Raw genomic sequence first — 140232 nt, 5'->3', positions numbered from 1 at the left:
CAGGCATTTGGAAATGGGTGCGGAGTCCCACGTTGCTCAGCCTCCCACATCCCTGAGCAGAGCAGCCCCAGTGGGGTCCAGGATGTGAGCCGAGGGCCAGCTGCAGAGAGACCCCCAAGGCTTCGGGGAGGAAGGAGGCACAGCCGCCCCCCAGGGAAGGCAGGGCTGGTCTTGAGGGTGCAGGGGGACGGAGCATGTGGCCAGGAGGGCGAGGTGAAGCAGGGAGGAGGGGCCAGCACAGACCTGCTGCCCAGGACACAGCGTGTGTGGGAAGATGCTGTATGGAGGTGTGAGCAGGGGAGGGAAGGTGGGTTGCAGAGCCGGGGGGGCAGGCGCCCCCTGGATGTGGAGGGGAGGAGACCACATGTGCCCCCTGCAGCGCTCAGTGGGCCACTGTGTCCTTAGCAGAGGTCGGGCTGACAGGGAGGGGAGGTGTGGCGGGTGTGGGGTTGGGTGGCTTTGGAGGTTGGGTCTGGTCCGTGAAACCTCTGAGCTCTGCCCTGGGGCGGGAGCTGTTGCTGTGTCCCTCAGAGCCAGAGCCTGGGCTGGAGAGTGCAGGAGGGGCCTCGCCGGTCCTTGTGGGTCTGAGTGAAGCCTGGTTGGACTTCTTATCCCTCCTCAGCTGGGCGGGGGCAGCTGCAAATGCAGGAGGAGCTCGGCTCAGGGTTGGACCTGGGAGGCCGCAGGTGTGGTGTGGCGGTCCCGGGGGCTCCTTAGTGTGGCCACTCACTGACAGGTTGAGAAAGTGACATCCACTCTCACGGCAAGGCCGAGGGCCGGTGGCCTCTGTTTCTCACTGGCCATGTGGTCTGCCCACTCTCCTACCTTTTTAGTGTAACTAATGCTTTTTCTTCTTTACTGCTGATGCATATCTACCAATGAGACAGCTGTTGACTTTCGGTAGATTTTAAGTATTTCATAAGTCAAACACTTAATAATGAAATCTGGGGAAAACAAATTATTATTTTTTAAAAGTAGTTGAGGATCATTGTAGAAATTTGGGAACTGTCTGAGCACAGAGAAGAAAGCACCACTCCTTAGTACTGTCCCTGGAGACTAAGTGCCCTTGGGTACTGCTGTGTTGAGCATCTCGAGGTCTTTTACCCAGTGGGGTGTGCTGTGTGTCTCCGTGTGTCTCTGTGTGTCTCTGTGTAGTGGGTAAAGAGCTGGGATCAGATTCTACACTTTTACCCAGTGGGGTGTGCTGTGTGTCTCCATGTGTCTCCGTGTGTCTCTGTGTAGTGGGTAAAGAGCTGGGATCAGATCCTACATTTGCATTTTAAAACGTTGTTTGAAAACACATAACAAATATCTTCTGTGTTTTTACATGATATTAAATGAATTCATACATTCTGATGTATGGAATTACAGTTATTTAGTTAGACAAACCTTTATTATTGGAGATTCAACTTCTTTCTGGTTTATTTTGCTGTTGAAAATAACATTGCCGTGAGCCACTTTGTCCATGATGGTGTGTGTTTCTGAACGTTTCTTCAGCGTGCTCTGGGTGTGGAATTGCTGAGTGGAGGTCATTGTATATAGGTCAAGCTGGGCTTTCTGCAGCCATGAGCACTTCAGAACTGCTTGGAGGCAGACTGCTCCAAGTTCAGAGGCAGCAAGTTTATTTTCTTTGGTTTTTGATCTGAGAATCTGCACTCATCATGGACTTTTGTATGCAGTAATGCCAGTGACTCCAGACCTTTAACCAAACTTGGGCTGAATCAGAGCGTTTGGGGTCCCAGCTGTGGTTGGCCAGCTCCTCAGGCTGCAGCAGGCGCAGCCTCATTCTCATGTGTCAAGTAGGAACAGATGGGCTCAGACCCTGGAGAGCAGCCCTTCCTGTGGACGCAGCAGCCCACGCTCAAGGACAAGTGAGAGCTCAGATGGACTTCCAAGCCACAGCGCATGTGTGGGTCGTGCATTGAGATCACCGGCCGCAGCCAGGCCTCCCCAGCCCGCCTCGCCTGTGGCCTGCGATTCCAGACCGCGGTTCTTTGCCTTTCCCGGCCCCACGGCCTGTGAGGGGTGCTCAGAGCTACTGGGCCAGCTTCCAGTCACTTCTTCCCTGGAGAGCACCATCAGTGGGCATCGCCTGAGCTTCTGTGGTACCGAGAGGGTCCACAGGCACAGTGGAGGGCAGGGCGCTTAGCTGAGCCCCTCCCTTGTGTCTGAGGACATCTCAAGTCCTAAAAGGAAAAGGAAGGTGGAGAGAGAAGGAAGAATGGCAGCCAGCGCAGCGGCCCCCACACGTGATCCCAGCAGCTCGGGGCGGGGGGGGGGGGGGGGGTGCGGCAGGAGGATCGCAGGTTCAAAGTCAACCTCAGCAACCTAGCAAGGCTGTAAGCAACCTAGCAAGACTGTGTCCCAAAACAAGAAGAAAATAAAAGGTCTAGCGATGTGGCTCAGTGGTTCAGCACCATTGTGTTCAGTCCTTGGTACCAAAAAGACAAAAGGAGAATGACAAAGAATGCGAAGAACGCCGTGGCCTGGGGCAGGGTGTGGGCTGCGGCTGCTGTGGCTGTGTCCTGGGGTGGCCAGCAGAGGGTGGTGAGAAAGCATTTGGGTGAGGTGTGCTAAGCAGCCTACCCCACAGCACACGTCTCTGAGGTACATAACCTCAGCATTGCATAACCTGTGGAGTGCTTTCCTATCCTGCAGCCTACCCACTTCTTCTGCCCTTGAAGACATGTTAGTGTCCCAGCTTCTCTACCCATAGGCTTCCCGCTCTCTTGCTCCCCCTACCCAGGGTTGGTGGAGCACATGGGACCCTCGCCAGTCTCCGTTGAAGGTCTGGCAGAGGCACTGGGCCCAGACGTCACCCTCACCATGAGTCAGCAGCTAGAGGGTCTGACCTCCACACCCTTCTGTCCAGTTGAAAGCCCTGTGTATGATGTGGTGTGACAGGAGCCCAGGCCAGAGGAGCCTGCGTCTCCCGACATGGCCAGGAAGATGGTGGCTGTGGGAATTTGGACAGCACAGGATACCTGTAGTTGGGTGGCCAGCAATGGTGTGGGTAGGAAGGAAGGATTTACGTCTGTGAGAGGAGGTCAGCATGGGCTAGAGCAGCACCCAAGATAGTGTCCTGCCAGAAAGGGCCGTCTGCCCATGCCCAGAGCTGCAGCAGTACGGTCACCCAGCAAGAGCCTGGTCTGTGGGACAGAGCATTCAGCTTGGTGGCCTCTCAGCGCTGTCTATGGGAGAAGGAGCCAGGGCTGGGCAGGGTTAGCAGCATGGAGGGACATACATGTCTGGTTTACAGAGAATGGTCCTGCTGTTGATTAGCGATTTCATATGCAATATTTGACTCACATTGGGAGTCTTGGCAAGATTATCTATAGGTGATCTTTGAAAAATCTATTATTATATATTTATGAACCACATTTATGAGGCAATTCTGTTCCATCCTGTAAGAAGAGTCATGATATTAAAAGTGCTCGCTATCTGGAGAAGGGGGTAGAGGAGGAAGCACTCCATATCTCTCGCCTCACCCAGATGAGGGACGTGCTGGAAGAATCTCTCTGCTTTAGCTGTTCCAAAACTCTGCATTCTGTGGAAGATTTGCAGCTTCAGAGGAGGTTTGATGATTCCCTGAAGTTACTCTAGGTCAGTTCAGCTCTTAGCACCTGCTGCACTGGCCTCTACCTAGCCCCTTGGAGTGGGTGTGTACAGATTCTGGGGCACTGGGCACATGGCTGGCAGGACCCAGGGTAGACAGGAAGGATCCTGACCTCCAAATATCTGTGCTAGTTACTGGTTGTTGCTATTGATCAGAGAGTGTGGACAAAGCGGGGTGGCCATAGTTGTCGTACTCACCCCCAACATCACACCCCAATTGTGGTAAGAGCTTCTGTCTTGCTGAAGGGACTTCCAGGGCACTTAAAGGCTAGAACATTCTCTGGACACTTCATTTTTCTCTGTTTCACCTTTTGGGGGCCAGGCACCTTTTGGGGTGCATTCAAAGGTCACTGAAAATATGAGGGATTTAGAAAGTGTCACACATGCTTAGGGAAGGTACAGGCTCAGAGTAGACTTGAGAAGACCCTAGGATTGCACATCAAGCAGATCCTTGGCACCAGGCCGGCCAATGACAATAAAAATAATCAAACAGAAACAGAAGGGAAAAAACCCACAGGGGGAAGGGAAGAATTATTTCCAGAGTTATCACAAAAAAACCTTCAAATGTCCAGTATCAAATAACAATGGTCACAAGACACACAAAGAAACAGGGAGGTAGGGCCCATTCAAAGGAAGAAAATAACCCTCAGAAAACTCCCTGATGGCAGTCCCACATGAAGACTTTAAAACACTACGTCATCAAGAAAATGACGTAGGAGTAAAATGGAAATATCAATAAAGAGATGGAAATCTGGAAGGAAACCAAAGAGAAATTCTGGAGTTGGAAATAAAAAAATTCACTAGAGGGAGTGAAAGGCGGATTTGAGCAGGTGGAAGAATCGGCCACCCTGATGATAGAACATGGAATTATCAAGTCAGAGTGACAGTAAAAGTTTTGGAGGAGTGGGAGTGGGGTCCAGGGGACCTGTGGGGCACTGTCAAGCACACAGCATGGGCATGTGGCCTCTCAGGAGAGGCACAGTGGACTGCAGGTGGGGGGCACCAAGACTCCGACCTGGCAGCCGAGGCTTGGAGGAAGGGCCAGGGGAGAAGAGCAGCAGGAGAGAAAGGGCTGGAGCAGTCCCCAGTGAGGGCATCAGAAGAGCTCTCTCGGGAGACCAGGAAGCAGTGGGCACGGACATTCAAAGGCTAAAAGGAAGAAGTAGCCACCAACCAGGACACCAGTGTCCAGAAAGTGGTTCTACGAAGGCTGAGGGAGCTGATCGTGGGCAGGCCTGCTGCAGGGAAGTCAGGGACACCAGCCAGGGCTTGGAGTGGCGTGGAGACACGCTTTCCCTGAGGCAGACACGGGACTCGGTCTGTAACTCCACTCTTTGTTCTCTACATGATTTAATAAAAAGATTGCAAGAGACAGCCATGAAGAATTCATTGGGCAGCTCAGATAAAAGAAATCAATTCCTACCATCACAAACCTTATCAAGACTAAATCATAGAGAAATAGAAATCAGTGTAGACTTAAAGCCAATAGAGATTGAGTCCATAATCAAAATCTCCCAACAAAGAAAACCCCTGACCTAGAGGCTCCACATGCGAACTCCACCAAACATATAAAAAGCTTACATAAATCCTTCTTAAACTTTTCCAAAAACTTTAAGAGGGAATATTTCCATTACCCTGATACCACAATTAGAGGACTGTACACCAATACTCTTTATAAACATTGATGCCAAAATTCTCAAGAAAATTCCAGAAAACAAAATTGAGTAGCATGTTAAAAGGATTATATGCCACGATCAAGTGAGATTTATCCCTGGAATGCAAGAATGGTTCGATGTGTGCAAATTCACCAGTGTGGCAAACCACGTCCACAGGAGGGACTGCAGAAACTATGCACCCATTGCAATGTATGCAGAACAAGCATTTGGCCAAATGTGGCACACTGAGAAGCGAGGGACAGGAGGAGACTGCCCTCAGGACCTTGTAGGACAGGCCACCTGTGAACACTCCCTGTAGACCCTTGTCCTCTGTGGTGAGACCCAGAGCTTTCCTCCACCATCAGAGCCAGGCAGGGAGACCTGATTCTGTGACTCCTGGTTGCCATAGTGCTGGAAGGTCCAGCCAGGACAATTAGGTGAGAAGAAGAAATAACATCCAAACTGGAAAGGAAGAGCCAAGATCACCTCAGTTGTCAGATGGCATGTTTTTATATATATAAAAAAAATCCCCCAAATTCCACAGAAGCTGTTAGAACTAATAAATTAACTCAGCAGAGTTGCAAGACGCATATTAAAAATTCAAAAATCAAGTTCATTTTTTTTTTTTTTTGGCTTAAGCAGTAGACATTTATTTTCTCAAGTTCTGGAAGCTACAAGTCCATGGAGAAAATGTGAACAAATTGAGTTTCTGGTGACTAGAGGAGATGGACTTCTGGATGTGTCTTCCCATGGCCTCTCCTGCACGCTCAGAGAGTGGGCAAGGTCTAAGGTTTCTTCCTCTTTCTAAAGGCACCACTTATTAGCAGATGGGGCCTCTCTCTCAGATTTCATTTAACCTTAATGACCTCCCTAAAGGCCTTATTGCCCATTTGGCTTCAACTTCGGACTCCGAAGGGAAGACAACAGTCAGTAACACGGAGTAAAGGAAACAGAGACAAAATGAACTGGGCTGGTGGGGCATGGTGGTGCTAATCCCAATGACTTAGGAGGCTGAGGCAGGAGAGTCTCTCTATTCAAAGCTGACCTCAGCAATTTAATGAGGCCCTAAGTAACTTAGCAAAACCCTGTCTCAAAATAAAGGGCTGAGGATGTGGTTCAGTAATTAAGCATCCTGGGTTCAATCCCTGGTGCAAAAAAAAAAAAAAGAACTGACTGGGAGACAGATGGTAATGACTTGGACTTGGGTGCACCTAGCGCCAGATTTGCCTCTTTATTACTTTGAGATTTGTTCATCTTAAATCAAAACCAATAATTTGATGAAAGTGAGCTTAAAAAAAATTCTCTATTTTGACTAAGCTACAAAATGAGATGGAAATAACTGCACAGAACTTGTCTGAGCACTAAGTTTATATTTAAAAAAGAAGAAGAAAGAAAGAAAAAAGGAAGATTTCAAGCTAGACGCCAACTTGGACAACTCAGCAAGACCCTGTCTCAAAACTTTTAGAAGGTCTGGGAGTGTAGCCTAATCCTAGTTCCTGGGGCCCTCCAGTGGTGTGGTGGGGGGGAGGATGCAAATTTTTCAAAAGGAAGTAGAACTGAGAGAGGCTTTAGAAAGCACTGCTCTCGGACACTTCCTTTGAGCTCGTGATGCAACCAGCACATCCCAGGACTTGCCTGTGTGAGCCGGTAAATGCCACCTTTAGATTGGGCACTGACTTTAAGACCTGAGGAAAGACTCAGACCTCTACCAAACCCGGACACTCAGAACGAGGCCCCGAGAAGCCACGCTGGAGTAGACACGCGCGTCCGCCTGCGCACAGCCCAGCGCCCTCCAGCACAGAAGGTGGGCGCAATACCGTTTGCACAGACGGACCCTTCCCGAAAAGATCCCTGGACACCAAAGGCACGCGGGAAAGACCTGACTCCCCTGTCACCGGGCTCGGTGCAGACGCAACCCACCGACCCCGCGGAGAGCCCCCCAGCACGGACCCCCAGGCAGGCGGACGTTCTCGGGGGAGGCCTCCCTCGGCCTCCTCAAGTTCATTTTTATATACAAACAGTGAACAACGTAAAAGGAAATTAGAAGAACAATTCCATTCAAAATATTATCAATAATAAGAATCAACAGCAGTAAACTCCAGGAAGGAGGTGAAAGATGTATAATGACCATGACCAAAAATGACCAAAACTCACCAGAAGAAGTTGAATAATGTGCTCATAAATGGAAACTCGTCCCATCCACATGGACTGGAAGAATTAGTGCTGTGCAGATGTCGGAGCTGCAGTCTCCAGAAATTCTAACCACTCTTTTTTTGCTCAAGTAGCAAAAGCCAATCCCAGAGTTCACCCAATCACAAGAGCCTGAGTAGATGAAGCAACTTGAAAGAGAAGAGTGAGCGGAGGGAATGGCACTTCCTGATTTCACGACTCTCCACCAAGCTGCAGCAGGCACACTGGGTCAGTGCTGCTGTGAAGACGGGCACAGCGACGGGGCCACAGCGTGGGGTCCCAGATAGAAAGCCTCAGCAGGCGGCCAGGTGGCTCTGACAGGTTCCGAACCCTCCACGAGGGAGAGGGCAGTGTTGCTGAGAACACTGGACCTGCACAGGCCGAAGGGAATGTGGCCTGACTCCACAACGCTGCCCGCAGTCGGCAGACCTGTGGGGACAGAGGGCAGATCAGTCACCTGGGCAGCTGTAAAACATCCCCTATCCAGGGTGGTACTCGTGTTCTGCAGCTGAGAGTAAACTACTCACCAGGGAGCTGTACCTTTCAAGTGGGTGAATGTATGGGGTGTGAATTGCATCTCAATAAAGCAGTCACTTTTGAAATTGCTGGTAGTTTGAATTAATAATAAATTTCCAAAATCTACTTTATAGGGCCCTATGGCTTTTCATCAGTCCACGTATGTTCTGTGTAACAGATTCATTTGATCAAGTATTATTGCAATTCAGAGCCCTGGACAGCACAGAGCAGTAGTGACAAGAGCGGGGGGGGGGGGGGGCTGCTCTTGGCTCTGCCTGGCTCCCCGCCCTCTCTCCTGCAGCCGTTGGCCTCTCCTTCCTGTGGGTACCGTCAGTCGAGGTCCCTGGTCCACGTAGTGCTTGGCAGATGGAGGAGGCTCATTTAATGTCAACCAGAAGCACACGAGGGACTCAGTACAGCGTCTTCCCTGAGGTCACCAGGAAGCCACCTAAGAGCACAGCAGAAGGCAAATGCGGGGGGCCTTGTTCTCTAAGCAGGCCTGTGTCCACCACTTTCCTCTGTTGAGCTTCGGTCAGCCTTGCTTCGTGGAAGCTTTGGGTCCAGCACTTACAAAAGACCCTCACGATTCCTTGTGCAATTGAGCAACAGAGGGGAAAATGAAAGACAAACTGGAAAGAACAAGCATGTCTCTTCCCCGTCTTCACACAGAGGCCTTCACAGGAAGGCTGATGGCTGGCTCCTGCAGAGGAGCTGTCCTTTGTCTCTGGACTCTGGAGCTGGCCCCAGGGCTCTCCACAGCCAGCGCGGGTTGCGAGCACTTCCAAACCCACCATGATTCACCAGCCGGGCCTTTCGGAGGCTGATCTGCGGAAACCTAGCTGCCTCCTGTTTAGTTTGCTCACATTCTATTGTGGTTCTACAGCGTTTGGCAAAGAAAATATTGCTAATTCCAACTCTCTGGGGTCGAAAGCCAAGCCTTGTAACTTTTCATTACAAGTGAAAGCCCAGCTGCGACCTCGGTCCCCACTGCCTTTTCCTGGAAGAGGAACTTCACAGGGCAGTAATCGTCCTGCATCGGGCGGGTCCCGTCCTGCCAGCAGCTCCCTAGAAGGGCATGTGCCACTGTCGCTGTGAGGCGTCTGGCCAGGGAACTGCGGGCACGCAGGAGCGCCTGGTGGTGGCTGTCCTCTGAGCTAAACCTTTACCAATGCCTGGTGGCTTGGCAGGGCTCAGCTGGGCAGGCTGGAAGGTGAGCTCCTCCCCACAAGGTCAGGCGCTCTGGACCCCTGAGCACCATGTGGGTCTCACCCTCCCTCTCCTGCAGGCACCTTGGGTCTGGACTTGTTTGTGGAGGGGGCTTTGGGGATGCAGTAGAGTAAGTCCAGGTAGGGAAACGTGACTTTGCTGTACCCTAACAGCTTTATGTCCCTGGGCCCTCAGACCCTTATTCTGCTTCATCTCAGTTACCCATGGATCAGTGGTGGTGGTTGTTTATTTTACTTTTCACTATACAGAGCTGAGGCCATTTTTCCTGATCCCACTCTTCCTACCTCATGGAGACTTCATGATATCCCTGAAATTTGAGTCCCACGCTCAGCCAGTCGCCTCTGAGTGGAATCACGGATGACATGAAGCTGGTGCTCTTGCTGGGTTCCAGCCCCAACAGTGCAAGCTGCTGTGGGTCTATAAGCTGGCTTCAGGCGGGTCTCCTCCTGCAGGGTGCTGGCAGGGCTACACTGACGTCCTGTCTCCTCCAGCTTCAGCTGCCTCTGGGCAGTCCTTGCCGGTTTTTGACTGTGGACATCTCTTCCAGGCTCCGTGTCTTTTGCTGTGTCCTCCTGCCATCTCTCTGTGCCTCTCTGCGTCTGTTTTCTTTTCTCATAGGACACCAGGTGCCTAGCTTTGCTTGGCTGCTAACAAGTTCCCTAGGGCAACTTGGAAGTAAGGTAGTCCTCCCTTTCAAAAGGGGTTGAGTCTGGGTTTGGAAACTTGGTGGATTCTTAGGAAGCCCTCGATGCAGGCACCCAGCTTCATCAGTAAGAAGTCTGCCTCGAGCCGGAGGAGAGGCTGCCTGTTAGGAGTGTTCCCTAAAACTCCTGTTACTGCAGGAATGTTCAGAGGTGAAGTGATTCCACTGTGAGAGCTGTGGCCTGATCAGTCCATCCTGTGTGAATGGACTTACTGGTGAAGCTGGAGAAGTGGGGTGCGGCTGGAGGAGGTGGTCACTGGGGGTGCCCACGAGGGTTCTATTTGTCTCTGATGAGCAGAGCTCTGTGCTCCCCACTGCCCTGAGCTGAGCAGCTTTCCTGTGCCACACCCATCCAGGGTGATATTCTGCCCACTCGGGCCCCGAGCAATGGAACCCACCAACCACAGATTGAACCTCTGAAACCACGACCCCAAAATAAACTCCCCCACGTAAGTCGGTCCTGGTCACAGCAACAGAAAGTTGACTGATACCAACATATGGGATCAGCCCTGCCAGGAGTGCTGAGTCTCAGGTCAGTAAGGCCAATGTGTGCTGTGGGCTTGTGGGGGCTCAGCCCAGGGAGCCTGGCATCCCTCGGATGTCCCCTCGTCGACAGCATTTACCAGGACCCCAGGCTTGCTGCAGCGAGCCCTGTGTTGTCTGGGCTGTATCTGGGATCTCAATTCCCCACCCGCTCTGCGGGGCTTCATCAGAGGACAGAGCCCTCTGCCTGGGTTCAGCAGGCTCCCCTGCCTCCTAGAGGGGGCAGTGCAGTGGACAGTGTCTTCCCTCTTCAAGGATGACCCTTGTGGACTCGGGGGAGCTCATCCCTGACAGCAAGGAGCATGCAGCTCTTCCTGTGTGTCTTGCGGTGGCCAGCCCAGTTCACTGCAATCCTTTCATCAGGCCTTCCCTGTCATCTGTCCAAGGAATGCAGAACTTTTGATCGAAGTTCAGGTGAAGCTGAATAAATTTGTAGTATGAAGAGGCAAAAACAGGCGGAACACAAAGCAACTTTAGTTTTGTTAAAATCACAAGTTAATTTGTGCCTGTCCAATAATGGTGGCAAAATAATGTGAAGATGTTCGCTTCCAGAGCATCTGACTCGAGGCACGACAACGAAGAGCAGGACTCGCCGCAGGCCTGATTCCTGGAAGGCAGCGTCTTGCTTGTTTTTTGAGTTTCATGATGACACCACCCCATGTGCTTTTTAAAAATGAATTTTGAGGGTCAATTCAGACCTCAGCCATCATGGGTGGCTTCCACCACAGTCTGCTGGAGCGTTGAGCACACACCTAAAGATGGCCATCGCTGCCACACCCTGTGTGTGCGGCACAGTTATGCCTGGGACACGCGATCCTTGCCTTCAGAGGTTCTGACCAGATTGGTTGTCGAAATAGCCCCTAATTTTCTTAAGGCTTGTAGAGGACAATCGTGACGTTGGGGTACTCCTGATGCGAGGTGCTCGTGTGCTGGCTGGTGTGGTACAGAACGTAAAACAGCTATTGATAACAGTGAGGTGGATCACTGAGATCCGAAAACTAAACTCACAAGAACGTGTATGGTGAAGCACTGTTTGCGTTCCTTAAAGAGCTTTAGCACTCTGCAGTGGACAGCAAGCCTGTGTCGATTTTCCACGGCTCAGAGGGACGCTGTTCTCAAGGTGCGCCCGGAGCATGGGTGTGAGGTGCCTCCTTCTCGGGTCAACAGTCTTCCTGGTAGAAAGGAAGTGAGATGGGAAAAGGTGTCCTGTGAACGGCAACGAGATACCTGATGGAGATTTAACCAAAACATGAACTTGGTTAGGAGAGCAGTACATGGGAGGTGGAGGAACGCCCTCAGCTTCTCAGACACAGATGCAGAAAAGCCATTGGGTTTATTTAACTGCGATTTTATTTTTTGTTTTCAAAGAAGCACTTTATTTTGGCTGTTATAAACTTCAAAATTAAATGGAAAGCTTGAGTACAGAGATGACAGACCCAGGGAGGGGGCTCTGCAGTTTGATGTTGCAAGTCTCCTCTGGAGTGATCCTGGATTTTGGAAACTAAGCTGACATGCCACTTGTTGTCTGGCTGGTTTTAAGGTTCACAAGCACATCTGGCGGGTGACCTCTGACACTGTGACAGAGAGACCCACCTGCACACAGATGGAGATTGGGATCAGTTTGGGTGGAGTTTTCATGGATTCTTTTCAAGTGCAAAACAAAGTCTTCTGGGGTATGACTAGTTTTCAACGTAGTTTTTAAGATTAAAAGTGATACATTTTCATAAGATCATCTACGATTCAGTTGATCATGTGTTCCAGTTTTTCAAGTTTATCTCTAGCTAATAAGCATCAATTTGCAATTAAGATGTTTGGGTTTTGTTCTTTGATCGGAGGGGAGATTCTAGCTTCGGCTCCGCCTGGGGAAGGAGACTGCGGGTAAAGCTCGGGCATCTCCTGGGAGCACCCCACTGCCAAGTGGGTACACCGTGCTGGCGCAGCCCTGCTCCCAGTGTGCGCTGCATGAGCCCATGGCTTCAAGGTCGCCGCCTCACACAGGCCGGCCCCAGCCTTGCTCTGCAGAGCGCCCTGGGCCCACGCGCCTGCCCAGCAAGGCTCTCACAGATCAGCTGTGGGACGCAGGGTCCTTATTATTCTTGTTTTCAGTATCAAAGTCATTTTAGTATAAAAACACAAGCCACAGAAATAAGCACTCTCAAAAACACTGGGTCTCAGAACATCCTAAGTTACCAAATGCCCTTGTTGACCATCTTAGGGTGACTGCACATTCTCCCTCAGCTCTTCTTTGATGAGCCTAATTTTTCTCGTGGGAGGGACGCTGTTGGTCAGCTCAGCCTCACTGGTCAGCCTCTGGAGAAGATGAATTTACTTAAACAGAAAAATGTGCCCCATCCCCATTTTTTTTAACTTGTGGATGGAAATCATAGGTCGCATTGGAAGGGGAATTTTCCCAGGGGAGCACACCATGGGTCCTGCCAATCAACATGGAGAAGCCAATTGTTTTTACAATGGGTGCCCCCCTGGCCACTTCCAGGAGCACGGCCACCTGGATACGCCCTCCAGAGTAGGCACAGGTGCCCGCATCCTTACCCTCCTGTGTGCCGGGCTCGCGCTGATCCAGGGGACTTGCACTTACCTGTGGGTTGGCTTCAATGACCCGAAGGAATAGCAGGAACAGCACACAGACCCCAAGGTGGCCCTCCCCAGGTCAGTGGCCCTGCACTTAGGATAGAAGGGCCAAATGCTCACAGCCTGCAGGTCAGTCTGACCATCTGCACCGAGCAAATCCCTTCTCAGTGTGTGGGAATCAGGGACCGTCCAGCGCCAGAAGTGGGATGGCAGAGCGAGACAGGAGGTGAGGTGACAGTGGCCTGTGGGAGAGATGACACTCTGAGAGACAGCACTAGTCTCATGGCACCAAATGGGTGCGTGGCCAGAGGCACATGTGTGTCCAGACCCGTCAGTGGGGATCCTGTTTCCCACCTTGAGCGAGGCACCATGTCTTGGCCTCAGTGCTGCCCTCTGAACAGTGGAAAGTCCCTGCTTTCCTGACCCTGCGGTCATCAGGGCGATGAGGTTTGGTGGGACACGTCTCTGGTGGGAGTCCCAGGACTGACCAACAGCGGCTCACGTCCAGTTGTCGGCAGCAGCTGTGCTCACCAGCCACCTCTCCCAGGGCAGCGACTTGGTCCCTCTTGGCTCAGATGTGTCACTTTACAGCGTGGCCCTGTGCAGGGTGCCGTGCGTCTCTGCACAGTGAGGAGAGCACTGTTGTGGGTGACGTGCAAACGTGAAGTGATGGTCTGCAGAGCCGGAGGACAGCGCTCTGTTGGGAAAGGAGGCTCAGGGTGAAAGGGCGAGCCCTGGAAAACGGAACCTGCGGTGAGCTTGGCTCTCAGCCGCCAGAGATTTGAACTGTGCCGATTGGACGGGTCAATGTCGAATGTCAGGCCTACTGAATCCTAGTGAGCGGAGTGAGCTTTGGACAGACAAATGGACAGCATGGACATAATTTTATTTTTTGGTAAAGTGTGTGAATCCTAGTTTTCCCCGTTAAATGGTGACTAAGAAAACCCATTCCGTCTGGTTGATTTCATCAGACCTGTCTAGATTTTGGCTGTCTTCATGGTGGTTGTGATTTAATTGGTTCTTGCCATTCAGTGTCTTTTGACGAGAATTTCCAGAAGCCGCCTGTCAAAACACAGTGTTAGACGCTGTGCAGTAGCGTTTTTATAAACTCTGCCTGCTCCACACTGTGAGTTCAGCAACTTTGAGATATCCTGAGCGTGGAGTCATCCCGAAGCCACTGGAGCTGCCCTAAATTGAAGCTTCTCTCCGTTTCCATTGCAAACCTCCTTGTTTTCCTGGTTTGACATTCTTCCAGGCATGTTGGGCTGAAGCTTGGCAGGTTTTCTGAATAGCTCTAGCAGATGTAGAGAAGGTCTTCCTCCTCAGAGTTCCAAGGGAACGCATCCTTCCAGGGGAGGCAAAGCAGCAGAGGAGAGCCAGGCGGTTTGGTAGGTGGGAGCAGGCCCCAGCACCAGCTGCTCACCAGCTGCAGGTCAGAAGGTGACTAGAACCAAGTCAGGCGTCCTCTCTACCCCCTCCCCTAAAGAGCGTTTTTCTGACTCCAACTGACACTTGCGAGGCTAAGAGGCCGTCAAGGTCCTCCTGGATACAGGAGCACCACTGAACGAGCTTCCTTTGTGTGTGCCCACGGTCTTTACAGATGCATGGGGATCCGTGCCTGGCATTTCCGAAGGTGATGTCTTTGACTTCCTCAGGATTAATGGATTTTTTGGGTCAGGGAAGCCCTAGGGCTTGGAACAGACGCAAATGGGGAAGCAGTTTTCCTTCTCTATGTGTTTTGAGACTTTTGTGGTTGTTTATAAAGAAACAATAAGCCCAGGCCCCAGCTCTGTGCAGCTGAAGGGGAAGGAAAGCGCTAGGAAGGCAGGTGCTGGTGCCCAGGAGTGGAGGGGAGGCTGGTTCAGCTGGAGTGCAGGTCACTCTGGACTTGGTACCATCTGCTAGCAAGCCTTGGGGACCCTTGGGGAGCTGCCCCCTGCTTTCACCCGCATCCTGCACACAGCATGCCTGCATGGCTTCTGTCTCATCACCTTCTTGGAGCAGTGGAGTGCCAGGCTCCTGTGCTGCCCTTCTGTGAGTCTCCAGGTGGGAGCTGAGCTCGGCAGACGGGGGCTGAGGCTGGGTGTCAGAAGCTGAGGAAGAGACTTCCTATCTCAGATGCCACGTGTCGCGGCTCCATGGGTCAAGGGTGAGACCTCCATGAACCTGCCTGCCCAGCCCTTCCTTGATGTCAGGTACCCCCGCCACCTGCAGGCTGTGGATTTGGACGTCTTGGGAAACCTGCCTTGGCGCCCGATACCACCTTCCCCTGACACTGGCTGGTTCCCACCAGGATCCTCCCAGAACACTGGGGCGCTGCTTCCTGGGCCGCTCCGTACACGGCTAACATTCAGCTTCTGTAAAGTGCATACAATAGACGTGGTGCTCCCAGAACCTAATGGAGAGCCAAGCACACATTCGCTCTATGGTGAGCCCTGGGACCAGCAGTGACCTGAGACACAATTGGTGAGATTACTGCTCCACGAAGGCCAGGCTGACTCCTAGGACAGTGTGACATCTCTGCTCCCTGCCCCACAGAGTGAGCCCGGGACAAGGCTCCACCTGCTGATGGTTTGCCCCTGGTCACTTCCCATCAGCCTCTCTGTGCTTAGCTCTGGGCTGAGCAGTTGCCCTGGGACAGACAGCAGCAGCTCGGGTGGAGCCACCCACCAGCCTTCTCTCTGACCGTCAACTTCTAGAGTGCCTTGGGAGTCCCCCAAACCCTCTCTGTTCCTTCCACAAAAATCTCCAGTTTCTCTTCTTCCTGTAATTAAAGCATTTCTCTTTCCTCTATAATTAAATCTATGAATTTCAAGATGCTTTTAACAATCATTCTTTTCTTGGCATTTGGATTTGTTTGGTCATCGAGCTTGGAGCTGAGCTTTCCTGGTGTCGTTCCAACTGTTCCTTTCTTTAGCATTTTATGGAAGAAACAGAAAGTAATTACTACTTGCTTCTTGTTTCTAGGAAGCCCTGCCTGAAGGAGCAGTCTTTGAGGACAGAAAGATCTGCGCTGTCCAGAGCGGCAGCCACTGCCCTAGGTGGCCACTGAGCACTCCGCAGTGGCCAGTGCCACCTGTGCTGGAATGTGAGGTCCAGTTTCATTTCAGTTCTTCTACATGTGAATGGCCCCGTGTGGCCAGTGCCACCTGTGCTGGAATGTGAGGTCCAGTTTCATTTCAGTTCTTCTACATGTGAATGGCCCCGTGTGGCCAGTGCCACCTGTGCTGGAATGTGCAGGTCCAGGGAATCTGTAGGTGTTGCGCAGATTTCCGCTGCAGACAGAGCCCGAGTGACCCTGGCCCTGGCATTCTGGGCAAGTGAACCAGGCGCTCTGCCCAGGGAGCGCCTGGGGGAGGGTGCAGGCCCCTGGAAGGTGTCGACTGAAGGGCTGCAGAAGCACCGCATGAGTGCCTTCAGGCTTCCAGCACTTTCCACCTATCTCTGAGATTGTGCCCGTTGTCTCGGTGTGGGTGATAGCACAGGGGAGTGGTGTGGCTGTGCGGGGTCTCGCTGCTCCATCTCCAGTGCTGGGAAGAGACTGCTCTTGGCAGCGAGCCATGCCCCGGCTATCTCACAGTGTAAACAGAGACGGTTCAGAAATTCCAAGAATCTCTTTCTGCCTGTGAACCAAGGTGAGAGCGAAAGGATGCACTGTCCACGTCTCTGCCTCCCATCCTGAGCAGCAGCCGGGCTCCTCCGGGAAGGAGAGGAAGCCCAGGAAGGCGGAGGGCTGTGCAGGCTCGGTGGGTCCCTGAGCCTGCTGCACTCATCTTGCCCAGGCTCCCTTTCCGAGTCAGTCCTGTGGGTCAGGCGGACGGCAGAAGGCCTGGAGCCAGCCCTGCCCCTCTGGAAGGGCCCAGCTGGAGTGCAGGGAGAGGCCCTAGTGGACAGCCCTTGTTGGGGTTCTAGGGGTCTTGCAGGCCAGCTGGGTGAGCTCTGGAGACATGCCTGCCAGGCTGTGCTGGCCCTGGGAGCTGCTCCAGCTTGCTAGACTGAACAGTGGTCCGCAGCCCCCAAGCCTTTTGTCCCCAAGGGACATCCAGTGAGCCTGCCCCAAGGCCTGTGAGCCAAGGATTTGGGCCTTTTGAGGGACCCAGACTTCTTCCGCAGATCCTCCTGCCTCGCTCCGTGGTGGTGGAGGGAGTCTCGTGGGACAAGAGGGGTCTTCCCACTGCCCTGTCTTTCTCCAGGGCCCCGCTGCCTGCCCCAGTCACAGGGTCTTCCCCCATGGTGGGGACGCAGAGAGCTGACCTGCCAGTGTCCTTGTCAGGATGACCTGTGTGAATGACACCAGAGACCCCTGGCTTTGGGACCTTCGGGCCCTTATCTCATGACCCTTCTTTAACAGCTGACGCTTAGTTACTTCCAGAAACTCCTGAGAGGGAGTCTCATTTGGATTTGTCTGATGGTCATTGATCCTGGAGTTGAGCTTTCCTGGAGTGGTTCCAACCTCCCCAGTGGGCCTCTCCATTCACAGCTGGATGGACCTACCTGGGAGGTGGTGGGAACTGCTGGAGGAAGTAGGGGATCGTGTCTCGTCCCTCCCCTTCCTGGCTCTCTCTCTGCCTGCTGCCATGCTGAGCAGCTTCCCTCTGACCGACCTTTCTGCCTTGGAAGTGGCTGACCATGGACAGAAACTATGAGCTGAAACAAATCTTCCCTTGTCTAAGTTCTTTTCCGCTAGTATTTGTCACAGCGTAAAAGGTTGATTGACACAGCAGGCCAGGGGGACACGGGAGCCATGCAGATGGAGGATGGGGGTGGTGGCGGTTGGAAGGGTTCGAGGATCTCCTGCATTCAGATGGACACACAGGGCTGGCTGTGCCTAGCCTTTGGGTAGAGACCAGAGACCCGGCCTTTTCAGGATGTGGTCATCCGCAGCTCTCTGAAGAGTGGAAAGGGGCCTTCACAGCTCCAAGCCTCCTCTCCGAGGGCAGCTTCTCTTCCTCTGTTGGAGTGGAAGGCATGGCGACCTTTCCGGGCTCTCTCAGCACGGTTTCCAGAGAGGACCCGTCCTTCCGTCTCTCCATTTCCATCCTGTGCCCACGGGCTCCCCGTTGGTGCCGTGTCTGCGAGGTTTGGCTGCGAGGCTGTCTGCGGAACCCTGCTCTGCAGGCTGCCCTGCCCCCTCCAACCTGTATTCTGTGTGATTTGCTCTACATGCTTTGGGATGAGCAGGAGCCCTAAGAAACTCAGCTGGGTTCCCTTTAAAGTCTCTTCATTAGGATCACATTTGATTTTAGGAACGTAAAGGCAACTTGGAAAATGCTGGCTGTCCATTTTGGGGGTTATGGTTTAGATGGGAGGTGTCCCCACAAGCTCATGTGAGAGACAGTGCGAGAAGATTCACAGGGAGGTGGCTGGGTTACGAGAGCCTTGACCCAGCCAGCGTGTTGATTCCCTGGTGGGCCCACGGAGCGGGGCCTGGAGGCAGGGGTGTGGTGGAGGAGGTGGGTCTCTGGGGTGTGCCTTTGGGGTTCATGTTCTCTCCTTGTGGAGCAGAGCTCTGTCTGCTTCCTGGTGCCATGTTCCCGGCTGCTTCCCTCCGCCACACTCCACCACCATGACGTTCTGCCTCATCTCAGGCCCCGAGGAATGGAGTCTGCCTTCTATGGACAGAGACCTCTGACACCCTGGGCCCCAGTAAGCTTTTCCTCCTTGAAATCGCTCTTTTCAGGTCTTTTGGTCACATCAGCAAAAGATAAATGAATAAAAAATCTGAATAGAACACTTAAGCTGTTCCAGAAAGTGTTGAGGTCTTTAGGGAACTTGTGACTGTCACGCTGTAAAAGAACAGAGCTGCTTCTTTAATAGAGCAGAAGGGGTCGTGGGCTGTGGGCCCTCCCTGGGATCTGTGTCCAGCAGCATCGCCCGGTCTTCCTCCCTGTTTTCTGAGCAGGTGGCCGAGTAAGACTCTTGTGGCCCTTTGAGTGACCTCTCTTTAAGGGGCCACCGAGGACCCCATGCATTCCTGTGGCCTTCTCCTGCATGTGGAGACTCCCCGGTTCCACCCTGGGTCTCTGAAGCGGGGGCTCTGGGGTGGAGACCAGATCCTGCTGCCCAGGACTGGTGCCCTAGTTCTCAGGACCTTGGACGCGCAGCGCAGATGTGGTCCTTAGGACGTGGAGCCCAGGCGCGTCCACTTGTTCCAGGGCTGATGCTTTTACTTGCAAGGTCCTCGTTTGCCTCTCCACCCTGGTCCTGGGTGGCACTGCGGCACCGTGCTTGGTGCCGGTCACTGCAGGTGGAGTTCCCCCGACCTTCTGTTCAGACCGGACATGCTGGGTGCCATGGGGTCAAGGTCAGGTTTCCCCAGACACTGCCCTGCGGAGGACCCCAGGTGTGTCTGACTTCCCTTCACAGGTGAACACAGGGCCCACCCACTGCCCTGTCATATCCTCCATGGGTGATGTTTGACCGGCCTTACGTGGAGTCCTCCCGCAGTCCTGTTGCAGCCCAGGCCACGTTCTCTGGCTCAGGAGCAGCACTGCCACAGCAGGCCAGGCCGTGGGTTGGACCCCTGGGGCCCCACTCACCAGCCAGGGAGCCACCAACCGTGAGTGGAGTGGGTTATGGCAGTACCTGGCGCAGAAGCTCTCAGGCTAGCGGAGATGAGGGTGTGTGCGAGCTCAGCATGAAGCCCGCACACCCAGCTGCAAGCAGGGAGCAGCCCCACCCTCCAGTCCTGAGAGAAAGCAGAAACAAGGGACAGGAAGTGGGGAGAAGAGCACGTCCTCCTTGCAGTGCTTCCTGCCTGGCACGTCAGGTGGAGCTCCCCTCGGGCACCCCGATGCCCTGTGTGCCTGCAGCTGGGCTCCCCAGCTCTCTCAGGCTCAGTTTCCAGTGAATACTCCTGTGTCAGTTTTGTCCAGCGCGTTCTCTGCCACCCGCTCATGATTCCGCGGTGACCTGACATATGACTATAATAGGCTCTTCAGGCCGCGACGTGGACTGAGCACTGACTGCAGGCCAGACGCTGGGACTCCCAGGCCACAGGAGGAGCAGACTCTGCCCTTGAAGAGTGCCCATTCCAAGGGGGCAAGCACAGATGGTGGAGTGTCCTGTGCATTCTCCCGCGTCTCCACCCTCGTGGTGTCACCACGGCGGGGCCCGAGGAAACGTGGAGGGTCAGCACCTCTCCGGCATTCTCCCTGGGCTCTGAGACAAGCAACGGATTCTTTTTGCAGTTGAACTTGTGATGACAGTTCCAAGGCCCAGAGAGCCCGTGGGGACACCTCGGGTGGTGCAGCCTTGCCTGCGAGAGGGACAGCCCTGCTCCGCTTCAGTACCGTGGAGGGGTCACCCGTCCACCCTCCTTCTGCACTCCGTAGGAATGTGACTGGAGGTTGAGGAAGGCAGGCTTTCTTCATGCCAAGGATGATCCTTGCATGAAGTCACCATGGTTCACACGGCTCTTATTAGGAAAAATTCAGAATAGCAAAGTTCCTACTGAGTCGCAAATTAACCTAGATCAGGAACCGCGAATACCCGACGGCCCCCTTGAACTGTCTCCAAGAAGAACTAGCAGGAAGCAAACGTGTGTGTGTTTTCATCCCTGAGCTGAACACTGATGTGGAGACAGAGACAGGGAAGGGAATAAGGGAGAGGAGATGTTTGGGGAAGGGAGGAGAAGGCCCTCGGGTGGAGTGGCCACACAGGGCCTGACTCTCACCAGGAGGACAGGCAGGCCGGCCGTGCCCAGCTGTGGTCAGGAATCTTCAGGTCTCCTCCTGGAACGGGAGGAGGAAGAAGAATCGGAATGAAGAGCAGGAGGGGCCAGGGTACCCACAGCCAGTATGTGTCCTGAAAGCCTGTAAAGCGTCCTGTGTCCCCCACAACAGACAGCAGCAGCAGCATGAGAAGAAAGGCAGAGAAGCCCGGCCTTCGTCTCCCCTCGGGTCTGTGTGCCCAGAGACCGGCTTCCTCTCCAGGTGGACATTCCCCTATGCTTGCCCCTGAGAGGGCTGCCCTCCAGCCCCCGCCTCATCCCGTCCACTGCCTGCAAGTGTCTGGACCTCTGTCCCGTGGCGGGGGTCACCTGCTCTGGCCGACCCCTGGTTTTCTTTCCAGGGCTCCTTGGGAGACCACCTCTTCCTCACCTTCTAGCTCCCTGCTCTCTACTTGGCTTTCTCCCTGGGGGTCCTCATGAACAGGAGGGCCACTTAGGGTCACGTGATGGGCCGGGAGTCCCTCTGAAGGTGCCGGGGCCCAGGCGAGGTGAGCGGGCCTCTGCCTGGAGGCTTCTGGCCCTCCGCGTGGTGTGCCCCAGGCCCCATTTCACCTCCATGGGGGTCTTTTCGGAAGAGGCATGGTTGTCACCACAACCCTATTACAGCTGCAGAGGCCAAGTCTCAGGGCCAGGCGAGCGTCCAGGGCCACTCCAGGTCAAGGCCCCCGTGAGCCCTGAGTGCCGGCAGCCGGCACTGTTCCTGGGCCCTTGGCTGGGTCCCCGTTTCCTCCGTCCTGTCGTGTTCAGCAGGGTGGTTCTTACCCAGAAGCTTGCTCTTGGCCTTTGAGTTCCTGCAGGTGCCCAGCACATGCAGGGAGGGTGGACGGGGCCTGACCACCTTGCTGGCGATGCCTGCTGCCTCCCTGCCCGCGAGGGTTGCACTGGGGTCCTCAGCCTGTGAGGACGACGCTCCCCGTGGGACGCCCTTCCCGTGGCTTCCCTCCCCGCCTGACTCCCCTGAAGATGAGACGGGTCGGGAGCCTGTGCCCCCGACTTTAGGGTGACACTGCTCCTGGTGAAAGAGTCAGGCCCTGTGTGGCCGCTCCACCCGAGGGCCAGGCACGTGACGGGGCAAATTCCCAGAAGCCCTTCTCACCTGTGTGCCACCCCCCTTCTCCCAGTGGCCCACTCCCAGTGTCAGGCCAGGGGCGGAGCCTCGGAGAAAGGGCAGGACTGCAAGTGCATGAGCTTCCCTGACTCAGGCCACTGCTTCAGGACAAGCCATCGGACTTGCTGAAGGTGCTGCGTCAGGAGTGGCCACCAGAGTCTGGTTTGTCCCAGTTCGCTAAGAATCATCTGTGTCAGTTAGCTCTCTGTTCCTGTGACAAAGTACCTGAGAAGAGCAACTTCAGACGAGGAAGGGCTCATTTTGGCCGAGTGTGTGAGAGGTTCCAGGCCACGGTTGCTTGGCCTGTCGCTCTGTGTGTAGGAGAAATGGTGTAGGTGGGTGGCAGAGGAGGCTGCTTACCCCACGGCAGCGGTAAACAGAGGAGGGAAAGGGCCAGGGCTCCAACATGGGCGTGCCCCCACTGACCACAGCGGCATAAGGTCCCATGGCCTCCAATAGCATCACCCTGGGGACTGAGCCCCTACCAAATGGCCTCTGGGTGATGCAGGGACCCAACCACAGCAGGACGAGAACACCGCCCTGGACAAAGGCCAGATTCTGCTGGTGGCTCGGGTTGGCATGACCCGGGTCTTGGAGTACGAGATTGTGCTGCTCAGGATGTTCACATGGAGGAAGGAGCCACTGCCCCGTCCCTCTTCCTGCTGCTGCTTTTCATTGGCCACCTGAGCTCCCCCCCCCACGGTGGCTCCAGCTCACGCACAGGTCTGTGGGCCGCTTGCCACCATGACCCTGGGTGAGGAAAGGGTCACTTCTTCCTGGTTTCTGTGTGTGGCTTTTCCCACGCTGGCCTCCACTGACCTGCCTCCCAAGCTCCTGTGCCTCCGGTCTTCTCTGGCTTCCTGAGATGTCTCTGAGGAAGCAGTATGTCCCCGCCAGTCCCTCGGCCAGCCTCCCAGGCCCGTGTGCTCCCCTCCTATGACACAGCAGTGCCTTGTGGCCCTGCTCTCTGCAGTCTGGCCTCGAGCTCAGCTGGACAGGGCCTTCGTCCTGGAGTCCAGTGATGGCCTCCAGCAGAGAGCCACCCGGGGTGACTGCACATAAGCTCGGTCCAAGTGGGTTTGGCTGTGAGCCAAGGGGATGGTGAGGCTCTGTTCTGGGCTGGGGGTGTGGGGGAGGCAGGCCTCTGGGGCACGGAAGCCAGGTGACTCGGACATGCACAGAGCGCAGTGAGTGGAGAACCTGGCGGCTCACGGGGCCGGTGCGGGCAGCCAGCTGTGTCCCCCGTGCCGCTTCAGCTGGGGGCTCTGGAGACCCTCTCACGAGTGTTGGAGGCCCCTGTGCTGCCTTTCACTGCAGGAGTTGGGAACCTTTCCTGAAACCCCAGGAGATCAGGCTTTAGGGTGGAGACGAGCTCTTCCGGGAAGGCTGGAGTCTGCTTCCCTCCTCTGGTCTGACCTGGCTGCCTTTCCTATTATTCACGCCCCCCAAGTGACCAGGTCTGGGCAGAGCCACCATGCTGTCCTAGAAGTCTGGCTCCTGGGAGTCGCCTCCTCCCCAGGGCAAGTGAGCGGCATGGGCTGTCTGTTCACGCCTGCTGTGGAGGAGCTGCCTGCTTTGAGAATCTCACAGACACAAACCCATCAGCTTTGCTCTGTGTTCCAGGGAACTGTCCCCATGTCTCCTGTAAGTTATCTCATGGCACGGTCCCCGAGCGGGCCTCTACTGCCCGCGGCAACAGGAAGTTCAACTGTGTTGCAATGTGGAGAGTGTTTTGACCCGTTTCTTAACGGGCTTGACTTTGTTATAGTCTTTGGTTTGGCTTACACCCAGGCATTGATTAAGAGAGACAAAGGCAGTGTCTTTGATCCCATATTTGACCCATGTTCTTCCAACGCACGGCTGCTGGCGTCCACAGAGGCGGCTGGGCTGGGCCTGTACCTTCCTCACACCTGCTGCCCTCACACCTGTGCAAACAGCTTGCTCTGGGAAAGCAAGAACCGGGAATTCCCTGGAATCCAGGTGGGCTTTCCAAAGTTAAAGTTGCTCCAGGCCCAATTGATTTCATTGTAAACCTGGCCAAGTGCTTTCCATCCTGAGTCACTTTGAAGACCCTCAATGAAGTTCTTTCAACAAACAGTGAATTCTATAGAAGGAGAATATTTTATTTTTTAGTTTTTGTAGTAGGTTCTGTTTATTAAAGAACACAATTTAGTTTTAGTAGTTTATTTTTTCATGCACCCTCTCCCTAGAATTCAATTGGTGTTAAGATGGGAAGGGAAATGCGCACACATAGTGTGTGTGACCCTTTTCTGTGAAAGGTCACTCCCACTGTTAGTTAGGCCCTGCCACAGCACCCAGCATTGTGCTCCAATTCCAAACGCTTGAATGCTAGACTTTTTCTTAAGACAAAAACAGAGGTGTTCTTTCTCCAAGGAGAGGATGGTAATTACAGTCTCACCTAAGTCCTCAGCATTTCCTCACTTAGTGTTTCAGGAAGTATGAATAGACCACCGCAGAAACCTGGAAATCAATGGGATTTGGGCAATTCCCTCTTCCATCTCAGGCAGGCGCTGTCTCCGGGTGGCTCTGCTCCCAGTCAGGGCACCTGGGCTGGGCTGCTGCTCTCCGGGACCCTCCCTGTTCCTGTTCTCTGGAGGTGTAGAGCAGTGCTACTCTGGGCAGGCAGGGCCTTGGGGACTGGTCTGCGGAGGAGCCCCCCTGCTGCTGGAGTGCCCACAGAGCCTCCTGCCCTGGGGTGAGCGTCCCAAGATGCAGTACCCTAGGCCATCGCCTCCGAGCACCTGCCGGTCACACTACCTGTCCCCAGGGAAGCCGTCCCGGCCAGAAGGCAGTGATCTGTCCCCTGGCTACCAGCTGCTTCTGGTTGGAATAGCGTGAGTCATTTTAGCAGATGGTGGTATCTCAGAAAAGTTAGCGCCTGATGCTTGAAGCTGGACTCTCTGGAAACTAGGTCTCCCCTGTGGAGGTGAAGGTCCAGCCTGGCCCAGTGTCTCCCCAGTTGCTGGTCCAAGCCTCTACCCCAAGCCCAGGAAATGGCCACTGAAGAGATGTCTCCCGAGCTCCATAAGGGGCATGCTTATGTGCCGTTAGCCACAACACATGTGCTGCCCTTCTCGCGTGCCATAGCTCCCCAGTGGGTATCTTGTTTGTCCGTGGCTCCGATTCCTGTGTTAGCATTTGGTAATCTCCCAGAGTGACCCTGGATGCTCAGCCTCTAGCAGGAGTCCCACTAGCTTTCCAAGGAGGGGAACTTCGTGAACTGGAGAATTTGCTTTTCCTCTTACTGACAGGGAGCAAGACCAAGGGACCCCGGTGTTTGCTAAATCCTGATTCTGTGTTCCTTTCAGTGTAGATGAGGAGTGTGCGTGGTCACTTTTACCAGAGCTCTCTGCCTCCACTGATAGGGCAGATGGAGCCAAAGTGCCAAAAACCCTGCTTGCACACATGATGCTCCGGAGGCCCACACACCACCTGGTCACCAGGTGACCACAGCTCTGTGCTCTATTCTGTCTTTGAACACTGCTTAAGGTTTTCCTTTGAGCATTGCTAACATTCCACAGGCCAGAGACGATACCTGGTGGCCGCTGATGTTGTGTGGTCCAGGCTCGGGACAGTTCCATTTGTCGTCTACGGACACCTACCGTGTGGTCCACGAGGCGTCTTTGCGTCTGTTATGTTGTCTGGCATGAAGTAGGACCAGATGGGTGGGAAGGTGAGGGTTGGGTAGGACGTCCAAGGAGAACAGGCAGAGGCCAGCAGGGGCTGCAGCCAAGTCTTCCCTGGGTCCCCCGAGGACCCGGGTGGGAGGCGGCCCCCTCGGTCCCCTTTCTCAGCGTGTTGCCCTTCATGCAGCAGGGGAGGGGAGAGCATGCGGGTCCCAAGTCATAGCCACAGAAACACCGGCTCCCTGAGGGGCACCAGGTCTCATCATCTCAGCGTTCCAAAGGGGAACACTCACGAATTCTGGGAATGCAGGTGAAGCTGTGCAGGCCAGTTGAAGGAGGAAGGATGACCTTCCAATTCCAAACAGTGCAGGTCCCCAACACATGGGACTTCCAGAAGAATGAGCAGTGCGGTGGGTTCTGAAGGAAGCTGAAAAGTGGGTGTGCCAGTCGGAAGAAAGCCCTGCTACTCAGACTAGAGCAAAACACGGGGAGTCCCCTTGCAAAGCCAAAGCAGGTGCACAGGCCGTTTTGGATCAGATGTCAACTGTGGGCTCAGGGAATTAGAGTAGGGCTGTTGAGACAGATGGTGGCTTCGACATTTAAAGAGGTTCCTGGGATATTTCTGTGGGTGGTGGTCACTGAGCGGTGGTACCCCTTGGCATTTCATTCCTTGACCTTCTGTGGCCCGAGGTGACCTTCTGTTTTCTGCTGCCTGACAGAGCAGAGCAGTTATATCTGCTTTTTTTTTCTCCCCAAAGTTTTTGAGAGTCGATCAAGATAAAGACAGAGACTGCAGCCTGGACTGTGCGGGCTCTGCTCAGAAACCCCTCTGTGCGTCGGATGGACGGACCTTCTTATCCCGCTGCGAGTTCCAGCGTGCCAAATGCAAAGACCCTCAGCTGGAAATTGCTTACCGGGGAAACTGCAAAGGTAAGCCCCTGATGGTCTGGGGAAACTGCAAAGGTAAGCCCCTGATGGTCCGCGTATAGGCCGTGGAGCTGTCTTTGGAACATGCGCCTGTGTTGCTCATTCTCACAGCTGCTAAAAGTTTATATTGAAAGACTAAAGAATTTTTTGTTTATAGTTTTTTTGAGCATGTGAAGGGTGAAGAGTGATTCTGTGAATTTCAAAGTAGAGTCATTTGAAAATCACTTAATGCTTTTCTTCTTAAAGTGTTCTGTGCTGTCATGAAACAAATCTATCCAAGTGTTTTATAGACTTCCCTGATGTCCTTCACCCAAGTTCATTGTTGGGTATTTCACTCTTCCTGGGTGCTCTCAGGTGGGTGCTCAATAGCACCTGTGTGGTTCCTCTCAGGTGTTAGTGCTGATTTTACTCCTGTGACATTCACTTTTCTTGACCTGGGACCTCATCTAGAGCTAACACCCCTGCCTAGAGCAGCACGTTGAAATGCTGCCCACGTTAATGAAGGGTTTGATGCAGGGAAAGATATTGGTGTTTCAAACACAAACAGAATCGCTGCACAAAGAGATCTGCCTCCTTTTTCTTTTTCTCTGGGAAACAAGACCACACAGGCTGGAGCAGCCTCTGGGTGGTGTTCGGGTCGCTTGGGGATTAGCCCCCGCAGTCCTCCTAGCTGAATAAAGCTCAGCCAGGGGCACCATGTTGGGCGTAGTTGACCAGGTTTGGAAAGCACCCGCTCCTCCTTTCATAAAGCAGCACACCAGGCCGATGGATCGGTGCTGCTGTTCCAGACTAAGGCAGAATGTTGCCACCTTCTTTATCCCTGAGAGCCCTCCCTATGGTCCAGACTCAGAGTAGTGGCTCCCAACAGAGGGTGGCCAGCAAGCCCTCTGGAGCCTGACCTCGGCACAGTGGCGACCTTCACTCTATGCGTTGGTGTGTCCTGTCTGCAGACACTCGATCTGGAGCCTGGACTTCCTCTTAGCATGTGCATGTGGCTCTGCCCATGACTGATGGTCACACATTATCAAGGACATTTTCTGTTGTCATGGTTTGTTCAAAGTTATTCTTTGGGACATGTGGCATTTAAAGGCTACAGAAAGGCTTGATCCATGTAGCTAGGCAGGTAGACCTTCCAGAAGAGTCCTGGGAAGGTCCTTCTACTCGTGAGGGTGTATGAGAGAATGATACTCCCGAGACCACAGTCCATGGTAGGTGCTTTTCCTGAAATGTTAGCAGACTCGTGTTTTGTCCTCTTGTGCTAAGAGAGCTGTGACAATCCAAGCAGAAGCCAATCTGAGGGTCCTATCACCAGGAGCAACAGGTGGGGCTGGGAGAGAAGGTGGAGCCAGGTTGTGGCAGACGTGGGTGGATGCAAATCCTGGCTGAGTACCCACACCGCCTTGCCCCTATGCACCTACACTACACCTTCAGCCAGGTGTTCCCAGGCTGCAGATGGACTAGTACCATCAAGGTCAGCCTGAGTGTGCTAAATCAGGATGTGCTTCTGAAGGGAAGAGACCAGCCACTTTCAAATGGGAACTGTAATCTGGATTCACTCATTAACCTCAATATGCTCTTGGGTTTGCAAAGAAAAAAACGTAAAAAAGAAAGAATTTTATTTATACTTTTAATCAGCATGCTGCAGGGGAAGGTAGGAGAGGCCCAGGACTGGCCATACCTGAGCACCTGGGGACTGGCCACACCTGAGCACCTGGGGACTGGCCACACCTGAGCACCTGGGGAGTGACCACACCTGAGCACCTAGGGACTGACCATACCTGAGCACCTTGGGACTGGCCATACCTGAGCACCTGGGGACTGGCCATTCCTGAGCACCTGGGGACTGACCACACCTGAGAACCTGGGGACTGACCACACCTGAGCACCTGAGGACTGACCACACCTGAGCACCTGGGGAGTGACCACACCTGAGCACCTGGGGAGTGACCACACCTGAGCACCTGGGGAGTGGCCACACCTGAGCACCTGGGGACTGGCCACACCTGAGCACCTGGGGACTGGCCACTCCTGAGCACCTGGGGACTGGCCATACCTGAGCACCTGGGGACTGGCCATACCTGAGCACCTGGGGACTGACCACACCTGAGCACCTGGGGACTGACCACACCTGAGCACCTGGGGACTGGCCACTCCTGAGCACCTGGGGACTGACCACACCTGAGCACCTGGGGACTGGTCACACCTGAGCACCTGGGGAGTGACCACACCTGAGCACCTGGGGACTGACCATACCTGAGCACCTGGGGACTGACCATACCTGAGTACCTGGGGACTGGCCATTCCTGAGCACCTGGGGACTGACCACACCTGAGCACCTGGGGACTGGCCATTCTGAGCACCTGGGGACTGGCCACACCTGAGCACCTGGGGACTGGTCACACCTGAGCACCTGGGGAGTGACCACACCTGAGCACCTGGGGCTGCTGGAGGTGGCCAGCCCCTCAGTCCATGGGAGGACTCCAGAGGTCAGTGTGCCCCAGGGAGCCAGGCACCAGAGTCCACACCTCTCTGAAGCAGGTGACTCTTGCTGAGAACCACCTCCTAGTCTGAGGTAGCTCTAAAGGGTTGGACAGAGCTGGGGGCTGAAGGCAGAGGTCGGCTGGCTTTGCAAACCACCTCTGTACAGAGAAACAGTTCCCGGGCAGGGCATGTTCTTCAGACTGCAGCCCAGATAGACAAAAGCTGCCCCCCGGAGAACGTGTTGAAGGGAAAGAACTATCATTTTTACTGTACAAAGCAAATACTGTTCTCAAATTAAAATTTTAGCAGGGAAAATAGTTTTAAAATGTTGAAATACAGTTAGGAAATACTTTCTTTAGAAAATATCTATAAAAATAAAGATGAACATAATACAAACTAAAGCATTGAAATCATTCTATCCAATTACATATGGCTATCTACAACAAAATAATTGGAAATTTGACTTTAGAAGTTGCAGTCCATGCTCTGACTTCCTTGGTGGTGGTGGGGGAAGTGGGTCATACCATATAAGATAAATGACTTTTGGCAAACGACAAGTCATTTTTTCTCCCTAAGCATCGATTCTGACCCACAGAAATGAGCAGAACATACTTATTAAGTGTCATTTACCTGAAGCTCCAGATTCCCTATCAGTATCCTGTCCTCGCGACATTTTTCTTGGTGGGCATTGAGATTTCAGCATTCTGTTTTCCATCTCTTTGGTGGCATCGCGGATGAAGAGCCACGCATGTGTCTCCTGCACACTGAGGAGGGTGCTCTGCGGGCAGCTCAGCTCTCTGGGTCTAACATCATGTTGTTGGCTCAACCTGGGCTCCTTCAGCAGGTTCTGAGAAGGCACTTGGTAGGAACAAACCCACCATCTCATCTTCTGCCTAAGGACCAGCCCCTGCAGAGACGCAGCGTCCCTCTCCAGCAGGAAACCCCAGGAGTCTTTTTCTCTCCCTCTGTTTGGCCTCTGTGGTCCCTGGGGAGAGGGCCCTCTAAGGATCAGACTTTTACGCAACATCTTAGGGGCTGGGAGCTAACAGGCCTCCTCCGAGTAGCTCACAGTGGTCTTCAGTGGTACTTTCTGTTGGGTCCCAGACGTTCACACCACCCAACCTGTCCCCAGACCGTCTCTGGAGGTGGGGTGCTGGGCCCAAGGTGGCAGGACACCATGCACGCCTCAGGGACAGGCACAGGGCCTGTGTGGGTGTACTGAGGGCTGCTTTGCTATTTAATGCCCAGTGGCACCTGTGTTTCTGGGGCTGTCAACAGTGGAACTCCAGAACCTTGACCCACCTGGCTTTCCACAGCTAATGGGTGCAGAAAAACTGCTTATTTCTCCATTGACAAAGAATGAGTCTGCCTGTTTATTTAGGAAGAGAATGTTCATTTAAGGAGTGTTTTTCAAACTGCAGGACACATGCCCACCAATAATGGGCTTCACTCCACCTTCTGCTTCTCCAACCACAGAACCCTTCCCTCTGAGAGATCTCACACCCTTACTAGGAGAACTGTGGTCCTGCATGATTGTCCTTGGGTTCAGTGCTCTCCCTCAGGAGCAATGTGGCCCTGGGAGTGGAAGTCAGCAGAGCGAGGTGCGTCCATCCCCTCGTGTTTGAGTCCTGAGTGTCCAACCTGTGATGAAGACTCAGGTGTGATTCTGTGCCCTGGCTGCCCTCCCTCCACCCTGTGCTGCACAAGGTGGCAATTTAAGGGTGCATGTGAAGACCAGAGACCGCCTTTAGAGACGCTCCTGGAAGCCGTGGCTCGTGAGAACGGGTGCTGAGGGCGTGGTGGGGCCTGGCCACCTGTCACAGGGGCTGGGTGTGTTCCCCTTTGCCACGTTCCTGGAAAGAACCCCGGGCAGACGTCCTGCTGAAGGGCTGTGGGGGCTGTCAGGGCAGCGGGTGCTGCCCGAGTCTGAGGGCCTCTGACAGAGGCCAGAACCTTCCTCAAGAGGAAGGGTGGACTCTAGCTCCCCAGGGCCTGGTTTCCTGGATGGTGCCTCTGGCCCTTGGTCTGCAATACCCTGAAGGGTGGAGTCACTCTTTCTGTTGGGGGATTTTCGATGTGGGTGTCCCTCGCAGCCTGGTGTTGGCTTCTGGCACCTGTCCCCGGCCTGCCTTCCTGAAGAGCTGCCTCTGTTGCCATTTTCATTCACTTCATGGAAGAAATTCAATGCTACAAACTTGTGACCCAAAATGGTGATGGAAATGGACAAGCAAATCAGAGGTACCCCGCAGCAGGCTCATCAGCAAAAGGGATGTGATGAGGACAGCGCCCAGGCGGCTGCAGATCCCCAGACCTGCTTCCTAGGGGCGGCAGCCTCCTGGCAGCCAGGCAGGACTTGCTCAAAGAGAGGGCCAGCTGCGCATCACATCCCGAATGACCGCCGGCTCCATGCTGGGGCTGCCCTGGACAGGGCTTGGTGTCAGGGGGGTCCCTGGCGGGGCCTCCGTCTCAGGGAGCAGGACCTTAGTATCGGGGGATTCCTTCCCACAGGCTGCTCTGCACTGCCCAGCCTTTCCCACATGCTCTTGGAGGCCAGCACTGATGGACCTGCACTGCCCGGCTGTGGGAGGGTGACCTGAGCCCTGGGTCTCGAGGCCAGGCAGGGTCTTGGCTCCATCCTCTCAGAGCTTAGACGCTGCACATTGTACAAGACCCAGTTGAGCCTCCCTCCCTGGAGGTGGAGCAGGGGGCAGCTTTCTGTGTCCCCCGGCCTCCCTTGAGGCAGTAGGAGTAGCTGCCCTGCCTTTGACGGAGCTACTGCTGGTGCCCCCAGAAAGCCCGAAGCTGCTGCTGATGTCGGTATTTTGAGGGCACTTTCACACTTTTGGTGGGTGACAGTTCTGCGGACTTGTCTCTTTCAGATGTCCTAGTTTGGAAGCAACAATTAAAATACTTGAGTCCCCATTTGTTGTGATGGGTTAGTGTTTTCTAACCAGCGACCTTGACTAGAGTTGCAGTGGGTTACAGGATGAATTTTTCTCACATTTTCATAGAAATTTATGGAACGTGTTTCTTCAGAACTCAGCAAACACATTAATATTTTTCTTTTGATCTGAGACCAGTGGAACTTTCTTCTTAATGAAATTTCTGGCATTGAATTAAAAAGGCAAAAAAGAAAAAAAAACAAAAAACAGGGTGGGGGGCGTGTGCCAGGAGGCCTCGGGACTGTTCTGAGATTTCTGGAAACTGCCTGGCAACAGATGCCCACAGAGTGGCTTCCTGGGGGCGTCCCAGGCGCGAGCTCAGGGAATGGGGCGTGAGGAGGGCCTCCAGGGCCTTCCTGCTGCTCACCACTGTCCTCGCTGCCGCCTCCCACCTCAGCCTGGGCCCCTGAGCACCCAGTGCCCGCAGCACTCCCAGGGTGTGCGGCACTGGTGCTGGGGGAGGCCGGGCACAGGCCCCTCCCCGTCGGGGAAGGAGTGGGCGTTGTCCAGTCACCCTTAAGATAAGGTTGTGAGCTCCTGCCTTTTGCCTGTGTGGATGCCAGAGTGACACCTGCGAGTCTGCACTGTCACGTGCTCATTGTCGTCACAGGGAGAGGTATCGATGGGCCCAGAGCCAGGCGGTCTTCCTCGAGGACCCAGCGTCAGGCCCACTGCACTGCCTCCCTGAGCCGGGCAGGGTGTGTGGGTCTGACCTGTCTCTGCCTCCGAAACCAGGAGCCAGATCCTGCAAATTCTCAGGATCCCTCCTGTCTGAAGACTCTGTTGTCCTGCAGGTGTCTCCACCAAGCCTCAAGCCAGAGATCAGAGGGACAGGTCAGGAGCTAAAGTAGGGCACGCTGTGTCACCAAGGGCACTGCAATGTCTCCTGAGGGCTGTGCGCCAGGCATGGCCCTAGAGCTGTCTCCAGAGAAACTGGCATGTGGTGTGTGCATGTGAGCAGCATTCATGTGAGTGTGCATGTGAGTGTGCGAGTGTGCCTGTGTGAGTGCTGGTGTGAATGAGTGTATGTAAGTGTGAGTGTATTCGAGTATGAGTGAATGTGTGTATGTGAGTGTGCACATGTGAATGTGAGTACGTGAATGCTGTGTGAATGAGTGTGAGTGTGCTTTGTGTGAGTGTGCATGTGTGTGTGTGCCTTTGTGTGAATGTGTGTCTATGTGTAAATGTGTGTGTGTACTGGTGTGAGTGTAACCCTATGTGTGAGTGTGAGCACGTGTGCACATGTACTGGTATGGCTGTGTCTGAGTGTGTATGTAAGTGTGAGAACAAAAGTGAGTGTGAGCTTGTTTGGGTGGCTGACATGTTGGGAGTGAGTGGGTGCGGTGTGTGGGTGTACAGGGGCCCTGGTGCCGGGAGAGTGGCTGGGAATCGTGCTGTGTAGCCCTGGGAGAGCAGCAGCAGGGCTCCTGCCTCGGGCGATGGTGGCAGGAAGCACAGGGTCCTTCCTCCGGGCCCTCCTCTGCTCTCTTCGGGGGCTGTGGCCTCAGGGCAGCACGACCTCTGCTCTTATGGCCAGTGGTGACAGCTGCTCTTCCCGTGGGCCTCCACACTTCCCGTGGGGCCTTGTGGCGCTCACACACTGACCTGTTCTAGGGTGTCGAGAGCGTTGTCATCCTCGTGAGGACACGTGGCAGCCACAGCTCCTTGCAGAAACAGCACCTGTCTGAAACCTCACGCATGGGGAAGCGGCTTGCCGTTGGCTCCAACTTTTCCTCTGCCGTCGGGCACCCCCAGTTAGGCTCTGGGGGGGTTGTTGTATTTTGTTCTGCCTCTGTGAATGTAAATGAGGATTGAGCCCCTGCCCCGGCTCTGGGGTCCCGTGTTCTTTGTGGTCACGGGGCTGTACAGGGGCTGGCCGCTGTTGGGAGACACTGCCTGGTGCACTTGCTGGCCCTGGCGGAGGCCCTGCCTGGCACCCTGCTGACTGCTCTCACAGTCTGGTCTTCAAGACCACACACAGGTACGACGCAACGACTCTGGAACTCGGCGTTTGCCTTCTCATGGTGCAGTGAAGAGAGGCCTCTGCTCCGAAGCGGTCCTGTCTGTGGCCACCACAGGGGAGTGCAGGGTGCATTACCAGCTGCCCTCGCTCGTTCCACCCATGTGCGTGCCAGCCCAGTCTGGGCCACGGAAAACAGGACTGTTCTTGACCCCAGGAGTCCCTGTGGCCACCCCCTAGCTGTGAGCACGCAGTGGTCTACCGTCAAGCTTGTCCATGCCCAGAGGAGCCTTGCTTCCCTGTCACGTGATGAACAACAAAACTTTCACCTGTTCACCGAAGGTTCTGCCTGCTCCGAGGCCAGGGGCACTGCCGTGGTGCTGCCCTGCATCTCAGAGGGCCAGGGGAGGAGAGGGAGGGAGACCCGGCCTGAGCCTGCGGCGGTGGCCAGGAGCCCGAGGCAGCTCCCAGGCCTGGGGCTGTCTCGAGGCCTGTCTAGCCTTGGCCAGCTTCCTTGGCCATCCTTGACTAATCCTTTTAATTGCTGCTCTCCAAAGTCCTTCTGCAGGGAACATTCGGCACAGCCATCTCTTCCGATTACTGCTTAATCTTGTTTTGAGTGATTTTAGCAAAGAAGGAAATTATTTGCTTCCTGCTTGAAAGAAAGCCATCATCAGAATGAGTACCACGAAGCACCACTCATTTCCCCCCAGTGGACGGCACGCTGTGCTTTCCACGGCCAATGTGCGCTCACTGGGAACTGTCCTGCCACCTCCTTGCCATTCACTCCCCTCTGCAACTGAGGGAAAAGCAGCCACCAGCAGAATCAACTGCTTGTAAAACCCATTGGTGTTAAAAAAAAGTCCACCAATAGGCTGCTACAATCCTGTCGGTGACGTCTGCTGAGCAGTGAGGGACTCTCGGCTTATGAAGTCCTAGCTGTTTCTGAAAATGGCAAAATGTTTCTAAAAACATGTGGCCAACTTTGAATCACAGAGTTTTTGTTTGGTCTACTTGAAGCAGAATGGACAGTGGCACCCGCGAGTCTGCTGCTAGGCATGCGCCCCAAGACTTGAAGGCAGGAATTAAATAAAGAGAAACGTGTCTGGATGTTCGTTGCAGCACCATCCACAGCAGCCAAACGGTGGACACACCTGTGTCCATAGACTGATGATCAACAAAGCATGGCATGTCCATGCAAGGAGATATTTCTGAGTTCTGAAAAGCAGTGAACATCTGGTCCCGATGTAGCGTGGACAAATGTTGAAAATGTTGTGATATGTGAAGGAACAGATGCAAAGTCCACATATTGTATGATCCAGAATTGAGTCCACAGAGAGAGTGTATTAGCTGCTCTGGGCTTGGGCAGGGCTGGAGGGACTGCCTCAGGTGCACACTTTACTTTCAGGGTGACACGGGTGTTCTGGTGCTAGGCAACATGCTTGCTGCAGTGATATTCTGTTTGCACTACACAGAGAATGTGCCAAGTGCCACCGACATGTACCCCTTAAATGGCCAAGGTGGCAAATTTATGTCACATGTAGTTAGTTGGACCATGAAAAAAATAATTTTGCATGTATTTTGAGGATTTAATAATCAAATAGTTAGAAATAGTGTCCAGAGTAAAATCTCAATAAGGCCACATAGGTATCTGCCTGACCTATAATTTAATCACAAGAAGTACAAAGAGTAAAAACCTAATGACATGAATGTACGGCCTGTGAGTGAGCACCAGGGGGATGTCCACCTTCAGTTCCACTCTCCGCAGAGTGACTGCAAAACTGGCAGCTTGGACAGGAGGGGTGGGGTGTGTCTTGGTATCTTTGGTTTGAGGAGTACAGGATGCACACAGCAGTTCCAAGTGACATTTAGGAGCAAGAGGGAGCCATGACTTTTCCATAGCTGGGCCCCTTGTGGTTGGGCATGTCTGTAGGCAGGTCTGCATGGCTGCTGCTCATGCTCACCAGGAGTGAGGACTGTGCCCGAGCAGACCTCCAGGATGAGGGTGGACTGACGGGTGGCCTGAGCGGCGTGGGGAGCTTGCTTTCCGACACTTCACAAGGTGACTGCAGACTTACTTGGAGGCACTATAACGCAGACCCTGTGATTTCATGCTGCTATTGTCACTGTCTGCGGTGACTGATGGTTCACAGTATTCTAGAGGCAATCTTAGAATTTAATATCTAATAATATCCAGGGCTACAGGTGTGAGAACTATCTAACCAGTGGCAAATATGAAAACTAGAGGCCTCAAGTTGTGCGGAAAAGTGACATTTTCTTGACGTACTCCAAGAGAGTTCAAATATTTGGAAATGGGCCCCCTGCTAGAGACCTGTGAGCCAGAGCCCAGGTTGCTTTTCCTCTTAGACAGCCACAGGCTCACTGAACAAGGAGGCAAGCCCAGCACTGCTGTGAGTTTTCCTCAGCCAACAGACTGCATTAGGACCTCGTGTTGCAGAGATGACCACCAGGTCAGAACGCAGGACAGATGGGAAGCAGAGGCCAGGTGGAGCGGAGGTCTTTGGACGGGCAGACTGTAGCTCTGGGTGCAGCCCCAGTGGTACAGAGAGCCCAAGATAAGAGATGCAGAGACCTGGTAGAACTCAGAGCTGCCATAGACCTGCAGGACCCCCACTGGTGTGCCGGTGGCACTGTGTCCTTGCCAGTGTCTATTCACCAGTGTCAAGGGGAGGGGCCTGTGAAGGTGGGGAGTGGAGACTGCATGAAAAGGCATTGTTCAGACACCTGGCTGCTTTTGTCTCAGCCCCAAACAGTTGCAAACAGGGGGAAGACATTCCTCCCAGGGCTGAACTCCAAAGGAGCTGTGTTCAGCTGTGGGCACAGGAAGCCAGGCGCGTGCTTGCTGTGGTAGTGGTCCTGGGTGTGGAGCCTGGTGCTGAACAGCATGCCGTTGTCCTCACAGTTTCCTGCCAGTTCCTTGGGCCCCCTCACCTCCCAGGGTGCGGAGAGGTCAGCGTGGCTGCTTGGAGGCCAGGCCTTCCATCTGCCTGCTGGCATCTAACTCCTCGCCAGGGTCGTGGTCCCTGGGATGGAACCATTCTGAGGGCAAGCTGTGGGGAGAAGTAGCTGGTCTGGAGTGTGTGCATCTTGCTGCTGACCTGCCCATCTTCACAGTCTCCGCAGTTCTCTACAGGGGAGTAGCACCTGCTGCTGCCCTGGGAGCCTGGAGGTTACCTGAGTCCCTCCTGTCCCTGGGGATTCCAGCCCCAGCAGCACCAGCAGCACCATGCCTTCCGCTGTCAAGTGCACTAGCACACTGCTGCGTTTGGGGCAGAGCCTGACCCTTTCCTGCTGGGTTTTTAGGATTCCTGTGTGAAGATGCAAGAGACAGAAACTTCCTGTGCACCTGGGACCCTGGGGACCTGGGAAGAATGGGCTGTGGCTCTTCTGCAAGGTGCTTTCAGCTTGGGCAGGCCCAGTACTCCACCTGCGTCAAAGTCCCTGTTCCCAGGAGGTGTTCAGCCTCCACTACTGCTCAAGGGCCCAGGTGGGTCTTCTTGGGCCTGAGGAGAACCTGACTGTGACTGGGGCCATCTTGCTGCCCACAGATGTGCTCAGGAAGCTGACTGAGCCTTAGTGTCCCTCTCATCCAGTGTGGAGAATGACCCTCTTCTCACTGCGTGGCCTTTGTCGGGCGGCAGGACTGTGAGGCGGGAGCATCCCTCTCACCGGGAAGCCCCTGCCAACCCCAGCTCCCTGCCGGTCTGCCTTCCTGCCGGTGCTAACCCTGTCTGTCCTTCCCTGCAGACGTCTCCAGGTGTGTGGCCGAAAGGAAGTACACCCAGGAGCAAGCCCGGAAGGAGTTCCAGCAGGTGTTCATCCCCGAGTGCAACGATGACGGCACCTACAGTCAGGTGACCACCCTGCTGGGGACGTGCCCCCCGGGCGGTGAGGGCGGAGGGCGCCAGGAGGGCGGGCAGCTGGCGCAGGAAGCTGCAGGGGTGCCCCGGGAGGCCTCCCAGTCGCACCGCGTAAGTTTCTCCCCAAGGAGCCCTGTGTGCGCAGAGGGGGGCTGAACATGTCTGCCCCATCGGGCAGTGTCCAGCTCTGCTGCCCACGTCCACCCGTCGTTGCCTGAGAACCTGGCGTGGGCAGAGCCTCGGGCCAGCCTCTTAGACCATGGGAACGGCCGGGTTGTTCCGGTTGGGTTTCAGGTGACAGGGCGCATGCGCGGGGAAGAGCAGGGAGCATGCGCAGCGCCAGAGCCAGGGAGCTCCAAGACAGCCCAGCTGGCGACCTGTGGCTAGAAGCTGACCAAGCCAGGATGACTTATGGTCATGTCCTTAGCCAAGGGACGGTTGAGAGGCTAGGTCACCTTCAGGTGACAGCGAGGGATCCCTGTGTCTCACACAGTCGTTTGACCACTGAGAGATGGGTATGGAGAGTGAGGGTGCTTCTGCTGGTCTGAGCAGGGCCTGGAGGCCAAGGAGGCTCCCTGGAGGAGCACCCTCCTGCAGCGCCCCACAGCCGACAGTCTCCCGACTGCCCAGGCCTCAGTTTCCCCATTGCAGGGTGAGGGTTGTGCTGCGTCTGGACAGTAAAGGGCAGTTAGGTCCTTCACAACAAAGGTGCCCAGCACCCTCGTCCCTCTAAGGTCTGCAAACCCTGCCGCCCACCAAGGAGTCACCTTAAGTGGCACTGGCTATCCCAGGCCTCTGAAGTGACTCCACAACGTGGAGCTGGCCTGAAGCTGCAAGCTCTGCTCCTGTGCCAAGGATTGCTCACCACCTGTCCTTTGTCTGCAGGTCCAGTGCCACAGCTACACGGGGTACTGTTGGTGCGTCACGCCCAATGGAAGGCCTATCAGCGGCACCGCTGTTGCCCACAAGACGCCCAGGTGCCCGGGTAGGTCTTATCCAACCTCCAGCTCTGTGGAAATCAGTTGCTTCTTCTCCTGGCTGTCTTCTTTACGCTTGCTCGTAATTCAAGAGGAAAGCCAGTTTGGTGGAACCCTGAGTGACAGTGAGAAGGGCTCAGGCTACTCGACAGCATGTTGGAGGGAAGAAAAGCGGAGGTGCTGTACACACACTCAGGGCGGAGGAGAGCGCTCCCAGGAAGGTCTCCCTGGCCTGAGCCATGGGAGGGACCGTGACTGGGAAATCTCAATAACCGGAGACTTTAGTCACCAGTGGAAATGACCCAGTGCTTACTTTGGCCAAGAAGGTGAAAACTTCTGGTCTTGTATACATAGATTTTCAGAGAGAAAGTGGCTCATTCTTCATCGGTGAATTTCCAGAGGGTTTATTTGTGTTATTTTATTACTCATAAAAGGGCTTGAAAGAAAATTGGCAGGATAATAATCTGTGAAATGCTTTCTTTTCCATTAATATTTTACCAAAAAGGTTATAAATGATTCAGATCATTTTTACTTGAAAATGGTCTATAGCCCAAGTTTGGTTAATTTGCTGGGGAAATCTATAAGTTTCCATGAAAAGAAATCTCATATCTAGCTTTCAAAATTCTTACATTCTACATATGAAAATAGGTAGAACTATCATCATATGATCAAATAAAGTATCAAACATTTCCCCCAATTTTTCATGTGAAACATTGAAACCGTTGCACTTAGAGTTCACTTTTAGACTTCTTTTCTAGTTAAGGACAGGCACTGTCTAGCTGGGAGTTCTGTTCATGCTCAGGGACTTAGGAAGAGTCCCAGCCCCCAGAGTGCAGGCTGGAGCTCACGGTGGCATGGCCTCATGGGAACGACGCAGCTGCATATCCAGTAGCGTGAACCTCAGGACCTCACGTGGCAGGTCTCTCGTGGCAGGTCCCATGTGACAGATCCTGTGTGGCTTGTGATGTGGAATTGAATCACGGGTATTTCCCAAAGCTGCTTTGTTACCAAAGGCCTCAAAAGAGCTGGACAAAGTTTGAGTGAGCTCACATTGATACCTAGTCGTCCTTTCATGGACTCCTGGAGGAAGCCAGGGGAGGAACAGAAGAGGCTGTGCTGGGGCAGCCTCTGTGAGCCTTTCCGGCTCCGCACCTCCCCCTGCGTCAGCTTTCTGGGTGGAGCCTTCCCTCCTGGAGGGGAAGCAGAGGAGTGTCTGTTGCTGGGGTGGCAGGGAGGTTGTCTGAAAAATCAAGTAGTGCATGGAAGAACTTTCCCAGAAAACCATGTGCAAAGTCGGCTGAACGGTGTACAATGTGCAGCACTGCCGTCCCACAGCCTGCTGGCTCTCATTTCCCAGCCAGCTGTCACTAGCACTCGGCTGCAGCAAGTTCTCCGTCTTTCACTGATCCCATTGATGTTTTGGTCTGAGAAGTGGATTGGGAAAGAGAGTGTTCTGTGCTTTTGCTCTAAAGGCCTGGTATTTTCTGTGTGGAAATGCTACCCGTAGGAAGCAAAGAAGGTAAAAGTGCGATCCACAGGGCACTCTCCTGGAACTCACGCTCCTGCAAGGCAGTCGCACCTTTTCAGGTGCCTGGTGTGGCTCTGTGGCTGCTGCCCCTGTGAGGTGGCCACCTCACTCCTGGTTGGGATGAGTAACCTGTTCCCCGACTCCAGAGAGCAGCGGAAAATCCCTCTGTCCCCCAAGAACTCCAGGCTTTCATTCTGCCAACTTGGTGGGAGGGCAGGAGCAGCACCAGCTCCTTTGGGAGCTTCACAGAGTTTGGGGGACTCTCCCCCTCTCTTTTATCAAAGATTTGAAGTCTTACTGCAGGGGACAGGGACAAAGCCTACCACAAAAGGACTTTTTCTCCAAGGGAGGATTCCTACAGCTAACCTATTTTCTACTATCGGGAAATCGCTTCAGGTTTTTGATCTCATCTCTGTTCTGTAACCCTGCAACCTGGCCAAGAGCTTATTCCTGGCCCGAGAACAAAGTGCTTTACAATATTAAAGCTGAATCGACATGCAGGAATTTTTAATATCACAGTATCCAAAGACTCTCCATATAGAGCTTCGTCTGGGTTATGTCTTTGAAGTGGTCTGCGGGCTCTCGTTATGGGAGAGGGATAGAACAGCATAGCTGGTGCCCACCATGGGTGCCACCCCACCCCGTTCTCTCACCAAGGGCCAGGCACAGGTGCTGGCTGGAGGTCTTGTCCAGCCTGCCACAGCTGCGTGGGATGTGAGTGGTCCCTTCTCACAGCTGAGGAAAGAAAGCCATTATTTGTCCCTAACAAGATTCATAACATCAAACTTTGTAACTTGGTTTGAGTATTGAAGCACTTGCCCTGCCCACTCCCCCGGGGCCGAGGAGGTCCGTGGTCTTACCCACTGCCCACCTCCCACCTCCGCTCAGGCAGAGCCTGATTGCTAGTCCCACCATGTCTGCTTTGGTGTGAGGGAGACCAAGCTGTTGATGACGGAGGATCTCGGCTTGGACTGAGTAATTTCAATACGTCGTTGAGGCTGACTCTGATCCCTACATTTCCCTACTTTGCCCAAGGTACTGGCCACTGTCAATGCACGGAAGGCCACGTCTGCAGCAGAGTTCCCAGTGATGGCTGAGCAGTCCTGTTAACGAGCAGCTGGTTGGGGTCCTGTTTCTCACGAATGTGTCTCTGGCACTAAGCGGAGGACCCCACCTAGCCAAGGACATTGAAGAAACATCCAGAACAATTAATCCACAAATGTTGAAGTCAGCAAGAAGCTGCAGTTGGTTTCTGACCTCTCTCAAGTATACCTTTATAAAAATTACTAAAATGGAAAATTGTAACTACTTTGATTAAAACCTTGCTTTTTAAAAAAATCATCTCCTCAGCCAGGCGCAGTGGCCACAGCTGTAATCCCAGAAGCTGAGAAGGCTGAGGCAGGAGGATTGAGGGGCCCTAAGCAACTTAGGAAGACCCTGTCTCAAAGTAAAAAATAAATGATAATATTAATAATAATTTTTAAAAGGACTGGGGAAGTGGTTCAGTGGCTAAGTACCCCTGGCTCAATCCCTGGTACCAAAACCATCAAACAACCAAACAAACAATGAAACAGAAAAACAAAACAAAATCATCCTTCAAAATGGCCTTTTCTCTAACACTTCTCTTCCTTAAAATGCTAGTTATTAAAATTTTAATATATATTAATAAAGAAAAGCACGAACAAATAACTCCAACAAGAAGTAGAAAATGCACTGAAAACTCAGCCCTTTGCAGCCTGTGCATCTGGATTTTGCCTGTGGTCTGCAGTCCCGTGAGGTGCTTCTGTAGCAAAGTGGCATCCCTCGCACTCCTCTCACGTGTTCTCAGAGGTCCCCCACGAGGTGGCTGTGATCGGGAGCAGCCACGGAGGGTCAGCCCACTCTGCAGTGGAAGTTGTGGGTGGTTTTGAAGGTCACTGTGGCCTTCTGGGAGAGAGGCTGGACACAGGACTGGCAGCCTACATGCACCTCCCAGCCCAGGAACAGAACCCCGTGTGGCCTGAAGGCCATCTCTTGGTGGCTGTGACTCCTCTGCATACCAGAAAATTGTAGCCCTTACCTATAAAGTGCCAAGGCATTGTGAATTTGTTAAATGAGGAAATAGCTGCTCACCTAAATTATTGATCACCATTTGGTGACCAAAAATAATTTCATTTTTTATTTTTCTCTTTTAGGTTCTGTAAATGAAAAGTTACCTCCACGGGAAGGCGCAGGAAAAACAGGTAACTATCTTAACATCAATTTTCATGATGATATTTCGTATCTAATCCAGTTGGTGCCTTGAAGTGACTTCTCAAGTTGAGACTTAAACATGTATTAGTAATGGTAATGGAGCTGAAATAGTGGTCAGTTCTTTATTTGTTCAACAGGCATGTGGTCAGTCTTGGGGTTGCAGTCACCCTGTGGCTATGGTGCACATCCCTGGCCAGCCCTGGGGTCCACCTCGGGGCTCCTGCCCTGACTGTATCAGAACTGCTGCACTGTGTCCCTGGGAGGACTCTAGGGAGGGGCCAGTTGAGGCTTGGGCTCCGGCTCCAGTCACTGTGGTCTCACCCCTCCTGCGCAGGGCCATTAAGCTCCTCCCTTAAGAACCACTCCTTGGCCAGGGTCAGCTTCCAGGGGCTGCAGGTGCCTCTGTGGCTACCAGGGTGGTGGTCCTTATCCCAGGCGCCCTTTCTGGTTCCATCTTCTCCAGGTTAAATGAAATCAGACTTTGGGGCAAAGAGCTTAGACTTTCTTTCCCTGATCTGGGATATCATGATGAACTGTAGCAAAGAAGAGTAACGTAAAGACAAACGGACCCTCTTTTATTCAACCCCATTCCTGAAACATACATTGAAACTCTGACAGGCTCCGTCCCTCCCTGGAGGAACATTTGTCAGGTGTTTGCTTTTGTAAGACAAAGGTGGCCACCTGGTCACCTCCAGCTGCCCAGAGACCACTGGATAGGGATGGGAGGGAGGTGGTTGTGTGGACACGGACACAGTCCCTGGGAGATGGAGCTCTCGGTGCAGGAAGAGCGCCCGTTCGTTTTCCAGCTGTCGCAGGGACAGGCAGAACGGGGTGCTGGCTTGACAGGTCTGCGAGGGGAAGAAGGGACAGGCGCTCTGAGCACTGGAGTGAGGGTCTGGATCTGCATCTGTGAGATATTGGTGGTAGTCAGACTGAAGGTCGGGGAAAGGAAGTGGCAATGTTCATGCTTCTAGAAGTCAATCAAAGGCTGAAGAGGGAGGAGCAGGAGAGGGAGGATCCAGCTCAAGGACGGCTCTCCTCCTGGTCGTTAGGGTTGTAGAAGCTCATGGAAGCTCATGTGGGGCCTTCCCGGGGAATTGGTGTGTGGGCACGAAGATGAACTGACGCCCCCAGCCAGCAGACAGGCCTTAACAGAAGGAGAACGGGGAACACAGCCACTGAGACCGTTGTCTCATGTCCTCGGGCTGCATTGGCCCCCCAGGGCTTGTGCTGACACAGAGCTGCTCAGGGCAGCACAGGACAGGCTGAGGGTGCCTGGGGTCCAGGGAGAGCACAGAGAAGGCTCTGCCCCCCGGCCACACCCCCACCCCTCACCTCCCTCGCCCTGGGTAGCCAGCAGCCTTTAGATGGCAGGGAGCCCATGAGTCTGGGGACAGCTGGAGGGCCCAGAGTGGCAACCTGCTGAGACCTCCGCATCTGACTGCCGTCCCCAACCCTGAAGACTGAGGATGGGCCTTTGCAGGGTTTTCCCCATGTGTACGTAGGACTTGGAGCAGGGGCCTTGGACCCGCTCTCACTTCAGCTTCTCGTCTGAGAACATGGCAAAACATTTAGTAGAAATGGGCCTGGCTCTGGCTACCATTGTTGTTCAGCTCAGACTTTGCTATCAAATGATGTCACGTTATTCTCATTATTTGGACCACAAACAAGAGAGCTCAATGTTAAAGATTTTTAAAAATTTCTTTTTGTCTTTCCTCCTAAAAACCTTATGCTAAGCTTCACTGCTATTCCTCAACAGGGAGGGTAGCAGATAGGCCCAGGGTCTGCTGTCATCTTGTGTTTTATCCTGAAATCACTACCTAGCAGGGGGCACAGGCAAGCCTGGTGGGGAAGGGGGAGTCCTGGGGGCCCAGGGCCTCCCCACTGCCCAGCGGGGCTGGTCCCAGAGCAGGATGAGTAGGAGCTCTGGAGCAGGCAGGCTGTGTCTGGGCTCTTACGCCTGCCCCTCCCCGGGAACTGGAGGACACCTCTCAGGTGTCTGAGTGAAAATGGTCCATTGAGTAGGTGCCCTCTGCACAGCGGGGGTGGCCACGCCCAGCCTGCTCCCTGTTCCTAGCCCTCACCCCACCCACCTCTCCTCCTGTGTGATGCTTCTGCATCTTTCTGCACAAGGGAGAGCTCAAGGTGCACAGAGGTGGCAGCCAGTGGTCCAGCCCACGCCTCCCTATCTGCTGCCTTTCCACACACCAAAGGGGGGTGCACCCAGTGCTGGTTTTAGCCACCCTCCCTGTCCCCCTGTCTCATCCTCCACTCCTGATGACCTGAGTTCACCACTCTGCTGATTTGAACCCTTTCCCATATCTAGCCTCCCCTGCTCCTGGTCTCACCCCTTCCCCAGCCATCCTGGGGCTGGGCATTGGCCCAATGGCTTAGGGCCACATCTAGCATCTCCTGCCTGGGACTTGGTTTTCAGCCTTGAGCTGAGTTTTGAAGCAGTGGCCCCTGCGGCTTCCATCAGAGTCTGGTCGGGGTTGGCGTGGGTGCAGTCCCTGCGTCCATTCAGGGTGGCTGTGGGGGTTGGTGGGGCTGCTTGCGAGTCCTGAGCTCTGTCCTGCATGCACACTTACTTAGCTTACTCTCATAATTGTAGTCTCCTTGCAAATCTTTTCCGTTCTGAATTCAGATGATGCCGCAGCTCCGGCGCTGGAGACACAGCCTCAAGGAGATGAGGAAGGTGAGCCTGGGAGATGATTTGGGTTTGTGGGGGGAGGCCAGAGAGCTGGGAGGCAGAGTCAGGTCGCCCTGTGAGGAATGCCACTCACAGAGGATTGGGATGAGCCAGGAACACGGTCTTCCAGCACAGGGGAGAGAGGAAGGGTGGCCACGGGGTGGGAGGGGCCAAAGGATACCCGTTGCACCTGAGTGGGATGAGGAGGTTAGCGATCTGATGTGTGGCGTGAGGGTCATCGTTGCTACTGTCCTGAGCATTTCCTAAGACAGTGAACTCAGGTACTTCTACCACACACAACTTAAGAGAGAAGAAGGGCATGTTAACCTGCTTGATTGCAAAACTCGTTTCAGTGTCCATCCTAAACAGAGATGCCCAAACAAGATATTTGGCCTGAACCTCTGTGAGGGCACCTGCTGTTTTCCTGGGGATTTTAATGTTGAATGGTACGTCACATAGCAGAACACTGAGATCTTCACTTTTTAATACAAATCTGTGAGTTGAGATCTTACAATTAAGAGAACATAAAGTGTATAATTCAAAAGTGTGCAATAACATATGCCATTTCTCTATTCATCTTTTCACATTTTTGTTATGATGAGGATAGATTTCCTCTCTTCACCTTTAATAAATTGTTTTGGACAGGTCAAATCCTCAGGTCAATTGGAATCAGTTGGGATCAGGGTTTAAATATAAATAAATACAAGTAAACCAGGGTTGGAATACAGTTGCACCTTGATTTGCAAATAAGCTGACACGCACATGGTGCTGAAGGCCACACCCTCTCTGCACCTGGGCACCCCATTCCAAACAGAAGAGCCAGCGGTGTCTGGTGGTGAGGGTGGAAGGATCTTTAGAATCCGCGTTCTCAGGGCAGAGCTGTGACCTTCACTATAAATATTCAAATGCATTTGTTTACACAGTCACACTGAAATGGTACATCCCTGAAATTTTTTTCACAAAAATTATATTTTGTGTTGAGTCTTTCAATTTAGGGAAAACCCGCGTGTTAGATGAACAACCATCGGTGCCACACAGTACATTTTCATATACTGCGTTGTTTTCTAATACCCAGTTCTCAGGAAACTGTCTGGATCTAAACTGTTTTTAATCATACTTTGGTTAAAGAAGAAATATGCTAAAATAACATTTGAATAGTAATCTTACCATTTCTTTTTGTTTTGTGCACATGATCACGTTAACAATTGCTTTAGGAAGGAGTGATGTGCACTTGTGTGTTACACCCACTTTGTTTGCTTTGCTACCTGCTGGAACCTCTGAGGAGCTTTGATGAGAATAATTCTCCTTTTACTTCACTAGATATTGCATCACGTTATCCCACCCTTTGGACCGAGCAAGTCAAAAGCCGACAGAACAAGACCAATAAAAACTCAGGTAAAGTGGGGCAACCATTGCAAATGCACATCTCGGCTGGGAGCTTCACCTGCGGGGGTGCCAGGCATTGTGTCCTGTAACTTGATCACAGAGTCCTAAGAGTGTCTCTTATGGCCGGGCCACCAGATGCATTTAAGATGTTGGTGTTTTCTTATTACACGTTCCAAATTCTTCAAAGGTTTATGTATGAAAATGGGAACGTTTGATGTAAAGACACCAATGACAGGGGCTTGACTGTTGGAATCAAGTGTTGGGCGACTCTAGACAAGCATTGGTTACGTCCTCCATGGTTGTGATTTTGGCTGGTTTCAGGAAACCTGCTTCTTCCTGTAGTTCCTGTTGACCTCTGGCTGGTGTCCACAGTTCATTTTGGAAGGGAGTGATCTTGGGGTTTCAAGGAGCTTGGTGCAGAGGAGACTGAGCTGGTGACAACTGAGATTTCTTGTGCTGCCTCCTGGGAAGGCTGCATGGTGACCACTGCGAGGTGGTCAGCGTGGTGGGTGCTGGTGTCTCTATGTCTCCGTCAACATGCATTTTTAATAACAACTTACTGGAAAGTCGGGCGGTTTACCAAGGTTCAGGGTCCTCAAGCAGCTGGACTCTGCTCTCACCCGTGCACTTGCCCAGCGGCACAGCCCCAGGTGGAATCAGGAGTGTCTGGCTGGTGTTGCCTGGGAGGACTGGGTGGCCGGGGCCTGGCACTTCCCTCCCACCTGGCGTCTGCCCAGGGCATTTCCCAGCCCACTGCGGCCCTCACCTGGCTCCGGCCAAGCCCTGTCCCTCACCTTCCTGGTGGGCTGAGAAAGGCAGGATCCAAAGGTTTCACCACCAGATACGTGGGTACAAATGCAGGAAATTAAAACGATTTATAAAGTGTTGATTGTTTCCTAAGGAATGATATTACACATAAATTCTCCCTGTTGTGTAAAAATATGCATCTGTGCACTTCTCTCATAAACTTTAGAAACTCAGTCTTGTTTGCTTTTGTACTGTGAAGCTATTGGCTTTGCTTCTGAACTCTATAAACTAATGCAGGAGAAACCACTCAGAACACTCGTGCATGAGCTCGCCTGTAGGTCTGGAAGCTCCTCAGGGCAGGGGTGATGTGCAGTGCCTGAGCTTTTGGAGACACATGCCCAGTCTTTGGGAGCCCCATCCCTGGGCGCTCTTAAGCACAGGTCATTGTGAGCAGGGGCCATTCAGGGTTGGCAGGTTGAGCCTCCCAGAAGCCCCAAGAACAAGTGTACCATTGTTTGACACTTGCTTGTGCCTTGTTCTGGGCTGCAAGGTGGCCTGCCAGGTGCAGTCAACCCATGGAAGCTGGACGGGCTTTCAGTAGGTCATGGGGCTGAAAATCGGGCTTCGGGAAGTCCCATCCACGTCAGCTACCCTGCACATTGCTTGATCTAAGTCTGCCTGCGTGAGTAGAGTACAGGAAGTTGGCGTGAACTGGTTTGTGGATGTGGGGCTTGAAAAGGAGTGGTCAGATTTGTGTTTAGTGACAGACAGCTGTCCAGATGCAGGTCCATCTTAGTCTGAAGAGGGTATTTTGGGACATTAAAAACAGTGTTTAATTTGTTCCGTTTTAACAGTGAGATGATGTATCACAGACAATCAGGATTTACATAATGGCCACCACTGTCATTGAAGTTTCAAACCTATCAATCAACTGTATGCATATTTATTTTCTGCTGTTCAAAGCTACTTTTACTTATAATCATCTTTGGTAGACATGGGCACATTTATTTGACCAAAAATGAATGATTTGTGACTTAGTACTCTGTGTTTTTAAAAATTCTCTTAGTTTGTCAGTTTTCTTTCATCATCTTTTATAGAAAAGGCCAACCTAGAAACAAACAGCATTGCTTATCTGTCCTCTGATGTTCCTGTAGGTGAGCAAAACATAGGATTTTCCCTGTGAGTTTGCAATAAAAAATGTTATTTCTTTTGGTAGCAGTGCCAGCACCAGCCCCAGGCTGACACCAGGCCTCACGATGGGAGTGAGTGTGTGCTGTGAGCACGTGGCTTACAGCAGAGTGGCAGTAGCCTTTCCAAGGGACCATTCTTCCAAAACAAACCAAGTCTCCCAGCCTGTGAAGCTTTTCACATAGTAGTTACTCAATAAATGTGTATTTACCACAATAAATATGTACTTACTAAACCAACAAAGAGTCTTACCATCACACATCCCATGGCACTCTGATGGTACCATTGCATTTGTTTCTAAACCTGAATTAACGAAACAGAAGTATAACCAAGTTGATAAATAGTGAGGAAGGAGGGAATCTCAGTACCACTGTGCTTTGGCTTCTGGATTTATATTGATTGAAATTCAATGCAAATATAATCATATATGAAATGTTCTCTGTTCATTTAGTAAGAAAAGCATCTCTTTCATTTAATGATCAATATACATTAAAGAAATGACTAGAATCTCAATTTTTTTAACTTAGGAATGCAGTGTCCACTTTTCCTGTCTACATAAGACTAGGTGTTGGCTCTTCACTGTCTTGGGTCATCTCACCATCTGAGCTTTGCCCTATTCATAACGGGTACACAAGGTATGGCAAATATTTATCAGGTAGCTTTTGCAAGTTTCTTTCAATCCGATGACTGCATGAGTGTCTCATGATTAACCAGTGTGAACCTGACCATCGCTCTTCCCGATCCCAGCCTGGCTGCCCGGAAGCCCCCTAGGATTTGGAAGAGGAGCTTTGGGTTTCACTTCTGGGTTGGAGAGTGCCTCAGGCGCACAGCGATTCCCAGATGCCAGGCCTGGGGCTCTGTGGCCTTCCAAACGAGGGCCTCTCTCAGAAGGGAGCTTGAGCTGGGCCTTCAGGGCTTACGGGATGCTGCCTGTGGGGCCAGGGGCGGCCGCCCAGGCCCTGGCCTCTGGAGTCCAAGTGCGAGTCCTTCTCGGTGCCCAGGTGGCGGGAGGGGGAGTGTGGCTGGCGTGAGGCTGGCTTCCCGCAGCCTGGAGAGGAACCTGCAGTGGGGTGTGGCCTGAGAACCGTCCTCAGAGCATGTTCATCCTGGGGTCCAGGGGGCAGGCCTCTCCCCAACAGGAGGCCAGACTGCTGGCCTCACCTTGTTTCAGGGGCCTTCATCGTTTACAAAGTGCTAAGAACAAGAGGAGCATGTTCTTTTTTACTCGAGGTCTAATAATGCAGATAAGATTCTTAAGTTTATGCCAAAAAACGTGTGTTGATTTGTATTGATTAATTGGGATTCTGCTCGGGGCCCGTTACCTGCTGAAGAGAGTATAAAGGGGCGGAAATAGGAGGAGCTCAGCCCAGAACAGGTGGCAGAGCCCAGCAGGGCCGGGAGGCAGAGGCCTCTTGGTGGAGAAGGACCCGAGGGCCCAGGGCTGCGTTCTTCTGCACATCAAGAGCTGGGCATGTGCTCCCCAGGGCCCAAAGCCTCAGGATGGTGGGCCATGCATGTTCTGTGCCCATGTGGCTGGCATGGTGCCGTCGTCTGCACCACACCAGTCTAGGGGACGCGTGAAGCAGAACCCATCAGTCAGTGGGGTCAGGGTCCGGCTGGTGGCCTTATCCAGGCAGGTGTGTGAGGGCCCAGAAGCCATGCTGGGGGACCGGGCTCTGCAGGGTGGGGTAGACCCTCGGCTGCCTATTGCTTGGGCACCGATTTTCCAGTCAGATCCTCCACTTGCCCCTGCCCCATGCGGACACTGAGGCGTTGCTGAGGGTCTGATGCTGGCCAGGAGGGAACCAAGGGGGATTTGGGCTGGGTCACCCCTGGGCCGCTGCCCTTGGGTCAGAATGCATCATGTGGGTCGCAGTGCCCTGGGGCCCCTCTGCTTGGGCTGAGGGCAGGGGGGCAGCCCGAGTCTCCTCAGGGGAGGCCCACGTCACGGTTCCCACTGCCCACTGTGAGGGTGCTTCGTTCTTGGGGATCCCTGTGCTGCACAGTGCTGTGGTGTGGGGGTCGCCCTCCCTGCCAGCAGCTCCTAAAACCAGGGGCGATTGAGGGCTCTTCTTGCCCTCCCAGGTCAGCACCTCATCCTTAGCCCACACTGTCCTCAGGTGGCTCTGCAGGGCCACTGGCCGAGCAGTTCATCACCTGCTGGCCCCTGCTGGACCCCAGTGGCCCCTGTGTCCCTCCTGAGGCTGCAGCACTGCCTTTGGGGCTCCACCAGGGCTAGCTTCACAGGGAGAGCAGAACCGGGTGCTGGACACCTCAGTCTTATGTTGTTAACCTCGGATCTGAAGCTGGTGTGGGAGCGGCCTGTGTCCTTCCCTCCAGGGCCTGCGGGAGCCTGGTCTTCCCTTGGAGCCCAGGCTGAGGCTTTGCAGACTTCCGAGGGACACAGGCCTGCCCCAGGCCTCCCTCTGTAATCCTCTGGCTTTGCTGACCTCTCATTTAGTGCCTTTTAAGATTTTGCACACGAGCTGGAGCAAACATAGAGGACCCTGTTTCTGTCAACTGTCAGAACCCTCCTCCTACCAGGAGAGAGTCTCCTTTCCTCCCCAGACTGCAAAGACAGCCCTGCTTCGTGTCTGGGGAGAGCCTGGTGTGCCGGGCGTCCTGCGGTTTTATGGGCCCCTCAGCGGAAACGCTGCTCTGCCTCATTCAGAGTCTGATAATTTTTGTTTTATTGCACATATTAATATTAGTGCCAAAAGATAATTATCATTTAATTCTGCTTTAAATCATGGTAGATTACATTCCCTGGATGTAAATAATACAAATCATATTTTCTTTTTTTAATTTCTGAGTTTCTCCTTTTTATTCTGTTTTTCAAACATAGCAATATAAAGCATCAAGAAACCAGGTAGATTTGTAAGTTATAAAGCTTGGCCATCTGAAGAGCTTACGGTATTACAATGAATCTGGCAATTCCTGCTAACTGTGATTTTGAGACTGTATTCCTTAAAGGCATCAATCATTCCTCTGAAGATGGACATCACTGAGTTGATCCATCCACTGAGTCTTCTTAATTGTACATGGAGGTTTTAATTGCACTAATACTTCAGGATTTCATATTTCTCCTATTATGATGTTCAGTCAAACTCTGGTTAAATTGGCACTTGACAGCATTTCGGAGCCTCGGTGCAGGAGCAGGTGGGCCCGACCCATCTCTGCAAACTGCTGGGTTCCATGCATGGTGCAGCCAACCCCTGAGGTGGCTCCATGAGCTGGGGCTGCCTGCCTCATGGGCAAGGTCAGTGTCTCAGTTCTACGTGGATGAGCGGTGTTTAGCCCAGACTGTGATTCCACAGAATGCAGAAGGCCAGGCCTCTTCTGCTCCCAGTTCAGGGCCTCGCTGCCCTGAGGGCATGTTGCTGATCCTCTGGAAGAGGCCTGGACTGCACATGCCGCTCCCTGGGCATCTGCTGACCATGAGGGCTTGTCCAAGGGTGCTGTGGGCAGGAGTGCAGCTTCAGAAGTGACCTCTGGCAACATAACTGGCAGAAGAGCCTGGGTACAGGGAAGGGGCCTCAGATGGGGAGCCAGGAGGCTCTACTTTGTACTCTCCCTCAGACCAAGCCCTGCCCTCCTTGTTATCTGACTTGGGCAGGGCCACCCTGACCACAGGTGGAGATAGCCGAGTGTAGCACCGGCCCTGTGAGTGTGCATTGGGGTGCTGCCAACCTCAAACACCCTCCTTTCTGCACGCGGTGGTCCCTGGACTGGACAGGTGACAGGTGTGAACCTTGCTTCTCCTGAACTGCTCAGAGCCTTTATCCTGCTTAGAGCCTCCTGGGCCCCAGGAAGCACAGATGATGGGGGCTGTGGCTGAAGCCCACTGTGGGGTCCAGATGGAGGTGATTGACCTCTGAGGGTCAGTAAGGATAAGGCAGGCCCCCAGGAGGCCCCTGGCTTGGTCCTGTGGAATTATCGATGGCCAAGGGGCCTGTAGGAATGGGATTAACCTCAGGGGGCACTTCCCAGAGAGGCGCTCAGCTCTGCAGAGCAGGGGTCAGTTGGCACGTTCTTGAGAATCTGTGTGTGTGTGTGTGCACATGCGCGTGTGCACACACGTGTGTCCGCACTCTCATAACGAGGTACTAGGTCTGGGTGATGCAGATGCTAGAGTTGGTGAGGATGGGGTGCACACACTGCGGCAAGTGTGCGGAGGATCCGCCTGGCAGTGGAAGTGGCTCCTGGGGCAGCTCTGAGTGGAGGCTGGTCTGAGGAACCAGGGAGCTCCTCAAGAGCCAAGAGGTGTCTGCTCTTCACACCTGAGAGTGGAGCTGTGTGGACAGGCTCCCTCGACTCCATTTCTGTGGTTTTCTTATCAGCTCACAACCAAGTAGAGGTCATGTGACTCTGGTGCCCCTGCCCCTGCTGTTCCCCAGCTCCCTAAGACCCTCCTCCCCAGTGCGCACCTGGGGGTGGTAGCTCACCTGTGCCACACACCTGCCTCCTCATCCCTATGAAAGACACGCCCTTTGGCTACCGGGTCACAGGCTCTGGGTGCAGTACTCCTCAGGGACTTCTTAACGTGAGAACCGTGTACTGCCGCAGATGGGAGTTGAACATGGTAGGTTCGATTTGGATCAGATTTAAATTTTCTTGTAATTACAGGGCACAATATTTCTTGAAGGTGTGGAGTAATAGACTTCTTTGAATTCAAGATACAAGTCCTTCATCGGGGATTTCATTTTAGGCAGATAAAGCAGATTAAAGCTAACATCTGTATCAATGACAAATGACGAAGAATAAAGGACAACACTACTTAAAAATAGAGATTCTGCCTGGTATCTGAAACTCAGAATCAGCCTGGCATCTGTCTTGTGTCTGACAGTCTGGCCTGCAAATAAATGCAATTCCATGCTCACAATATCTGTTTACACATCATCAGGGGAAACTCCTCGGGCTTTCTTCATTAGTCAGCGTCTGCTGCCGTGACACAACACCACAGGCAGGACGGCTTCAACAGCAGAGATGTGCTGCCTCACCCTCCCGGAGGCTCCGTCTCCGAGACCGGGGCGTGGGCGGGACTGGTTTCTCCTGAGGCCCCACGTGGGTTGCCAAGTCTCCTCACTAGGTCCCCCCTGGACCTTCCTCTGCGGGTCCCTGCTGCCACTTCCTTTTCCTGTGGGATGCCCCCACCCTTGGCAGGACCTGCTCATCCTTGGTAACGTCCTGAGGACCCTTCTCACACAGAGGTTCCAAGTCCCACATGCAAGGCTGGGGGCGCACATTCCACCCACCCAAGCAGGACAGAGTGGTCCTTAGTGCGGGTGGTTTGCCCTGAAGGCAAAGTCAGTGAGCTGGAGGGCTGGGAGGTGACCCTCCCACTGTGTCCTGCCCCTCCTCCTCTGTCTCCTGGGGCCAGGTCTTCTCTCCTAAACTGTCCCCTCACGTCAGGAAGGTCCCACAGCCCCCTGACAAGGAGGGATGGCGGCAGCCGCTTGGGTGGCTTCTCTCTGATCTTGATGTCTCCGTTCTGAACGGGGATGGAGTTTATTCTTGCAAATCAAATGTTGGCTCAGGGTGAGAATTTCTCCCAATTTAGCTCTTGTCTTCATGGCCACAGTGATTTTATGTGGAATACTCATTGTTCAGCCATGATTCCTTTTTTTTTTTTTTTTTAATGAAACTGTTTTTAAGAAAACCAGCCAAGTGTGGCTCAAGCTAATAAAACACTCACGTGTTTCCTAGACCACAGCAGTGTGTCTGCCCCTCTGTGGGGGGTGCGCGTTGCTGGGATGTCCTTTGTGCCACCCGGGCACACCCCGTGTATTCACACAGCTGCACAATGGTGATGCAGTTTGGGCTCCCAGTGCGGTTCCAGGAATGCACGGGGCCCGTGAAGCATGACACAACCCTGTCTTAGGCGATAAGTCTTTAATTTGTACATCTGCAGATTTAATTTGCGTTCACACTTGACATTTTTAGCTAAGCTCAAAAGTGTTAAAGCAGTGGCCACCCCCGCCCCCCACAGCTGCTGTTGCATCACGTCCAAGGCACCTCCGGACGCGCCGTCAGAGGCCCTGGGAAGGCTGGGCGCTGGTGAGGACAGCAGGCCCAGGTCCGTCCATGATGGGATCCTCAGCTGAGAACACTCCCTCTTGCCCTGTTTTGACTGCTCATAACTTTCAGAACTTGAGAAATAAATGTTCCAAGATTACTTTCAACTAAAAGGCGTTTTTTTCTCTTTTGTTTGGAAACTTGGAAATCACTTTGTTTTTCTGTTTGGTGCAACTCTGCATCAAGAAAAGGAAGGACACTTTCTTCATTTGAGAAGTCAATTTGTAAAACTAAGAAAGTAGACCATTCCTTTAAAATGTTGGGTTGGAAAGAGATTTTACCAGCTCAAAATTCTTTTTAATTTAAGCATTTTTTAATTATTGTATTTTTTTCATGAATGCTAAAATATTTATCGAGAGCCATTGCTTTAATTTTTAAAAGAGCAGTGTGTCACAACCAGACTAAACGTGGTATGAAATGATGGGTGTGTAAGAAATCGTAGACTGAAGCAAATCTATTCCATAAATTACTTCAGTTCTTTCTCTTCATGTCTTGCCTCCATGTTTCAAATTAGTCAAAATTTCCTGTTTGGGCTATTTTATGATGTGTAAGTCCGTGTTGACTATCTAGTAGGTACTTAATAAAGTACTGAATATTGATGACTCCTTATGGAAGCTTGAAGACATTTTGAGTCATTTTTATATGTGACAGAGATTTGCAGTTTGGGGCAATAGAAAGGTGGGAAGGAGCAGAGGCTCCGGGGACCGAATCTGAGTCCCCAGGGGAGCAGTGGCCTCGCCCAGCGCAAGCTGGGAGTCAGCACCGAGTCAGTGTGGATGGAAGCTGCCTATCAGCCTGGCCAGGCCTGGCCAGCCGTGCCGATCCATTGTGGTGGCATGTCCTCTGCCTGGAGACTGCTCAGTGGCAGGCCCCCGCCGTCACCGCCATGCAGCCGAGTTTCAGAGCCTGAACGGCCGTCTGCTGCCCCAGCTGCTCTCCCCTCCCTTCCCCAGCCCCCTCTGTTCTGATTCCTGTCTCATGGTTTGGCCTTTCCAAGACGGTCAGGTGGTTGGAGCCATGTCGCGTGGCTTCCTGCGCTTAGCTACAGTCTGTCCATTTCCTCTGTGTCATTGCTTAACGTCCCAGGGTCCGGATGTGCCCAGTGTGCCTACTGACCTCCTGAAAGGCATCTCCAGTTGGGGGAAGTTAGGACTGAAGCTGCTATAGACAGCCACAGACAAGCTTTTGTGGACACGACTCACTTGGCCCAGTGCCAGGAGCAGGACCACTGGGCCATCTGCTCAGTGTGTCCAGCTTCCTGGGGAAACTCAGGCAGTCCCCTGGGTGGCTGTGCGTTCCCGTTCCCACGGCAGTGAAGGAGATCCTGCTGCCCCAGGCGTCCGCAGCGCTGGAGGTGTTGACCTCAGCTGTCCAGCAGGGGCGGCTGTGGCTCACCGCTTTAGCCGTGGACTCCAAGGTCAGGCTGTTGCGTCTTGCCGTCCGCCAGGGCCGCTGTGTTCTTTGTGCATTCTGGGTGAAGGCGTCTTACGTTCTGGCCCCTGTGACTTTTCGTTGTCTCACCCTGCACCGATGCCCAGCTCATCAGCCGTGTTCTTCAGGACGTGGGGTGTCTCCCATTCGGGAGTTTGACTGTGTGAAGGTGTGAGGTTCCCGGCTGGATTCTTTCTTCTTTGCATGTGGACATGGGTTGTGGCAGCACCAGTTGTTGGAAGGACCCCATCCTCCCCTTGTGGCCTGTGTCCCTTTGAGTGGCGTGGCCGTTTCTGTGCAGGCCTGCCTCTGGGTTCTGGGACTATTTCAGAACTTGTCCCTGGGGTGAGGGGCCGAGTACAGACAGAGGTAAAGATGGCTTAGATGGGGCCATAGGAGCAAGGACCTGCCAGGCTGGTGTGGCGGGGAGGTGGGGGGAGCAGCCAAGGAGTCCAGACGGCTGCGTGGCCTGCCTGCCGGCCCTCCCAGGGTCCTGGTCAGCCAGGAGTGCCTTGACAGCGCCCTGTCTTGTGTTGTCCTCTGCCTCAGCTCCTGGGGAAAGTCCCTTTGGAAGGAGACACATTTGGGCCGTTTACAATAATCCATAGGCAAGATCTAGAAAGAATCTGAAAAGAACACTTAAAGCAGGAGAGACGGATGTCACACACCTTTAGTACTGAGAACGCGTCCTGAGCCTTGTCTGTAGTGGGAATCTAAAGCATGTTATGGCTGCCAGTCCCCGACCTCCCCTGGCACTGATCTGTCTTTTTGGAGGAGGGCAGTGTGGTTTTAAGAAACCTTTTCTTCCCTTCTCTCCGAGAGAGCACAGCTCTCACCACAATTACAAGTGGCTTTGGTAGGAAAGGCCAGCAAACAGGAAAAATAATATGAGAAACCTTGTAGATCCATGATCCAGGGGAAACAGGTGGAGACGGGCTGTGCCGCCCTGTTTACCATGTGGGCAGCACGTGGTCTTGCTCTGCCCCCGGGTACCATCAGCCTGTTCCCAGGTCATGTTCTCCGCACTCTGCTTCCTGGTGTGACCTGGCACAACCATCTGGGGTCCTGGGAAAGTGCAGCTTCCTGCGTCCTTTGCTGAGTCCCTACCCTGCAGAGGGGGCACGGGAAGTCATACTGTGGTTTCCAGATGACTCTTATGCATAGAATATGTGGGACACTCCGCAGTGTTATTTATGGCTCTGCCTTAAACCTTTGTATGCTACCGTGTAGCGAGATGAAGCAGTTTCTTACCAGCAGGTCCTCACACCTGGAGCGTGAGCAGTTCCAGGAGGAGTCCATTGGTCAGCTAGCTTTCCTCACATCTGTGGCTGTGTGCGGGCGCTCATCCTGGAGCCTACGCAGGTGCTAGCTAAGGACACCTGGCCCATGGAAGCTCCTCGATTCCTGGCCCACGTTCTCGTCCGCTCTCTCTACCTGTGAGCTCCAGCTCCAGCAACCCATGAAGTGTACTTTTTGATTTTTTAAAATAATTTTTAGTTGTCAGTGGATCTTTTTGTTTACTCATATGTGGTGCTGAGGATGGAACCCAGGGCCTCACACGTGCTCTACCACAGAGCCACGACTCCAGTCCCATGAAGTGTTCTTTTTTAAGTATAACCCTGGAATTGGTTTCTGGTGACTGTCTTGGGTCACAGTTCCATCCCCAAACCAATCTCTGTAGCCAGAGGGTCAAGAACTGCTCCTTGGATATGCTGGGGTCATGGGTCCCTCCCTGGAGTTGGGAGAAGGTGACTTCCAGCCTCATGCCCACTGCCAGGGCTGACCCTGGGGGACAGGGGCTCCCTACCCCCAGAGGACAAGGACAGGATGCTGGGGAAGCCACACACCTGATGTCCCCATAGCCCTGTTCTCCACAGCCATGACCAACACCTGGCACCTGGCGAAGGGCTGCTGAGACGGGCAGACTCCCAGTGCCCAGGTAGGGTGGGGAGGAGACCTGTGAGGGCCAACAGGCTGTCTGGGGGCAGCTGCCATTGGTGGATCAAGAGCAAGGGTTGTAGGGGACGAAACATCTGTGACGGGACAGAGGGCAGGTCCCTGAGTGGGGGGCAGGCACTTGAAACAGCAACTCTTGGGGAGCCAGCATTTCCACCAGGCCCTGCAGAGCTGGAGAATGTTCTAGAGCACCAAAGGTCGCCAATGTGAGAGTTTTCTGGCTCACTTGGGGAGGCGAGGAGAGGTGGCCGCAGTGTCACGAAGCACCCAGTTACTCTGCTAAAAATGGCTCAGGAAAACAGGAAGCACCCTGGACTGGCCATGTGAGGTCACAGGACAAAATGCTGGGCTCTGGGTTCCCGCTGTGGTCCTGGCCTCTGTGAGGACCTGCATGTCCATCCCCCTGGGGTTCTGCTGGGAGCTGGGCTCCTCCTGCCCCATCAGAGCACCTGTACCTGGGCACCTGTGAGAGTCCCATGGAGGGCACAGGTGCCCTGTGACCCAGGGCAGAGCCGCTTCCTTGCTGGGGAGCGGGGGCTTCCTGGCTACTGCTGAAGCCCAGAAGCTACAGACTCAGAGCCTTCCTGCTTGCCCAGTTCTGCCGCAGTGTCCCCTAGGTTCTCTCCCTGGTCAGGGAGGGCTTCAGACGCTCAGATCCAGGGGGCGAGGAAGGGTGTGTGGGGAGGCAGCGGCCTGGTGGGTGTGCGGGGGCCCGTGGCCATCCCAGAGGCCATCTTCACAGCCCCCATGCACACAGCTGCTCTGGCACGTCAACTCGGTGCTCTCAGGTGCCAACGTGAGCGACACGTGTGCGTGATGGACGTAGTCTGAATGATTCTTTTTCCTGCCTTACTTTTTGCAGCTCTAAGTCTTACAAGGACATGAATGTGACTCAACAGGTTTGTGATGATGCTGCCGGGAAGCACAGCTTGGTGCCAGACCTCAGTGCAGTGGGCACTGTGCCTTCCACAGGGTGTCAGGTCCTGTGTGGGCACAGGGAGGGGCAGAGGACCCTGCAGAACCTTCCCGTATTTCAAGGCAGGACGATGCCCAGTGTCTGGTTTACATGGAAAGCCAAAAGGCAGAGTGTCTTGGAGCAGCTGAGCTCGTCTGAAAGTCAGACCGCTGGGCACAGTCCCGGACCCCAGGCACAGGAGCCAGTCTGCCTCTGCCAGTCACAGAGGTTTCTCAGGTGTCTTGCTGTGGATCTGCTCACCTGGATGAAGACCCTGGCTCTGGGTGCTCACTGAGTTCTCTTCCCAGCAACATCCTGGGCATTGGGGAGGCAGCAGAGCCTCGCCCTGGACTGCCTGCTCCTGCAGCTGTCACTCAGCCTCTGGCTTCCTCCCCTTGGAATGACATCTACGTGCACCACACTCACACAGTGGGTGAGGACTGAGCAAGGACTCAGTCCAGCAGGTGTGCACAGAGCACGGGGCACATGGATTTGCCACTCTTGTGAGACTCCACTGTGGGGTCATTCAAAAAAGATGCATATCACGAGGTTCATGTTCTTAATCAGTGTAAGTTCATAGTGTGATTTGGGAGTATTCAGACATTTTAGCATAGAATTCCTCATAACTCCACGTGTATGGGTACTGAGTATCACAAAGAAGAGTTGAATCTGCTGATACTTATGATCAGTATTGGCACTTAGCATCCCAACTCAGAGGACAGCTGCCAGGTGTCTGGTGCCTGATGTCATAAAGGCCCACAGCACCCTGGGACCCCTGGGGCCCATTGAGAACTGCTGCTGCAGTAGCAGAGACAGGAACAGGGTGTATCACAGGAGCCAGGTGGCCCTATGCTGCCACCTCCCTGCGGCTCAGACCAGTGGGCAGCTGAGGGTGAAAGGAGTCCCCACAGCAGGAGCCCCTCTGGTGGAGAGAAGTGGCCACGCTCCACTGAGGGGGCAGGGCTCAAGGACATCTAGGCTTTTGGCAGTGTCACCCTGGTGTTCGCGTGTCACAGACTGAGATTGTCTTTGACTCAGACATATGTGGCCGTTCAAGTCCCAGATTGCAGCCCCTGGCCCCGCCTCGTCTGCATTTGGTGAGCCATGGCCTGCAGCACATGGGCAGCTCTTCTGCTGTGACCGTGCCGGGGTTCCGGATCCAATAATCAGGCTGAAAGTAACTGAAGAGTGCCAGAATTCCCAGCAGGCTGTTCTACACGGAAGGTACTGGACCAGTTGGTCCCAGCCTCCTGGAGACCTTTGGTGGATGCTCCAAGGTAAAGGCACGCTCCTCCTGGTCTGGCCCTGTCCAGCCCCTCTGCCTGGCCTTGCAGCTGGTCACTGAACCCCAGGGCACTCTCAGCAGACTCACTCTTGGTCTGCAGGACCAGGCCAGGGCCTCACTGGCTGAGACCTGGAATAGATGCGCAGCCACATGGGTCACCTTGCTGTTCCCTGAGTCGAGCCTGGGACTGCGGTCTGACTTCAGGAACACCCACCTGGTCCCAGCTGGGCCCACAGGATTGATCCTGGACGTGAAGCAGCGTGGACTTGGGGCTGGGGGCTCGGATGGTGGTCTGTGCCCACCACCACTTAGTGCAAAGCCCCCATGGGGCCGTCCATCTCTGTGGCCATCTCTGCAGGAGTCCTGTGGCGATGCAGGGCCCATGGAGTGATGTCAGCAGCTGGCTCAGGCTCTGCTGCTCTGAGGATCCAGATGAGGGATGTGGCCATGTTAGTCCCGCGTCCTCCCCTGTAAACTGGGACAGTGACAGTAAGTTGTGAGCTGAGACCCAAGTAGCTCCTGGAGCAGACGTGTGTCCAGCGTGGACCCAGCCTTCAGGGAGGCAGAGGGAGAGCCCGTGCAGGAGGAGGGGAAGGGCGTGTTCCACGTGGAAAGGGCTGTAGAAATTCTTGTCCCTTTACATCCATAGATTTGAAAGATGGGGTCGCTGGCCTCTCCTGGCCTCTCCTGTAGTGATCTCAAGAGAGCTGGCCATCTCTGAGTCACTTCCTTGCAAACACATCGTACACTTTCCTTTGTCCCGTGGCAGGAGGAGGCCAGCCCTGGTGCAGGCCAAGGCTCACAGGCTCCTGCTAAAAGCAGCAGCTGTCCCAAGAGCACAAAGGGCCCCATCAGGGCTGTACCCAAGATTGGGTGGCTTCTTGTCCTTCCAAATGGCCCTGCCCTGGCATCTGTCTTCTCCTGGCATTTCATGATCCCTTGAGTCCTCTTGTAGCAGCTCCTTTGAGGAAGAGCCGGCGAGGTTGGAGGGACTCAGGGATCACTGGTGGAGCCTGCAGGCTTCGCCTCTTCCTTGCCGTGACAGTAAGGGACCTTACGCAGAGTCATCCCATCCTCAACAGCTTCTCCATCCAACACGCACCTGCAGGAGAGAGGGCAGCGGCATCTAGTGCTCCGGGTGGGACAGGACTGCACTTGACGATCCAACCCTCACAGGAAGCTGCAGGCTGGGCTCTCTTCTCAGTCTTGCGGTCACCGTGGTGGATAAAGGCTCGGCCTTAATGTGGGACTTTCTGGAAAGTGTGAGCTATTGGGTTCTTTCCATAGGCATCTGGGTATGAAGTAGACCAGTGCTCTTAACTTGTTCAAATGCATCCAGTCTACCAATGCTACAGAATTTCAAAGGAAAATAAAGGAACATTTCTGTGCATACATTTTCAGGATGATTTTCTGTTTCCCTCACTGATCCCTACAGGTCCTATTTAAAGACAAATAGAGGGCCTGGAGTACAGACAGGGGCCTGGCTCAGCACAGCCCAGCTTTGGGAGGGTGATGGGAGCTGCTAAGAGCCTGAGGTCACTGTGTGGAGGCACCTGGACAGATCCACTGCCCCATGGCAGGGAGGGCAAGCAGCCCTGGGGGCTCTGTGCTGGGGCCTGGGCAGAGGGTGGGAGACTCAGGAAGCACAAGCCTAATGAGCAAAGGAGAGACTGGAAGAAATGGGACAAGGTAACCATGGCCATCCCGGAGCCCTGTCTGTGAGGCTGGCTCTGGTAGAGGAAGCTGGGAGGTCGGGTTTTGACACAGCATCCCTCTGTAGGTTCCAGAGCATGGGAGGGGGGTGGGCTAGGGAGGGGACTGTGACCTGGGAGCAGCTCCCTGGCGGATCCCAAAAACCTCTGCAAGGTCTTAGTCCGGGCCTGGTAGGATGATTTCCTCTCCCCTGTCCAGGGTCTAGGATTCACGTTTCAGATCAGAGACGATTTATAGGTCAGAAGTGACTCTAACTCTGGATCTTTGCTATGATAAATAAGGGAGGAAATAAGTCAGAATGAACATCTGCAGTTTTTATTTTCTTTCTGGAGAGACTGGACCCAGCCATTTTATCCAACCCTTCCCCTTTTTAAATATGGACCTCAGTGGGAGCGTCCTGCACTGCCCTGGAAGGGCTGGTGCTCAGCGTGATGCCGCTCAGAGGGGCGGGGGCTGGGTAAGAGGAGGTGCCCCGCACCTGCACCAGGAGCGCCCCCCCCCAGGTGCCCTCCAGCAGGCGGGCAGCTCCCTGGCTCTCTGTTCTCCTGGTGAAACCATTTTCATGCGTCTTGTTCTGCTGTAAGGCTTGCAGGAGGCATGCTTAGTTCATGAAGGCAGTGACCTTGGGTCTGAGTTCTTATCTTAAAAATCTTTCTTTGGAATTAAATTATAAGCAGATCATAAATATAGGCTGCTTATGGGCAAAGCCTTAGCACTGAAAATGCTGCTTTGATCTTTTGCTGAAAGTGGACATGCGAATCACGTTCCTTCATTAAAACTGTGAGTCTCAAGGTCTCCCCCACCTCCCCCTCCTCCATCTGCTGTTTTGAGCAAATCAAAACCTAAAGAGGCATTTTCTTTATTTTACTTCTTACCTTCTTTGATCATCTCATCTGTTATGTGATTAAGAGGAGACCCACAGAGACGCCCTGACTGGTGAAGACAGCCTGCGTACAGAGCCAGTGCTGCGAGAGTCCTGAGCCGGGAGGCCCCTGTGGACAGGGCTGCAGCACGCGCAGACCTAGGCTTGTCTCCAGCATCACCCAGGGGCTGGCCAGAGACGTGCGTCAGGCACACCCAGCACGCGGAAGGGAACCCTGCACAGATGCGCCACGCTCGCCACTCTGAACAGGAGGATCCCGTGCCCCCGTGCCCTCCTGCTGTGCCTGTCTGGGACACTGGCTTGCCACGGCTGTCGTCGTGGAGTTAGGAGTGGAGCAGTGACACCCACCGTTGGCCATCGTGGTCACCAGGAGCTAAAAGCATCTCACCTAAGAGGGAACAGGGATGGAGGTGGGCCCTGGCCACACGGGTGCTCTCACAACTCCGCCTCACGTCGGGGGGGATGCTGGGAGGAGGAATCTGCCCACAAGCCCCATCCTGGCCTAAGACCCGCTGGCTCCCCGCTGCCTTGTCCCTGCCACGGTGACCCCAGCACGGCACTCGGCCTGACTCCAAGGCTGCCTCTGCAGCCTGGGCTGGGGAGCCTCCTCTGTCCGAGGTCTGACCCTCTCCCCGGAGCCTTCTTCCTCTGTCTCTTTCCCAAATTCTTCCCGATGACCATGTTTGTTGGTTTGCTCACTGGTTGATTCCTGGTGTCCCATTGGAACTCAGGCTCAGGGAGCCAGGGGCTTTCTCCTTGCTTGCCAGAAGACGCTGGCCAGATGGAAGCCACAGTCCACTTTTTGAGGGGATGGATCCATAGGTCTGCCCCAGAGGTGGACAGGGCCCAGGGTGGGTGGGCCCTCTGTCCCCTCCAGGGGCTTCCTTCATCCTCAGCAGGTGCTCTGCAGCAGGTCCGCCCATGCAGTCCTGTAGCCTTCCCCGTCCTGCTGGGAGTGCCTGTGCTCTGGGAGTGACCGCTCTGGGTCCTCGGGAGTGCCTGTGCTCTGGGAGTGACCACTCTGGGTCCTCAGGAGTGCCTGTGCTCTGGGAGTGACCGCTCTGAGTCCTCGGGAGTCTGTCTGGAGGTGGAGCTGGAGGAAGTGGGTAGACCCTGCGCGGGAGGGAGGGCCGAACCTGGCAGGCCAATGGGACGACAGGAAACCAGGACCAGAGCTGGCCCGGCAGCCGGAGAGAAAGAACAGGGAAGGCGTGCTGCAGGCCAGTCTGCAGCCCTGACCTGGCCAGCTCTGCTGAGCGTGTCCTGGATGGGCCTCACTCAGTCACATGGACTGGAGACCACCTTCACCATCCAGGGAGCTGTGGTTACAAGGAGAGGAGCCGCTCTCTGCGTCCCAGCAGACCCAGGACACAGGTCCCCATATGCTGGAAAGACGACTGGAGGGGGAGCAGGTGGAGGGCACAGCCAGCCCCACGTGTCCCGTCTGGGTCTGTGTGCCCCTCCTCCCCCTGGTCATCTCCTGCTCAAGCTCCTGCCTCCGTCTCGGCCACAGGAGGGGCCTCATAACGCAGGGGATTGGAACGTGAGGAGCCCTGTTCTTGGTTCTTAAAGACACATTTATTGTGTGCTTTTTCTCACTCTAAATTAACAGTGCTGACCATAGATCATCTGGAAATACAGGTAGAGAAGGCCTCACCCTGACACTGGGGCGTAGCTCTCGGGTCAGCGAGCAGGAGACCTGGGGGCAGTGAGTCTCTGCCTCTCGTGGCCTGGATGGGGAGATTCCTCAGTGACTCCGATTTAGTCACCTCATCTGGAAAGCAGTGACACGTGACTGGATAGGATGGGACTTAAGGACCCAGCACTCAACACCCGAGGGCTGCCTTTCGCCTGGCTCCCAAAGCCACACAGTGTGAGAGGCAGGTGCCTTCCTAAAGTGGGATCTGAGAGAAGGGGCTCTCATTTTAAATCATGAAACCTTTTAAACGTCAGACCTTCCCCAGAGCTCCCTTCCGCGCGGGAGATGGCATCTCCAGGGAAAATCAAGGTCAGTGCCAGGGCCAGGAGTCACTCCCATGGCACGGACCTAATATGATCCATGCTCCTGTGATGACTAGTGGAGCAGGGTGCATGTCCCGTCCTGCAGTCAGCAGACCGACAGGGTCAGTGTGCATAAATATGTGGTGCCCAGCAGGTGACCTTGGGTCTGTGGCCACAGGAGCACAACCCTACACCTCTGATGTGACCTGCAGCTAATAAGCTTCCTCTGTTTTGATCATGGTCACCAAGGCAATGTGTCTACAAGTCCCTGCCTGGATCAGGGTGTCATGGTCTCTTAGGTGGGTCCCACAGAAGTCTGAAAGCATGCTACCAGAGTTTGAAAGCACAGGTATGGTGGCTTTAGGTTGCCTGTGGGAAGTCCTGGGTCTGGCTGAGGCAGGCCTGTGGATCTGACCTTGCAGGGGACACTCCTCCCCAGCCTCACATCCTCGTGCCGTCCCAGGGCCTCGTCTGTGGCGTTGGCTGGAGACAGGCTGCTCAGGGAGCACCATGCATGCACGTCAGTGTCAGGGCTACGAGCCAAAGAGAGGATTAGTGCCTGGAGCAGCACCGTTTCTGGTGGCCTCGTCAGGAGGACCACTGGAGAGAAGGCAGGAAATGCTGTGAGGAGGTACGGAGACTCTAGGAGATGTGGTGACCGCCACCTCAGACAGCTGCTCCTTCTTATCCCACAGCCGCACTGTCAGTGCTGGCCAGCAACAGCCAGTCTGGATGGCTCTGCTGGAGGCCAGGGCTGCACAGAGCCTGTTGGAGTCACGTGTTCTCATCTTTCTTGCACAAACAAGAACACCTGGATGTCCTCGTGGCAACAGCAGAGGCCCCCCGTGGCAGGGGCACCCAGGTGATGCTGAGCCCTGCCTGCCCTGCCATGCTAGCAGGCCCAGGCCACGGTGGGCTCACCTGCTGGGGCCAAAGACTCAGGAGGGAGCAGCACCCGGCCTCGGGTAGCCCCAGCACCTGGGAGGTGGGAGCGTGAGCCAGGCCAGGCGTGAATCTGCTTTTCCTGGAGGTAAGGCTGCACGTATCCTGGGGGCAAACTGAAGGGAGTCGGAGGGGCCCACGGAGGCACCATCTGGGGCCAATGTGGGGCCGGCTGAGGAAATGAGGCACTTGTGAGCCTTCCAGTTGTGATTGCAACAGTAATTGGGACTTGGCACCGGACACTGGAGGTAAACAAACTAGTCAATGCGCGTCAGAGCCGCAAGCAGGCTGCAAAACCAGGCCGCAGCCCACAGACGAGGGCAGTGCATTCAGTGGCAGCGGAAATAAGCAGGCCACAGGGAGCTCACCCAGGAGGCCAAGCTGGGGACACAGGTGGCCTTACAAGACTGTGATAAAGTTGGGAGGACCTGTCAACTGTTTCTAAGTTAGACCAGCTCGAGTCCACCTCCGCTGGACGGTCTCATCCTCGCTCCCTGAAGAGAAGCTTCCCTGGCCAACACAGGCAGCCCACCAGGCCCCAGCGTCAGTGCAAACAGAGAGAGTGCATGTGCTGCTGAACCTGGCGATGGCTGCTCACGTTCCCTCCGTGTCCGACCCCCAGCTGAGAGCGGTCTTCCCCAGGGAGTGCGTATCGGGGAACAGGGGGTCCTCCCGAAGAAGGCAAGGCAGGGGCGCGAGTCACTACAAGACTCCAGGTTCCTTCCTCACCAGCTGTCCTGTGAGGGGGAGCCCACGAGAGCCCCAGTGTTACACGGCCTGCCGACGCGTGCCCTGGTGTTTCACGGGTCTGCAGAGCATTCGGGTGGTTGTCTGTAGTGGGTCTGGCTGGGTAGGACTCTAGAAGCTGTGTCTGAGGTTGCACTGGGAGCATTCTCCAGTCTGCGGCCTGCCTCCCGCTTTCCTGACTGTGTCCTTTGGTCAGCACTTATTTTAAGTTTTAATGACGTCCGACTCACCAGGGTTTCTGCTGTGGCCACTCTGCCCAAGATGTCATCTAGCCCAGAGTCCCCTGGTATTCCCTCCATTTTCCAGTAGAGTCTTTACATTTCTATCTTCACGTTGGCATCTCTGATTCACCCAAGCAGGCTCTGGGTGGCATGCTGGCCTCTTCCCGTGGGTGGCAAGTAGACATCCCTGTTCTAGAACCATCTGCCGAGGAGGCTTTCCCCTCCTAGGTCAGTGCCTGGTGCTGGTCCGATAGCAGCTGGACATGCACTTTCAGTGTCGTGGGCTCTCTTCATTCCTTCCGTCTGTTTACCTGTCCTTTAGCACTAACATACTGTCCAGGCGGGGTTGATGATAACTTCTCAAACGTGGGGATGGTAGTCCTCCAAGTTTGCTCTTTAGAAGGAATCATTCTTTGGATCTTCTGGGTCTTTTGCATTTCCATATACACTTTAGAATTTAAAATGTCAACTTCTACTAAAATGCAGTCCCTGGGATTTTGATAGGAATTATTTTAGACTCACTGATCACTTTGGGGAAATTAGCTGGGACAGTATTGATCTTCTTTCCCATTAGCCTGCTATATCTTTCCATTATGGAAGTTTCCTTGAATTTTTCTTAGCAATGCCTTTTAATTTTTAATGTTTTCACAAGTTTATTTGTAAGTATTTTATATTTTTGATGTTACAGCAAAGGATTTTAATTTTTCAATTTCCGACTAACGGTGCGACATGTAGAAGAGGCATGGTCTTTTTTTTTTTTTTTGTAGCTACTTCTGCATTTTTTCCCTTTGGTTTTTACATACTCGACCCTGTCCTGTGTGATTAAAGAGCTTTGTGTCTTTCTTTCCAATCTTTATTGCAGTCTTTTTCTTGCCTTTATTGCATGGCCTAGGACGTCCTCTATAATGACAAAAAGTGGTGAGGTTGTCCCCAACCTTAGAGTGAAACACGAAGCCTTTCACCATTGGGCTTGATGGGGATTTTAAAAATATAGTTTTTACCAGATGAAGATTCATCTTTTGTCGACAGTTTTCTCAGAGGTTTGCCATTTAAATAACAAAGTTGTTATCTTAATAAAAATGAACTAAGTCCTCCTGTCAGAAAGCTCTTAGGACACAGTGTTCCTGCCAATCAAGGAGCCGCTGAGAGCCAGGGCAGGGGCTCCCCAGCCCCCTCGAGGAGCAGGACCAGCAGGACCGCTGGTCCTTCTTGCTATTCCAGCAGCTTCTCCGGCCATTCCATGAGGCAGGTCTGATGCCTTCTGGTCTGTTGGACATTGTAGCAAAATACCTTGCTGGAGTGGCTTCGGAGCAACATAAACTGGCCCTTATAGTCCTGAGGGCCAGAAGTCCAAGGTCACAGCACAGCATCCTGTTGTGTGGCCAGGGTTCATTTCCCATTCCCAGGTGGCTCTCTCCCCCTGTGCCTCACCTGGTGGCAGAGGCAAGCAGCTCCCGCTGACGTCCCACGAGGCTAACCACCTCCCAGGCCCCTCCTCACCTTGAGTGAGGATGCGAGTGTGGGGGGCACATGCCTTCAGAGCAGGGAGGGTTCTGTGGCCAGTGACTCCCACTGCTGACAGTAGGCAGAGAGGCCACATGCCCAGGCTGGTCAGAGCAGAGGCTCCACCCGATGTGTCTTCTGAGGGTCTCCTGTTCTCCATTGCACACAGCACAGCCTGCCAAAGTTTCAAAAGAATTATCATAGAATTAAATAAAAACTCTTGGATATCAAAAATTAAGTTTGCTTAATTTGCTCTTTGTACTCAGTGTAGACATAAATAAGAAGATAAGCGTGAATAGTAAACAGAACCTACCAGTATAACTTAGACATGGGATGAGGTCAATATGAAGCACACTGTGTCTCGTGCCGATTTATTTAATAATTGAAGCTATGAGGGTGATGTGTGGGCTCCCTCCCGAAACCTGCCATGGATTTCTGAAGAACTCTTGAGGCGTTGCAGCTGCTGAGCAACCGTTTTAGGCAGTCCCTTACAAGCCAGGCACGTCTGGAAGGCCACCAAGCTTTCCAAGGATAGAATATGTGGAGGAGGACTGCAGGGCCCGTGACAAGAGTGACGCCACCAGCCACCCTCTGCACCAGGAACGTCCTCAAGGACAGATCCCATCCAACCTGTGGTGACATGCCCAGGTCCTGAGAGGCACCCTGGCAGGGCACAGGCTGCCAAGCAGGGACACTGGGAGCTGGAACACAGAAGTGGTGGAGCCCCGTGAGTGCTGGAGTCGGAGTCCTGGGCCCTCGGCTGGCGTGCAGACTGGGGGGTCCAATGAGTCTCAAGGGCTGCTGAGTTCCTGGGCTCCCTGGGAGCCGGCACCTCCGGAACAGGGCTTGGAACAGGGCCACAGCCGAAGGCCTCTTCCAGGTGTAGCTGCTGCTCTAGAAGTGCCTCAGCATTGCCACCGGAATCCTGCCCCCCCCCCTGCCCCCTGCCAGGAGGATGAGCCTCTTGGGCTTTCTCCCGACCCCTGTTCCCTTTGGTGGCCACATGATTTGGACAACTGGCAGGCACAGGGTAAGCCACTGACATCTTTTGCTAGTTTTGGAAATAAACTTTTTTTTCCCCCAAATAGGCATTTTACTAACCTTACAAAGGTGGTTTTCTAAAAATAAAAAGTTGTTCTATGGTCGTAAAACTTGAAATTCGTGGAGGTAAACTGGAATTGGAATCGTGTTCTTAGCCTAATATTTAGTGAGAAAATATGGAGGAAGACGGTCACCAAAGTGCTGATTATGTGTCCAGAGCTTGCTCCAGGAGGCACACAGCCGAGACCAAGCGCCCAGGGCGGGTCCCTGCCATACTCAGGGCAGGGCAGCTGAGCGGCAGGACCGGAGTGGCAGAGTCAGCCCCAGGAGTAAGCAGCGCTGCCTCCCGGTGCTAAGGGCTCAAGATCTGCCTTTAGGGTCGTGACTCCTGTTTTTCTTTCTACAACTCTTTACTCTTTGTATCTCTGTGTCTAATAGGCATGTCCCAGGTTTATGCAGTGACAATGGCGACACCAGAGACAGTTTGTCACCACATCTCGCTGACTTCATCCGCCCAGTGGGATGTGGACTGTGTTCATGAGATGAGTCTCTTGCTGACGTTCTAGCAAGATGGTGATCTGGGGCTGGAACAGCAGCTTGGAGCCTCTGGCCGCTGGTCCAGAGCTTGACCTTAAGTCCTCCTGTGGCCGTCAGGGGTCGGGGTTTGTTGTCTCTGTTCAGCAAAGAACTGAAGAGCAGGACACAGAGCAAAGGTGACAGAGACACAGAGACTTCTCCAGGGCTGGGGATCCAGTGGGGAGCTTTGGTCTATTTATGATGGTCTCTGGAATCCCCTCCTTTCCGTCTCCTCCCTGTCCACGAGCTGCTCACTCTTACGATTGGTGCCCCTCTGTCCACTTGGCTGCTCTAGTTTCTGCTGGACCCCACACAGAGCACGGTACAGAGGGGCTGTCTGCCTGGGTCCCCGCTTGTGTCCACAAGTGCTTCCACCAAGCAGGAAGTTGACCCCATCAGGGGACCCTCTGCATGCCCCTCCTTCCTGAGTCCACCCACCCTCCCTCACCATCTTTCCCTGGCTGCCTCCGCCCTTGCACGCCTCCCTGTCCCCCCGGTATCTGTACCAGGTGCTCTCCACTCACATCCTGATTCTCCAGCAGCGAGACCTCACTGAAGACGGACTTTTTATCCACTCTCAGTGCACATAGCCCTCTTCTACCAGAGAGGAACTCGCTGTCTGGCTCCACCATCAGTTCCAAGTAGCGTCTCAGCTTCTCTTTCTCTGCTGTGGTGTTTGGCAGATGGGAGATCCTTACTGGTCAGCTTCTCCTGGACATGTCCGGAGGCTCCTTCTGACATCTGGTGTGCTGGAAGGGCCTTGCAGTGAGGGCTGGTTCTGTGGGAAGAGCTAAGCTGGAGCAGCTCCCCACACTCAGCCCAGTAGTTCCTGAGAGTGGCCGAGTGGTCCCTGCAGAAGACAGGCCGGGCTGGGCTGGTGAGGGGGACCGCAGCGTGGGCTGCTTCTGCCGGGCCTGTGTTCCGGGTTGTACTGGTGGGTGTGAAGACCTCGCCTTCTTTGCGGCTCCTCCCAGAAGAAAGCAAGGTTGCATCCTCTAGTTAGCTCGATTCCCCCCAGAACCAGGTCGTCAGACAGATCCCACAGGGTGGCCGTCTTCATGGCTCGAGATGCCTGCAGGACTTCAGGGCTTCTTCTGACTCTGCTGCGATATCTGTGATACGTTATAAGATGCTCAGAACACTTTAAGAGGCTGTTGACTTAATGAGTCCTATTTTGCTCATGGGGATCCTGCAAAGATGACATAAAATCCTCAGAAGGGTCATTTCAAGAATTTTCCAGAACCACTTCCATAGATACAGTATGTCCTTGGATGGAGCACAGAAAGCATTTTGTGGCCAGATAATCACACTGTAAATTCTGTGCACTCATAAAAATTCTGACCAAGTGCCAGGCAAACACTACAGTGAGCCATGAGTGCTCCAGAGATGTCTGCTGGGGGAGAAGTTCCACCCTCATCAACTGGTGCATCATTCCACTTAGTTATGGACTGACAGCACAGAGGACTTCCTTCCACAGGGAGGACTTCCTTCCACAGGGAGGACTTCCTTCCACAGGGAGGACTTCCTATCACAGGGAGAACTTCCTTCCACAGGGAGGACTTCCTATCACAGGACTTCCTTCCACAGGGAGGACTTCCTATCACAGGGAGGACTTCCTTCCACAGGGAGGACTTCCTTCCACAGGGAGGACTTCCTATCACAGGGAGAACTTCCTATCACGGAGGGGACTTCCTTCCACAGGGAGGACTTCCTTCCACAGGGAGGACTTCCTTCCACAGAGAGGACTTCCTTCCACAGGGAGGACTTCCTTCCACAGAGAGGACTTCCTATCACAGGGAGGACTTCCTTCCACAGGGAGGATTTCCTATCACAGGGAAGACTTCCTTCCACAGGGAGGACTTCCTTCCACAGGGAGGACTTCCTTCCACAGAGAGGACTTCCTATCACAGGGAGGACTTCCTTCTACAGGGAGGACTTCCTATCACAGGGAGGACTTCCTATCACAGGGAGGACTTCCTTCCACAGAGAGGACTTCCTTCCACAGGGAGGACTTCCTTCCACAGAGAGGACTTCCTTCCACAGGGAGGACTTCCTATCACAGAGAGGACTTCCTTCCACAGGGAGGACTTCCTTCCACAGAGAGGACTTCCTTCCACAGAGAGGACTTCCTATCACGGAGAGGACTTCCTTCCACAGAGAGGACTTCCTATCACAGAGAGGACTTCCTTCCACAGGGAGGACTTTCTTCCACAGGGAGGACTTCCTATCACAGGGAGGACTTTCTTCCACAGGGAGGACTTCCTTCCACAGAGAGGACTTCCTATCACAGAGAGGACTTCCTTCCACAGGGAGGACTTCCTTCCACAGGGAGGACTTCCTATCACAGAGAGGACTTTCTTCCACAGGGAGAACTTCCTTCCACAGGGAGGACTTCCTTCCACAAAGAGGACTTCCTTTCACAGGGAGGACTTCCTTCCACAGAGAGGACTTCCTATCACAGGGAGGACTTCCTTCCACAGAGAGGACTTCCTTCCACAGGGAGGACTTCCTATCACAGAGAGGACTTCCTTCCACAGGGAGGACTTCCTATCACAGGGAGGACTTCCTATCACGGAGGGGACTTCCTTCCACAGGGAGGACTTCCTTCCACAGAGAGGACTTCCTTCCACAGGGAGGACTTCCTTCCACAGAGAGGACTTCCTATTACGGAGAGGATTTCCTTCCACAGAGGACTTCCTTCCACAGGGAGGACTTCCTGTCACAGAGAGGACTTCCTTCCACAGGGAGGACTTCCTATCACAGGACTTCCTATCACAGGGAGGACTTCCTATCACAGGGAGGACTTCCTTCCACAGAGAGGACTTCCTTCCACAGGGAGGACTTCCTTCCACAGAGAGGACTTCCTATTACGGAGAGGACTTCCTTCCACAGAGGACTTCCTTCCACAGGGAGGACTTCCTTCCACAGAGGACTTCCTTCCACAGAGAGGACTTCCTTCCACAGAGAGGACTTCCTATCACAGAGAGGACTTCCTTCCACAAGGACTTCCTTCCACAGGGAGGACTTCCTTCCAGGGAGAGGACTTCCACAGAGCAGTGATCTGTTCCTCCAAAAACAGCGCTCAACCCATCTTCCTTCGTTTCTTCACATGCTCTTAAAGTACCTTCTATAGCAATTTGGAAAGACAGCTCTGTGGAATTGTCTCTTATTTCTTGCCTGTTTCCCAGTCACTGTTGGGCAGTGCCTCTTCAAGACAGCCACGTAACTCGTGGTAGATTGCTGTTTATGTCTGTGCATTTGCTGAGCTGTAGTCACACTCGAATGTGCAGAAACAGGAGACTTACATTTTTCCCTTCTTTTCTTGTTACAAACCAGTTTTAAGCACCAACTTTGAGAGTTGAGAGATCCCTTTTCTCTGGGGCCACCCTTCAGCAGTGGGTCTGGAGAGACCCCGTGTGGTTCCGGCTTCCTCAGCCACGCCTGCCAGCGGAGGCCACTGCAAGGGAATCACTGTTGCACTTTCTGAAGAGCCGCCTAAGGGGAAAATAAGAAGACTTTCTTATCTCTTCCAGTGATACGTGCAAATCCTACGCTTTCAGAATCTAGTGAGGACCTTTGGGGATACAGGCAGCAGATGGTGATCATGAGACCGTCCATGTCATCTCGCCATTGGAGGGGACCACTGGTGAAGGCAGAGTCTGGGTCTGACTATGATTTTTATCTCAGAGCAAGTTGTGCGCCTTGTCTACACAGGTATTATTTTAGCATTAGAAAAATAAAAAACAAGACAGTGTGTTGAGAGCCACAGCCAGTCGGAATGGCCCCTGGCATTTTGCCAGAAGTAATGGTTGAGAGGGGAGCCATTAAGATGAAGCTGGATTGAAACAGGCTGTGTGTTCAATTGTACATAGACCCCTGCTGTCTGCCTCGGGTGCCTGCTAGTTTGGAGTTCTCGCGGGAATTCCTGGGGAGTTCCAGTTGGTTGGTGAAGTTCCGGTGGAGGGAGTTCCGGTTGGTGTGTGGTGTCCCTGGAAGGGCCGCGTGGGTGGCGTTCAGGGGAGTTCGGAAACAAAGTTTGTTCCTGCTTGAGTGGCTCGTGATTTGTGCCCAGCCAGACTGCGGCAACAGTGAACATTGGTGGAACATGATCCATATGACACAGCTTGCCTCCGTGGTCTCCCTGAGCCTCAGGACAGTCCCCTGTGTCCGGTGTGACAGTCACCTGTGTTGGGGTGTCCATGTGGTGCACTGCATCTGCTGCCTCTGGCTGGGTGGGGCTGGAGCGAGGGCCCTGCAGCGGCTTCCTGTGACCACGCTCACACTGGTACAACCTGGAACGGAGTTGGCGCCTCTTCCTGTGGGTGTAAAGCACAGGCTGTGGAAGACCTTTCCCTTTGGGAGAGAGATGCTGGCCGCCCTTGGCCATTGCACCTTGCAGTGTGTCTTTCAGCCTGAGTGGAGACTTCTGGCTATTCTGTGGTGATCCTGGTGTGGCCACGATCAGTCAGGGTGGGCCTCGGTCCCTGGATACCCGCTGGCTGGAGCTCAGGTGTGGGCCAGTCAGGAGCACACGTGTGTGGTGGCAAACACAGGGATGCAGGTCAGACGAGTTGGACCCAGGAGGAGCCGGCTGCGCTGGAGGTGGGCTGAGCCTTTGCACACTAACGCCGGCCTCGGGGACTTTACCTGTCCTTGTTTAACACCTGTGTGAGTTTTAGAACTCTCGTGGCTCATGCCGGGCACACAGGACTAAGCACAGGTTCCCGACACCACTGCTGTCTACTGACCGCCGGTGACATGGCTATTTAAGGATCACCACCGTTGAGCTGCATTATCCAGGGGTGACCACATTGTGAACATTGGGCACCTGTCCTCCTGAGGCTGGATCTCAAGGGGGCTCTGGGGGAAAAGTGGATAATTTTCTGATACCTCAGGGAGCTCTGAACCGAAGAATGGCATGCTGGGAAGGTGGGCAGTCCCCTGGGGATGGCCCCACCCCGAGCTGCAGAGGCTTGGCAGCCTGGGGCTGTGGCTGAGGCCTGGAGAGATCTGTGTCCCTCCTCAGCCCTGGCTCCCATGCCCCAGGGAGGACGTGGCATGGCTCCCTCAGGACGTGTGTCAAGGCAGCGGTGCTGCCTGGGAGCTTCCCTGTCCACTGCTGCAGGTCAGGGCCACACCCTCTGCTGCTCAGCCCCCTCTGGGTCCCCTGGCATGTCCACAGCCCTCTCCGAGCCCCGCTTCCTGCCCTTCCAGCTGTGCCTTGGGGCCAGCTCTGGTCTGGCCGGCTCCTCAGCCCTGCTCACCATCTCTCCCTTGCCTCTCCTCCGCAGTGTCCTCCTGTGACCAGGAGCACCAGTCCGCCCTGGAGGAAGCCAGGCAGCCCAAGAATGACAACGTGGTGATCCCCGAGTGTGCCCACGGGGGCCTCTACAAGCCGGTTCAGTGCCACCCATCCACGGGGTACTGCTGGTGTGTGCTGGTGGACACAGGGCGCCCCATTCCTGGCACATCCACCAGGTAAAGCACAGTCCCGGGCCATGGATGGTCGGTAAGGCGCTGGGTATGGAAACCAGGAGGGCAGGGCCACCTCGGCACATGCCGCGGGCATGGCACCTGTGAGACCTGGGCCTCACACCCTGAGTGTCCATCTGTCCTCTGCTTGGGTTTTCATTGGGAGAGTGTGTGTTCTGAGCTCAGCAGGGGCACAGCAGGGCGTCCCTGAAAGCGCATGTCTCATCAGTGTGGCTGGTGCCAGCTGGTGCCTGGCGAGCACGTGGGCCACAGCCCAGAGCAAGTGCCACTTTCGCTCACCCCTTGTGCCGGCAGAAGAGGCCAGACGTGTAGGGTGCCAAGGGGACCGGCGCCCAGGGGGCCTGCTGGGGTGTATGGATTCTCGAATCCCAAGTCCTCACTTTGCAGAAAGTGGGAATATGGGAAAGCAGGAGCGATAACAGGAGCCCAGGATCTGATGCACGGCAATAGCTCCTCACTCCTGGTCCGTGTGCAAAGCGCCTCTGGCCCCTGAAGGCAGGGCTGCTGGCCAGGGGCTAGCACTGTCCTCTAGCAGCTCTGTCCTGACTGTGCCTTCGACTCTCCCTAGATTTATATCAAAATGGTTGACATAATGCACAGGCGTCAGCATTCCGACACTCCCTAAATCATTTCCCCACTTTCTCCAGCGTGAACCCAGGGGAAGGAGAGGGGCTAGCTGGCAGGACCCAGGAGCTGGAGGCGCAGGTGACCAGCCAACGCCCGCTCTGTTAAGGTAGAGCCCAACCTGTCCACCCTCTGGCCAGGAGTGGAACCAGCTTCCGGGGAGCCCTGCTTTGGACATTGCAGTAACATCATGACATCCCTGCTCAGCTGCACGGGACAGACAGCATGTTCTGATCAGTGTCCCATGGAGCAAGCCAGCTCAGAGCAGATCCCAGCAGGGCCCCAGGGCAGCGATGGGCCGTTGGGAGCGAGTGTGCTCTGCCTGGCTTGGAGACAACATCCCCCTGTCCAGGGCTTTGGTGTGAGACCACTTCTGTCCCTGTGCATTGGGAGCTCTGGCCTGTTCCCCCACTGGGCTGTGCCAGCCGCAGCCCTGGCCCGTCCCGCGGCTCTGCAACAGGGAGAAGTGTCCCTGGCAGGCATTTTCTTAGTGCTGGCCAACGAAAACCTTCATGCCATCAAAACCAGAGCTGCTCAAACTGACTCTGGAATCAACAGTGTCTTCCCTAAGGACGAGAAGGCGCCGTGTCCACTGCAGAGGTGGCCTGTCACAGGGTGGTCAGGAGGAGAGGTCCACTACTCTCCTGACACACCCTCCCCCAGCCCCCTGGTCTCCTCCTTCATCCGCTTAGGACTGATTCCATTCCGATCCTCCCAGTCACCTGAGGGCGGGGCGACCCCCTTCTTCCCCTTTCAGGAAAGGCCATCACTTGGGCCAGTGAGGGGCTGCTCAGGGGCTGGCGAGTCCTGTCCTAACCCTGCTCCTCCCGCACACACAGGCAGCCAGGGTCAGTCCCGGAGGCTCTGGGGAGGGTAGTGCACCATCCTGTGTCCCCTGGGGAAGGGCGGCTGACCTGTCCTGCATCCCACCTCCTCTCAGGAGTTGCCCCCCCCCCCCGTCTGAGCAGTGGGGTCTCCGGAGCTCTGGCAGTCGAGGACACTTGTCTGTGTGCGTGTTCTCCTCTCCACTCTGCGGCTTTCGTTCCTGGCTCAGTCCCTGTCCTGCCTGGGCCTTCCAGAAGCATCCTGTGCAGCCAGGACAGCGGGTTCTGGAAGAATGCTTGGCCAGCGAGGAAAGCCTCCCCACCTGCTGGGGACAGGGCTCACCCAGGGGTGACCCTCACCGGAATGCCAGGAGGAGGGGTCCACTGCAGGGGTGTCCTGTCACAGGGTGGCCAGGAGGAGGGGTCACTGCAGGGGTGGCCTGTCACAGGGTGGCCAGGAGGAGGGGTCCACTGCAGGGGTGGCCTGTCACAGGATGGTCAGGAGGAGGGGTCCACTGCAGGGGTGGCCTGTCACAGGATGGTCAGGAGGAGGGGTCCACTGCAGGGGTGGCCTGTCACAGGGTGGTCAGGAGGAGGGGTCACTGCAGGGGTGGCCTGTCACAGGGTGGTCAGGAGGAGGGGTCCACTGCAGGGGTGGCCTGTCACAGGGTGGTCAGGAGGAGGGGTCCACTGCAGGGGTGGCCTGTCACAGGGTGGTCAGGAAGAGGGGTCCACTGCAGGGGTGGCCTGTCACAGGGTGGTCAGGAGGAGGGGTCCTCTGCAGGGGTGGCCTGTCACAGGGTGGTCAGGAGGAGGGGTCCCCTGCAGGGGTGGCCTGTCACAGGGTGGTCAGGAGGAGGGGTCCCCTGCAGGGGTGTCCTGTCACAGGGTGGCCAGGAGGAGGGGTCCACTGCAGGGGTGGCCTGTCACAGGGTGGTCAGGAAGAGGGGTCCACTGCAGGGGTGGCCTGTCACAGGGTGGTCAGGAGGAGGGGTCCTCTGCAGGGGTGGCCTGTCACAGGGTGACTAGGAAGGAGGGGTCCCCTGCAGGGGTGGCCTGTCACAGGGTGGTCAGGAGGAGGGGTCCTCTGCAGGGGTGGCCTGTCACAGGGTGGTCAGGAGGAGGGGTCCACTGCAGGGATGGCCTGTCACAGGGTGACTAGGAAGGAGGGGTCCCCTGCAGGGGTGGCCTGTCACAGGGTGGTCAGGAGGAGGGGTCCTCTGTAGGGGTGGCCTGTCACAGGGTGACTAGGAAGGAGGGGTCCCCTGCAGGGGTGGCCTGTCACAGGGTGGTCAGGAGGAGGGGTCCTCTGCAGGGGTGGCCTGTCACAGGGTGACTAGGAAGGAGGGGTCCCCTGCAGGGGTGGCCTGTCACAGGGTGGTCAGGAGGAGGGGTCCACTGCAGGGGTGGCCTGTCACAGGGTGGTCAGGAAGAGGGGTCCACTGCAGGGGTGGCCTGTCACAGGGTGGTCAGGAGGAGGGGTCCTCTGTAGGGGTGGCCTGTCACAGGGTGACTAGGAAGGAGGGGTCCCCTGCAGTCCCCAGACCATGCAGGGCCTGTGGTTCCTGAGCAACAGGAAGGAGAGGGCCACCCTCACTGCCTGTCCCAGTGAGGAGGTACAGACAGACGGGAGCAAGCAGGGGTGTGGCCTCAGGGGTAGGACAGGAGCTGGTGGCCAGACTGGGTTTCCAGGTGGGGCACAGGCTTGAGGCTGTTGAGGGTCAGCTGGGGACAGGGGAAGTGCACGTGGGAATGTCGCGCCTTGGGAGCAGGGTGTGGGAGAGCCTCAGCCCAGTGGGAAGCCACTGGGGGTTCAGCGGAGAGGGACAGCTCCGCCAATTCTGGAACCTTCCTGCGCCAGCGCCTCTGTTTTCCTTCAGTGAGCTTTGGAATGCCCTGAGTGGTCCCAGCAGTGTCCTAGGAGCCGGGGATGCCCGTCTAACTGAAAGGCTGCCACCCTGCCCGTGAAGCTCCCCCCAGCGAGGGAGCGGATGACACCAATGCATGGTCAGAGGAGCCGGATGGGTCAGTGTTCTGGGTGGAGACAAATTCCCTATAGGAAATGAACACAGCTGGGCAGAGTGGTGGGTGCAGCCCACAAGGCCAGGGAAACCCCTGAGAGATAGATGGTGGTCAGGGCCCGCAGGTACCAGGGAGCAAGGGCTGGCCAGCCCAGCAGGGGTGAAGGCTGCCCACACAGCAAGGTTCAGGTGAGCTTGACCAGGGCTGGCCAGGTCACCAGGTGGCATGGAGGAACAGCAAGCTCAGTTTCAGTTGATCCCATGGCCTGGTGGTGTTGCCAGGGAGAATCTTAAATCTGCTCCAACAGCCCCCGTGTGTTAGCTTTGCCCTGGACAGGTTCCCCTCGTAGGTACAAGCAGCTGCAGAAGATCCAGGCATCCCACCCACGTGCCATAGTACTCAGGGAGCACCCCCCTCTTTCTCTCTCTTGCTGGGGAAAATAAAGTCTGTAAGAAGCCCCAGGTGGATTTAGGGCGTGGGTAACTGCCCAGCACTGCGTCACCGGTGCTCAGCAGTCCATCAGAAAACCAGGTCAGCAGCCTCAGGGGAGAGAGCAGCCTCCCGGGTCTTTTCTGCTGCTGTGCCAGGGCTGGGCAGCCAGGGCACAGGGACAGCCACCCGCATGGCTGTTCACATACTCTCCGTTGCATGAGCACGGATCCTCACTGATGTCCCGAAGCTTGGGAGTGTTCAGGAGGTGCTCTGCAGGTTGGAGGTGCGTTGAGTGGAGAGCTCAAGTGCTTGTTCCCTTAATGGTCCTGCGTCTTCTGATGGAAGAAAACGTGAGACTCTGACAGTGGAAATAGCTGTCAGTACCAAATGCCTCATCACTTGCCTATGTTCTCAAGCTAAAGAATCAAGGGCCTTTGTCACAGACTTGAGTGGAGTCCAGTGAGCAGACGTCCTGCCCACCGAGGGACCAGCTCCTTCCTGGTTCTCCTGCCTCTGTGTCAAGATCAACCCCTTGGCCATAGTTTGCAGGTCCCTGAAGTTTGGGCCCAGGCCCCTGTGCAAGCCCAGGCCACCAGGCTGGTGGGATCCAGGCTGGGAGGAGAGGGACAGATGTCTACTTGGCAGAGAGTAGGAATGAGTGCTGGATCAGTAGGGGGCAGGTGAGACCCAGCTGCTACCCTGGAGCCAGAACAGACCCTTGTCCACTGTCCTGAAAGGGCACCTCTGTTCCTGAGTCTAGAGCTCTGCCCGGTGGCCACAAAGGCATGAAACCACTTCTCCATGGCAGTCGGCCTGAGGTCTGATGGGCAGCCAGACAGCTGAGAGATGTGTTTATTCTTTATGCAAATAAGTTAAACAAACACTGCTGAGAAGACTGGAGACACGTGGAAGCCGTTCAGCTCTGCCCTGGGCGTCGTCCTGAGAGCACCATTCCTGCAGCCGACGGCATTCTGCTGGACCCCGGAAGGAGCAGATGCTCCGCTCACTACCTCTTACATTCAGCCTCAGTGCTGGGATCCTTCAGAGACTCTGTCCCCCATTTGGAGCAAGACCCTAGTGCCGTCTGGTGTGGCTAGCTTCCTCGTGGCTTCAAAGTTAGCAGATGACAAAAGGGGGCTAGAATGATCTCATCATCCTAAGTGAGGAGGGTTGGGTCCTGAAGGGGTCTGGATCCCTGTAGGGATTTGAAATGAACGGGGCAGCTTTCTAACCCTGCAGAATGGCTACCCGGGTGTGCCTCGGACTCTCAGTCAAGGCTCAGTCGGGGGGAGGCCCTCACTGCAGGCCTACCCAGTCGGAGGGCACTGGCAGTGCCCGTCCTCTGCAGCTCAGACCTCATGTGCTGGGAAAGGGCCTGTTCTAACGTAGCTGTCAGTTCTAGACTATTCCAACTGCCCAGATGCAGGCCCAGGGCTGGAATTGAAGATCGGGCTTGCCAGTGTTCTCCACACTTAGCATGAGGAGCTCCACGGCCCTTGGGCGGCAGGGTGTGCGTCCAGCCCACTGGGTGTGCCCTGGTTGTCTTATTTTTGAGGTGCTGGACTCGAACCCAGGGCCTTACTCATTCCAGCAAGTGCTTTCCACTGAGCTACACCCAGGCCCTCTGGATGCATTTTACCTCCCCTCTGCTGGCCGCAGACCCAAAGGCACCAGGAGAAGCCGGCGGGTGGGGCTGTCCCTGTGACTGTGGAGTCTCTGCTGTCTGTCACTGAACCTCCCGTTCCCAGGAAATCTCGGCTCATGGCTTTGGGTAAAGTGAGCTTTGTGCTGTCCAGAGTCTGTCAGGGACTCCATTCCCAAACCATGTTTCAGGAAGACACACTAGTCTGTGAGCACGGGGTGTTGGGTTCTCTGTTCCAGAGAGGTGTGGGCCTGGCTAGAGCTGCCCCTTGGACTGGCCCGATCTTGGACACCAGAGGAAGGAGACTGGAAAAAGCCATTTGCTTCTATTTTCTAAGATTGGAAAACAAGTGCATGATGGAAGATGAGAACACATGTGATCTCTGTGAAGTGCACGTGCCCTGGCAGCCCCTTCTAGAGCATCAGAGGGAGGGGACAGGAAGCGAGGACGCGGAGGCCAACCTTGCAGTGCAGCAGCCTGCAGGCCGAGGCCCAGGACACGCCTCCTGCCCCCTGCTCCTGGCCGCTCCCATGCGTCTGTCTGCCTTCTCTATGGGTCAGTCCTGACTGGCCTGCACTGATGTCCTACACAGGAGCCCGAGGACCCAAGGAGAGGCCGTGGAGGTGGAAGGACTGAAGAGTGGACCTGCGGATGGGGGGTAGGAGGCGCAGGCCAGGACAGGGCTGCACAAGCCCCATGACTCCTGTGAAGTCCCATCCAGGGTGGAAAACCAGGGGAGTGTCCAGCAGAACCAGTCATTCTGCTCGAGAGCTACCAGAGGTTTCTCCCGGGAGTGGCTTCCCCTCCCCTCGTGCTGGCCAGGTCCTTATCTGGGATCAGCCCGAGAAGCCTGAGTGCAGAGAGGGGACCATGGAGGGGCAGCTGAGGCTGGGGCCACCTCTGTGCTCACAGCCTCTGCACTGGCTTTGACTGCCCACTTTCTGCTGGGCGGAGCTGGCCCGATGGGGCACAGACCTCCACTCCATCTCCAACACCCGGGCAGTGTCCAGGCCAGGTGGACTTGGAGGGGCTGTTGGCCACACCACTGGCTTTTTCTAAGCTGGGCATCGGGGGGCCGACACCTTCAGGCGGCAGAGTCCCTGCCCACTGGTGCACCGTGGTTTTGACTGACTCCAGGTGGAGCCAGGTGGCTTTTCTTTATTTTTAACACTTTTAGCTTCATGAATTGGACTGAAAATGATTCTGAGTAATGTATCGGTGGAAAATCCTGAGTCTCGGAGACTGTGCCACCCCTTGGGAGGGATCCAGTGGCCAAGCCCACATGGTACACTGTTCTCACACTCCTGCTCCTCCTGTCCCTGTCCTGAGCCGTGCCACAGGTCCGAAGTGCAGAGCGCTTGCCCTTTGTGAAATCACGTAATAGAAGGAGGGGACAAGAGTGCGGCAGAGGCTGTCAGGGAGGGGCTGCAGTGCCTCTTCCCGTCACTGCGGACGTGTTCATGGTGTAGGCGAGGTAGTCGCGCTACAGGCGTGTGACACGAGGACCGGATGCCACGGTTCTGTCTGGGGGAGCCCACCTGTACCTCTCACCTGCTGGAGAGGTGGAGAACCAGGGGTCAGGCCCTCCAGCAGCCCTTCTCTCCCGCCCCCAGGTACGAGCAGCCCAAGTGTGACGACAGAGCCCGGGCACACCCCGCCAGGGCCCGGGACCTGTTCAAGGGCCGGCAGCTGCAGGGTGAGTACTGCCCCAGCCAGTGGGCATAGGCCACCACTGCAGGGTGTCTTGCTGGGGTGGTGGGAACAGAGTCTGCCCGCTTCTGGGGCTCAGCACCATGGTGGACTGGAGCTCAGCACCATGGTGGACTGGAGCTCCCACTTCCTCCCAGAGGGCTGAGAGCTGGTGGCTGACTCAGGTCCACAGGTAAAGCACATGGGCTGATTCTCAGTCTGCTGTCACTGTGGCTGCGGTGGGAGAAGATCCACCAAGCGTGAGGTCACACGCGATGGAGGAGGAAGGACCAGCATCACTCCAGCATCAGTGTCAGCACTCTGGAACTCCTGGGTGCTCCTGAAATGCTTAGCCCAAAGCATTTTCCCGGGCATTCCCTTCGTGCTGAACCTCAGCACAAAGTAGGGGTAGTTTTAACAAAGCAGAGCTCAGTCTGTTATCAGGTAAGTCTAATTGCAAAGGACCACTTGAAACAAGACGAGGAAACGCATTCCCACAAGGTGCTTTCTCAAGGTTCTCTGAGCTCAGACGTGCACGGGTATCTGAAGAGCCAAGAAGGGAGGTGTCAGCAGTCGTACCTGAGCCCTCAGGGACAGTGTCCTTCAGGGGTTGCAGAAGACAGGCACTTGCTGCCCAGGCTAGAGCAGCACCAGGAGCCCACTGGTCCCACAGCTCCCTGCACCCGGAGGCAGGCAGTGCTCTGACATCATGGGGTGAGTCCCATGCCTTCAGCAAAATGTTTCAAAGCTGCTTGTTGCTCTGTTTCATCTCAATCTTTATCTCTTCTTAAATATCTCCAGATTGTCTCAGAGACCATAAAAACTGCTCTGTCACCTCCTCCATGTATGCTGTGTGTCTGATCTCAGTCTTGGATGGTCTAGATAAATTCCCCTTCAAGAGCATTCGTGGTTCTTGCAGGATTTGTTCTGCCATTGATAAAGAAGGTTTCAACTTTGCAAAGTAAAGATGCTTCTCTGCTTACAAATAGGCCAGAGTGCCCAGGTCATGCTCACTCTGCGCTCATGCTCCCAGGTCTGCTCGACAGCACCGAGGAGCCAGCGTGGCAGAACGGCCCCGTCGAGAGTTCTCTAGGCTTAAGGTGCTCTGGACTGAGGTGTCCAGCTGTCCCCCACCTTGGGGGCCATCCAGGGTCCTGCGGTAGAGACAGGGTTGAAGAGTCTGTCGGAGGCTTTATTTGTGCCACCCTATGTTCCTCTGGGGGAAGGCCAGCTGCTCTCGGCTTCCCTGGTGGCTTCCTTCTGCACTGGGTGTGAGGAGGGGGCAGATACCAGGTGCCTCCCTCCAGAAGGTCTCCTGTATCATTGGAGGTCCAAATTTGTGTCTGTGTGGAGCCGGGGTGCAGCCCGGGCCTTCTGCAGGCATGACACCCCAGCCCCTGAAGTCAGGTGGTGATATGAGCAGGTGACAAATTTCTGAAAAAGAAATAATGAGTTTCACGCACTCTTGTTGCATGGAAAGCCCTCGGCGAGCGTCTGCCTGATTGGCTGGTCTCAGCTCTATTCCAGGGCGCCTGACGTACTTCTTAAAGGGCCCAAGGCATTGGTGAGCTTGTCTTCTGTCTTTGGGTCACGTGAAGCCACATGACTCCTGAACACGTGCCCTGTGGTTCCGCATGAGCGTGGCCCAGCAGTGTCCCAGGAGGTCTGCCCTCCTGTGGGACAGGACACTGCTGGTCCCCCAGGGTGCACTTGGCAGGAAGGTCTTTTTGTGGAAGAATCCCACCCTTTAAGCACGAGATGGGGACCTGATCTGAGGACTGCAGTGACCCTTCCTCTGTGCCAACGACGGGCCATGGCTGTGCAGAAACACGAAGGGTACCCGAGGAGGCGCGTCTGGTGTCAGATGAGCCCCGGGGACACAGCATTGGAGGGCTGGGGCACGCTGCTGGGACAGCCACGGTTCCTCTGCCAGGTACAGGAGGAGGACTCTGGGGCTCCTCGGGAAGGCTGCCGCCCGGGACGGGCCCTCAGCACTGCAGACGTCCCACGCAGCCCCAGGAAGGTCAGCCGAGCTGAGCTCCAGGGGTGTGGGGGGTGCTGCCCACGCCCACTTCATCATTTTCATTATTTGGAGATAATTATCCTTATTAGGTAAAAAAGCCAAGTGAGTCTTAAATTAACTCCAGGATACAGGCTGTTCTTGGAGGAGAGGAGAAATCTCTTTCCAAGATAATACAGCGACAGTGTGTAGGCGAGCACGCCAAGTGACGTATAGGCTGATGTGTTTTCTTCCGGGTACACTTTGGTCTTGCGCTCCTTCTCTGTGTTCTGGTCAGCAAGAGCCCTCTGTCCCCCAGGTCGAGCTGAGAAGATCGCGCACAGCTCAGTCGTTGGTGTGTGGGCTGCCAAATATCTATTCACATCTTCTGTAGAGCAGATAGCAGATTTTCTAGCTTGTGCCAATGGATATTAAACATAAGGCGTATGGAGCAGACACCCAGGTCCATCTTGATGGCTTCCATATTGAGAGTTGGCTCTGAAGATTCTTGGAATCCCTCGGTTTCCTGGTCGGGCTGCCCTGTCACCTTGACAGACATCAAAACCTAGGGACGGGAAGTCCAAATACAGGCAGGAAGCTGCCCCCCGCCCCCTTTGCAAGCCTGTCTTGCTGTGTTCCGGCGCCTGGCTCTCTGCACTCGCCGGGTGCAGTGGAGAGAGGTCGGCCTGCACTCCCAGCTCCGGGACTTCTCCTGTGCTCTGGGGCTGGAGGGCCACGGGCGCCTTCTCTGAGCCCGTCTGGGGCCGTGAGCTTGACCTTCCCTGCTGAACTGCGGCTCTCTCCACTTCCCGTGGCTCTCAAGCTGCCTTCAGGACTTGGCCCTGCAGGGACACCCTCGCTGGCCACCACCCATCACACCTGCAGAGGGAAGATGAGTTGTCCAGTGTCCGCACAGAGCCCTCAGGAGCCCAGGGTAGGTGATGAGGGCTGACCCTGAGGACAGTGGTCATGTTTCTTCCCCCGTCCTGTCCTGACTGCCCTCTGTTAAGCAAGGTCAGCAGGCTTGGATGTACTAGCCACGGGGTTCTGACTGTTTCAAGGGCCCACAGAACCAGGTAAAGGAAGGGTCGCCAGGTGGGAAGGTGACCTGAGCCCGCGACCTGAGGGCAGAGGGAGCTCCCTGTTCCTGAGGGCCTTGGAGTCCTTCCCTGCAGCGTAGCGTGCAGGGGTGTGGCCTGCCAGAGAGAAGGCGCAGGCCCAGGCAGGGCTGCCTGGAGACAGCACACCAGACTGACCCCTTCTCCACCCGGGAGACACCAGCTCTGAGGAGGTGGCAGGAGAAGTGATGTCGGAGGCCTAGTCTGGGCGAAGTCACAACAATTCAGGTATGGCTTGGAGTTTGTGACTTCCGTGACCTGCACTGCAGGTGGTTTGTGCCCTCTGGCTGCCTCTCAGGTGCGCTTCTAGCTGGACAGGCAGCTGCTGTTGACTGGCACAGCCTGCGCCAAGGGGGCAGTGTCCTGCCTGAAGGAAGCGTCAGCTCCTGACACTGGCGCAGCACGGGGTGTCCTCGTATTATGGGCACTGCAGCTGGCGCCCAGCAGGGAGTGAGACACTCGCACTCTGTGACAGCTACAGGAGAAGCTTCGTCACCGTAGCCTTTCTTCTCGGCAGTCGGTGGCGCAGTGGTGTTCTGTGGGCACGTGAGCTCGTGCCTGGGGATGGAGGTGGGTCTTAGGGGCCCTGGTCAGCCTTCACACCGCTTATGCCCTGGCTCTCCGTCTGGCCAGACAGCTCTCTCCACATGCTCTGGCAGGTCTGTCCCTCTGAGACAGAGTTCAGCGCAGCCCAGAGCCGCTCCATGTCCACAGCGTGACAGCCCGAGACCTCCTGCACCGGCAGGTGTGACGACACCCTCCAGGCACCTCTTGGATTTTTCAAGCAATATGTTAGCTTCATTCTAAATCACCTCATAAGGTGATTCTTGCCTCACTGTGAGCGAAGCTCAGGATGTTTTTCTAAGGTGACCAGACCCTGAGCCAGGCGTTCGCAGGCGCTGCGTGGCACATGAAGGTGCTGGGTTGCTGGCCTGTAAGGCAGACAGGCAGCAGCAGGATCGTCCTCTGTGGCTGGAGGCTTCCCGCAGCAAATGAGTGTCAGCATTTCCTCCTTAAAAGTGTCACCCTGTAGGGCGTCCTCTGTCTGGGCAGGTGCCGAGGCTGCCGTGTAGCTGAGCCCTAGCGAGGTCCTGCTGCCTCCAGACACACATCCTGTGGTCTGAGAAGGTGTCAGCTGCAGGAGGCCATGCCCCAGTTGTGCCCCGGGTGGCACATACTGCCCTCTGTTCCCAGCACAGAGGAGGAGGAGCAGCGACCCTGCCCCAGGTGTGGACTGGCCACAGAACCAGGAGTGTGCTGGTGTGAGAGGACGCTGCTCTTGAAGGCCGTGGGTCGGTGTGCCTCCGAGTGCCGAGTCGGCATCTCAGTTTGTTGGTTCCTGAAGAAGGCACGGGTCTGGTCTAAGTGTGGTGCCTGGGACACCTGACCTTCAGGACTCATTTACAACCACATTTTTGATGGAATATAAAATTAAGTTTGTGGAAGAATTCAGCCACTAACCCCTCAGAGGGCAGTTGTATCTTTTAGAAAGCCCAGAAAAAAAAATAATGGGCCACAGGATTCATTTTATCAAAGGAGGCTATTGTCAGCAAGAGGCCATGAATTACCTGTGTAGCTTCCACCCTGAAGGCCCACAGCCAGGAGCACTTGGGCCCAGGCCAGGGCCGTTGAAATTAAAGGTGGGAAGGTGTGAGCTTGGAGACCAGCACTGGTGGGACCCCTGGGCTGCACCTCGCAGCCATGGTGGACAGGAGGGGTGCACGGCAGAGAGGCCCTCCATTTGATACCCGCTGTTTTCTCACATAAGTAGCCAGGTGGTGGTACTGTGTCTCCGAAGGTGCCCACAGGCAGGATCCAGAGTGGCCTCTGTGTGACATTTGGAGAATTCTTGGTGAGATTTCATTAGAACACTGAGTTCAGTTGATAGGAGGAGGAGGAGGAGGAGGAGGAGGAGAATTTGGAGAAGACACAGGAAAGATTGCAGGAATCATGCCTGATACAGTAAGAACAAATAGGGATGGTGGACACTCCCACCACCTATGCCTACGTGGAGGAGGACGGTCAGCACTCTGCATCCATCCATCAGCATTGACAGCAGGCGGACACAAGCAGCCACTTCTGCACACGTTCTGAATGTGAGGAGTTCTCTTGTGCATTAGGTGTGCCTCCCAAGGGGTCAATAAGATGGGATAAAAGTGCAGCTCAGAAGGGGCGGGACGCTGGAGGACCACTCCCCTCACAGGCTTTGTGACCGTGAGTCTTAGAGGGCCTCTTGCCCTATCCTGCACCCCCGCCTGCCTGGGCCGTGCTCCCCAGCTTTAGTGCTCCCGGCCATGGTGGCTCTGCACCTCCCCGGGCAGCTCCCACAGGCCTGGGCACACCCTGGTCCCCGCAGCACATCCTGCCAGAGGAATGGGACTTGGTTGGTTTTCTCTTCTGAAGCCAGGCTTTTGGCTCTCAGGGCCAGTTAAAGACTCTGAAGTGGCAGAGGACATTGGGAGCCACACCTGCAGGCTGAGGTCCTGGCCTCCTGGTCTGCTCAGCCCCTGGGGCTTTGAAAGTTAGGACTGTGCAGAAGAAAGGCTGAGTAGATTTTAGGTTCACATTGATCCTGAAAGAGCAGCTGCCAGACAGGCTCATAGAGAAGCAGCATCTCAGAGGCAGCTCCAGTAGCTTGAGGGCACACTGTCCTCACACCACCATTGTGTTAAGTCTGTCGCTCAACAGTTACTACCCTGTTACAAAGAATCCCCCTTTATCAAAGCAGCTTTTCTGAAACGGTTAACCGCTTGGAACGCCTTCCTGTGTGCGGCGCTTGGCAGGCACGCTGGCTCCTCGTGGGCCCAGTCCGTTGCTGTGGATGGGGCTGTCCTCACCAGATCTGGATCCACTGAGTGCTCCCATGAGCAGACCAGAGCCCTCCTGCAACATGGCTTAGTGACACGGACACAGTATCTGCTGGGTGACTCTGAAAGGACCCTTCCTTTCCAGGCCCACCTGTTTCAGGTGACACTGCGGTGAGGACAGGGAAGCAGGTGGGACCCTGTCTGGTCTGGGCTCTGCTCACACTGCCTGTCTGGGGGCAGTGCCTACCTGGGTTAGAGAGCCTGTGGTCCTGATTTTACTTTTCCTACAACTTTTAATCCTCTAAGTGTCTATCCCAGCCATAACCACTGTCCCAGTGCCACTTACGCCCACCCCAGGGTTTCCCAGGTGGGCTCTGAGCCCCAGGGTGGTGGCAGCCTGCAGTCCTCGGGCACCCGGGCTGTCAGGTGTGAGAGAAAGTGCGGTGCTGTGCAGCTCAGGGCCGTGGGCTTCCCCCTGCTGCCCTTCAACCTGGCCAGTCTGCTCACAGGAAGCTCCTTTGAAAGCTGGTCCTGCTTTTAAAGCCAGAGCTGCTCGGAACACTGCAACTATACTCCACTTTCTGGTTTTACCTTTCCTGTAACTGTGCGTTTTTCTCTGTTAAATCGATGAGCAGATGTCTATTGCGTAGGTGGCCCTAAGCCCGGAGGCAAGCCTGCAGGACAGCCAGCGGGATCCCAGCCTCAGTGCCCTAGAATTGACGTCCTCAGAGACCAACACTGCAGGTGACCAGAAACCCGAGAGGGGAGACTGGTGTGCACCGACTCCGCTGGGTGTCCGCATTGTTGGAGTGACCCAAGGTCCTCTCCAGATTCCAGGTCCCCCCATGAGGAACACCTCACCTCACCCCGTTAGCACTGAGGGGCTCCTGGGCAGCTCATGGTGCCAGCAGGGGCTGGGGAGAAGACCCCCTCTGTACGCAGCCTTCCAGCCTGGGACCCGCTTGCCCAGCTACCCCTGGAGGACACTGGCAGACCAGCCATTTCCCCTGGAGCAGGACAGGACTAGAGAGGGGCAGGGCTGATGGTAGGAATGGAGTTAGCTTTGTCCCGAGAACCTACTTCTGGAAGTCAGCTGCTCAGCCCAGACCAGGATGCCCTCGTCCATGAGCCTTTAGCAGGACACTTGGACATGCTGGTGGGCACAATGGCAGGAGCTGCTGGAACATGGGTAACCTGAATCGCAGAGGGCTGGCACACTTCTGGAAGGCTCTCCCTGGTGGCGTGATTCTCTTTTGACTTGCTGAATTGAGGACAATCTAGAACCAGGACTGTCCGTCTGGCAGAGCAGGAGGTGTTGGCAGCCCTCAGTCACCCTCAGAACCCCGGCAGGACATGCCCACGGCCACTCCTGCAGACTGGCTGCAGAGCTTTCAGTTCTCACCCCGAGGCCCTGCTTTTCTCTGTGTGCTTCCTTATTTGATGGATTGATTATAATGTACCCCTTACTGCCGGGATTGAGGTCCCCTCTGTCCTGAGACATTCTCAGAGTCTCAGAGTCTGCCCCTACGGAGTAGCACCGACAACACTGTCCCTTAAACGCATGCAGGATCTAACCAGCTGACAACGCTGACTCATCTGTCATGAACTGTGGCCTCCGAGGTGCTCTGAGATATTCGTCATTCAGATGCAACATAAGGGGAGCTTGCTGCAGTTTCTCCCACGGGGAAGTCTTTCTGAAGCAGAGAGGAACAAAATGAGAGAAGGCTGTGCCTCTGCTGCACCTGGTCTCATCGCCGGCCTTGGCTGCCTCCGCTGCCTCCGCTGCCTTGGCTGCCCCGGCTGGCCCTCCTCTGATCACCACGTAGCTCTGTTGCTGATGCTCTTGAGGCTGTGTGCTGACTCCTGTGCTATTTTTTCTGAATTTGCCAGCCCTAATGTCCAGTTCTGCATGGTTTCTGGCCACCGCTGAATTCCTGACTCAAAGGAGTGCAAGGCTGTGCTGTCATGAGAGCCAGAGTGCCATGGAGCTGGGCCCCACCAGGTCTGCCCCCTCAGTTCAGAGCCTCTTGCCTGGTGCTTCTCACACTATCTCCTAGCGCCTCCTCCTCCTCCACAGGAGAGCCCAGCAGGCAGGTGCAGGTGGGGCCTCTGGCCCTGGTGCTGCAGCCTCAGAAGGCATGTGAGGAAGAAGTGCAGGGGCGGCCTGCAGGGCCAGGGCCACGTCTCCTCCACCACTGAGGCCGGGCAGCTGTGGGAGGACGGTGCTGGTGTGAGCGAGGATTGGTGTCCTCTCTACTCATCTCTGGGCTCTCCTGTCCATGCCATATCGCACACATTCTTTAAGGAGCTGTCAGGAGAGACTCAGGAAGCCATCGAGGTCACCGTGCAACGTTCTCAAAGGAGTTCACTCTCGTCTGTTAAGGGATTCGGGCTTATTGGTGTGGCCGAGAAGTGGATCATTCATTTCTTATTTAAAACAGTGATTCGGCAGCCGTGTGGAGAGGGCAGCTGAGATGCACAAGACAGGGTCAGGCGGGGGAGCATGTGCGGAGGCCTTGGGGGCTCTCGGGCCCTGGTGAGGGGGCTGTCGGCCAGAGGAGTCAGAGCCGCCCAGCACTGGGGTGGCCGGGAGGAAGCTCCGTAACTGGTCAGTCTCATCTAAGCACCTCGGGGAGCACAGTCGGCCACCCTCTGGGCTGGCCTCTGTCATTAGGAGTAGACAGTGGCCACCATAGCCCTGGCACAGCACAGGGTGCCACTGAGCGCCTAGAGGGCACCGGAGCTGATGTCCTGGAATTGCACAGTCCTGACCTCTTGGCAAGCTTGTCGGAGAGGAGGCTCTGCAGTGTGGGTGTACACTAGTGAGCTGTGCCCGCACTGTGTGCCCTGGTGACTGCAGTGACCTCCAGCTCTCAGGTCCTGCAGGTATTCATCAGTCACAGTGCACATGGGCCTGCTGAGGCGACTCTCGCCAGGACCAGTTCCTCCGGCCTTATTGCAAGAGCTGCTTCTAGAAACTCCTGTGATTTCTACAGAAGCAAGTAAGAAAGTTGCTGCACGGTGCCGACCACTTCCCCGGATGCCCAGAACGCAGCCAGGCAGGCACGGGACACACAGAGACAGACCCCGGAGCCCCCGCCCAGCACCACTCCCTGCAGGGTGGGGTCGAGACCCAGCGATGTCAGGGACTTGCACAGGCCAGGAGGCCCGTCCTCCACGCCGTGGACCAAGAGCCCTCCTGACTCTCCTCTCAGTGCTCCTGGGACTCAGGCTCTGTTCCCCTTGGCATGTGCTTGTGGTGGTTTCGTTTTTCACCTTCTTTACTCTTTATTTACAGTGTGGGCTCAAACCTCATGGCAGACACCTCGCCACACGTGTGGCTGTCACAGGCTCGCCCCTCTGCAGGACAGGAGCTCTGGCCTCTCCTCGCAGGCTGTGAGGGGTGTGCACAGCAGAGGGGAGCAGCGTGATTTGGGCTGAGGTGGTTGTGCCTGTCCACGCCGCCAGCCTTCTTTTTGGCTTTGCAGTGTGCAAGGCACCGTCCCATCCCCCTGGCCAGGAAGGCCAGCCCTGGGCCAGAGCAAACAAACAGACAAGCTCTGGGTTTTCTCACTCGGGCGATGGGCCTTGGAGCAGGAAGGGAGTCTGTCTGTGCTTTGAGCTGCCCGTCACAGGCCCCTCTGGAGTGCAGGCCGCCGGCTCCTGCCTGCCTGTGTGCACGTGGCCAGGGCTCAGCTGCTGTAGTAAGAAGACTGCACCCACCAGATGCTGCTTCAGCCCCTGCAAGCGAGTGCAAGCAGGCCCTGGAAGAGTGCCGAGCAGGGACCGCCAACTGCCCTGAGCACCAGGGTTCTGCAAGGCCAGCCCTGGTGGCGTGAGGCCTCCGGGGAAGTCCAGGGCACAGCTTCACTTTCACATGCATCCTGTTCTCTAATTGTCGCCCAAGTGGAAGGGCCGTATGACAGTCAAACTGAAGATATCAAACTGCCACAGCCCCTTCACCCCAGGTGCTGTCCCCAGGCTGGTCTGTCCTGCGCATCTGGAGTGTTCAGCCGCCACTGCACCCTGGAGCTTCGGAGCCCACGGGAACTGCTCAAGGCTGGAGACAGCGGCCACACCTGCTCGCACTCCCTTGGGCTGGGAGGTGGCTTTCGGCAGTGTAGGGCTGCTCACTTCTCACGGGTGTCTGGAGAGAGCCATGGCCCACTTGCCACCTCTAAAAGGGAGGGCCATTCCCAGTAGGGTGGCTGGTAAGGTTCCTAGGTCAAGAGATTTCAAGGTGAACAGCTCCTCATTTAATCTGCTCCAGAGAAGAGTTGTGCTGCAGGCCCTAGAGTCTTGGAGGAGCAGGACAGGTGTCAAAATCTAGCCTGAGGAAAACATTTATAGGACAATCTCATGAGCGATACATCCCTGCTTCTGACCTCCAGCATGTCAACTTGGGGTCAGCAGTGAGCTGAGTGAACACCCGGACCACAGGCTCCTCCTCTCGTGAGGCCCATGGTCAGGTCTGCACAGATGCAGACAGTGTGCCGTCCGGACAGTGTGCCATTTGGAAAGTTGCAGGCAAGCATGCTGCCCCTTGCTACAGAGCTGTGCCCTCGGTGGTGCCGCAGAGAAGATCCCTTTCTCCACCGGGAAGTGGCACCCAATCTCCGGACCCTTCAGTGCACTTTCCTCTCTCCCTGCTCTGCTGAGCCAGACGCAGGCTCCCTCTGGAGCCCAAGGGCACTGTGTCTGAACCAGACTCTTGTTGCCCACCATCTTCCCGCCCTACTCTCCCTTCCCAGGGCTTTGCCTTTGGCATCACCGTGACGCTGTGTGCACTGTGGTGAAGTGCCTGGGGTCTTCCTGGAGCTGGGCAAGCGGAGGCTTCATGCATGGACGGCACTGCGGGACAGGCCTCCCTCGGCTGACCTGGGAGAGCGGGTGCCTCAGCCACTGCCTTAGCTGCAGGTCGAAGCAGGAAGGCATAGAGTACAGAAGGCCCCCTGTGGACTCCCAGGAAGGAGCGTCTCCACCAGGGGTCGTCCCTCTTGCTCCCAGGGGCAGATGTTGGGAGGACGCATGCAGTTTAATGGCAAAACAGCTGACACTTGCAGCAACTTTGATTCTGAGTTGCTCAGCGTGACACAGTCCAAGCAACAAGACAGATCAGGTGTTCCCTCCACGTGGATGGAGAGATGGCTTCGTGGTGTTGGGTCCCGAGGACCCTCAGCTCTTACCCAGGCTCCTCTTGTGGGAGGGGCAGCCACAGGTGGAACACGGGAGCTCTGCTGCACCCCGAGGTGGGCTAGGGGTGCCGTCAACCTGGCCCCCCAAGGCCCGCTGCCAGCCAGCGCGAGGTGGCACTCAGGGGCCTGTTCCAGCTGGCTGCTTTTGCTCTGGGTGACAGGGTCTGGTCCAGCTGTGAAAGTGCCCGAGGACAGAGCAGTGACATCCGTAACACCCGCTTCCTCTGGGAAGTCGGCTTCCACGGCTGTCTCCCGCAAGGAGGTCTAGGGCTGTGCCGGGTCCTGTTAACAGCCTGAGAATGCACGCGCTGCAGGAGTAGCAAGACCGCTCATCCCTAAACGGGGCTGGTTCGGCTTCCCATGTCAGTGACACGCTGGAGGGGTTGGGGCAGGTCCCGGGAGCCTGGTGGAGAGAAGAAACAGTGTCAGCCTCAAGACATGGGGCTGGGCGTGGGGTTCAGAGGAAGGGTCTCATTTTGGCACCCAGAGCCCAGCTGCACCAGGCACCACAGTGGACACTTGCCATGTGCTGCGTCCCTCCTGTGTGTCCCCATCCTCCACTCTTCTTGCTTGTTAACGGCTGCGAGAGTCTCCCCGGAGACCACCACCTACGGGTGGAGAGCGTGTAGGCAGCCCTGAGGCACTCGCTCTCCTGAACACCTCCCTGGAGGTCTCTGCCCCCTCCTGGGCACGGAGCTTAGCATGGCGCTGCCCAGGGCCCGGCCTCCTCCTGCACTCATTCCCCGAGCTGCTCATGGTGGTTTTGCAGTCTCCTAGTCTCCTGTGGCAGCTGTCTTGAGGGACTCGGTGCCATCCGAGGGTGACGTCAGGCAGGACCCAGGACAAATCCTGTGCAGAGACCTTGCCCTCGGCTGGGGTGGGAAGGGGCTGGCCATTTCTTCCTGCTCTGTTCCACTGGGAGTGTCCTGGGGCTCTGCTTGCTTCCCAAGCCATAGTGGTCATGACAGGGGCTGCCAGACAGGGTGTGCCTCTCCATGGACCTTGGAGGACTGTGCATGCCATATTGGGTCTCATTCATCTTCCAAAACCACCAGGATGTGGGTGGCCCTCTTTCCTGGCCTCATGGCTGATGTCCTGACTTCACTCTGTGACATTCTGAGCTGCCCCCAAGTATCCCACTGTTCGCTTCCGATCCTCCCAGAAGAGCAATCATCAAGACGGAGCTCCGGACGCGAGGGGTTCGTTCTGTCCCTCATCCACAATGTGTCGATGAGCAGCTGGGTAGCCCACGGCCTTTCTTTGAGAACACCAGGTTAAAGTGACCAATGTTTCTTCTCTGGCCTCTGGACCTTCTGTTCTCCAGGCAGGAAGAAGCTGAGGATCATCCAGAAAATGTGCCACAGTCAGATACGCCCTGAGCTGTGGGGAAATCCACGTGTGTGAGACCTGTTGATGGCACCTTCGGCAGGGGTGCCACCCAGGCCCCCTCCCCAGAGGTTTTGGTGTATGTGCCCCCATTTCTTAGTCTCAGGGAACAAGTTGCAGGACTGAGCAAAAGGGAGCCCCTGGGGGAAGCGGGGTGCGTGCTGTGCACAGAGCTTTCTAGTGAACTTCTCTCTGCGACGTGGGCTCCGGAGCTCACAGGGACACAGGCGTTGGGCCTAGTAAGGAAAGTGTGAAACGAGTTGTGAGCCACTCAACAAGCGTTGAAGGTGTCCCTGGCTGAAGGACAGCCCAGACTGATAGCCTCTGCGGAGGCAGGACAGCGGCTGGATGGGAGGCAGCCCCCGGGAGCGTGGGTGGGCAGAGGGCCGCAGAGCATCGGAGGCCCAGGTGGGAATGCAGGAGGCGTTTGGAGAGGCGAGTCCGTCGCTGTGGCATTGGCTGCGTCATCCTGGCTTTGAGTGTGCCTTCGGCCATGAGCTTTGCACTCTGGTTGGGGACACTGGGAGCCGGTCATGCCATTGAGCCCACTGTGTCACTGTCTGCACCTGTCACCCGTTAGCAGAGAGAATACAGACACCCCACCCCAGGCTGTTGTGGGTGGCACAGGGCGTGTCTGTACGTGAGATGCCACACAACAGTGGCTGGCGATGGCCGGCATTAGTGCTCACAGCCGTCTTTCTGGGGGCGTCCTCCTCAGGAGCCAGTAGATCTCAGGGGGCAGTAGGTCTCAGGATCTGGCCACTGCTTGCCCCCTACACGGCTGCTCTGGGCACCTAGAGAGCCAGCTTTCACCAAAGGGAATTTTTTGGGAACTATTTGAAATACACGGAGAAACCAAAGCGAAGCCATGCCACCAAGCTGGGAGCAGAACCCCTGCCTGGTGCCTCGCACTTTCCAAGGATCAGGCTGGAGGACCCCAGGCTGGCAGCTACTGAGGGCCACGATCATTTTGGAAAGTTTCCCACAGAAGTGTGCTACTTACATGCTTCTCGGTGTCACACACAGGGGCCCTCTGGACTCTGGTCTCTGGGTGCTGTTCGCAATCAAGGAGGGCAGCCCTGTGTGGCAGGTCACCTCTGATGACCTCGGCCTCTCTGACAACCGTGTTAGCCCTGACGGCTCCAGAGCTTTCCCTCTGCACGAGACTGCTGTGGTTTTATACACAGGACTGCATTGTGTTTGGCTGGAGGGATCCGTGACCTTCAGGTGCTCACTGGTGAAGGACACAGCAGCCCCGCTGCCTCAAGAGCACTCACAGGACAGCCTTGTGCCAGGGCACCTCGTCAGTCCTCGTTGAGAGAATCGGCCCCCAGGCCCTAGGGTGAGCCTCTGGCTCCTGGGTGGGGTCCCAAAGCTCCCTCTAGCTTCCACCTTTAGGCCTGCTTTCCCTGGTTTCCACGGGGTCGTACATCTACCCCGGGTTCCGTGACCCTCTGACCTGGTGCAGGCTCTGGGGGATAGGCAGGTCGGTGGCAGGACCGAGGGTCCACAGGGCGTGCTCCTGACCTGGAGTGGAGGTCGTGCACTGGGAGGTCCGTGCGCCCTGAGCGTGGTGTTAGAGGAGGTCCTGAGGTGGGCACGGCGCACACTGTGCTGGGGAGAAGCGCTTTGTCCTCCAGTTCTGCTGGGCGATGGCTGTGGCTGCCTCTAGGTGACCGCCTCCCTTCCCGACCAGCGCTTCAGGTTCATCAGCCTTCATTCTGTCACCGTTGTAGGTAGAATGGAGGCAAGTTCCGTCCCAGGCAGTTTTGCAGGTCTCCTGGTCTGACAGGGCTCCTCTGGTGCCACCTGCCCAGGACTCACTTCAGGTCACTCCTGCAGGCACTTGATGATGAACACAGACTTCGCCCACTCGTGAGGCTTGTCCCTCGGGTCAGAGGGCATCTTTGCAGAAAACTGACCCTTGACAGTGAAGCCACGGGTGCGTTTGCTGTGGGGCAGGAAGAGCACAGCCCAGGAGTGACCCCTGCGCCCCGGAGCCCTTGGTCTTCCATGAACCCCCTGGAGAGTTTCCAGCACGCCTGTGCCTTTACCCAGGTGACAGGGGTCCTCCCCCATCACACCCAGGTGACAGGGGTCCTCTCCCAGTCCCACCCAGGTGACAGGGGTCCTCTCCCAGTCCCACCCAGGTGACAGGGGTCCTCTCCCAGTCCCACCCAGGTGACAGGGGTCCTCCCCCATCACACCCAGGTGACAGGGGTCCTCTCCCAGTCCCACCCAGGTGACAGGGGTCCTCTCCCAGTCCCACCCAGGTGACAGGGGTCCTCTCCCAGTCCCACCCAGGTGACAGGGGTCCTCCCCCATCACACCCAGGTGACAGGGGTCCTCTCCCATCACACCCAGGTGACAGGGGTCCTCTCCTAGTCCCACCCAGGTGACAGGGGTCCTCCCCCATCACACCCAGGTGACAGGGGTCCTCTCCCATCACACCCAGGTGACAGGGGTCCTCTCCTAGTCCCACCCAGGTGACAGGGGTCCTCCCCCATCACACCCAGGTGACAGGGGTCCTCCCCCATCACACCCAGGTGACAGGGGTCCTCTCCCATCACACCCAGGTGACAGGGGTCCTCTCCTAGTCCCACCCAGGTGACAGGGGTCCTCTCCCAGTCCCACCCAGGTGACAGGGGTCCTCCCCCATCACACCCAGGTGACAGGGGTCCTCTCCCATCACACCCAGGTGACAGGGGTCCTCTCCTAGTCCCACCCAGGTGACAGGGGTCCTCCCCCATCACACCCAGGTGACAGGGGTCCTCCCCCATCACACCCAGGTGACAGGGGTCCTCCCCCATCACACCCAGGTGACAGGGGTCCTCCCCCATCACACCCAGGTGACAGGGGTCCTCCCCCAGTCCCACCCAGGTGACAGGGGTCCTCCCCCATCACACCCAGGTCTGGGGGTCCTCTCCCAGTCCCACCCAGGAGCTGGGGTCCTCTCCCAGTCCCACCCAGGTGCTGGGGGTCCTCCCCCATCACACCCAGGTGCTGGGGGTTCTCCCCCAGTCCCACCCAGGAGCTGGGGTCCTCCCCCAGTCCCACCCAGGTCTGGGGGTTCTCCCCCAGTCCCACCCAGGTCTGGGGGTCCTCTCCCAGTCCCACCCAGGTGCTGGGGGTCCTCCCCCATCACACCCAGGTGACAGGGGTCCTCCCCCAGTCCCACCCAGGTCTGGGGGTTCTCCCCCAGTCCCACCCAGGTCTGGGGGTCCTCTCCCAGTCCCACCCAGGAGCTGGGGTCCTCTCCCAGTCCCACCCAGGTGCTGGGGGTCCTCCCCCATCACACCCAGGTGCTGGGGGTTCTCCCCCAGTCCCACCCAGGAGCTGGGGTCCTCCCCCAGTCCCACCCAGGTCTGGGGGTTCTCCCCCAGTCCCACCCAGGTCTGGGGGTCCTCTCCCAGTCCCACCCAGGTGCTGGGGGTCCTCCCCCATCACACCCAGGTGACAGGGGTCCTCCCCCAGTCCCACCCAGGTCTGGGGGTTCTCCCCCAGTCCCACCCAGGTCTGGGGGTCCTCTCCCAGTCCCACCCAGGTCTGGGGGTCCTCCCCCAGTCCCACCCAGCTGGGGGTCCTCCCCCAGTCCCACCACATGGGCTGCGTGGTGCTCAGCACAAGTGGACAGCAGCAGCCAACTGCCACTGCCTGGCGTCCCCACCCAGCCTCCCAGCACTGCCTGTAGGGACATGGCCTCTGTATCAGGCCAGTCAGCCTCTGCTCACCTTTGCCTTCCCTGTCCCAATGTGCTGCTGTAGGTGCTATCCCCCAGGACCACTGTGACCATGGTGGAAAACACCAGGTGTGAGATCTGAACTGACGTGGGCCGTTGCGAAGCCCTGCCAGCGGGGGCGCCAGGCACCCTCAGCGTCACGGGCATGGTGGGGAGGGTGGTCAGGGCTCACAGTGCTGGTAGTCCCTGGGCCTGCAGGCGGACCGTGGCCGTGGGTGTTGAATCCTGGTCTCCTATCACCTCGCGGGGGCACAGCACCAGGGCACCCACACCATGGAGCCACCCCTTCCCATGCCGTGCATTTTGGGGCACGGCCTGCTGGACAGAGGTCACAGAGTGGCAGGATGGTGGGCAGATGCCCTCTGCAGCAGCTCTGCGGCCAGCTGTCCCCAGGCTCAGAAGCTCGGTGCACTAGTTCACGACAACGCACTGCATGTAGCTAACCACACGCCAACACGGCCGCCAGGCCAAGAGGAACTGCACTGACGAGGCGTGGGACCCCTGTGTCCACTGACCCTGCAGACGTTTACTGGTCATAGGCCTCGGTCCTGAGAAAGGGATTGCTCTCTTTGAAGGGCAAGACTAAGAAGTTTTTGACCAGGTTAAGTAGGGCTCCATGCTGGGCTTCATACCGAGAACCTGCTTCCTGGTGTGAGCTCAGTGAGCTCTGAGGTCAGGGCTGTAAGGTCAGGGGTGTAAGGTCAGGCCTCTGAGGTCAGGGCTGTAAGGTCAGGGGTGTAAGGTCAGGGGTGTAAGGTCAGGGCTCTAAGGTCAGGGCTCTAAGGTCAGGGCTGTAAGGTTGGGGCTGTAAGGTCAGGGGTATAAGGTTAGGCCTCTGAGGTCAGGGCTGTAAGGTCAGAGGTGTAAGGTCAGGGGTGTAAGGTCAGGGGTGTAAGGTCAGAGCTCTAAGGTCGGGGCTCTAAGGCCAGGGATGCAAGGTCAGGGCTCTAAGGCCAGGGATGTAAGGTCAGGGCTCTGAGGTCAGGGCTGTAAGGTCAGGGCTGTAAGGTCAGGGCTCTAAGGCCAGGGATGTAAGGTCAGGGCTCTGAGGTCAGGGCTGTAAGGTCAGGGGTGTAAGGTCAGGCCTCTGAGGTCAGGGCTGTAAGGCCAGGGCTCTAAGGCCAGGGCGTGTCACCATGCTGGCTATGAGCATCCCTGCCCTTGTGTTCACTGAGGACACTGTTCCAGCAATTTCTCTGCGTTGCCGTAAGGGGCTCTGCCACCTGCGAGGACAGTGGCGGCCAGAGCGTAGGCCAGGCTCAGCAGGAGGCCCAGTCCTGCAGCAAGGCCTTCAGGGCAGGCTGGCAGAGCAGGGCTGGTGGTCATCAGGGGCGTAGGGCTGAGAGGGCCAGGTCAGGGACCTCCACCAGGACTGGCATGGGCCGGGCCACCATGCCCTTCCAGCTGAAGAGACTGAGAGGACGTGGGTTGGAGCCCCGTCTCCTGGAAGTGGGCAGGTCTGGGAGAACCCAGGCTCCGGCACAGGGGCCGCTCTGAAGCTGAGGTGCTTCCTCACAGGCCTTCACTGTGGCCGCAGGAGCTCAGGTCAAAGTTCACCCAGGTTGGGGTGGGTGGGGAGCGAGGGAGCTGCGGCCACGCTGCCCACAACGTGGACACCCAATCCACTGGCTCCGTCTGTCGCCATGAGGTCTGCGATGTCTTCACCCTTACTCTCGAGGGTCCTCCTGGACCTGACGGCACTGTCACTGTCACTGTCTCATGTCCTAAGGAAGGGGGCTGCCATGCCAGGGAAGCACCCAGGGGTGTTGCCCAGCACAGCCCCAGGCTCAGAGGCAGGGCAGCTCTGGGTGTTCCTCACGTCCAGGGCTCTGCCAGAGTAGAGCAGGAGAACCCACCCCCAAGTCTGCCATTCTGCCCCACCCTCAGCCAGGTGTGCCACGTCCTAACTCACATGTGCCACTCCTTATCCAGGTGTGCCACACCCTCAGCCCAGGTGTGCCACACGCCAGCCAAGTGTGCCACACCCTCATCCAGGTGTGCAATGCCCTCAGCCAGGTGTGCCAGGCCCTCAGCCCAGGTGTGCCACACCACAGTCAGATGTGGCACACCCCAGCTGAGTGTGCAACATCCTTAGCCAGGTGTGCAACGCCCTCAGCCAGGTGTGCCACACCTCAGTCAGGTGTGCCAGGCCCTCATCCAGGTGTGCCAAACCTCAGCCACCAGCCACGTGTGCCAGGCCCGTGCAGCAGGATGCTGAGGGGCCAAATAAAGTGCCAGAGACAGTGTGGGGTGGGGCTTGCTGGGCAGGGCTGGCGGGAGACCAGGACTGCTGCAAGGAGGGGTCAGTGGAGACGGGCTGGTGGCCAGCTCCCTGTCCCTCACAGTGCTCTGCCAAGCAGCGCCTCCTCTCCATGGTGGCCAGCTGAGCAGATGCCATGGTCCTCTGCACAAGGCCCCCAGCCCAGCGGACTGCTCCCTGAGAGAGGGTTTACATGTTGGGCTGCAGGAGCAGCAACGACGTCATTGTGGGCTCGTCTGACCAGGAGCATCTGCCCTGGCCACCATGCAGGAGGGTGTCTGTGCCAGCAGCAGGACTGGCCCGGGCTCCCACAGAGCACAGGAGAGCAGTGCCCCTGGAGACGTTGAGCACCAGCCTGCTCTCCATGCTCCTCGCTCAGTGAGGTCTTGGGAACATGGCTCACTGTCCCTGCTTTCTTAGGGTGACACCCTTTCTCTATCATATCTTCCCTGGGGCCCTCATGGGCCCTGCAGCCTGTGGCTACTCCAGTGTGCCCCAGGCAGGAGCTCCTGGAGGGACCCCGCAAGCCGGGATGCGTGGTTTGGAGTAGCGGGGAGCTCCTGGAGGGACCCCGCAAGCCGGGATGCGGGGTTTGGAGTAGCGGGGAGCTCCTGGAGGGACCCCGCAAGCCGGGATGCGGAGTTTGGAGTAGCGGGGAGCTCCTGGAGTGACCCCGCAAGCCGGGATGCGTGGTTTGGAGTAGCGGGGAGCTCCTGGAGGGACCCCGCAAGCCGGGATGCGTGGTTTGGAGTAGCGGGGAGCTCCTGGAGGGACCCCGCAAGCCGGGATGCGTGGTTTGGAGTAGCGGGGAGCTCCTGGAGGGACCCCGCAAGCCGGGATGCGGGGTTTGGAGTAGCGGGGAGCTCCTGGAGGGACCCCGCAAGCCGGGATGCGGGGTTTGGAGTAGCGGGGAGCTCCTGGAGCGACCCCGCAAGCCGGGATGCGTGGTTTGGAGTAGCGGGGAGCTCCTAGAGCGACCCCGCAAGCCGGGATGCGGGGTTTGGAGTAGCGGGGAGCTCCTGGAGGGACCCCGCAAGCCGGGATGCGTGGTTTGGAGTAGCGGGGAGCTCCTGGAGTGACCCCGCAAGCCGGGATGCGGGGTTTGGAGTAGCGGGGAGCTCCTGGAGGGACCCCGCAAGCCGGGATGCGGGGTTTGGAGTAGCGGGGAGCTCCTGGAGGGACCCCGCAAGCCGGGATGCGGGGTTTGGAGTAGCGGGGAGCTCCTGGAGGGACCCCGCAAGCCGGGATGCGGGGTTTGGAGTAGCGGGGAGCTCCTGGAGGGACCCCGCAAGCCGGGATGCGGGGTTTGGAGTAGCGGGGAGCTCCTGGAGGGACCCCGCAAGCCGGGATGCGGGGTTTGGAGTAGCGGGGAGCTCCTGGAGGGACCCCGCAAGCCGGGATGCGGGGTTTGGAGTAGCGGGGAATGGACTGAAACCTGGAAATAGACGTCTGTGTTCAGAAGAGCAGCAGGAGAGGTGGAGCCCAGGCATACAGCGGCGCGTCCTCCCACTCCGTGAGGATGCCCTGCTTCTCCTGCGCGTGCCTTTGAGGGAGGATCCTTCACACCCTTGTGACCTGGAGAGTCCCGGCTGAGTCAGGGCTCCAGCTGAGGCTTCTCGAGGATGCTCCTGGAGCAGTTTACCTCCCAGGTGGTCATGCACAGTGCATCCGTCTCAAAATGCCTAGAAGGTGCTTAGGGAGAGATGTGCTGCCCTGCACGGGGCCTCTGAATTCCACGCCATGGCCCATAGGTGGACACAGTGGCCAGGTTCTGGTTTGCAGGGAGACTTGCTAGGAAACACTTCATGCACCTGGTAAAGGCTGCAGAGATTTAGGGTCTTAAAGTACAAGTTCCAGAAGAAACCTCCCCCTGTTCAGCCCTCCTCCATGGCTAAGCCCACATAGAACGTGAGGAAGGAAGGCAGAACCGTATGGAAGCCCTCGGGTGCTCCCTGGGGGAAGTGGGGCGCCCAGGACACATCTTCACACTGCTCTGTGGCCACAGGAGTTCAGGCCGTGGGCTGCTCACTAGAGTGATCTGGAGATTGGGTCAGAGCTAGCAATGGCTCTGAACTTGGGTTCAGGAGGCCCTTAGACCCCGGCCCTCCCAATCCCAGAGCCCAGCTTCCCACTGCCTGGTTTATCCTGAGCCAGGTTCCCAGGACCCTTCTTGGTCCTCCAGGACCATGCAGTGGCCTCAGCTGGACTCCTCTGGTCCTCCATAATCTGTGGTCTGCAGAGGGCACCATGACATCTGCAGGGATCACATCGACTGTGTCCACATCTTCCAAGGCCCCTGCTTTCCTCAGATGAGTCGAGACTCCTGTGACTCATAGGGCCCTGGACATCTTGAGAGGTCCCTCGGGTCTACAGGTCACTGCCTTTGTTCTCTGTCGCTGTGGTCTAGACTCTTTGCTTTCTGACAGCAGCTGGGGAAGCCCAGTGTGCCTCAGAACCAGCGCCTGGGTGTCTGTGGCTCCTGCTGTCCATGGCAGTGTCCAGGCTACTCACAGGGCCTCTCCCTGCATCTGGTCTCACCACATGAGGAGACTGCTCGCTGCCCAGGGCCACCCCTCCCTGCCAGGATGGGGTCTGGGGCAGAGGGTCCTGGGCAGTTGTTGGCAGGGGCAGCCTGGCTCTGTGTGTGAGGAGAACCCAACGTGTGCTGGTTGCTGGACGCAGCACCCGTCCCCTCCCCAGGGAGACCGTCTCCAGTGTCCCTTTAGTCATCCCCCATGGAGTCCAGCCTGGCCTCACTCCCTCTACTCTCTGCTTCTGTCTCTCCAATGTGGATGTGATCATTGGCTTCCAGCTTGTCGAGGGGCACGGACACCAGTCCCCTGCCCTCTGCCTGGCATTGCCCTCATCAGTCTCTTCTGCTGGGCTGTCTAGCAGCGAGCCCTGCTGGGTCTTCTCTCTGTGGGGAGGGGGTGCCCAGTGAGGGCTGCTCGGGCCGTCCAGCGTGGTTAGGCTGAGGGCTCCATGATGGTGCCTCCCAGTCGCAGGCTTTGGTAACGGGACGTTGGGGGGAACTTGCGGGGGGAAGGACCCCAAAGTGGGTGGCTGTCTCTTGGTTCTGAACTCGGTGGGGAGAAGGTTTCTTACGTGGCGAGACAGAGAGAGGTGTAGGGAACTCCACAGGGGTGAGCAGCAGGCGGGTCCTCACAGGGGACTTGTGTGTAAAATACACTGTGGAATGCTGATCTTTAGGTAAATGGAACTGCTGGATTCTCCTGGACCCTGGGAACTTATGTGAGGTCAGCTCTGGGGTTTGCTGGTGCTAACTCCTGTCCGACTGGTGTCCCTGTGCAGGTCTGCTCCTGGCAGAAGCTGCGGAGCTTCTCCTGCCCTCTGCTGCTGGCCACAGAGCTGAGGCTGCAGAGTGGACAGTGCCAGGAAGCCTCCTGGGTTAGAGCTCCAGTACCTGGAGAGCTTGGTGTGCGCCCTGCCCACGTCGAGCCTGGCTGGCCTTGTGTAAGACGGGACAGCCAGCTGTGGACTGTGCATCCATCAGTGAAATGCTGAATGGCTCTGATTCTCATGTGATTCAGTAAATTCAAGTATTGCAATCGATAATATCTGATTCAAAATCAAAACCTGCATATTTCAAAGTGCCTATAAGTGTTAAATTAACTCATTAACATTAAAGTAGCCCAACATTAGACTTTCTAAGCACTGAGCCATTTCTTTCCATTGTAGAAAAAAATCTGTTAGCCTTTCTGAGTTTTGTAATGTGCCTTTATTTTTCAGGTTGTCCTGGTGCCAAAAAGCATGAATTTTTGACAAGCGTCTTGGATGCACTGTCCACAGACATGGTCCATGCTGTCTCTGACCCCTCCTCCCCATCGGGCAGGTAGGCTGTGCTTCCCGCAGAAGCCCTGGAAGTTCAAAGAAGAGCAGATCCTAAGGGTGGGACACCTGGAAGTCCTCGGGCCTGAAGGAAGATCCCTCCAAGGCAGGAGGCTGCTCTGCAGGTTTCTCTGTGCCACCACAGGGAAGAGACTGGCCCTCCATTTCCAAGGTCCCTGTGGTGAGGAGGCCAGGGACGGGAGAGCACTTCTGAATGCCCTCTGTCATGAGACCCCATTTTACAGTTATCTATTAGACTTTAAATCCTGAAATGAAATGTTTCACTTAAAACTCTCAAAATGTGATTTACTTATTGTAGAACATGCAGCTCATGAAACTCGCCACCTTTCCAGTTTCCAACTGTGGTTGAGTGGCAGCAGGTACGGTCACTCCTCTCTGACCCCAAAGGGTCCCCTGGGCATGCTGCACACTCGCCTGGAGCTGAGCTGCATTGCCTCCCTGTTCCCTGTGGGAACAAGTGCCTTTCTGGACCCCACGGGTGACACGGGAGGAGGAAACTCCCCGAGGGCCGTTGCCACGGCAACCAGCATTCTGTATTCTTCCTGACAACCAGCAATACATATTTGTGCATTTTAAGGAAATTTTTCCAGTGGAGAGTCTGACATTTTATTTCCATGGAGTGTCGATCTTCTCCCCCCGTCCCCAAGCCCTCGATTTCCTCATCCATCCAGGGTGATGTAAGCCTTTGGTCTCTTAGCAAAAGGACCTTCATCTTCTCTCTGCTACAGACAACTCAGGGGAAGGCCGTGCTAACAGAAAAGGTCATGACTGGGCAGAAAACTGAATTGCATTAAGCAAAACGCCACGGAGGTTGCAGCTTCTGCATCTCATGGTCTTGTGGGGAGGTTCTCTCATGGGAGCTGCAGCTGAAGGCCGTGGGCGGCTTGCCCTCCGAGAAGCCCTCTGAGAGCTGGGAAGCTGGTCACAGTGTCAGCAGCCAGACTGCCCACTGTTCACACCGAGGGGCAAAGCTCACCCACCCAGGCAGGGTGGCAGGCAGAGCCTGTGGGAGGGCCCATTGGGTATGCGTAACCTCCTCCCTGTGAGCAGGCGCAGCCTACAGGTCTGACTCGGAGCCAGGCTTCCAAGGCAGCTTTTACCGGTTTGTTCCTTAAAACAGCAAACTGCTTTTTAACCCAAGGGAAATTGTCTAGTCGTAGCCTTAAAAAGCTGTGATCTGGATCTTTCAATACACCTGTTGTATGTATGTGTGTTATATGATTCAAAGATGACCCCACTGAGGGCCAGAGGGCCTGGGAGGGTGTGGTGGCTGTTCCTACCTGCCCGTCAAGGTGCCCAGGCCCAGGACTGCAGCTTTTCTCCCCAAGTACAAGGCCAGGTGCAGGCCTGATGTGCACATGCACTGTGGCCTTGTGACTCCAAGCCAACTTGGAGAATTTGCTGGTTAGCTTTTCCAGTCTTGTCCATTGGTCTCTGATGTGAGTACACACAGAGGGGGACACTGGAGGGCTGGGTGGAGACAGTAGGAGCTTCTGCATCCTGACAGGTTGTCTTCCTTCCAGACTCTCAGAACCAGACCCCAGCCACACCCTGGAGGAGCGGGTGGTGCACTGGTACTTCAAGCTGCTCGATAAGAACTCCAGCGGGGACATTGGCAAGAAGGAAATCAAACCCTTCAAGAGATTTCTTCGGAAAAAATCGAAGCCCAAAAAGTGTGTGAAGAAGTTCGTGGAGTACTGTGACGTGAATAACAACAAGGCCATCTCTGTGCAGGAGCTGACGGGCTGCCTGGGCGCCACCAAGGAGGAGGGCAAAGCCAGCACGCGGAAGCGCCACAGTGAGCCTTGCCCATGTCCCCACGCCTGGTGTCAGAGTGTGACGTCCTGTTCATTTCCTATGTGTGCTGCCAGTGTGAAGCCTGGAGGGTGATGTTATGTGTTGGAGCATGATGTCTATGTGTGTTCACTTCCTGTGTGTCAGAGCATGATGTCTGTGTCCATTTCCTGTCTGCACTCCCTGTGTGTGTTCACTTCCTATGTGCACTTCCTGTGTATCAGAGCATGATGTCTGTGCTTACTTCCTGTCTGAACTTCCTGTGTTCACTTCCTAGTGTCTACACTCCCTGTGTGTCAGAGTGTAATGTCTGCGTTCACTTCCTGTCTGTACTTCCTGTGTGTTGGATCTTGGTGTCTGTGTTTACTTCCTGTCTACGCTCCGTATGTGTTAGGGTATGATGTCTGTGTGTGTGTGTTCACTTCCTGTCTGCTTTCTAGGTGTTGGAGCATAATGTCTGTGTTCACTTCCTGTCTGCACTCCCTGTGTGTCAGAGTGTGATGTCTGTGTTCACTTCCTGTCTGCACTCCCTGTGTGTCAGAGTGTGATGTTTGTGTTCACTTCCTGTCTGCACTCCCTGTGTGTCCGAGTGGGATGTCTGTGTTCACTTCCTGTCCACACTCCCTGTGTGTCCGAGTGGGATGTCTGTGTTCACTTCCTGTCCACACTCCCTGTGTGTCCGAGTGGGATGTCTGTGTTCACTTCCTGTCCGCACTCCCTGTGTGTCCGAGTGGGATGTCTGTGTTCACTTCCTGTCCGCACTCCCTGTGTGTCCGAGTGGGATGTCTGCGTTCACTTCCTGTCCGCACTCCCTGTGTGTCCGAGTGGGATGTCTGTGTTCACTTCCTGTCCGCACTCCCTGTGTGTCAGAGTGTGATGTCTGTGTTCACTTCCTGTCCGCACTCCCTGTGTGTCCGAGTGGGATGTCTGTGTTCACTTCCTGTCCGCACTCCCTGTGTGTCCGAGTGTGATGTCTGTGTTCACTTCCTGTCCGCACTCCCTGTGTGTCCGAGTGGGATGTCTGTGTTCACTTCCTGTCCGCACTCCCTGTGTGTCCGAGTGGGATGTCTGTGTTCACTTCCTGTCCGCACTTCCTGTGTGTCAGAGTGTGATGTCTGTGTTCACTTCCTGTCCACACTCCCTGTGTGTCCGAGTGTGATGTCTGTGTTCACTTCCTGTCCGCACTCCCTGTGTGTCCGAGTGGGATGTCTGTGTTCACTTCCTGTCCGCACTTCCTGTGTGTCAGAGTATGATGTCTGTGTTCACTTCCTGTCCGCACTCCCTGTGTGTCCGAGTGGGATGTCTGTGTTCACTTCCTGTCTGCACTCCCTGTGTGTCCGAGTGGGATGTCTGTGTTCACTTCCTGTCTGCACTCCCTGTGTGTCAGAGTGTGATGTCTTTGTTCTCTTCCTGTCCACACTCCCTGTGTGTCCGAGTGGGATGTCTGTGTTCACTTCCTGTCCGCTCTCCCTGTGTGTCCGAGTGGGATGTCTGTGTTCACTTCCTGTCCGCACTCCCTGTGTGTCCGAGTGGGATGTCTGTGTTCACTTCCTGTCCGCACTCCCTGTGTGTCCGAGTGGGATGTCTGTGTGCTCACTTCCTAAGGTTTATAGACTGCCTCAGGTGAGGGTGTTGAGAAACAGCACATGGTGATTGCAGACCATTGCTGTAGAAATAATAGCAAACTTGGGCAGCAGGCCAGCGGTCAGAACCCCAGAGCCTCAGGTTTAGAAGGCGTGGGGGGAGTAAGCTTTTACTGTTCAAATCAGTGGCCAACTCTCCAAATATGTTTTGCCTTTCAAAGTTCAAAGTAGGACTCAGAGCCATTGGAAATAGCTCACCAAGCCTGTGAACGGGCTCCAACCAAATGTCCAGGCCAGTGTAAGAGCCGAAGACCAGTGTCCAGACCTGCGCTTCCTGTGGCTTAGCAGATTTAGCAGTCGAAGCACCTTCTGCGGTGGGCCTGGCATAAGTAGCCTGCTGTCACGGGCAGCCAGGGAGTCCAGGAGAGTCGGGTCTGATGTCCTCAGAGGCCACACACGGGGAGAAGCCAGGTCAGAGCCCAAGGGCCCCGGCCACACATGTGTGCTGTGGGGGAAAGCCCCTCACTGGGGCGGGCCTGGGTCCTCGTCTGGTCAGCCTCGGGTCACCCTTGGGAAGGCAGCTGTGCTTGGCTGTTCCCCAGCACTCGTGAGTGGCACCCTGTGTCTCTGTGCCCTCCCGTGTGGAGCAGCACTCTGAGGTGGCTCCTCTGAGCTGAGCTGGGGGTGGGCCCCTGGAAGGCAGGGGGACACCAGCCTGGTGTTGTCCCTGGTGCTTGCCTTGACTGTCTCAGCGTCTCATGACCGGCTTTGCTCCCACTGGCCTCTCTGTGGGACCGTCTGCTGATTCCTCTGCGAGGACTGGGCATCTCTGCAGCTCCTAGTGCTGCCAGATGTCCTGACCAGGTCTCAGCTAGGACAGACCAGGTGGCAACCTCAGCTGTCCTCTGCTCTGGCAAGGGGACGGTACTCTGGAGAGGCCCACTCCGCCTCGCCTGAGGGGTCAAGGAACAAACCTCATAATTACTTGAGACCTCTGTGTCCATCAAGGACCCTGCCAGGGTGGCAGGAGCTGGCCTTGAAGCAGACTCTCGGGAGGACAGGAAGCCAGCAGGTGTGCCCTACAGAGAGGGACACGGCATGTCCCTGCTGTGCCTGGAGCAGCGGCGGCTCCGACTGATGCTGTCCACTCAAGGCTGTGTGCCCTCCTGGCCGTGATATCCTGGTCATGTCCTGGGTGGTGAGGTCACAGGGCAGGGGTCAGTCACCACCGCTTCACCGTGGGCAAGGACGCTCAGCACATGAGGACACAGCACTGTGTCCTGTCTTCTGCAGCTGCTGCCTCAGGACCAGGGCAGGGCAGGGGGCTTGTCTGCAGTCCCACCTACTGTTGGTCCCCTGTCCTCAACAGTGTGCCTGTGCCCTGCAGATACCCAGGTGAAGTCCTGGGCACCTGTGCCTGGCTTTGCTACAGGAGCTGCCACCCACCACCTGCTTGTCCTGCGGAGGCCTAGCTGGGCTCTGGGCTCTTCTGTCCTGCTCCACCTGACTCGGCCTGTGGCCCGGGACCTGGCTCACTCTCTTTACGCTGGTTGCTGCTTAGGACACTGGAGGCCTAGTGCCACTTTAGGAATAATGCCCAAGCAGGGCCAGCCTCCAGAGCCCCGAGGACCCCACGGAGGATGGAGCGCCTGGCCCCTGCTCTGTAGTGGGGCGGCAACCTGCGGAGTCCTTCCCTCGGTGGAAGCAGTGCAGAGGCTGTGCGCAGGACATGTGCCGCAGTAAACAGGTGTTCAAGGGCCAGAGCTGCTGCCAGGACGGGTTCAGGAGCTGGGGTCCCTGGGGACTCTCGAGGTGGCTTCTGCAAGGATGCCTCGTCCCCTCAGGATACCCCCACTGCCCACTCTCCCATTTCTTCTTATCTTTTTTAGTTCCGAGGGTTGAACCCAGGGGCGTTTAACCTCTGAGCCATGCTTCCAGACTTTTTTTATTTTTTACTTTGAGATAGGGTCCTGCTAAGTTGCTGAGGCTGACTCTGAACTTGCAGTCCTCCTGCCTCAGCCTCCGAGCCTCTGGGAGTAAGGCTTGGCCACTGCGCCCAGCTGTCTGGTTTCTTGCAGGGAAGCCAGCAGCTCTCTGTCCTATGCACTGCAAGGCCCCTCACTGTGACCCCTGGCACTGTGTAGACTGTCCCCTCAGAAGTGCTCACTGTGGAGTCTGTCTCAGCCTCAGCACTTGGCACAGTCCAGGCTAATGTATGATGGGCCTCCAGGGCCAGCGGGCTGTTGTACTCCCAGGCTGGTGACGGTGCATGGGGGACACTTCTGCCCAGAAGGCCATCAGCCCAGGAAGGGTCAGGTGTCCACTGCGGTCGGGTTCAGTCTTGCCATGACACTGGAGCCTGCCCATCTGCTCTGGAGTCACTCACCAAAGACATTGGTCTCTGGAGTGGATTACAGGAGACAGGTGTAGGATCTGAGGGCTCACCATGTGTAGGAAGAGAGTAGAGCATCAAAATGCAAAGTGACAAATGCCCGGCGGTCTGCCAAATGCCAGGTGTGGAGGGGACAGCCCACACCCAGCCAGGGGCTCTGGGCCCCATGGAGGTCCAGACCCAAGTTGGGCAGCCCAGGGCCCTGAGAGGGAGCAGACCCCAGCAGCAGATACGAAGACCAAAGAGCATCATCCGCCCCTGGCCCAGGGCATCTGCCCACTGACTGGCTTCCGATGGACAAGCTGAGTTCCTAGGGCTTGTGTGGACAGTTTGGTGGCTGATGTGACTGTCCCACTCTGGCCTGCTAAGGCCAAGGAGGAGCTTGGTTTGGGAAAGTGCCAGGAGTTGGCAGCACCGATGGAGGGCAGCCTGACGTATAAGCTGGCCGCCCTCGTGGGTCAGGCTGTAGGACAGTGACCACAGATTGTCCCTGGCTCAGGGTCATGCACCTCCTTCGGGTTTAAAGTGGAGCAGTTCGTCCTGTTCCGGGGTGGGGGGGGGTCCACTCCGCAGGTCCTGGCAGATGCTGTCTCATGGCACTCTGCCCGGCCTGGGAGGGGACTGGACTGGGCCTCTGGCTGCCCATGTGGAGCTGGGAGAGTGTCAGCCCGTCACAGTGAGAGCCGAGCGCCTGGGCGCAGACTGGCTGGGGCTGCAGATATGCCAACCTGCTGGTGCCTGTGTGCTGCTCACTCTCCAGGACGGGCCTTTGTTACTAGAGTGGTGAGAAATCAAGGAAGAAACGTTCCACACACAGGTCTAGAGGTACACGCCCCCCGAGGGTTCTCTTGACACAGGCACTTTCTAAATTAACCCCATTGATCTGAAGCCATTACAGCTGATTTTGCATTCAAATTAGTGCCTCTAAGATACATTGGCAAGCTTGATATAAACGATTATATTATAAAAAATACAAAAAGGAAATGATTATCTGAAAGTTATCATTATAAAGCAAAAAAAAAAAAAAAAAGATGGACTCATGAAGGATTCAGAAAACAGTCAGAAGGTGTTCGACTTGATTTCACAGATCTCAGTCTAGCCTTGCACAGAAGCTCAGCCATCAGGAGACATTCCTCTCTGACCCAATCATCTCTTTCCACCAAGTGGCCAAGCTACCTGAGCTGAGTGGCACGGCCAGGGTGCCAGGGCCAGAGGCGTAGGCCCCAGACGTCCTGTGCTGCAGTGCGGTGGCAGGAGACACGCTGTCCCCTCCCTCCCTGCGGTCGGCCTGGACCCCATGTCTATCAGTGGCAGTGCTGGGTATTTGTGTTAGTAATTCGCATTCTGTTCCTTGAGATCCTTAAGAACATACTCTCCTCTCTCCCCGTTTCGCCTGGTGCCTTTCCCTTCCCCGTCTTAAGTGGAAAGTTGTGCAGAGGTCATGGATGAAGTCCATACTCTTCATCAGCAGAGCAAGCTTTTTTCTTATACTTATTGGATATTAACTTTTTCTTCCTGTCACTTACCTTTAATCCATAGCAACCTTGAATTATGAGGGGGATGGACATTAGCCATAAAGAAAAGCCAAGCAAAAACAGACTGTTGCTGAATAGCCACACTGGCCCCAAAGAGAGTCAAAGAATCACTGTAGTACTCTTTGGATTTGAATCATTGGGGAAAAAATCTTATTTTTCTTTCTAATCTATCTGTCCATCTATTTATTTATCAATCAACCAATCTCTTTTTGTGGTCCTGGGACTAGAACCCAGGGACTCTTTTTCACTGAATTACACCTCCAGCCCTCTTTGATTTTCTATTTTGAGACCAAGTCTTGCTAAGTTGCTGAGGCTAGCCTTTGGATCTCCGGTCTCAGCCTCCCCAGTCACTGGGTTACGGGTGTGGCCACTGCACCATGCATTTTTTTCCCTAAAGTAGTCATTTCAGGCAAAGTAAAGCAGAAGAGTAGTACTTGGGTCATTTTTAAAACCTGCATTTGAGACAAAGAAAACTCCTAATTATTTAATGTTTTTGCAGTTTGCTAAATACATTTGTATTTACCCTTCCACAGTGTGTTTCTATTTGCCCCGACATGGCAAGGAAGATAGGGCAGGAAAATAGAATCATTTTTTTCCACTTCTTTTTATTATGGAGTAGATATGAATCAACAATTAATTAAGGAATTTGGCAGGACAAACATTGCCTTTTATCTGTTGACTAACTGAAGGCTCTTTACTAAGTGCCCCTGTCCAGGATGTTGCCAAAATAGGTCAGAAAATAAGCAGCCCCACCCCTTCCAGGGCCTACCCCTGGAGCAGAGGAGACCCGTGGGGGCGGCAGGCACCCAGCCTGCGCTTTGTGTAGGAGACGCTGGCCAGCCTTCGGGCGAGAGGCCATCCGTGATTTGGTGGGAAGGACGTGTCCTGGCTCCTGTCAAGGGATCCCCGGTTGCCACATGGTGCAGGCCCCAGGTGGGGAGGGCTGGGGAGGAGGGTGGGGAGGGCTGCACAGGGCGAAGCAGAGGGGTGCAGAAGCGTGGACTCGAGGCTCGGGGTAGGGCCAAGCTGCGCCTGGCCGACAGGACAGCAGGGGGAGAGGCAGAGGTCAGCGTGAGGACACTCTGGCGCTGAGCCTGAGAAGCTCCTGAGCAGCACCAGCCTGTCCCAGAAGGAAGGAGGGACTGTGGAGTCCAGTCCTGTTCCCTAGAGTCGCCCACGGCACACCTAAGTGGGGAGCTAGGGGGAGAATCTGACTGGAGAGAGAGGGCTGAGGAGAGGCCGCCTGCCCCCGGGCACCATCAGGAGTGGTCTGATTTGAAGCCAAGAGGCTGACCTAGCCCACCAGGGAGTGGGTGTAGACATGAAGGAGATGAGGCCCAAGCCCACCAGAGAGCCATCTTCAGTGTCAGGCAGAAGGAAGGAGGAAGGGCAAAGAAAATGGAGAGGGGGCTGCCCTCCAGGTAGGAGGAAGCCAGGGGAGTGGGAGAGGGTGGCCGTCAGGTGGGCCAGGAGGAGCACTGAGCAACGATGGGGTCAGTAAGGGGGAGGCAGGAGAACTGCACATGAGAAGCTACCGAAACACACAAGTTGAGGCTGGGGGTGAGAAGGAAGGAGAGACCCAGGTGTTCCCCAGGGTGTGGCTGTGAAGCCAGGGAGGACACAGTGCTTCTCCCTGCAGCTTTAATTTTATCCAAAGATTTGGGGGAAATCATTGAGACAAACATGATTTTTAATATGAAACCAAAGATTTCCAAACCTTGTTCAGTACATGGCTCAGGGCTTCCTTCACAGAACCTCGTCTCCTCTGGGAACGCGGAAGGTCCTAGAAGAAAGTTCTCTGGGGTCAGTGGACTTGGCCTAGGAATTCAGACTAAATGGAACGCTCTATAGCGTTGGGCCTGAGCACTGTGATGTCAGCGTGCAGGGAGCCTCGCAGCCCGGCTCCTGACCTGCCTGAGGCGTCCCCATGTCCCTCCACACGGAGCCTGCTGGCCAGCAGCACCTCACTAGAGCAGATGGGCCCTCCCTGAGGTCCCCGTGAGCCCCCAGAAGTGAAGGAGCCTTTAGTAACGATGTCTTTTTCCCTCCCAGCCCCCAGAGGCAGCGCTGCCGAGGGCTCCCCTCCAAGGCAGGTGAGTGTGTCTCTGTTGGAGCTTGATGACCCGCTGGCTCACAGCAGGCTGAGATCCGGAGAAGGAGCAGCGCCTGTCCCTGTGGGCCCGCGCCCGGCCCACCAAGTGCCACCGAAACCACCAACTTGCTGAATCATCCAGTTATAGATTTCGCCCTCCTTTTATCATTTGAAATTTCAATTATTTTAAGGACAGTTTCTGAGTCGGCTTGTTCTGTGGGGTGGCTGTTTTTCAAGCTGTCCTCTGGGTGCTTGAAGTTTATTTCTTGCATTTTAAGGAGAGGGCAGGATGAGGAGGCGCAGGCCTTTGAGCAGAGAGCCCGAGGCCACAAGCGCTGAGCTCCCAGAGGGCTTTTGGCTTCTGCCTGGTGTTTGCAGACGTGTTCTGGGTTTCTGAATCTCATCTTATAGAGGTTAAAGGATGTCACGTGGTGCCGCTCTCCAGCACCACGAGGCGCAGCCAGGACAGAGCCTTTTCTAGCAGACCTTTGTCCCTCCCTGGAAGTCGGTCCCTTCCCCTTTGATATCTGTAGGACACCCTCAGGCAAGCCCCTGGGTTGTAAGTGGGGACCTCCACACGCATCTTGGTTGTAATTTAAAACTGTTTCATTAGGAAAGACTTGTAAGATTCGTTTCACAAATGTTTATGGTCCAACTTTCAAATCCCCCTGCAAATCACCTACACTTGAAAAGCGGCTGCTGGGAAAGCAGGTGTCCAGTGGAGCTCTGGGGCTCCCAAGGACTGTCTTCCTTAGATAATGAAAATCAGCCTGGATCTTCAGCTTTGTCCCAGAGAAAGAAGCTGGAGCAGTGTCCCCAGCTCCCCTCTTCCTGAAGGTGTGGCCTGGCTTGTGTCTTTACTAGGGTGGCTGCCGCTGCAGATGCCATCCTGGGAGTAAGGGCTGGGACTTGCTTGTGACACTGTGATTGAAGACCATGGGCATTTCTTTGAGAAACGGAGTGGTGCCAACGACCAAAGCCTGTGGGTGCGTCACCATAGGCAAGACTGTCAAGGCGGGTGTGACAGGCAGATGCATGGAGCTGATAGAACCACACAGCTCCTCCTTAGTGTGTCCAAGCTGTGGCCAAGCTGAGGCTGAGCCAGGATGCAGTTCTGTCTGTAGTAGCTGGGAAACGTGCCCAGGGCTCTGGTCATGATGACTAGTTGAACAAACCTGTCCTTGGCTTGGTGTGGCAGTCCAGTTCTCTCTTCTCGCCACCTCCTTAGATCTTTATCAGGGGGAAAGAGGGCAACCCGGCAGGTGCCTAAGTTTTCAGAGTTTAATAGCCTAAGTAACCCAGAGAAGCCAGGGTGAACTCACCTGTAGGGCTGGTCCCGGGGAGGGGGAGTCCCGGCGGCTCCTGCTTCCTTCCTCCTCGGTTACTTCAACAGGAAGTTAGGTGCTGACCGAGCAAGAGATCTGCACTGAAATGCTTTTCCAAGTGCATTTCTTGAAAAGGAAAATTTAAAAATCAACTGTGGCTTCATCAAATTTGAAGCATAGATTAGATTATAAAAGCCGTGTTCGTGTGGTGAATCTCAGGGCACAGGAGAATCTGCAGCACCAAGGTGTGGCCACTTAGAGTACCTGAAGTCAGCGCTGATGTCCTCACTGGGTGTTTCTCCTGGTCCTTCTGGCCTTCTCAGGGGCCAGTGTGAGTGCCGTCCAGGAGGCTCTCGTTCGACAGGCCAGCGCTCTTCCCTTCCCGGCCTTCCCTCCTGGGGCCCGTCCATCTCCTTCCCAGGAGGCAGGTCTGGTCCTCGCAGAGGCACACCCTTCACATGCCCCTCTTCTCTTTTTCAGCCCAGGAAGCAAGGATGAGCAGCTGGCCCTCCCATGGCGGTTTCTAGACATGTGGGAGTCTCCCTCACCAAAGAGCGATTTAAAAACAAGCCCATAGTATTTGCACTTTGTACTTTACATGTAAATCCACTTGGTAGAAACAAAATATTTAAACGGACTCTTTGGATTTGGAATATGGAAGGCTGGCTTCAGACGAGTCCTCACATACAATGTATGTGTCCTTCGTCCACCGTGGAAACCCGCGCCTGGCGGACAGGAGTTTGGAAAGCTCGGAGCTTCTCGGCTCTGCCCGGGGTAGCTGCTGGCAGCCTCCTCCAGGCCCTCTGCAGCCCTGCCTCGGGCTGCCCGCGCTCTAACAGTCCACAGGCCGCCAGCCTTGTCCCTCACTGGGGCTTCATAGAAGTGTCACTGAAATGGAGTTCGTAGGTCTTGCCCTTACTGTGCTCGGACTGGCTGTTTCTTGGGATTCTGTGCTGGTCTGTTCATTTTGCTTTCCCGAGGTCTCTCGCACCCGATGAGCCAGGTCACCGGGAAGGACCAGGTCCCCAGGAAGGAAGGCAGAAATGGCTGGGGTGGGGGAGAGCTTTCAAACTTCTTCACCTCCACTTTCAAGCTTCTGTTTGAGTTTTGCCTTGGGCTCAGATAAGTCCAGGCCAGCGGCCTAGAGGGGCCGTTCCTTCAGAAAGGGGACCCAGGCTGTGACTAGGCCACTCCTGCCAGCCTGCTTCTCTGTGCCCCCAGGGTCCCCGGAAGACAACATTGTTCCTGAACAAATGGCCCACATTCTCCCCCAGGAGGCATGAAGGCTAAGGTGTGGGCAGGGTGTGGACTGGGCCTCAGGAAAGGCTGCCGAGCACTGCTCCGCACACTGCTGAAGCCTCAGGGCAGGGGCCTTGCCAGAGTCCATCTGAGGGTGTGGCACAAGAGGGTCAGCAACTGCGTGCCCACTGTGAGCAGCAGAGTTTGCTCTCATGGCCACTGCCACCCTGGACCTGGCCCTAAGCGAGAGGCGTGAGGCCAGCCAGCTCAGACTTCTGTAGGAGGCCCTCGTGGCCTGGTCCCCTGCAGTCATGATCCTGAGAGTGTGTGGAGAGGCATCACGAGGACCGTGCTTATTGTGCAAAGGCAAAGAACAAGCCGGGAGTCCCAGGCCAGCTCAACGCGCGTCAGCATCGTCTAGGAAACAGCTGTGAGCCTAGTTGTTTTGGATACTTGTTTATATTGCTGAACTTTGAAATTAATCATTTTTCCTAGATTAAAATAAGACATGTGATCAAACTGCATTGAGTCTTTTCTTTCCAACCGACAAGACTTGATACTTCCTCTGTGGGAAAGGTGTGTGCTGACGTGGAGGCAAAGCGAGGCTCTGGGCCAGGAGGCACAGGGCTGAGACGCGGGCCTTGCTTCTGGCCTTGCCTCCCGCAGTGTCCCCCTGCAGCTCAGGGACACTGCCATGCACCCCGTGGGGGAGGCTGTGTGGGCTGGGCAGCGTGGATGCACAGGGCTGGCACCAAGGTGTGCTGGGCTTGTCAGCTCCTGGGGAGCCCAGGCTCAGGAGAGGGGTGCAGCCCTCCCGGTACCCCCCTGTGCCAGAGGATACGGGACCAGAGAAAGGTCCCCTCGTCTTGATGAAAGCCAGTGTGTTACAGAGTCACGCTGCTCGAAACCAGAGGTGGCACTTACTTCCAGCTCCCACCTCTCCCCGTCCTTCTCTGGGTCCCTGCTGGGGCTAATCAGGGCTCTTGCCTGCTCCAGCAGCCTCTACTCCCTCCAGCACCTGGAGTGCTGCCCAGGTCAGAGAGGAGTGGTCTCTTAACTCAGCCTGAGCTTGGAGTAGAAGGAAGCCAGGGCAGACAAGCTGGAGCAGCTGGACGTGTCCTGCCACAGGTAGGGGAGAACAGAAGAGCCTGGGCAGGCAGAGGCAGGGCCACTCTCTGCTGTGCAGCATGGCCCCCGGCCAGTGCAGGGACCAGGCTGCCCCGTGGCCCCTGACCAGAGCAGGGACCAGGCTGCAGGTTCAGTGCTGGCAGCTGGGCTCTGGCCTTGGGGACAGTCCTCTCCGTCTCGGCATTTGGCTTGTCTTTCACCAAGGTCCCAACAAAGCACCTTTCTCCCCAGTCCCCAGCCAGTCCTGCCTAGAGCTTGCCTTTCTGCCCGCCTGTCTTCCCTGGGCTGCCTGCATTGTGTCAGTTGAGCACAGCTGCAATTCTCCCTTCTCCCAGGGCTGGCGAGGACACCGCTGAGTTGCGGTGTGAGCAGAACCTGTGGCTAACATGCACAGAAAGGATGTGCTTCTAGATACACGTGTGGCCTCTCTAGACCTGCCCTCCTGAGGGGACGTGGCACCCTAGAAAGCGTTCATTACGCCATTACAGGAGGCCCGATGGCCCCTCAAGTCCCAGATTGACTAGGGAAGAGTCAACACCTTGCAGTCATGTCAAGGAAGCCCCTGCCCCTGATTAAAGGACGCTTTTCCCTCTCCACCAGTCCGCTTCCATCATCTCAGTTAATAGAAGCTCTTAAGTTTTCTGTTCTCCGCCATCCGATGGTGGCTGGGAGAGCCCCTTGGCGCTTTGGCCATTTCTCAGGTCTTGGGAGTTTCGTGCCTGGAGGACATGCCCCAGAGCTGAGCTCTGTGTGAACGCTGAGCAGCCCGGGGCTGTGCAGAGCCTCCGTCTTGGCAGACAGAGTAAGACATGGAGGCTGCGTTCCCCGTTGTGGGTGAAATGCAGCTCGACTATTAAAAGGGAAACCGTTCATGTAAATAAGACCTGGAAAGGCAGGCCTCCCACAGCCCCAGCCACCTTCCGGGTGCGGAAAAGCCCACAGATCAATGCCCGGGCGTGGAGCCCAGAGCACTCCTACCTGATCCTAAGTCAGATGCACGTCCACTCATGACAGTGCTTTTCTTTGGGAACCTTCTCCTCTGGTCAGACCTTCACACTTGGGGAGGTCTGGGCCTGTCACCTAGTGGACCCTCTGCAATGTCCTCCTCTCTGTCACAGCCCCCGCTGTGAGCTTTGTCAGGCAAAGCCCAACGTAGAGAGCCCACACAGCCCTTCTCATAGAGCCTGCATCAAAACACTGGCACACTCACGTCCCTCAGTGTTGAAGGGCAAGGGTGACCGTTGGGTGTCCCGGGTATTCCGATTCAGTCTTCTCTCTCCTCCACCCCTGGTTCCCACCTGGTCACCCTGCTTGCCAGCTTCTCGTGGGTGGCTCACCCCCACATCTCTGCAGCCAGATGCACCTCCTCCTCCTGTCCCCACAGCGGTGAGGGGCTGTTCCTGTCCTTTTCCAGGCTGCATCCCATCCCCCTCACTCCTGGGGCTCTCACGGTCTCTTTCCGCTCTGAGCATCCAGGTCAGCCGCTGGGCCTGGGCCTGGAGTAGGACCTGGGCAGTGCACAGACCTGCCTTCCTGAGGGGACATGGCACCACAGGTAGCAGCAGCCTGGTTTCTGAGCCCTTCCAGCAGCACTCTCCAGAGCTGGTCATTTTCGTGGGTGTATTGGAAGGCCAGCATATCCGCCTCTCTGGGTCTCAGGGAACGCCACGTTCTCGGGCTTCTGCTATGTGGAGTGGGGAAGTTCACAAGGAGCTGACCAGCGCCTGACTTTCTCATGCCATCCCTGTGCTCAGCCGTCCTGGGCTGAGCCTCCCTCTGTCCTCCATGGAGCAACGGGGCCTTCAAAGCCACTGCCTCCAGTGACGGTCTCCTGGGACTCTCCCTGGGCCAGGGCCACGCCGTCTTCCTCTTTCTTACAGAGCAGGATGCATTCTGCTAATTTATTCGCTTTTCCTTTTCTGGAATCCTCCACTCGGGTGTCCGAAGACACCCTTCATCCTTAGCTCATAAGAGCCGCCGACTCCAACAGCAAGGCAGGAGTGACAGGAGCGCTCGACAACAGCAAGGCAGGAGTGACAGGAGCGCTCGACAGACGCTTCTTGGGGTACAGCTGCTGGTCAGGGTGGTTGGAGAGCTGGTGGGCGAACGCGAAGCACGCAGCACAGCACCCAGTGCACACACCTAGTGTGCCGCAGTGGGATCGTTCTCAGCAAACTCCTCAGATCATTTCAGCCTTTTATCAGGAATGGGATCACACCTCCAGTGGACCCACGTCCTGGTGGAAAATGAGCCACTCGCCAAAGGAGGAGTTGGGCGAATATGGGTTACGCTGAGAGCATGTCACTTGGATACTCAGGAATCTGGGTTTGGGGCTGGGTCAGTGGCCAGCACCTGGAGAGGAGTCACCTTGCGAGAGATGAGTACTTCCCAGAGACTATCGTCCCGGGTTTGACGAGACACCTTCCCCCGCAGCGGCCAGTTTGGGAAGGGCTCACCGTGGAAGAGAGGAGAGCTGTCACACGAGCCGTTCTTTTCACTCCCTTCCCCCCACTCTCTTGGGGTTTTTATTTTCCATATCTGACAATTGTAACTAAAGTGGCAATGCTCCTCACTAGTACATAACTGCTTGTCCCCACTCATTCCTCCTGTCCTGGGACAGACACCTTTCTCTCTTAAAAGTCTGCAGGCATGTGAAGCAGCCAGACGTACAAACCCCCTTCTGTGGCTTCATTGCTACCGCCACCCCTCTGTCTGGTTCTTCTGATTATTCCTCTACTGTCCTAGATGGTACCGGCACATACAAAATAAACAGCAGCCGTACCCTGTACTCCGAGAATAATTGGCACAGGACTGTAGATACCCTCCCTTGAACGCGGCTTCCGTTTCCATTCTGTTCAAGAGCAAAGAAGATGCACTAATGTTCCCCTGATTCCCAGATGAGATGTTTGTTCTGTGGGGCTGAAGCTCCCGAGGGGCAGGACCTCAGGTGTCCAGAGCTGAGGTCCTGGGAAGGCTAGGGTTGTCCACTCAACTGCAAACACCTGGTCTCTGCACCATCTGTGTCTGTAGTTTGCAGACTCAGATGCAAACACTTCCTGCCAGAACTGTGAGCTGGTGCTTGACATGGGAATGGCTCCAGATGCCATGCTGATTGTTTGAACCCAGCTACGCATTCTTGATGTTTACAGTTCCTTTAAAATCAACATTTCAATTAAAATAGTGAAATAAGATACTCATATGTCATAGTTTTTTGACTTTTTTTTCATACTCAAAGCCACAGCATTGCTGATCTCCTGGCCCCTATTGGGATCTCCCAATCCTGGCAGCACATCACGGCTGGAGCCTCGAGACCCCCCAGAGCTGGCTGCAGCTTACGAGGCACCCAAACAGAATTCACAGAGGCCGGTGCAGGAAAGGCCGACCCACTGTGACCATGCTGTCCCTAGATGGAGTCACCTCCCCCACAGTCGTCTTCTACGTGTGACAGATGTCTGTCCTCGTCCGATTTCAGGTTCAGGTGCCCACATGGTCCTCCGGGGGCCCTGAGCCCTGCAGGCAGAAGGTGCAGACCCCCACCCTCTCACCCCTGTGAGCAGGGGCTGGTGATCGTGGCTGAGCCCTGGCATCCAGGGGGCGGCAGGGGATGACCACATCCACCTCCAGTCTCACTGTCCTTCTGGGCAGGCGCAGACTTGCCACCTGTCAGTCATGGTCCCTCCTCTGTTGAGCAGAGCAGCGTGATGCTCTTCTCTCTTTAATCCACAGGACACAGTCCTCACTGGTGTCACAGTTATTTTTGTGACAGTGCCACCGCCTTGTTCTTATGCCACACAGTTGGGCACTTAAGCCACTGGGGTTCCTTCCCCTGGTCTGGGCCTGGAGGCTGACACCAAGACGCCCCCGTGGTCAGGCTCGGCTGGGGCCTCAGCTCCTGGCTCACACAGGGTCCATCTCTCGGTCGCCTCGCATGGCGAAGACGGCAGAGGCCCCTCCTCGTGACCTCACCTGAACCTACGCACCCCCAAAGGCCTCATCTCCAAACACCTCACACTAAGGCGAGGCCTTGGCCACACAGTAGTTGGGTGCAGAGCTCAGTCCCTACCGTGTTCCCTATGAGAACCATTTGATGTAAGTCAACGTTTGAGGTCAGCTCCAGAGGACCAGGTGAAAAGAAGGCACAGAGGCAGTGGGGCCTGCACAGGGATGGGTGTGGTCTGGAGCAGTGTGCGCCCTGCAGAGGGGACGGGAACGTGAACACAGCAGTGTCACTGTGAAAGTGGGCCTGGCACTGGCCCCCCGGGTCCACATGCCACCAACCCACGTGCACACCTGAGAATTCAGGACCCGCCAGGGAGCCCTCAACGGGGAACCGGAAGACGGGATGGCATCATTTCCAAACTCAGAGCAGACTCAACCCAAGGAGGGGGTCTGAACCAGAGCAGAGGCCTTTCCCTCCTCAAGTTCGACATATCCAGGTTCTAGTGAAGCCTAATTGCACGGCACTTTTGGTTCCTCTGACAGAGATCCTCTGGAGATTCGGCTGATAGAGTAACAAGCTGAAGTTATTTGTTTAGCTACACACTGCTGGTAAAGAAAGTGGAAAAGTGTGCATTCTAACTTAGTGTGTGTGTGTGTGTGTGTGTTTGTGTGTGTGAGAGAGAGAGAGAGAGAGAGAGAGAGAGAGAGAGAGACTGCCAAAGGTTTTTGGTCTGTAGTAACACAGAAAAAAGAAAACCCGTTTCTTGGATTGATGTGTAAGTCATCTTCCCCAGAACCCTGCCACGGGCTGCTTCCACAGGAGCCTGTTGGGGCTGAGCACCCGGCTCTGCTAGGATCGCACTGAGACCCCCAGGCCCCTTGCATAGCCTGTCGGCCTTAAAGCCTCACCTGAGCTGGAAACCAAGGCCCGACAGCAGTTCTGGGGGTTAAGTGGGGTTAGCGTGCACAGTGTGGGCACAGGAGAAAACTTGCGGGGACAGAGAATGCTGCATTGACGTAGCCACACTGCTCTCAGGCACCCCGGGTCACCCACGGCTCACAGCCTCCCGGCAGCCCGCAGTGTCAGCAGGACTGTAGGAACCACCCTGCGGGGGCAGACGAGATGCAGGCCAGGGCCTTCCAGAGCCCTCGTGGCTCAGCCTCAGGGACCCACCAGGAGGGCCTCACAGCGTCTGTGAAGAGTGGGCTCAGAGGACAGTGTCCACTGGGCAGTGCCCTGAGGTGTCCATGTCTCCCCAGACTTGCAACCTGAAGGTGCCAGTTAACACACCCTGTCCCTGCCTGACAGGGGCCTGAGGAGTGTCCTCGTGGGCAGACGCACTTCCCTTTGAAGGAGCATGTCATATTTAGAACATTCCTAATAATGAATGTTTATGAGGAAGCCAAGTCGTATACTAGGTGAACCTTGGAATGAAACTAGAAATGGGACCCTGCAGGGTGGACAGGGAGTCCATCCCCTATGGTGCTGGAGCTCCTAGCGGAGGAACAGAGGGGGCAGACAGTCCTGGGTGGGGGCCACAGGAAGTGGCCAGGGGGTAGAAGTGGGAAGAGTCCTCCCTGATCCAAAGGTGGGTGCTGCAAAGCGTCGGGCGGCGTGTGGAGGCATCCCACGTCCTATTTGTACGTTGTTCCTACGTTGGTGGACTCACAGACTCAGGAAGAGGCACATGGAGTGCAGAGGCCCCCTGGGCCCTTCTCTGACGTCCTCAGGGAAGTACCTCACATGCTACGGAGCCGCCCTGGAGCGGCCAGGAAGCTCTGTCCACACACACAGCTGACCAGATGGTGAGGCTCACTGGGGCTCCCTGGCTGCGCGGCGCTGGAGTTGGGCACCCGCTGGGCCTCGGGCAGGTAGCCACTCCACTCTCAGGACAGAAGCCCCCAGCCCCACCAAGCAGGCGGCTACCCATCAGATGGTGTATCTGCATGTGGACGTGGCGACCGTGAGAACAAACCTCAGAGTGAGACCCGTGTGGTCCGCGTGGAGAGAAGAAGGAGGAAGCCCTGTCCCCAGGAGGCCGCAGAGCGGGAGGCGGCGGGGGTGGGTCCAGGGGAGTCCCAGGCCTAGGTCTTGGGGGTTGCCCGGAGCTGCCTGTCCACGTCTTCACCTACAGCTCTTCCCTTGGCCAGCTGGCCAGCTCTGCTTCAGGGCCTTTGTCTTCCAAGCCACCCTGACGCCTGAGGAAGAATGCCCGGGGTCCCTCACCCGACACAGCAGGCCCTGGCCTGGCTTCCCCTCCCCCTTCAGGTGCTCACGCCCCGGGGCTTGTGCGAGGGGTGGGTGAGAGAGCACAGTGCGTGAGCAGGACAGTCAGTGAGCGCTCAAGGTGAGCTGACTAGTGGCAGAAGCTGCACAACCCCCTTTCCTTCCTGGGCAACAGCACTGCGGCTTTGGGCTTGTGCGGACAAACAGAGGCGAAAACACGCTTTAAAACGTGGTTTGATAGAAACCCAGATGGAAGCGTTTTGTAGATAATGATGTCACAGAGTGTCCACGTCAGCATCAAGCTCTCATCGGCCAGTGGAGTCTGGACAGTAGCTGAGGTTTTGAATCTGCCCCATGGTCCTTGCTGGCCATTCTCAATCTGCCTTTCCCTTTACCCTTTGGCTGCGGACTCCATCTCTTTGCCCTCTGTGCCAGGCACTGATGACGCGCACGAAGGGGAGGGTCAAGTACGGGGAGTAGGGTCAGGACAGAAGCCACCAGCCCACAGAGGGGAGCCAAGTGCCAGAGTCCCCTGCTCAGGGTGAGTCCCTCAGCCGCAGCCCCCGTCGGGCAGGGGACATTCCAGAGCACCCCTGGCCTTCGAAGGCACTGTCTGGAAGCCAGCTGGTGCTCTGCCAGCCCAGGGGATGGGCTTAGGTCGTGGCTCAAGGACCTTCTTGCTGAGGCTGGGCGAGGTGCTTCCTGCCAGACCTGCGCTCCGTCCTGCCGACTCGGGCACGTTTCCATCAAAAACCTGACGGAGGGTGTCAGCCACGTTCAACACACTGACTCCCAGAGGAGAGGGCTGCAGGCCTGGGGGGCAGCCTGGGCCTTTGGTGTGGGGACAGGCCCGCGACGCCCGCTGAATGTACCTAGCTCATCACCCCTCAGCACCCATCTGCCTGTGCCTACCCCCTGCTGTTTTTGAGTATCTGTGAGCTGGCTTCACAGTCCTCCGGGCACCGCGACCTCGAGAAATGAAGAACAGGAAAAGCTAAGCGAGGCAGCAGGAGAAGGTCCTTAAGACGCTCCATCCAAGCCCAGGCGCAGGGCAGCTGCAGGGCTGGGGGCGGCCCAGACCCCCAGGTCTGGGACACTGCCCTTGCAACACCCCGTAGGGCCAGGGCCCCAGACCAGAGGTACAGGCCGCTGGCCCAGGGCCCAGGCCTCAGGGCCAGGGGTGGAGGGGAAGAACTCCTGGCCCAGGAAATGCCAGGAGCCCCGGAGGCTCTTAGTGCCGCACAGAGGCGGGTGGGCGAGACACAGGGGCACCCTCACGCCACTCGGAGGTTTGCAGACACGGTAAAATGTGATCTGACCTGTCAAATATTTAAAGGATCCTCAGAGAGCTCTGGAGGGCAGTGTCTGCCAGCAGGCGGGAGGTGGTGACCCAGGGGGACCTGTTCCAGGAGCCTGGGGTCTCAGGGTCACCATGGCCTTGAGCAGAGGGGGCTCTTGTGGCTGGCTGGTCTTGGTGTCTGCAGGGTGACCTCCTGGGTTCCGTGTAACAGGCTCAGAAGGAGCAAGTTGCGTGTACACACTCCTGGTGTGTGCACAGGGAAGTGAGCTGAGAAGGTGACGTGGGGGAAAGTCAGCACCCAGGTCGGACCTGGGGACTCTGCACCACACCTCCAGTGTCGCTGTAAGTCGGGGATTTCAAAGTGGAAAACAGTGAGAAGTGAAATACTAATAAGAGAGTACAGCATCAACACGAAAATTAATGTCGAAGGATATTAAAAACAAGAACTTGGCCACAGAGGAAGTCCTGACAAATTCCAAAGCTTTGATATCACACAGACCTTGTTTATTGCCACAGTAAAATCCTGTTGGAAATTAGCATTCATATAACAATATCGAGTATTCGGAAATTTAAAAAACACATTTCTTGGGCTGGGGATGTGGCTCAAGCAGGGGCACGCTCGCCTGGCATGTGTGCGGCCTGGGTTCGATCCTCAGCACCACATACAAATAAAGATGTAGTGTCCGCCGAAAACTAAAGAATAAATATTAAAAAACTCTCTCTCTCTCTCTCTCTCTCTCTCTCTCTCAAAAAAAAAAAAACAAAAAAAACCACATTTCTAAATCAATCGTTGGTTAAAGAAGAAGTTATGACGTTAATTACAAAATACTTGCGACTGTGACCAGGAGAACTCGCGCTACCCAGGTCCATGAGGGGCAGATGTGGCGATCCAGAGCAGACGTCCAGAGCCCTTGAGTGGAAGAAGGCCCAGGAGCTGCACAAGCCGGAGTGCGATGGCATTGCAGCCACGTGGGAAGAGACGGACGCACGCCCTTCCCTGAGGGACAGTCTTCCCAGCTCCCAGGCGGCTCCTGTCCCCACGCCTGAGATCCCCTCTGATGGCTGCTGCTCTTTCTGGATGAAGAATCTTGAATGATTCTGTTCCTCTCTTCACCTTGGCTTCTAGGAAGCTCAGACACATTTGTGGAGAAGCAGGGCAGCTGCAGGGCTGTCGTCCTGGGCCGTCCAGGGCCTTTCCGCCACACTTTGACCACCAACTCCACCTCGGACCCCTCTCATTTCCTCTAGACGGACGTTCTCCGTGAGCTGATTTTGTAATGGACTTGCCTTTTTTACTAGCTGTTCTACTAGCTGCGCTTCAAGGCACTTCGCAAGCTATGAAAAGGTTTCCGAGGGGCTACCATTGACTCAGGGAAAGAAATGACGTTCCTTTGACAGAAAGGAGAGTATCCCATGATGGTTAGGTCTCATCAGCCCCTGCCCTGAGTCCAGGTCGGGAGGCCACACGGAGCCTCCGTGGCACACCGTGGGGTCAGGTGGCCCAGGGGAGCCACGCTAAGCCTGGACCCCCGAGAGCCCCTGAGAGTGCTGGGTCCGCAGTCGGCCTGGGTGAGGGGAGGCGCAACCCTCCCCAGGGCTGTGATGCTCTCTGGGCTTGAGGGCTTTGAGTCCGTCGGTCCTTGCACACACTTAGCGAGGCAAGATGGCTCCGTTCCTTAATCTCTAAATTCAGGCTTTAAAGAAAATCATGGTTCATGTGTTTCTGATCCTCGATTCTCACTGAGACACACCTGACGGTGCTCTGTGATCGTTGCCTGATGTAGGACGTTTTGAACTCCTGTTTCCCCAAGCCGAGGCCTTGTGTGGAGGTGTGGCTCCCAGCCACAGAGCTGGGCCTCGGGAGGGCGGAGGGGACTTCTGTGTGAGCTGTGCCCTTCCTGCCAACGCGGAGGGTGGAGCCTTAGATCCCTACTTCCCAGCACCGTAGCTGGGAGCCCAGAACGGAGGAGGGAGGCCTGTGGCCTGGCCCTGGGTCCAGCATGGCCATGGGGGTGGCCTGGCCTGCAGGCCCTGGACATTCTCCGGGCAGCAGAGAAGCAACCCTGGGGACCTGGGTTTGAAGACCTGCTCTGCTGCCCTTCTCCTGGACTTTCCTGCCTGCATCTGGGCTCAGAAGCAGAAAACAGGAGGGAGTGGTGAAAGGAGCCCTGGGCACAGAGGGACCTGGCTCCTGCCTCTTCTGCAGTGAGAAGACCCCCCTGCCTGAAGGGGCGGTTCTCCGACCCCCCTGTTGTTCTTCTCGCGTAGCGTCTGCCAAGAACTACTGTGTACCCGGGTGAGAAGTCGGGCCCCAGAGCCCCGAGGCAGCGACGCACCCAGCAACCCAGGCCCTGTGCCCAGGCCCCACTGGACATCCAGGGCAGTGAGATTCAGAAGGAAGACGCAGCTCTGAGGCCCAGACACACCATTGGTAGCTCTGTGACTGGACACTTGAATGACCCTAGGGGCTGTGAGTCGCCTCACTGTGAGGATGCCGGTGATGGAACCCATCCTGCCTCCGCATCAGACTCCAGAGGACACTTGGCACAGAGGGAGCGCAGCAGGTGTCGTGTGAAGGACAGCTGGGGCTTTCTGTCCCCTGCACCCGTCCAGGGCCCCTGGGCTGGAGTCAGTGGTCAGTGCCTCTACATGTCTCTGTGTGTGCTCCATCTACACGTCTGTGTGTGTGCTCCATCTACACGTCTGTGTGTGTACACTTGTGTGTGCATGAGTGTAGCTTGTGCATTCAGCATGGATTCTTTGATTACCTGACGTAGAGTCACAGTCAGTCCTGAAGCAGACGGGACAGTGAGTGGCAGACCAGACTGAGGGCCAGAGGAGCCTGCAGGGTCCAGAGGTGGCAGTACCGGAAAGGAGTCCGGCTGTGCTAGTGCAGTGACCACGGTGTCAGAGGGTCCAACGGGGTCCCACCTGGAGAAGAGCCACGAGGTTGGAGAAATGAACTGCTCTGACAGCCACTCACGCCCGGGACCCCAGCGCAAGGGAGCCTTGTGCACACAGACCCCACCTCCTGCTTCCTGGCACTCTCCCTGAGCCAAGTGACCCTTGTCTTTGGTCTCTCTACCCAGGGGCATGGCCCCCAGAAGAACCCCTGGCGCCAGGATGGTTAGATGCCCTCTGCACCACAGAGCCCAGAGCAGATCTCACAAGGAGGGCAGTGGCCCCAGGGGGCAGCAGAGACCACACGGCACGCGAAGACCCCGTGGTCGGCCCACAGTTTACATCCACACATCGTTGAGCCAGCCACACTCCCGAGAAGTGACACAGACGCAGCCCTGACATTCAGACCTTCAAACACACTCTAACTTGTGGAGAGCAATCAGGATTCTGGGAACAGGAGCAAGCCTGGGAGGCAGACCCACACCTGGGGCGGGAGGCTGGCAGACAGGGCTTCCGGGCGACCAGGGCACTTTCTCTCTGTGAACCAAGCTGCCACGTTGCGGGTTGGATTGCATGGTTGCATGGCGGGCATTACAAAGCATTTATAAAGGTTCATTTCACCCCCACCCCAGCCCCACCCCCAGAACCCGTCAAACCACGAATTCTGGGCAACGTTCGGTGCTTTAAAGGAACACCTGCCGCTACACCAGGTCGAGGTGGAATGACCAGAGGAATCTGGGCAAGTTGTGACCTCGTGGGCTTGCTGTGCAGCTGCTCAGATGGGCACTCAGTGACCCGTCCCAGGCTGCACACGGTGGTGGCCTCCTGCCTCAGGTCCTGACTGGAGCCAGGCAGGTGTCAAAGCCAGAAGAGCCATGCCAAGCGTGGCCCGCTGGAGTCTGGTCCCACGGCGCGGAGCCCCTGTTTGTCACTGCCGGGGGCTGTCTCCTTCCCCAGGTCCTGCGCTCAGCGGGGAGAAGGGCTTCCTGGCTCACCCCTGCACGCTGGCGTCGCCCGCGGTGTCAGGAGCTCTCCTGTGTTGAAGAGCCGCTCTCCACGGGAGCCTTCGGGGCTTTGCCAGCAGCTCACACCGATGTCCTTGGTCACCTTGCTGCTCAACGCTGGGCCCCGCCACAAGTCCTGCCGTGGGAAGGTCAGAGCGAGGCTGAGATGAAAGTCCTTGAGGGTCAGCAAGGCCCCGTCCTGGGATGTGTGCCCCTGCCCAGCTAAAAGCCACCAACGCCACATGAAGTGGCGAGAAGTGGGAGAATGCCACTGGCTCCCCATGGAGGGCCTCGGTGAGTCACGTGGGGCGTTTAGGGCCGAGACGGGGCAGGTGACCAAGGCCCCTCACACTACACCCCCCTCTGTGCTGCCCTGAGGATGCCGATCTCTGAAATCTCCCGCCAGTGACCCGGGCCGCAGCGTCTCGGGCAAAGAGCCCGTGAGAAGTCCAAATGACACCAAGGGCCAGCCTCCCCATGACCTCAGGCCCTGGTCTCCACGAGGGTCCACAGCACCAGCAGGGCCAGGTGGTCATGCCCCTTCATCTCAGGGTCCTAGAGCCCTTGCCCCCGATGGATGCTCCAGCTCCACACCGGCACTGTCCTTCCCAGCTCCGGAGGCCCAGGGCCCTCTGTCACCTGCGTTGAGAGGCGTCAGTGTGGGGGTGACTGGGGCCAGGAGACCAGGGAGCCCGGACAGCTACGGGGCCTCTGGCAGTGCTAGTCCTCTGTCCTCGCGGCTGTGCACGGCTTCCGCATCTGATGAGTCAATCATGAGTCTATGCCCACCAGCTGGGCCCTGGCACCCGGGTCGGGTTCACCTCGTCTGAGCCCCACCATGTGGGGGTGAGGGGATCGAACTGCATTGGCATCATGGGCCCGAGCCCACCACATGACCCTGGAGTGGCTGGGCCTTGTGCAGAGAACCAAGGGCCCAGAAGGCGGAGGCTGAGGTCCGGGGGAGGCCCAGCCTCCCAGGCTGCAGACTCCACAACCACACAACCAATTCCTTCAAACCCTTCAGTGTCTCTTGACCTAAGTACATATGTCGTCTATGTACACATGTGTTTAATACGAGTGTGTAAATATGTGTGTGACTATATAGTGCATTATAGAATGTATACATTATAGAATGTATTTTATTTGTGTGTGAAATGTATAAAACCAAATGTATACATGTATGTTTTCATATGTGTTTTGTGTGTACATATGTAACGCGTGTGCACATGTGCTTGCACATACGATGTGTGGTGCATGCATGTGTATGTGAGCATATGTGCATGCAGTGTACAGCAGCCTCTCTTAGTTTTGTGTTGTTACCTGAGATCTTTTCCATATGTTTGGAGCAGTCTATCAGGAACTGACAGCGGGTTAGTTGTCACTACTCTTGGTACATGTCACAGTCTGAGTTCCGCAGAGGTGTCAGTTATCTGAACTCAACTTTAGTTCAAAAATATCGCCTGAAAACTTGCAGAGTTCAACAGAGTATTGATTTTAAATGGCATGGCATTCTGAGCAGCATGACGGACCTCTGTCTTCCCCTGTGTCCCCCTGGGTCATGAATCACCCCTCTGCCCAGAGCATCCACCCTGTGTCCACCACCCTCCTGTCAATCATGGAGCGGCTGTCTGGGCGGTAGAATCATGCTGCTGTTCATGTGGCCCTTGCGTAGTGTCCTGACACTCGGTCACAATGCCCGACATTCACTCCACTGCAGTCAGCACTCAGCATTTACCATCCATGATGCCACAAGGAGAAGGTGAGTCCACAGCGTGGAATTTTGAGAAGGACTGAGGGGGAAGGCCATATTCCCATAACTTTAACTACAGTACATAGTAAGAGTTGTTCTGTTTTTATTATCTGTCATGATTTTTTTCTTTTTGTTTTTGGTTCCGCAAATTGAACTTGGGGTCACTTAACAACGAGCCACATCCCAGCTGGACTGACTTATTTATTTATTTGTTGAGAGACAGGGTCTCACTGAGTCACTGAGGCTCAGCTCTGAACTCACTCACTCCTCCTGCCTCAGCCTCCCGAACTGCTGGGATCACGAGCCTGCACCACCGTGCCCGGCTTAGCTGATGGATCTCTCACTGGGCCTACTTTATAAATTAATCAGGGGTTTTTAGGTACAGGAAAATGCCGTACCTGTTGAGTCCCACCCTCTCTAGGGCTTCGGGAATTCACCAGGGTCCTGGAACCTGTCTTCAAGGGTCAGGGGATGACTGTCTATTGGAGGGGGTGCAGGATTTCAGGGAGCAGGCTGGCTGTCCTGTCTGTGGGTGGCTGTCTTATGATGTCCCTGAGCTGGCTGAGGGCCCTGGGCTCAGCACGCCCACCGGCTCCCTTGTCTGAAGACTGACTCTTCACCAGCTCTCGTCCTCACGGGGTGGTCAGAGAAGTTCTAAACAATGAAGTGGCTGAACTTGGCAAGTGTCCACTTGACACCTGGGAGGCCCTGCTGGGGCTTCCGGCCCTCTACCCTTGCTGCTGGTGGGCTGCAGCACTGGCCAGGGCACTGGGCAGAGCAGGGTCATTTATTAAACCACACCCCCTCTGAGTCTGAGCCTGCAGACGGGCCCCCTGGCAGTTCTGAGCATTGCCACCCTTTGAGGCCAGTGGCAGTGATCCGTGTCCACCTGGGGCATTCGTGAGGGGGGTCTCCAGATCACTTGGCCTCCAGCTTGGCTCTGGGACCATGCGTATGGTTTGACTGAAGTCGTATGGCTATGTTGAAGCCCAGAACAAAATCAGCAGATTTCATCTGACATTATTGCATGTGGGTTCATGAGGTTTTGTGGTTTCTTCATCAAACTTGCAGTTAAATGTTACAAAATGAAACCATAAAAACCTTGTCTAGGAAAAGATCCATGTCTCTCCAGAGGCGCCAAATGCGCTTTAAGGCTGAACGTTTGGGCAGGCTGGGAAAGGTTAGTCCCAAGTTTACTAAATTGCCTGGATGGGACATTAAATCTAGCAATTACAGTGTTTCTAATAGTTTTCAATTTTGAAATAAAAATAAACACTGAAAAGAGAAGCAAATCACAAAGACCTGCCAGTCTTCAGAGGTTCCGGGGTCAGAGGTGGAGTGCAGCTTTGACCAACGAGGCTGGGACATTGGGCCATAAACAGTGACTGTTCCCTCAGAAGCCATGAGTGGAGGGATGCCCTGGCACCAGCCCCTGCCCCAGGCTGACCACCCGTCTGTGTGGTCGTGGGTTCTCCCATCTTTACACTTGTGACTTCTCCAGCAAGAGCGCGTGGTGGCTGTGGGTGACAGGGAATTGCCGTCTCTGGCACGTGCCGAGGTCCGTTAGCACGTGGCCTTCCTGCACCCTGGTTCTGCACAGGGCTGCCCTCCTTGGTTCAGCCTGGCCTGTTCACGGCCGCTGCCCACGGGCAATGTCACCCTGTCCTCCTGGAGGGGCCGGAGGGAGGCTGTGGCCCGGGAGCCTGGAAGGGGGTGTGTCTCTGGGAAGAGCAGAGGGGACCTGTGACAGTCCCAGGCTGCTCGCTCTCCTGGAGGGCAGGGCCCAGCCACCCCAGCGGGAGGGGCAAGGGTCAGATGGGGAGGTGTCGGGGTTGGGGGCGGGATGGGCATCGGGGCATGGGCCCAGGCCAAATGGCACGGCTCATCTTCTCATAGAAAAGTCATTCTGAAACTTTAGATTTCACATAAATATGGCCTGAAGTTTCAGGATAAATCTCTCCCTTCAAAGTGAACACCAGCACACCTGGGTGGAGCCCTGTGATGTGCCACAAGTGTCCCCAGGAAGCTGGAGCCCAGCGAGGGACGGCGGTCGGCCCTCCATGCACGGCAGTGCCAGTGCCACCGCGTCTGTGGGAGACTGCAGCCGGTGTCAGCGGTCGTCCTAGCAACGCTGAAGGCTTGATGTGCCTGGACTCCCACCGGATAACTGGAAGCCTTCCTGCTGTTGGAGGAGGAACCTGGCGTAGAGGAGAGAGGGGTCTGGAGAGAGCAGGGCCGTGTCTGGAGGTCAGTGCGGTGCCTGCACCCGAGAGGGCAGTGGGGCGGCCCGGCCCCGTCCACGGGCGGCCAGGCGAGGACCGACGCCTTCCCACCCAGGCTGCTCCTCCAGCATCCCCTCTGCTCCCCAGGAAGGCGCAGGTGAGGTTCTGGGGCCACGCGGCCTTGCAGGGCTCAGCTCAGGACACCCACCCACCCCAGGGAGCCTCCCCCCAAGCCCCTAGACTCATGTTGCTCAAGATGGCCCCGAGTCCTGAGCCTGCTGCTTCCCTTCCCTCCCCGAGGGTGGACTCTGCACCTGGGCTCTGTCCGGGGCCTTCTGGGAGGAGCCTGAGCTTGCCCAGCTGGCTCTCGCCTTTCTTGGGGTCTGTCAGAAAGTAGCCTGTGCTTGTTAAAAATCACGCTTCCTGTCCTTGTCCATATCCAACTGATGGTACTGCCAAGAATCAGGGAAACACTGAATGGCCTTCGGAAGAAATTCACATGACTTCTACTTCTGCCCCCAGAGAGAACTCCTGTTAGCATTGGGATCACTTTTTCAGGCTTGTATGTGTGTCTTTGCATAATGGATCATTCTGGGTGTTTGATTCTAGGTTCCGTTTCCCCTCCCCATATGACTTCTTACTTTCCCCCCTTTTTTCTTTGTGGAGCTGGACACGGAATCAGGCCTTGCACATCCTAGGCAAGCGCTCCCCCGTCGAGTCACGCCCTGGGCCTCAGCTCAGATCTGCGCAGGAGTGGCGCCGTCCGGCCTGCGTGACCCGTGGCGAGGTGTCCTTCCTCCTGCTGCACATTGAATCACTTCTTGTCGTTAAGTAAGACTTTTGCCAAGTGTTTCACGCTTTTGCCTGAAGTGACTGATGTCTCCAGCCCTAGGAGGAGAGTCTGGGTCGCGTGCCAGGTTCCTCTGTGAAGGGCAGTGAGCGCCGGCCTTCCTGCTGGTTCCCAAGGTTCTTTTCAGGGGTGAGGACGCGGACGCGGGAGAGAGGTTTCCTTGGCGATATTTCCTTCTGTTTGGCTGTGAGGAGGGCTGAGAGAGCAGAGTGAGGACACGGAAGGATTTTCAGACCCTGTCACTAGAAGACAGGCCACAGGGACCAAACTGCCACTTGGGCTTCCTGAGAGCCACCTCCCACCTCCAAACCCAGGAGGGTGACCCCATGTGCAGACACGGTCAGTCAGGGGGAGGCCCTTGGGAGGCCTGGTCCTCATGCCCCCAGCAGAGAGTTGACATGGGCACAGGCTTGCTGCCCACCTGCCTGGGACCAGGACATCCCACTGGCTTGGCCTAAGGGAAGAGCTCTATGGAGCTAACAAGGAGGAGAGGTGCTCAGAGGGCTCCCCGTTGGGAGTGGCCAGGCAGGGGGTGAATGGAGGGCTCTGATGTCGGAGGGGCCGTGGCCTCTCCTGCACATGTCCCCAGCAGCCTCATCTCTGATCTAGGTCTGCAGGCCCCGCTCTCCCTCCCCTGATTCCATCATCCAGACCCTTGGTTCCAGGATCTCAGGTCATTTTGGGTCAGGCCTAGGCTTCACACCACGGCCTGAAACAGCTGAGCAGGGCTGGAGGCAGGAGAGGGCCATTTCTGGCTGCTCTTCAAGATGACCATGTGGGTACTCAGGCAGAGGACAGGGGTGCAGCCCCAAGCCAGGCCACCGAGGGTGGTTGCCACCCCAGAGCTGAGAGGGGCAGGAAGGACCTTCTCCTGCAGGCTTCAGAGGAGCCTGGACCTGCCCACATTCTGACCACAGGCTCCTGCCTCCAGAAGGAGAGGATGAACCTCTACCATGACACCCCCTGGTTCACCCCCAGGCACTCGTGTGGCAATATGCTGCCAAGTCTCCACCTGCCACCTGCCTGCCCAGGTACAGCAGGGCCCATCCCCTCTGCTGCCCAGGGAGTGTCCGCACTGTCCCCACCCACCCTGGTGGTGATGCCAGCAGGGCCCGTGTCCCTGAGGAGGCTTCCAGTGCTGGGCCTCTGTCTAGGGGAGGCCAGAGAGCGAGTCTCTGCGTTCACCCCGGCAGCTGGGCCCTGCGTGGCCCTCTGGTGTCCTTCTCTCAGAGCTGGGTATTGGGCACAGGTGTCAAAGCCCTTCCAGCTTGACTGGGTGGACAGAGGTGTGCCGTCCCGCTTTCCTGCCATCTAGGCACCCTTCCCCAGCTGGCTCTGCACTTGGAGGTGACCTCCCTGGGCAACACGGTGGGCATCTTTTCCATCAACCCCAGCTGGGGGGACCATGGGAGGCACCAGAGGAGGGCAAGGACAAGCACTCACAGCCCCTAACCAGCCAGGCTGCAAAGACGCCCTTCATAACACACACAGCAGCCACTGCGGGCGTGCGGTCTGCTGCGCACAGGTCCCCGACACACACAGAGCAGAGAGCCCTCACCCAGACCCTCTGCGCTGTGCAGACAGGTAAGAGAGCAGGTAAAGGAAAGGAGAGGTGCGTCCAGGAGCACGGCTGCTGGGGGTGGGCGCTCCTGGGGCAGGCCAGGGGGTGCTGCAAGGGGGTCATAGGCTGCTGGGGGTGGGTGCTCCTGGGGCAGGCCAGGGGGTGCTGCAAGGGGGTCATAGGCTCCTGTGAGTGGGCACTCCTGGGGCAGACCAGGGGGCCTGCAAGGGGGTCATAGGCTCCTGTGAGTGGGCACTCCTGGGGCAGACCAGGGGGCACTGCAAGGGGGTCATAGGCCCTGTGCTGGGGATTCCCATGGATGTGCCCTGGGGAGACAGACTGAGGGCCATGGGCTTCTGTACTGGGGATTCCCATGGACTGTCCCTGGACAGACAGACCAAGGGCCATGGGCTCCTGGGGGTGGGCGCTGCCAGAGATGGGCCAATGAGGAGGCCGTGGAGCAGCCCTAAACAGGACAAGTAGCCCCCTTGACTACCTCTGTGTTGCCCCAGGAGTGCCACCAGGGACGCAGTACAACGTCCAAATGTCCCCTGGGACAGACCCACTGAGTCTGAAAATGCCTCCACTGTCTGTACGAGAGTCTGCAAGGACGCCATGAGCCCCAGGATCAGGGCACGAGGAGATGCGCTGCGGGAGGGCACCGTGGGAAGCTGGACCCTCCCGCACAGAGCACGCTCCTGGCCACCCGGCCCGGTTCAGGATCTCTTAACCTGGCGAGAAGATCACACAAGTGGATCTGTTTTGAAGGCCATGAAGTTCCTGCCCTGGACGGTGGGGCTCCTGACCACTGCCATCACTCACCGGCAATCATCTAACTCAGCCTCGGGATCCACGTTCTGGGACCTCCTCCTTTGTGCTGCGTCACGAGTGCCGTGCTTGTCCGCTCCGCGGCTCCGCGGGAAGTAGGTCTTCACCTGCGTCCCTCCAGCCAGGGATTCTGTCCTGCCTTCTAGGTGAGCAGGCGGATCCTCACCTGGAGCGCTGGGCTCCGCCCTCACCGGGTGGGTGGCAGGTCTGCACACTCCCTCGGAGGCCATGGTCCCCAGCTCTGAGGCCAGCACCATGAGGCAAGCCTCACCTGGGACACCCAGGGGCAGTCTGTGGGAGCTGAGACCAGCGTCCTCTGGGCTGTCCTCTGGGCTGTCCTCTGGGCAGCTCCTGTCGGTGGAGATCTCCTGTGCACATGCACCTCTCGTGCTCGCCTGGGGCCTGTCACGGTACCTTGACCACGGTGAGGTGGCGGTCCTTTTACCCAGTACGAGTTGAGGTCAGACCTGAAGTGCCCAGGGCTAAGCAATGGGCAGTAGGCATTCCCCGCTCACCATGCTGCCCAAAGCCACACAGGGGCAGGAGCACAGCCTGGTGTGTGTCCACTGGATGAAGGCCGTGCCTGTAGCCTGGCTGGGGCTTGAGTGGGCTCCAGGGATTGCCCATGGCTGAGAGTTCCTGTAGAAGCCAGTGCCCAGCTAGAGTGACTGGCCTACAGGAAAGGCCCAGAGGACATAGCCCAAGGAGAGACAGCTGCTGAGACGAGGGTGAGTCCTGCCCGGCCCTGGTGGCGCGGGCCAGCCTGGCACACACAGCGCAGAGCTGCCCGACTCGGGTCGGCCACATTCCTGCCGCCTGATTACAGGGACCGTGCCTCTGCTAATCAAACCTAGCTGCAGAAACCCAGATTGTCCCAAGGCACCACACATGCAGCGCCTCCGAGTGCTGGGGCCACGAGGCGGCTGGACCACCCGGGGCTCAGCAGCTTCTGCGCCTCCCTGGGGGAGCGCGCGGGACGGGCCGTGGACCTCGGGAAGGCCACCCTGGCTCCACTGTGCTCCCTGACGGCCCTGTCTCAGCCCGGTGTCATTGGAATTGGAAAAGTGGACACATCCATTTGGCCAGCGCTTTCCTCCCTCCCCTGGAACTTCCTTCTCTTGAGCAGAGTAATCAGACACCGACATGAAGTGTGGGAGCCCCTGCTTCATGCGTCCGGGTCCTGGGTGAGGCTGGGCTGGGCCGGAGCCGCCAGAGGCCACCAGAACCAGCGCAGGCCTGAAGCTGAGGTGTGCTCTTCTCAGGGCACATTGTTTCCTGTTACCGAAACAAGATCCATGAGCCAAATACTGTCCCTGGGACTTGGTGAAAACTAAACAGCCCGAGGAGACCTGGCCCCTTCTCAGCGAGGGCCATGCTCACTGTGACCTGTGGGTCCCAGCTGAAGCCCTGCCAACCTCTGTGAGAGGTGAGTGCTGGTGGTGAGCGTGGCCTTGGGTCCCAGCCAGCTGTTCCCAGGAAATGAGGTCACTGACGGATCTGTAAGGTGGGCGGGGAAACCGCGTCTCACCTGATATGAGGGGAGTCCTGCAGGACCCCAGGGTCAGGTCACACCCTGGGCTCCGAGCACAGCACCCCCAAACTGCAGGGAACATCCTCCCCCAGACAGGGGCCATCAACCATCCCTGAGAGCGGGGAGCCCCGGGGGGAACCCCAGAGCTCTGGAGAGGGGGACACTGTGTGGGATGAAGGGGGGGGCGGGTCACGGCAGCCCCGAGGGGCAGTGCAGTTGGGGCTGAGAAGAAATGCCTGGAAGAGTGTCCTCGGTCCCAGGAACAGCCTGTGGGGGGCCTGTACCCAGAGGTGCATTTGGAAAGAGAATGAACCCACTGAATGGAGGGAGGTGGCCACTCTGCTCCCATGCAAGTCCAGGCGAGGGGGGCAGCAGCGCCTTGGACACAGGCGGAGTGACTGCCTCATCTGTGAGGGGGTCTGCTGGGTGCATGGGTCACAGTGTGCAGGAGTGAGGACCGTCCCGTCCCCGGTCCCCATCATCCTCCCTGAGCACCAGGTGCTCCCGCCCGCCGGGAGCTCAGGGAGGGCAGCAGCTGAGGAGGGGAGGTGGGCGGTGGGGGCCACCTCTCACCTGCACCCTCAGGACTCAGGGCTGTGTGAGCCCCAAGGCCAGGACGGCCTCCTCACCTCATTACTCCCAGGACTGTGTGAGTGTGACTTCAGAGCAGCTTGTCACCCACAGTCACCTCTGGTCACCACAGAGTCTGCTCCCAGACTGTTCAGCTCCTGCCCTGGCCAGCACTCAGGTGTGAGCACTGCTTGTGCAAGCCCTGGGCAGGTGTCTCTCTGCTGCCACCACAGCAGGGCTCCAAGAGGACCGACCCTCTGAGAAGAGCCCCTGGAGGAGGGTGAGACCAGGGGTCACCCCCTTAGAACCCCTGGGCAGGCTAGACCTCAAGGCCCTGCCCCCTGGGGGTCTCTGCCTCCCCCAGGAGCTATTCTGCACTCTGGTCTCCCTATTGCTCACGTCGCCCTGTGTGAGTGCAGGCTCTAGGGGCTGAGGAGGGAGGAGCTGACCACAGTCACACAGGGAGGGGAGGGCTAGCCGTGGGGTGGCCAGGGTCATGGGGACTCAGGGCCTCAGTACAGGCTGTGCACCACGAGGCTCAGGCTGCAGGTGGAATCTTGCAGGAGATTTTGAAATAGCCTCTGGAGTTGGTCAGACCTAGAGACCACTGTGAAATTGTCTCAGAAAGCTTTTCCAAAGGACGTGGAGTAACACTCCACTTCCCAGAGGAGCTGGACGTCACCGTGAAGACACACGATACCATGCCACTTCACACCAAGCCACCAACAGAGGCCAGAAGGTGCTGGGAGGGGACAGTTCTGGCTGCTGGTGGAAAAGAAAATGCCACATGTGCTCGAGGGTCCTGAGACCCCGGCCTCCTGGGGCTGCACCCCTGGCACCGGGTGGGCTGATCCAGCCAGACTCTGAGTGGGGCAGCGGCCTGCAGGGGCCAGAGTGAGGCCGGGACCTCCATCTCCCACCCAGAACCACAGTCCTGGAGAAGGGATTTTGTCCCTTTTGGTCCAAGGAGGGCCGCCACACACTGCCCTGAGAGGGACCTGGCTGGTCCCCAGGGGCCTGGCCAGGCTCACATCCCCAGCCTTGGTCTTCCCCGGCTCGACCCCCAGCCCAGGGTGCGACCCAGCCCAGCCCCCAGGCACCCAGTGCAAGTCACTTCCCAAGGTCACCAGGAAACCCCACCCGCTGCTCCTCGGGGGTGAAGCCTTCATAACGTGGTGAATCCAGCATCCTGTGTCCTCACGCTCCTTAGGATGAGAGGCCCCAGGTGCCAGGCCTTCTGTTGTGGGGACTTAACGAAGAACCAGGAAGGTCACAGGAAGCACACGCAGAGAAGCTGCGCCTGGCAGCTTGAAGGGACTGAGTGCTCAGAGACACGGGCCCGGACTTCAGGGGACCACCAGGCCCCTACGCACTGGGGTCCAGAGCATAGCAGCCAGGACACCCCCAACCAGGGACCAGCAGGGAGGTCGCAGGGCTATTAAACTACCAGGCCATCTAAAAGCTGCCCCGAGTGGGAAGAAAGGCGTCTCGATTCACTGACCTGAGAAGCCTCTACTTCAGGGCGCAGGGCACGCCACACGGAGGTGGCGACATCTCCAGTGCCATCTG

General features: G+C 56.0%; 1 protein-coding gene across 1 annotated transcript; it reads left to right on the top strand.

Annotated features, from left to right (window-relative positions):
- Positions 1–25560: 25560 nt before the first annotated feature.
- On the top strand, positions 25561–117371 carry Smoc2 (SPARC related modular calcium binding 2). The gene is made up of 13 exons (XM_077109624.1): positions 25561–25572; positions 26284–26455; positions 37604–37710; positions 38602–38701; positions 42396–42443; positions 45098–45148; positions 46463–46537; positions 75084–75270; positions 82443–82525; positions 104773–104875; positions 106416–106690; positions 114249–114289; positions 116094–117371. Exons 1-13 carry the CDS (start codon positions 25561–25563, stop codon positions 116109–116111), a joined length of 1272 nt encoding a protein of 423 aa, XP_076965739.1. The 3' UTR covers positions 116112–117371.
- The last annotated feature ends 22861 nt before the right edge of the window (positions 117372–140232 follow it).

Source organism: Callospermophilus lateralis, chromosome 6, assembly GCF_048772815.1.
Source record: "Callospermophilus lateralis isolate mCalLat2 chromosome 6, mCalLat2.hap1, whole genome shotgun sequence".
Lineage (NCBI taxonomy): Eukaryota > Metazoa > Chordata > Mammalia > Rodentia > Sciuridae > Callospermophilus > Callospermophilus lateralis.
This window is presented reverse-complemented; position numbering and strand designations above follow the sequence as displayed.

Bases quoted from the DNA above. Each gene is read 5' to 3' on its own strand.
- Smoc2 (XM_077109624.1), top strand. The intron at 37,711-38,601 runs GTGACCACCCTG...CTTTGTCTGCAG, and splicing joins ATGACGGCACCTACAGTCAG to GTCCAGTGCCACAGCTACAC. The intron at 45,149-46,462 runs GTGAGCCTGGGA...TTACTTCACTAG, and splicing joins GCCTCAAGGAGATGAGGAAG to ATATTGCATCACGTTATCCC.